Raw genomic sequence first — 131075 nt, forward strand, 5'->3', positions numbered from 1 at the left:
GGTGAGGGATGGGTTATGACATAATGCCAAGCCATCAGGGGGGGCTTTGCTTTTATTTTATGTTTTGGTTTTCGGTTTTCCTTTTCTTTTATTAGATATTTTATTTTTACATTTTACATTTTTTCAACAACTAAAATTAAATCAAAACAAATTAAACCAACATTTTCTTCGACTTCCCTCCTCCCTCCACCTGTGGTTCCTTATTTTATATTGTAATCTTACTGCATAACCAATTCAAACTTGTTTTAAAAATTTAACCTTTATACTCCCTTTAAGTTATTTCTTACTGCTCCTGTTAACGTTTTAAACTGTTTATAGTTTGTCTTCATATGTTCAATGTTCTCTCCCCATTCTGGAAGGGCCTTGCCTTTAACCCTAGTTCCTTGAACAAGCCAAAATCTGGCTCACAAACGTTCAAAGAAACTGTGGTCTGTTTTGCCAAATGTTGGTTTGTTGCTTCCCTGTCCCCCGTTTATACTCAAGTCCTTTGTGGCACTCAAGGGCTGGTGAGGAATAACTGCAATGCTCCTCATCACGACTTGGAGGCTGGCTAGAACTTCAGGACCTGCACACATACATAAGAGCTTAGTCCAGTCTAGGGTTCCCCAAGCTTATGAGTTCACTGCTCCATTGATGAGCTTATAAAGTTGCCATTTACCCCAACTCAAATTCTTAGGAATGTAAATGCAATAAAGTCAAGAAACATTGACATATAATCAGCATATATTAATCATTGGTCACCATTACTAGGAATGATAACATATAAAAAAAATAAGAAATGCTGTGGAATTGTGGAATCATCTTATTAAATACAGTCATACCTTGGTTGTTGAATGCCTTAGTTGTCAAACAAATCGGCTCCCGAACGAACAAAACCCGGAAGTGAGTGTTCCGGTTTTCAAACTTTTTTTGGAAGCTGAATGTCCAATGTGGCTTCTGCGGCTTCTGATTGGCTGCAGGAGCTTCCTGCAGCCAATCAGAAGCCGTGCTTTGGTTTCCAAACATTTTGGAAGTCGAATGGACTTCCAGAACAGATTCTGTTTGAATTCCACAGTACAACTGTACAGAGGTTCCTTGTTGGCAAGGGAGGTTGCCTCTGAACATGCCAATGCCCTTTATTTTGCAGGCTCATCCTTCCTAATTGTTTTTTCACATTAGAAACCTCTTTTACTACCCTTCCAGTTGCTAGATCTTTATTCACCCCTTGCAACAATCCCCTTAACCCTAGGAGGTCAATATTGACCACTTTGGGAAACCCTGATTTGGTGATTTAAGTCTAACTTCCAGTAGATGAAATTGTTGGCCTTGGTGCTGTCCAAGGTTCTGAAGCACAAGCCTAAAAAGGTAAAAGTAAAGGACCCCTGGGGGACCCAGGTGGCGCTGTGGGTTAAACCACAGAGTCTAGGGCTTGCTGATCAGAAGGTCGGCGGTTTGAATCCCTGCCACGGGGTGAGCTCCCATTGCTCGGTCCCTGCTCCTGCCAACCTAGCAGTTCAAAAACACATCAAAGTGCAAGTAGATAAATAGGGACCGCTCCAGCGGGAAGGTAAACGGCCATTTACCTTCCTGCCAGAGCGGTACCTATTTATCTACTTGCACTTCCTGCCAGAGCGGTACCTATTTATCTACTTGCACTTTGACGTGCTTTCGAACTGCTAGGTGGGCAGGAGCTGGGACCAAGCAATGGGAGCTCACCCCGTCGAAGGGATTTTAACCGTCGACCTCCCGGTTGGCAAGCCCAAGAGGCTCAGTGGTTTAGACCACTAATTATTTGCTGCAGTCCACCATCCATTATCTTTCTTGTTTTTTTTTAAAAAAAGTTTTTATTAAAGATTTTCTTATGTTACAAAACTAACAAATAAACAAGGAAAAGTACATATAACATCTCCATTTTGGATTCATGGTGTTTTTTTCACAGTTCGTTTACATTCAGCATGAGACAGTATTTTCATACACATCGGGCGGTTGAGGGGAAAGGGGGGGAGGAAGAGAAGTAGGGGCAATCTTATTTCATTCTATTGCATAGTGTTTATGTCAGCATCACATGGGTAGGTCCTTGATTGATTGATTGATTGATTGACTGATTGATTGAGTCCCACTGCACTCAATTAGGTTTAGTTCTAAGTAGACTTGTATAGGATTGCACTGTTAAATGAGTTCTTTTCTTTCCTCCCATTTTTCCTCCCCTCTTGAGCTCTAGAAGCTTGTTTTGTAAAATGTGATTCTCGCCAGATTGGGATTTATGAACCTTGACTCAGAACAAAGTGCTCTGGACAACAACAAGCAACACGTCGGCTAATAATATATAGTACTGACAATATTTTTATAACACTATACTGTATCAAAATTCATAAACAGAAGACATTGGTAAGTCACTGTCAAGGATCACTGAAATAGAGGCAGAATGCCTTTCTACAGTCAATATCCCATCCAAAATATAGTTGGAGCACGATGGTGCTATGGGCACAACACTACAAACGTGAGATGAATAAAGTACGGCAGCCTCATTAACCTCAGTGTCAAGTTGTATAGCTGGATGGGTTCATGTTTCCTGCTTAAGGAAACACTCCCCCCCCCAAAAGACAGGACACAATTATTTTGGTTTCTGAAAGTTATTTGTATTTCTTTGCAGCAAGCAAATTCTCATGGGGCCTTTATATATATTTTATAGCCATTTCAGTAGTGTAGCTACCTACAGTTCTACGGTTAAACATCACCTGTAAAACGCTAAAAGCTATAGTCAGTAAGTATAGATCTGGGAAAGAAAGCTACTGTTACACTCTGCGTACTTCCCCAAGCGGTGAGAAGATCTGGGGGACAGTGTCAGTACCTGCTTTGGTATCCTTTGGAGAACTAGAGACCTAAGGCATCTTTGTAATGTTTTCTTACAAGCACAGCATAAACAGAGGCAAACAGCAGGCATGTCTGCAAGGTAGAAGATCGCCCCCAGAGAGACATTTGGACAGCCCTGCAGGGCTCTGCTCCTGCTTTCAGACAACGCAGCTAAAGGCAAGTAAGCAGGGGGGCATGGCAGAGATGTATAAGAATATGCATGCGGTGCAGAAATGGGATAGAGGGGGATTTTCCTCCCTCTTTCATAATACAGTGGTACCTCAGGTTACATACGCTTCAGGTTGCAGACTCTGCTAACCCAGAAATAACGCTTCAGGTTAAGAACTTTGCTTCAGGATAAGAACAGAAATTGTGCTCCATGCGGTCCCTTCCAATGCCCCTCCCTTCTGCCCCATGCGGTCCCTTCCAATGCTACAGTTCTATGATTCTTCACACAGTGCATAGTTAAAACTATGGAATTCACTCCCACAAGAGGTAGTGATGTCCACCAATTTGGGTGGCTTTAAAAGGCAAATTCATGGAGGATAAGCCTATCAATGGGTCCTAGTCATGATGTCTATGTTCTACCTCTACTGTCAAAGGCAATACAGTTCTGAAATCTTCTTCTTCTTTGGTGATCACTCATAGCTGAGTAAGATTATCTTCCATAAACACGGTTTTAACAGTAAGTGACTGTGGAGGCCAATTCTGGATCCACATTGAGGACAAAGTTTCCGGGTGGGAGTTGATCACGGTGTGGATTTGCCAAGCGTGCCTTCCTCTTAGCACGTTTCTCCCTTGTGTCCTGAGTTCAAGCATCTTCAAAGCCCACGGCACTTTTGGTAAAGGCTGTTCTCCAATTGGAGCGCTCACAGGCCAGTGTTCCCCAGTTGTCGGTGTTTATACTACATTTTTTAAAGATTTGCCTTGAGAACATCTTTAAACATTTTTTGTTGACCACCGGCATTATTACGTTCTGAATACCAGTTTCTGGAAAGCACAAGTGCAAAGAGTCCTTCTTTCAGGCTTCTCATATCTGGTTGACTGCTGTGAAAACAGGATGCTGGACTAGATGTGCCATTGGCCTGGTCCAGCAGGCTCCTTTTATGTTCTTACGAGGAGCAGTCAGATTAATCTTTGGTGTGGACGTACCTGTACATCAGCTCACCCATCCCTACACATTTTGTCTAGTGTACTTCTGCACTGCCCAGTTTCCCGTCTATCTATTCCATAGCCGGCGAGGCAGAGAGTCAGTGCTACTCACAACTCCGCCCTATCCACATCTACTCAGATGCAAGCCACATTGGGTTCAATGAGCCTTACTCCTTGTCAGCGAGTAGGATTGAATGAAGCCTGAAGGCATTTCAAGTTTTGCCTCCTAAATTTGCAAAACAAAAAAACGGGGGGGGGGGGGGGTTCCTTCAGATCCTGCTCCAGAAGCCCACCCGAGAGTAAATGAATGGTGTTTGATGTGAGGATATAAGGCCTTAAGAGTACACATGGTTATCCCTATTTTCATCTGTGAAATGTTGCAAAGTACATGCAAGGTTCGGAGAATCAGGCTGGTAGCTTGCCATCCTTCTATAGCTGTGTTTTTGGGTCTCTCTCTCTCTCTCAGAGTCTCTCTCTCTCCCCCCCCCCCAATACCCAATGTATAATATATAACTTCTCTTAAATTCCCATGAATTCTCTATGATTGCAGAGTACTTAAACTGCACTGATTTCCCATAATAGTCAGCTTGGCAAATTTAATGCCTGAAGCATTGTAATAACATCATTTTTAAATAGGAACTCCTGAAATATTAATTGGTCCGTTCGTTATTCTTTCAAGCTGCCTCTCTTTCAACTTCTTATCTACTGCAATGTTCTTTCCCTTTCAACTGTCTGTACACCGATATCCTTCAATCATCAAACCACCCACAGAATGACTCATAGTTATGTGAGATTTCTGGGTTTGGGGGGTTACTTTTATTCTCAAATGGCAATTCTATTGTTTTTCTTTTTGTTTCAATTTTCTTATTTATTCCTTCTGTTCATTATATTTTTCTTATGCAGCCATTTCTCCAAGTTTCTCAGAATGATATACATATTTCCTCCATTATCCTCACAACACATCTATGAGGTAGGTTAAGCTGATTGGCTTTTCATGGGTGAGTAAGAATTCGCACCTGGATCTTCCTAGTCCAAGTTCAGCATTCTGTCCACCGTATATAAATAAAGGCTGCAACAAGAGCTATAGACCCATCTTTCAAATTATCTTAGCGGTTGCTCAGAATGGGGTTACTCAAATAAAATTGTAGGCTATTCTCTGTTTATTCTTTGTTCCATGTATAGGCTGTGCTTCCATTTAAAAAAATAATGCCAAAGGCAATGTATTATCTAACACATAATAAATAAGCAACATCATAATAAAACTGTGTAAAAATAAGACGAGGGTAGATTTAAAAAGAAAATTGAAGGCTATTAAAAATCAAAACACAGGCTTAAACACACATTGGCAGAGGAAAAACAACTCAGAAACTAGACACCTGTTTAAATAAAAAAGGGGGTTGCCTGCTAGTGGATGGTTGGTGGTTTTTAAGCAGAGGTGGGATGGCCATCTGTCATGGAAGCTTTAGTTGAGACTCCAGCATTGTAGGGGGTTAGGCTAGAAGACCTTTGGGGTCCCTTCCAACTCTACAATTCTATGATTTTATATGAAGGGCCCAGGCAAGCTTTCATTCAGCAAACAAGAAATCCAGTCATAGCCTGCTTGTTGCTATATATCCCCACTAATAGTGTTTTGGGGCCTAAGCTAAGGCATGTGTTTTGAGTATCCTGTAGGATGGCCTTAAGTCTGGCTGATGTCTTTCTCTGCCTCACACTTTCTTCCTCCTATGAGCGTTTGACTCCAGCCACATTCAAAGGGAATATTCATATTCAATAGTCCTTTTCAAGAGAAAGAGCTGTATTTTAGGGGGGGAGGGAGATGTGGGTCTGTGGCAGAGCATCTGCTTTGCATGCAGAAAGTCTCAAGCTCAATCCCCAGCATCTCCACATAGGACTAGGAATGTCCCACCTGAAATCCTGGAGAACCTACAGTGGTACCTCGGGTTACATACGCTTCAGGTTACATACTCCACTAACCCAGAAATAACGCTTCAGGTTAAGAACTTTGCTTCAGGATAAGAACAGAAATCGTGCTCTGGTGGCGCAGTGGCAGCAGGAAGTCCCATTAGCTAAAGTGGTGCTTCAGGTTAAGAACAGTTTCAGGTTACGAACGGACCTCCAGAACGAATTAAGTCCTTAACCTGAGGTACCACTGTACTTCCTATCAGTTTATACAACATTGAGTTAGATTGGCTGAATTAGTGCAAGGCAACTTCCTAGGTTTATAGTGTATGTGAGTGGGTGGGCAAGGGAGAACAGAAATTAAAAATGTCCTAGAGCGTGCTCTCTCTCTCTCTCTCTCTCTCTCTATATATATATATACATATATATATATATATATATATATATATATATATATATATATATTCTTTTTTTCTAAATCTGTATAATTTTCTCTGCTGCTGCTTCTATTTTTTCTATCTTCTCTCCACCAGTAAAAACTATATATATATATATATATATATATATATATATATATATATATTTGTAATTTTTACTGGTGGAGAGAAGATAGAAAAAAATAGAAGCAGCAGCAGAGAAAATTATACAGATTTAGAAAAAAAGAAAAAAAGATTGTAGAGATAGAAAGGTACATTTAATAGTTCCGGACACAAGCAGCTCAGTTCAGTTTTTTTACTTTCAGTCAGCAATTATCTAAGACCTTATCTCATTTATATGGTAATACCTTGTCTCATGTCAAGTCACAAAACAGAGCTAGCAAGCTAAGCAGAGCTGGCTTCTCTGACAGCCCCCTTGAAGGTTCTGGCTGGCTGGAAACCCACCATTCGTGGGTGGAGAAGCCTTGATAGGCTGAAGCTCTCCCCAAAGCACCAATTAGACTTTCCAATGAGCCAAGCTTAGTGGTGCTGTGAGGCGCATAATAAGCTACGGAATCTATTACAGCCATGGATTTGACTTAGCTCTCGTAGCTTATTGCAGGCTGAGGCCAAAGTTACTTTGAAAGATTAATCTGTCCAGTTTCAGCACAGTGCTGGGGATGTTTGCCCAAGAGATTTCCCTTCCTTAAAAGACTCACCAGCCTTCCTTGGCTGCTGTGCAATGTATATTCAGGCTTCCAAAAAGCTTTGGGCAAAGTCCTTCATCAAAGATCTTCAATAAACTTAGCAGTCATAGGATGAGGTCTTCAAACTGATCTATAAGCAGTTAAAGAAAGAGAAACTGAAGGTAGCATTAAACAAGCAGTTTTCACAATGTAGAGAATCTTCATTCTGACTGGTGCTGTTCAATTTATCCATAAATGATTTTCAGCCAGCAGTGAACTATAGGATGTCTAGTGAGGTAGAGCTGACAGGTGGGTTGGGAGGACATAGGACTGGCCAGAAGGCCTTTGCAGTGGTGGCACCCCAGTTGAAGAACGCCTTTCCTGAAGAGGCTCACCTGATGCCTTCTTTGTAGTAATTTTAGCACCAGGTAAATTATTATTCTCCTTAACCTTTCAACTATTTGTGTTTTTGGTGTTCTAGGCCACTGTTTACACATCTCATACTCCAGTTGCTGCCATTGAGAAGGCCCTTTCTCCTGCCCCATTGAGCTATGCTTTCATTCTCAGTGGGATCACAGAATTGCAGAGTTGGGAGGGACCCAAGGGTCATCTCGTCCAACCCCCTGCAATGCAGGAATCTCAGCGAAAGCATCCATGACAGATGGCCATCCAACCTCTGCTTAAAAGCCTCCAAGGAAGGAGAGTCCACAACCTCTTGTGGGAGTCTGTTCCACTGCCGAACAGCTCTTACTGTCAGAAAGTTCTTCCTGATGTTTATTTGGGATCTCCTTTCTTGTAACTTGAAGCCATTGGTTTGAGTCCTACCCTCCAGAGCAGGAGAAAACAAGCTTGCTCCGTCTTGCATGTCACAGCCCTTTTAGATATTTGAAGATGGCTATCTCTGTCTCCTCTTTTCCAGGCTAAAGAAGCAAGGAAGGGCTTTTCCTTTTGATGTTAGGGGGCAGGCAAGATCGTATGGAGTAGCTGATTCCTAAGTTATCCTGGACCGAAATCACTTAGAACTTTAAAGGTAATTGCCAACACTTTAGATTGTGCCCAGAAACAAACGTCGTCCCCCCATGATGACTCAATAGCAAGGAAGGTGAACCCAGAGAATTTGTCTTCATGTGTCTTGTTTTCTCTCCAAGCCAATGGAGCAAGTGTGTAGACCACATGTGGACTGTCCCCTTTGCAAGCACAAGAGGCCAGTTGTGGCTGGTCCCCATTGGAACTAATTGGGCAGCCAGTCCATAGCAGATGGTGCCCAGGACTGACCTGCTGGGAGCCTGAAGGGTCCTGCCCTGCCTCTGTCCACCTGGCTTGGGGTGAGGCCTGGAGGGCTCCATAAGGGCTGCTGCTGCTGCTGATGATGATGATGATGATGCTTGACAGAGATGGATCCTTTTTTAAATTGTTTTTACTTTTTATCTATGCCATTTTAATTTGTTACTGATATTAATGTTGTATTTTTCAGTTTTAGATTTTATGATTTATGTGGAAATGGTTTTCCATTTGGCTGTGTACCTTTTGATGTGCTTTATTTATTGTTTAGGGATGCGGGTGGTGCTGTGGTCTAAAAATCCACAGAGCCTAGGGCTTGCTGATTGGAAGGTTGGCAGTTCGATCCCCGCAACAGGGTGAGCTCCCGTTGCTCGGTCCCAGCTCCTGCCCACCTAGCAGTTCGAAAGCATGTCAAAGTGCAAGTAGATAAATAGGTACCGCTCCGGCGGGAAGGTAAACGGCGTTTCCGTGCGCTGCTCTGGTTTCGCCAGAAGCGGCTTAGTCATGCTGGCCACATGACCCGGAAGCTTCTGCGGACAAACACCGGCTCCCTCGGCCTATAGAGCTAATGAGCGCCACAACCCCAGAGTCGTCCGCGACTGGACCTAACGGTCAGGGGTCCCTTTACCTTTATCTATTTATTGTTTATGACTTTTGTTATGTTGGTAATTGTGTAAATCTTTGTCATGCTGTAAGCCGCCTTGAGCATTGTTCTAACTGTGGAAAGGCGGCATACAAATTAAAAATGGTTATGATGATAGTGATGGTGATGCCAGAGGCCCTGGTAGGCAAAGCCAAATCATTCTAGTGTTCTCCTCATCCTCATCCTCCTCCCTGCTAAATTCTGCAAAGGGCAAAACTAAGAAGAGGAAGCTGATGGCCAGGGTTGCCCCCAGACTGCTTGTAAATAAGAAAGCAGACAAGCGTGGGCTGGCTAAGGTTGGTGGGGCAGCATCCCATTTGACCAGATAAGTAGCTGCTGTAGACAAGTCATAAAACCAAGGCTAACCCAGGCATCATCCCTCTCCCATAATACTAGAATTCGGGAGTGAATTCATTCCTATGGGTTATAAATAAATAATTTGCAGGACTTAGAGATGACATGATTGGGGTGAAGGCTCAAAACCACCCAGCTCCCCAACTTTGGGTGATTCAGCCTCTGTGGACAGTTGTCTTTTACCCCCTAAACTCAAAACTATGCTCCTCACAGGTTGGCCGTCATAATGACAGGCATTTCACAGCTTTTGCATAAAGGGGAAATGTGCTCTGAGAGAGGAAATGTAAGAAATCCAACGGCCACCTGATAGCAATAAGAAAACAATTCAGAACACAGAGTGCAGAAGGACATTGTGCTTTTTCCGTTTGCCTGCTCCTCTCCCAAGAAATGGCTGCAGTTTGTGTTTATGTTGTTGTTGTTGTTTTCCAATTCTTGGGCAGACATACTTTGCAGTTCCTTTCCTGCTCAATAATTACAACCCTCCTCGGTAATGTACTGGAGGTGGCTTGAAAAGAGTAATTATGGTGAGCACTTTGATGCATGGTAATATTGCTTTCCATATTATTATCTTGCTTCCGTCTTAGAAATCATCATGCAAAACTGTCAAAGCATCCAGATTTATAACTTGTCAGTCTACCTCTCCTTGGTTCAGACCTTCATAGACGCTGTTGTAAAATCATTATTTTCTGCACTGAAATGCAGATCATCATTTGGCATGACAAACTATGGTTTCTATTTATAATGGATAAATTAACAAGCCACCTCCAGGGCCAGGTGGCTGCAGACACATTTTATGCCGTTTGGCATGATTTTATTTCCTGTGTGAACCAAGCGCATAAGGGGACACAGCTACCGAGTCAATATATTTTTATTTGGAGTGAATAACACCTGACGGGGAATTGTGCTCTAAACTTGCTGGATCTCTTGGGGGAACTCAGGAAATGGATAGCAATACTTATCTTTGGGACCCAACTGATTCCTGCAATCTTAATTTATTTTAATCAGTTTTTAATATTGTGTTTTAATTGCTTTAACTCACCCTGGGACTTTGGGGGTGAAGTGTGGATAATAAATTGTAAGAATAATAATACCTCCTCCAAAAAAAAAATTAAAATTAAGATGTGATGAGACACCCTCCCCCACCATGCATCTCTAACACACTTTTACTGCTTGTCAAACCCTGCAGTTTGCTGTTTGTGTTAATACCTTGCTTCAACCCATTTGTACTATGCAAATTAAAAACTGCATTAAAAATAATAATTTTTAAAACAGGTCGCTTTTACTAGAAACCTCTTAAGAACTGATGGAGATGCAAACCTATGTATAGTGAGAGCTATGCCTTGTTTATTGAAGATGTAATTAGTCCACTCCAACAGTAGGTGGAGCTGTAACCTATCTTAGTTGGCTAAAGCTTACTTATTTCTCTTTCTATCTCTGATTTAAGCAACTTCCTCTTTAACTTCCTCTTTCCATTTCCCCTCCTTGTTGAATTGCTTGCAGTCAGTTGAAGTTTTTTCCCCCTATGAAGTACTTCCACCATATATGAGACTGATGAGTTTATCTGCAGCACAACATTCCAGTAACAAAAACAGAGACCTGAACCCAAAAATGGTCCAATGCATGAGTGGAAGTGTCATGGCCACAGACCCTGGGTCCTTGGAATCCTCAACCAGCAGCAGACCCGCTTCAGGGGCCATCCTCAGAAGACACACCGGAACCAAATTCCATGCATAGTCCCATTGAACACTGAAGTTGCATATTTCCCTGTGGGCTCTAACTGATAGGCTACTGATTCCACTGTCAGTCACGCAAAGCTACTACAAACCAAGTCCCTGGAGGCCAAAAGCTCTACCATTAAGAAGGCCCAGCTGAACCGATGAGCACCCACTGTTTAACAAGTTGTATTTAAGCAATGAGAAGGTGGTTCTTCCATCTTGCTCCTGCAGGCTAGACTCAGAAGCTTTGGCAGTTGCAGCAAGCACACGGCTGTAGGAAGGGCTGGGACAATGTTTTGCTGCTTGGTGCAAAGGACAAGATGGTGTCCCTACCAGTTCACATACAGAGCCTGACCGAACTTGCAGTTGAATCTCACTCAACTCTGGCAATTGGACAGCATCATCTGCCACTGCTGCAGGCAGCAAGTTAGATTAGGGAGTGCAAAACAGGATACAAAGCAAACACCGCAGTCCTGTAGCAGGGCAAAATGGCTGGGTTGAGAAGGGGCTCAGCAAGAATGGCCTTGTGGCAACAGATTCACTATGCCTAACGATAGAGCTGGCCCCGCCTGTAGGATTGCTACCTGTGGTTCTGAACCTCTGACTCCTTCATTCTAACTGAATGATTCTCAGTATTATCTCATTGGTAGATACCAGATTTATCATGCCCCCAAAATTATTTATTACTGGAGTTGTTTTATTTTCCCCTTGACCACAATCTTCAGGGTGATGTTAAGCTGGTAAATGAAACCGGGGAGGCATCCCATGGAAGAGGAATGGTTGTAGTGATCGTACAAGGGCAAATTTCAGTTGCCCTTATACAGACAGTTCCAGTCATGAGAAAGAAGTAAAAATTTCCAGAATGCGAATAGCAGTGCTTTTTTTAACTAAGAAATAATGACAACAGATTTCAGGCTTAGAAAAAATGTGACATCTACGGTGCGTTATTCCATAAGGGAGGAGATGAAAATGCCAATTACAGCAGGTAGTTAGTAAGATATCATTGGAAGCCCCTGAGAGAGAGAGAGAAATTCCTGGCATTGATTGCTGCCAGAACCAAACACAAAGTCAATTGAACATTTCTGACAGTCTTTGCATATATATATTTTTAAAAAATAAAGCCTGTTATAATCAGGCAGAAATCCCACATCCACAGGAGCCGAGAGGAAAGTGGAGGTGTCGGAGAAGCACAAAGACATGCCTAACAATTATAAGATAGCAACCAAGCAATCCGCAAGGGGGAAAGGGGTTGCTGGCTGCAGATGTTATCCGCATTCAAGTAAGAACAAAGGGATTCTGTCCCCCTTGCACCTGGACAAGGCATCACTGCTGCACTATGTAACAAGGATGCAACTGGATCTCTTAAAAACAGATTAGGTAGTCTCTCTAGTAATTCCATATATAAAAACTTGGTTGCTTCCCCGCCCCGTCCCCCTTTCCCTCTAAGAAGTTAGTAGCCCTATGGATTTTTCATTGTGGATTATTGCATGCTAATTTTTAATTATGTTCATCATCATTAAACTTAATTCATCATCTATACTGGTAGTCTCCAGGCGGTAGAAGGCATATTTAGAATACAAAAGCATACTTTAAAAAAAAAAATCAACAATATAAAACACATAAGAAGAGGAGAAAAGCCTGCTGCATCGAGCCAATGGCCCATCTAGTCCAGCATCCTGTTCTCACAATGGCCAGCAAGATGCCTCTGGGGCACCCTCAAGCAGAATTCGAAAAAAGACTCCATCCAGTTAAACATACGACAGTTTGCAAAAAGATCCCTCTACTGACATGATCACCACATAGTATCTAAATCTAATTCCACCCACCACCACCCCAAGAAGTAGCAATGCATCACTGTGGTTATAATTGGTGCCCAGAGCATGGCAATTGTCTGTATATTGTCTTCTTCATGGTGATACTTAAAAAAATAAAATCAAGAAAGAACCTTTAAGACTAACTGTTATGGCATAAGCAAATCTTTGCCAACCTGGTGCCCTCCTGATACTTCGGATGACAGCTTAAATCAGCCTGGTTGGGAGCTGTAATCCAAAACATCTGGAGAGCAGCAGGCTGTCTTACGCCAAAATAAAATGTGTTAGCCTTTAAGGTGTCAGAAAACTTGTTGGTTTTACTGCAGCCCTGTAACATGCCTGCCCCTTTGGAAGCTGGTTAAACAAAATAGCAGAGACTGGAGTCCTATACACATTTATTTGGGAATAAGTCCCATTGAACATAATAAAATTTGCTTTGGAGTAGAACACACGCAGGATTACCCTGTGCTAAGTTGTCTGGTTCTTGCCCCCCGGTTAAGCCTACCTTTCTGGCTGTGTACACATTACCGGCTTAAAGTGCAGCTAGCTTGTTCTTTCCCCCCAGTTTGGATTGAAGCTAGTTTTGCGGGAAATGGATTGTGGCAAATGTCATGTGTACATTGCCTCTCAAACCAGAAGTGTGTGCATATAGCCTTTGTGTACAGGGCAATCTCCTGATTAAAGATTAGTTGATTGATCCAATGAGCTAACTACCCCGTTAAATCCGCATATATATTTGCCTGTGGCGAAAACAATGCCTTGGGGGAGTTGTGGGGGGGGGAACAATACTATTTTCACTGTGTTTAGATTATATAACCTATAAGCAGTGAGACTGAAGTGAGATGGGTGATACCATCTGCTATCCTGGAAATATTTGTATTAAAATCAATTCTTTCTTTCTTTTTTAACAAAAAAAGGCATCGCAGGGTTAATCATGGATTTTAGCTTTATTAAAAAGATTTTAATTTGATTAATCCAGGAATCAATTAAAGGCTGCAGCCCTACTATTTCAAGACATTTTATTTTATTTTCTCTGAAAGAAAGGCCAACCCAATGTATTCTACAGTTTTGTTCAGCCATTCTTTTTTGCTAGGGATTTTATCACTCTTCCAGTGAGATGCCACCAGAATTCTTGCTGCCGCAGAGGTATATAAGAAAAAGTTCTTTATTTTGTTGGGTATGTCGGGAGTCGTAATCCCTAACAAGTATGCTTCCGGTGTCTTAGAAAATTGGATTGATAGAATTACTTCCAACTCTGAGTGGATTTCGTTCCAGAGTGTTCCAATTTTTTTTACATTTCTACCAGTTATGGTATAGATCTCCCACCTCCTCCTCCCTGTTTTATCCTCACAACAACCCTGCGAGGTAGGTTAGTCTGAGAGACACTAACTGGCCCAAGGTCACTCTGTGAACTTCATTGTCTGAGTGAACCCAGGTCTTCCACCACTCTGGATATCACTGATTCAGTGAAATGAGGCAATATTCAGAGCAACGCCTCCTACCTTTCTTTTCTTTCTTTAAACAATTTTATTACTAAAGGTTTTCTTGGTTTACAAAAGCACACGCCTTGTCTCTTTTTTTCAGGTTGTACAGCCTTTTCTAACAAGCGGTTGTTTGCTTCTCCGTCTTCCACCTGCGTTACTACCTGAGAATGCTGATGTGGAGCTGCCCAGGCACCAAACAGCAGCTTGGCTCCGTTTTCAACATTTAAATCCCACTTCGGGATCTGCCACCGAGAGCCCCAAACTGCCATTCTTCAAAGGACTTGGGTTGTGCAATCAGTCCAAGGGAATCGTTAAACGGAAGACAATGAAAACAAACTTTAAATGAGATACTAAATGAAGGGAAAGGAAAGATGGCGTCAAAATGTCAAGGTTAATGTTTTCATAAAGCTAACCAGGGCAACTGTAAGCCGGTAGGAATGGCTGGGACTTGGACTTTGTAAAACCTTTTGCTTGCCAGCACAGGTCTTTGCCTTAGACATCCAGTAATGTTTCTGCTAGAATTGACTCACAGAGCCTTATCTGTTGCATCAGACAGCAGCTGGCTGCGTACGCCAGACAGGACCAATACAAGGATGCAGAAGATGTGGATCTCAGGGACCCGTTAAGTGGAAAATGTTATTCAACTACCACCAGATCAGTTGCTGGTGAACTGGATCTCCTGTGTGCCTTGCGAGCAAAGGTCACCTGGTATCATAATTACCGTCATAATAATTGTGACTTTTTTAATATAGGATCTGATTGTTGCTATTAATGTTTGATGTTGCAGCAAAACCAACAAAGAGTCTTGTGACACCTTAAAGATCAACAGCGTCCCCACCCAAATCGCTCAGCCCAGACACTGAGGTCCTCCTCTGAGGGTCTTCTGCTGGTTCTCTCACTGCAAGAAGCAAAGTTACAGGGAACCAGGCAGAAGGCCTTCTCGGTAGTGGCACCCTCCCTGTAGAACACCCTCCTTTCAGATGTCAAGGAGATAAAGACCTATAAAGAACTTTTAAAAGACATCTGAAGGCAGCTCTGTATCGGGAAGTTTTTAGTGTTTGATGCTTTGTTATGTTTTATATATTCTGTAAACCGCCCAGTGTGGCTGGGAAAACCCAGCCAGATGGGAGGGGTATTAATAATAATAATAATAATAATAATAATAATAATAATAATAATTTCTTTTTTCTTTTTTGCATAGGGTTTGCAAAGTCTCATGCACCATGCTCTCTGAACCCCCAACAATCAGCTGATCACTTGAGCTTGCATTGCGCTGTGCACAGAAGACGAGATAATCAGTTGAACATCGGGATTTACAAAATGACATGCCTCGTGTTATGCAAGCCCTGGCAATCAGCCTGGATGGGGAAGAGGGAAGGAAATGTGTGCACACTCTGGGAATGGTAAACATAGTTACAGGCTGGCCAGCCACATGAAGAAGAAGAAGAAGAAGAAGAAGAAGAAGAAGAAGAAGAAGAAGAAGAAGAAGAAGAAGAAGAAGAAGAACAACAACAACAACAACAACAACAACAACAACAACAACAACAACTACCTCAGTGGCTCAGATTAAAGCTCCATTTCTTGTAGCATTCAGTCTGCAGCATCGCCTTTGAGAAGCTCATACGGTGGGTATGAATTCAACAACATTGTTGATCACCAGTATCTCGTATTCAGCAGTACTGAGAAATCCCAAGGCTTTTAGAAGTACAAAAAAAATTTTTTTTGAGGGGGAAATAAGGGGGGAAGTCTTCCCAAGAGCCCAAGAAGAACTGAGAGCATAGGGTGGGGTGGGAAAAAAATGGCATGAACTTGCTGGCTGGGGCTGATGGGGTGCTGTAATCCAAAAACATATGAAGGGAACCAGGTTGGCAAAGTCTGCCATGTTGCTATGTTTGGTTGGTTGGTTGCCTGCCCTTTACTATTAGGTCCCAGGGCAGGTTGCAACAATAAAATGCGCAGTCATCAAAAACAAATTTTCTTCCATTTGATCTTTTGAAAAACCACTTTTGCTAGTGGCAGCAAACACCACCATATCTTGTGGCAGTGAATTCCGCCGGTTAATTTTATGTTGCGTGCTGAAGCGCTTTCAGTCATCTATAGAAGATGCTTCCCCCGTCTATTTTCTCCCATTTATAATGTGTTGTATCTCCATCAGGTCTCCTTAGAGTTTTGCTAGACTAAAACATGGGTCAAGGGACTTTATCCTTAACCTTAATGTGTTAGATTTATTATGGCTGTTGTTATTGCCACCCTAAAGGCTCTTGCCCCTCACTTATCTACAGAACAGCCCTGTGAGGTAGGTTTATATGAGATCATAACATGGGATCATAAGATGGGAACTTAAGGCTGAAACGCCATGTTATTTCCAAAGCAAAACTTTTCTGGAGCTCCTAAACTGCAAATAAGCCTCTTTTCGCTGCCACAATGTGTTTATTTCTAAAGCTTAATATTATTGAAGGCTGGCGTTAAGAAAAATAAAATGTTTGTTGTACTACTGGGACGCTATATGGCCAGTTTCACCCTGGTGATCAAACTGGCATAAATAGAGTTTATTAAAGGCCTTGAAAAATGAGAGTTATAGAAAGAAAACCTTTGCCAGACCCTTCAGCTACAGCACTGCTGCCAATGTGCTCCGCCATAATAGATGACTGGTTTAAAGGAAAAGGATAAGGAAAAAAAGCACCCAACAACCTTGCTCCGAGGAGTCGATCACACATTTGGTCTGATTGCAACCCCGCTCTTATTTATGATGATGGTAACTGGAGGGTACATCCAGTTTATGAGGCAATAATGCCACATGAGCCTGAATAAGCTACAGTCGCAAGTGAGACCAATGATTCCTGTAGGTGTGCGATGGCAAGAAGATGGGCCCACAAGATGGAGTTGTTATTTCCTGACACGGCTAATCCTAAAAATACATTGGAAGCTACCCTGAACTGAGCTACAGCGTACGGAAGCTGCTTGAAAGGCATGCTCAGAGCTGGAAACCCCGCCATTTTGGTGTGGCGACTGGAAGGAACATTCCAAAGGTCCGTCTGCTCCAGCATCCTGTTCTCACAGTGGCCAGCCAGATGCATGTGGGAAGCCCCAAAGCAAAACCTAGAAGCACAGCGGCACTCTTCCCACATGTGATTCCTAGCAACTGGCATTCAGGGGCACTCCATCTCTGACAGCCAGGGCTGTCTTTACCTGGGGAGAGAGTTGTGCGCCCCCCTAAAATAAAGCTCAACAACTCTGAGCTGCCCCCCTAAAAAAAAGATCGACCACTTAATTTGGGCGCTGGGCGGTTTTTGCACCCCGGTGCTGCATATGCTGAAGATGGCCCTGCAGACAGTGGAGGGAAAACAGTGTCATCCTAGTAGCCGTTGATAGCTTGCACCTTCACAGATTCATCTAATCCTCTTTTTTGAAAAAAAAATTATTTGATTTTAAAAGTATAAAATTATAACAATGTAGCTATACACATATACACATTTGGAGATTCCTCCGAATCTCTGGACTTCCCAACTCCCTCTCCTATTATTAAACCTTTTCTACTGCATCTTTTCCAATAGTCCATATTTTATATAAATCCATTTTCTCCATAGTACTTGCTACATTACAAGTGTTATTGCAATCCTGCTAATGTTTTCATCTGCTTACAGTGGTCTCCAAGATAAATATTAATCCCCCCCATTCTTTGTTAAAGTTTTGGTCTTCCTGGTTCCTGAGCTTTCTGGTCAGTTTTGCCATTTCAGCATAGTCCAACAGCTTCATTTGCCATTCTTCTCTGGTAGGGACTTTATCTCTAATCCTCTTTTATAGCAATCCATGTTGGTGACCATCTTGATGGCCACATTCACACTACTAAAGCACCATGAGGCCACTTTAAGCAGCCATGGCTTCCCCCCAAAAATTATGGGAACTGTAGTTCTTTAAGGATACATAACTCTCAGAGTGGTTTATCAATTAATCCCTCCCCTTAGGAAACTCTGAGAATTATAAATCTGGGAGGTGAATAGGGGTTGTCTAAAAAACTCTCAGCATCTTTAACAAACTTTTTCTGACAGACTTTGCCTCTGCGTCACCATTTTGTGAGCTGTAATTTTCAGCCTTTATGTCAATAATAATAATAATAATAATAATAATAATAATAATAATAATAATAAAGTTAAGGGCACCCCATTCCTTGTTTTATGTGTTTCTGTTCATCAGAGCCCTAGTTCAGATCTTATACAAAATTCAGCAAGAGGTCTTGCCATCCAACAGTGTTTCCCAAACTTGGGTCTCCAGCTGTTTTTTTGAACTACAACTTCCATCACCCCTGACCACTGGTTCTGATAGCTAGGGATGATGGGAGTTGTAGTCCAAAAAACAGCTAGAGGCCCAAGTTTGGGAAACCCTGCCATAGATGAAGCAGTCCCCTTAAACAAAAGAGAACGTTCTCTAAAGAAATATTGTTTTGCACCTACTTGCCTTCACAGTGAAAGTTTTATTTACCACTTATAGGTTTTATATGCAATTAAGCGGTATACTGTATATATGTATGCATACACACACGTATCTGGGAGATCACGGTCATAGAATACCATACCAAATATGTGCAGTGTCAGAATTATGACTTGTTCTTTAGCACTGGCATTGCAGTGTTTCTGTTAGTTTTAAGATGAATCATGTCCTCCCTCGAAGAGGGAACGTGTAGCGGTGAGACTTGGCTACCAAACTCTGTGTTGTGGGTGGGTACGATTAAATAGCCACAACACCCTATTGGTAGGTCCCTTGTTGCTGGGCTGAATCAGGCCAATGGGATGCTAGCCAAACGGATCAATGGACCTACATATGTCCATGCATGTGACCCAGAGCTTCCTCTTTTGGTCAGTGCATCGGAACACCCACCCACCTCTCCCTAATTTAGGGCTTGCACGCTTGACCTTGCTATGCCGTCGTGTGTCGTCTGTCATTGGGACAGGGGCACGGCAGGAATTTTCCCAACTTGGCTGATTGGCTGTTGCCATTTGGGTTTCGCCTGCCATGTAGCAAATCGTCACAAATTGTAAGGCTGTGGATAGGCTCTGGTTCAGGTGATAGAGATGGGGGAGCGCTCTCGCCATCCCTATGTGAAAGGTATTAAAGGAATCCAGGGACTCAATGGTTTGGTCAACCCTGTGAGGGGGTTGTGCCCATGCCAGAGTCCAGGGGGACATCTGGGTGGTGGACTATCCTGTCCCCATCTTTCCGCTGTTCCAGGTGTTCACCCTAGGCTCACCTATGCTGGTGCCCTGGGTCAGCGCTACCTGCAACAGTGCAGGGAGCTAGTCGAACCAGAGCCTATGCAACCACTCACTTGCTGTAATCAATAAAGTTGTGGCCTAAATTCTGCCAAAAACCAAACCAAAATTTGAGACTTGTCTGAATTTATTTAAGGGGGAGGTTTAAAGGTCTAAACACGCAATGGATTATTAGGAGTTGAGTATCATTGATTATTGACATACTTAGAATGACTGGTTCAGTTTAGCATCGCAAAGAATCATTTTGTTGTATTTTCTTCAACAGACTTTGAATGCAATAATTTCAGGAAGGGGGCATAAACTTAATTGTTATGTGGTTACATCTGTTGTGATTGCACTTTGATTGTAATCAAATTGACGCGAGTTGGCATTTTTTTTCAGAGATTCACACCATACCAGAGGGGGAAGGGTGGGGGATAATAAAAGCTGGAAAAGAAAAGCTTAAAGCCTGCAATTTTTTTATTGCTGAATAGATGTTCAGTAGCACTCAAAAATATTGCTATTGGTCCTGCAGCAAATTAAGTATATCTCGTGCATTAACTGCAGTTACGTGCGAATAGTTTAGGAGAATGCTTGCATGCTCATCAATGCCACTCAGCAAACACAGCCACTATCAGAGAGGTTAATATCAGAGCAATTTCAAACACAGCCCATACCTGAATGTTAGAGTCTTGGACTACGGTAGGTTTAAATCAAATTAAAACTTTCCTCTGGGGTATGATTACATCGCTCAGTCTTCCAGAGCTGTCTTATTATTAGTGCTTTCACATGGGGAAAAAGAGAAGCTTTATGGATCTCTGTGCCTGGATTTTTTTTTTTAATCCAATAAAAAGAGGGGCGTCATTTACATCAGAGGGCGGCTTTTTGCTACAGATTTGCTGCCCTCCAGAAATCTTTCAGGTTGGAACTATTGTGTTTTTTAAGTGGATTTTCCCAGGCTTCCGCACCCAAACTAACAAAAGTGAGAGAGAGTTTTGAATTCTCTACAAAAGATGAGATGTGTTGGACATCCCAGGATTACAATGGCATTGTCTGCAGATGTGGAACTGAATTTAAATGCTCACAGACAAGAGATGGATTGATAGCCTCGGTGTAAGCCTTTGGCAGGTATTTGCAAGCCCTGGGATTGTAGAGGTAGGAAACAGAGACTGCCTGCAGAATTGACTTCACGGGCATTTGATGAGCTCAGCTCAGGACAGGGCAGAACGCTCACCACGTGCATGGTTGTAACTACAGTGGTACCTCTGGTTACGAACGCTTCTGGTTATGAACTCCTCTAACCTGGAAGTAGCTGCTCCTGGTTCTGAACTTTGCCCCAGGATGTGGATTGGAAATTGTGCGCCGGAGGAGCATGCACAACAGGAGGCCCATTAGTGAAAGCGCACCTCTGGATAAGAACAGTTTCAGCTTAAGAACGGACCTCCGGAACGAATTAAGTTCATAACCAGAGGTACCACTGAATTGTTGAAATGCAAGGGCAGTAGAAGCAAATTGCTACCTTGCCCTTGTACCACCACTAGGGGGCGTCTTCTCACCATGAAGGCACATGCAAATGAGCTGTGGGGTCACTGCCATTAGTCAGCTGCTAATATTTGCACCAGGCAGCAGTCACCCCCTTCAGCAGCCACTCATTCAGCAGCCGAGTGAATGTGTTCTTATAGGATCCTCTGCGCTAAAGGGAATCTCGATTGTCTTTGGGTTCTTCTTCGCATAAAGGAGCCTTCACATAAAGTCAGGCTCCTTTCTCACTGCTGGCAAATGCAAAGCCAGTGGAGGATGTTGTGAACAATCACAGAGCCACAACCTCACAAAGGTTGGGAGCCCCTGGTTTCAACCATGGTTAGTGAGAACAAGCCAGCATCAAGCTGTGGTTTCATGTCCTGGCTTGTTCCGAAACTGTAGTTTAAACAAACCACAGTTCTCCACATCTGGATATTACAAGGAAACTTTACAGGAAACGTGAATTCTGCATTCCAGCTAAACAACCCTGGCAAGCATGCGTCTTGTGCAAATGTGAATGAAACTTGACCGATGCATTTCGGGAAACCGTGTCTGAACATTTCTGAGGGAAGCACTTGCTGCTTACAAGTTAGGATTGTGCTCATAAGGCTTTGATTTCCTAGATTGCTACTAGTTGGCATTTCTGCTGATAGTGATTTATGTACAAGACAAGATACTTTCTTTCTCTTTCTCTCTCTCTCTCTCTCTCTCTTTTGCTTGACTCTGCGGAGAAACATAATTAGGAAACAAATGAAACCTGGTTGGAAATTTTAATTAGGCTCATAAAATGCCTCAGTCTGAGAGAAGTATCCGAGTGGGACTATGAAGACTTCAGAAAGGGTGGCACTTTCATCCAGGCTGTATATTTATTTTATTTTATTTATTTAAACCATTTTTATCCCACTCTTCAGCCCCCAAAAAGGCTCCCAGATTGTCTTACAAATGTCAGCAAGAAAGACAATTCCTGCCCTCAGGTTTGTAGTCTTAAAAAATCCACTTAATCTGTTATTGTAGCACAACCCATTTCAGTGGAAAACTAGTCAGCAGCATTCTCTTCCTACAATCCATTCACGCTCCAAATCTGAACTGATTTCAAAGTAATTCCCTCCCTCTCGCTAAGGAACTCGGGGAACTATTTTTCTGGAGTGGGGGGGGGGTGTAGAGGTAGAGAACACAATTTCTTGGATGAGTTACAAGTCCTAGGATTCTTGGGATAAGTCTTGACGGTTAAACCATCAATTCGGGATAAGGCAGAGACCAGGCCACAACCCTGGACAGAGCTCAAGTAAAAAGGAAGCTATTGCATCTCTTCTTGTCTGGAAGGCCCTGGAAGAGAAAAGGAAGGGGATTGTACAGACAATCTGGGCAAGAAGTCTCCAAACATGGCACTCTGATACAACCCCCTTCCTATGCCTCATACAGAAGTCTATTGGATTGAATTGGTAGAAGAAACATAGAAAGCTGCCTTATACTGAGTCAGACCATTGATCCATCAAGCTCAGTATTGTTTAAAAAAAAAAAAAGGTAAAGGAGCCCTGGACGGTTAAGTCCAGTCAAAGGCGACTATGGGGTTGCAGCGCTCATCTTGCTCTTCAGGCCGAGGGAGCCGGTGTTTGTCCACAGACAGCCTTCCAGGTCATGTGGCCAGCATGACTAAGCTTCTGGCGCAATGGAATACCGTGGCGGAAGCCAGAGCGCACGGAAATGCCATTTACCTCCCTGCCGCAGCGGTACCTATTTATCTACTTGCACTGGCGTGCTTTCGAACTGCTAGGTTGGCAGGAGCTGGGACAGAGCAACGGGAGCTCACCCCGTTGCAGGGATTCGAACTGCCAACCTTCTGACCACAGCACCACCCGCATCCCTTCAGTATTGTCTACATGACTGGCCCTTCAGGGTTTTCTGTAGGAATCTCTCCCAGGCCGACCTAAAGTACCAGAAACGTAACCTATGTATGCTTCTTAGAACCTAGTATGAAAAGTGTTAGATGTTGGTAGGCAATTAATTCTATAATATCTGTTGTGAATTAAAATTGTGAACTCTATCTGTGTAATATCCTCTCTTGTATTTGATATTAATTTCTGAGAACTTGGATCTAGCCAAACCATTGAAACAACTGGCACTATATTCCATTGAAACTTCCATATCTAAGTTCTCATCTTTTTCCTCCAGTTCTTCTAGATCCCAAGGGGTTCCTAAATTCAGTAGCTGCAGGAAGCGAGTCATCTCCTTCTCATTAGTAGTGAACCCCACTAGTTGTGGGAAAGCCTAACAATGTTTTACTTGAGCTACTTGTCTTTTTAAAAAAAAAAAAAGTTACTGGTTTCAATGCTGTGCATTTCCTTAAAGTCTTTGAACGCGGTTCCTGAAGCACCATTATGTATTTCCCTGAAAATCCCCAACCCACTCATGTTATGATATTTTTTTCATGAATATTTTCCATTTTTTTTCCCCCTGTCTTTAATAATAAAATGCTTAAATACCCCAATAATGTATCTGTACATAGATAAATTCTTGAGCTTGGGAGCTAAACTTTGCTGAGCTCTTTCAATATTAGCAGGAGACGGGGGACTTTAGGGATCTTGGTCACCCACCATACCAGCAAAAAATTGATCCTATCCCCCTGATCAGCCCCCTCTGTGTCAGGATAACCAGTTTCTGGGATAACCAGTCATCTGAGAGCCTGCTCCAGCTGCTTATGAAGGTTTCCTGAAGGTCGTGAGGAGTTTCCGGGAGTTGCAAAAGGTTTGAAGAGGATAGGATAGGCAGCAAGAAGTAGAGTAAAAGGTGTGGCCGAAGAAGCAAGAAGGAGGCCAAATAAAAAGACTGCAGTCGGTGGTTTCAAGTGCACTAAGTATGAGCGAGCTCTCTGTCTCTCTGTCGTTCCGCTCGTCTCGTCGCCGAGCCAACAGGAGCAGGGCTATTTATTAGCAAATTATACAGCGTCATGAAATAAGCATTAACCAATAACAGCATTGCAATAGCCAGTGTTTCCGGGCGGGAAACCAGCCTTGTGACCGTTACCAGGAGGCTTCCTGGCGCGCTTTCGGGGAGGCGCGGAGGGATCCAGGCACCAATCTCCGGCCGGATCTTCTTTCCTTCCGTGCAGTAGCGCGGAAGGATTAATAAAGCGGCAAACGCGCGGGAAAACCCAAAACGTATTCCCACACCTCTGGAACCCCCCTATAGCACAGGTTTTATCATGTCACTCTAATCTCCTGGTCATCCACCTTTATAGAGAGCTCAAAACGGGCTTTTAATAAAGTCCAAGTTTTACTGGATGGCCAGATCCAGCAGTTCACCTGCAGTTGTTTCAATGGTCGGGGGGGGGGGTTGCATTAAGAATTCTAATTTTTCCTTCATAGAATCAAAAACTTCCGTCCACTCAGCAGTAAGTGGAGCATGAAATTATTTGATTTTATCAGTGACAGCTTCCATAATAGCTGGAGTGTTAGTGGACACCCTGTCTTCCTCACCCATTCTTAAGGTTTTGGCAGCCATTCTGAATCATGATAGTTGTGTTTTTTATTTATTGGTTTTGTTGATGAAAGAGAGAACGAAAGAAAGAAAAGAAAGAGGGGGGAAAGTGCAAAAAGTACTTTAAGAAAGAAAGATACCGTTTAGCACACTAAATATAATCAGTTATTGTACATCTCCATACATTATTATATACACAGATATATAACTAATATTATTGTCCTAATACATATATGGTTACTAATTACCTGCTATATTCTGTATAAACTCATCCCAAATGCCAATACATTTAGACAAACAAAGTCTGCATCTATAAGCAAGCCATTCATATGCTGTGAGTGTTGTCAAGTCGTCGATCCATTGATTAAAGGGGATCATATGCTGGTTGTGATCTTTAAATGTTAATTCCCAGGACAAAAGAGGCCCCAACTCACAAACTGAAAGCCCAATAGGTGCTCTGTTGTTTGGACTAAATAATGAGCTTACTGGCTGAGGGGTTGATGGGATTACCTGCTGAGGGCGTTTTGATTCAGGTCAACCATTTTTTTTCACCTATCCTGTCAATTCCTGTTTTCCTGCAACATACCAGAGTAAGTCAACATGTGGCATAAGGAGCGGTTGTTCCCAACATGCCTCACTGGTTTTCCCAGTTTCCCAGTCCAGTATCCAAAAGCTAAGAATGGGCTGCCATGTTACACTATGGCCACATAAGCCCAGTATGCAGTAGGTCGTTTTTTGTGTGTGAAGATAATGCCAAACCCTTTGATCCCCTCACAGCTAGGTTTTTTTTATTATTATTCTTTAGAATAAAGCAAACTTTCCTTCCTCATTAGTTTGAATCACTTTTCATAATTCATGGGCCCATTTCCTCCCTGGCTCATCGCTCTTTCTTCTCTTCAGTCACAGATTTCAACCAACATCAAAGAGCCAAAACCATTTGATCAGACCCATTATTCATCTTGCTTCAGGGCTGTGAGGTCAATACCTGGAATTATTTGCTGAGGCAAGCTTTTCTTTCTTTCTTTTTTAAGCTTGGAGCTGATAGGAAGTAGAACGCATAATAGTAATGAGTTCAGGCTATTGTTACACCTTCTTTAGGTATGAAAAAAACCCCGTGGAGAAAATCCTTTTTTCTTTCTTTCCACACTCTGAATGTGCACAGGTTCCACCTGTACGTCAATTATGTTACTTTATGTAAAGGTGCCAGATTTTTCACACATGCATGCGTGAAACAAGAAGTTAACACATTTCTTTTCTTCTTCTTCTTATGAGTGCGTGTTTCCCTTGCCGTCGCTCTGCTTCGTTGGATCTGTAGTCTTAAAATTGTGTTCTTACACAATTTTCAGTTGTGTAATATAAAGCAGCGAAATGTTTCAGCTATATTGAATGGCCAAAGTTCTGACTGGAGGTGATAATGTTTTATTTGAGGCATCAGTCGTGGGTGTGCCCTGTGGTGTCTTCTTGCAAGTCAGAAATTGTTCGTATTAACTTTGGTTTCATTTGGAGGGGGGGTGGAAATGCTTGCAATAGTTACACACCTCTAAATTACATTCCTGTGACATGGAGAGAAACAGATGGACAATGAAAGAGGAACCTGAGAACGGGGCGGAGGAAGGGGGTACGGTGGGGACGGTTTACCCCATGTGTCACCACTAAGGGGGGTTACAAAATGCCGGGTGGCACTGACCGCAGGGCCTGCACAGCGCCCCAGCCATGCCCCCACCTGTAGGGCAGCTGAGTGGGAGAAGGCAGGCAGACTCCTCAGGGGCCCCATAGAGTGTCCTGCACTGGCTCGCCCCACCCTGTGGGTGGCTGGCCCCGCCCCCATGGGTGGCTGGCCCTGCCCCTGGCGCAGGGCACACGCACCGCCCCTGGCGCCCGGTCAGCTTGCTGTGCCACTGCCTGAGAACCCTTCTAGCAAAGAGACTTATAAGGTAAAAAAAAAAAGGTAAAGGACCCCTGGACAGTTAAGTCCACTCAAAGGTGACTATGGGGTTGTGGCGCTCATCTCGCTTTCAGGCTATGTGGCCAGCGTGACTAAAACGCTTCTGGCGCAAGGAAACACTGTGGCGGAAACCAGAGCCCACGGAAACGTCGTTTACCTTCCTGCCGCTGCAGTACTTATTTATCTACTTGCCCTACCCGCGTCCCTAAAGAGAGTTAGAGCTCAAAACTGGAAGCATAAATACCCATCATCCATTCTCAATGTTCTGAAAACCTTAATACCTTTCTATGTTTGACTCTTACAGTTATCAATCCCATTTGGGTATGCACTGCATACATATGGAAGCCAAACAGGTTTCAAATGAGATTGTTGAGTTTCCTGCATTGCAGGGGGTTGGACTAGATGACCCTTGGGTTCCCTTGCAACTCCACAGTTCCTATGATTCTATTAATGATGATTTATTCTTATTGTTCTGGTGAACTAATATTATTTCTTCCTTTGTTCCTGTTACGTTTTCCATAAAAAATATTTTACTTTCTTTTCTTTTTACATGTGAAATTGTTTTGACGTGTGAAACTGTTTTTAATCGTCATTTTTTAAAAAAGATTGGGGTTGTTTATATGCGTGCAATTGTTTTTTTCTTGCACCGATGTTTTTATTGTGGGTTTTTTTTTTCCCCTCCACAGGAAGTGATTCAGAAATGGGATTAAATAAATAAATGAAATGTGGACCAACCTGGAGGCTCTGCATTCCGAGTGACCCAGTTTGAGTTATCGAACGGAGAGTGCGGCTTCTCTCTGCAGCGCTGTGAAAGGCACCTTAAGGAAGCCAGATACCAAAATGAAAAAGGCGCCCCTTCTTTAGGTTGCATGCACTGGACAGACAACTTTGTGCAAGGCAGGTAATAGCGACCCAGAATTGAATGAGGAGCAGGGAAGGGCCAGAAAAACTTTGCTACGGGGGTGGGGGGGATAATGGAACAAAGTGGAGCTGGGTGAAGGGGTTGTTAGAGGGTCATGCCAAAGGAGCAAAACAGTGACCTGTCTTGTGCCTAATTCTCACATGCCCTCCGCTGTGCAGTGTTGTTGTTGTTCAGTCGTTCAGTCGTGTCCGACTCTTCGTGACCCCATGGACCAGAGCACGCCAGGCAGTAGCTGCTTGCAAATGCGGCCATCCTTATACGGCAAGCCGTAGGTGTGAATGGATTCCCTGCCGATCCGGCAATTTTCGGGATGAGATTGCTAACTGATACAAAGGAGAGGTTTGCAGTGGTGTGAAGAAAACTACCAGACCCTCTGTGGGAGGCCAATTTTCAGAAATGCTACCACCGATGCTTGCTGCTGCAAGATGACTGCCAGGGCCAATGCCCCTCCATAGCGCTGCGTTAATAACAAATATTGAATCAACTTCGTCATTTTTCATACTGTGGGGACGAGTTATAAGCTGCCTACTTTTTGGCCGTGTTTGCTGACATCTAACGCTGGTTCCCACCTCTCACAAGCTGGATGTAAAAGTAGGTGGTCTCTTCCCCCCCCCCCCATGCCACACGCCACCGCCAGTTTTGCTCCTAATATTTAGGATTCAAAGACTTAAATGTGCAGAGATATTCCGTCACTAATAATTGTAAAACAGCTTTCAGAGTTGCCAACATTTCGAAGCCACTTCATTGTTTCCTGGAGTTTTCAAAACTCCGCTGTGTTATAATTTGTGGTGTTTTTTCTTAAAAGCCTTGTGGAGTCAGAATGCAAAATTCCACAGTGCAGAAATAACTTCCATTTTCAGCTACATCGAACCCTGGAGTTTTTCGTCTGTGTTTTACTGCATGGTCAGGTGGAGCAAACAGATAGCGCTATATTAAGCACAGGCTTATGTATCCCTCCCATTCGATGACAGAGGCAGACTGACAGGAGACACTTAAAATATATAGGGGCCCAGCAAGGGCTATTTAATCTCATGTGCTGTGGGGTTAACCGACGCCTCCCGTGTAGCCTCACACAGGGCACCAGTTGTGGGGCAGCCTGCGGACGGGACGGACGGTAATCCTGGAGCCCGCTCCCACCGCGCTGTGAAAAAAGGGTTGAGTTTGTGAGTCCGTGAAGATTCTGCCTCGTGAATGGTTGCAAGCGTCTGTCTGGTCCAAAAAGGTTCCGAAGAGAAAAATAAAGCTAAAAGGTGGCCAAAACTAAACGGCCAAATAAAAGACTTTTTAAAACAAAAGTGAAAATAAAACAACTGAGACTGCAGTCTGGTGGAGGAGCCTACCGCTGCCCTGTGTGGTTGGTTTCGCTTTCTGTTTGCAACTGGGCTTGTCACGCAACGATGTTCTCGCGCTTACTCCTCGGCTTTCTCCACACTTCTTCACACCACAAACAGGGAGCGGCAGCTATTTATTGAACAGTAAAGTGATGACACAACAAACATAACATCCAATCACAGCACTGTCGAAAAATTCGTATGTCAAGTAATTCGTAAGTTGAGGTACCACTGTATAGGTAAAAGTGGAACTGATGGTAAAGACAGGTGTTGAAAGATTTTCTGTTTATTTTTCCAGATATAGACTCTGCAAATAGCATAAGGTCTCAGGCTGGGCCACATCACAGCAATTATCACCTTGAGTAAAAGAAAGGCATTTTTTCTCATCCAACAAGAAGCTGCTTCCATTTCCCACTTATACCCAGGCTCCACTTCAGCTATCACAGCGACTTCACAGGAGCAACACTCGCTCATGTGTAGAGATGGGAGAAGATACTTGATTCGGGTCTCATTTAAAGGCAGATCTGTAAAAATTCGTACTTTCCAAGACAAAAGTACAGCTATCCTTTGAAATGCGCACTTCTGCGGATTTTATTATTCAATCTGCCAACCAGTGTTTACAAAAAGGCACGTATTAGAGGAGAGTTTGCATAAAAAATGAAGATACCGGTGAAAACAACACACACATAGTCAATAACATGCAGGCCACTTGACTTGATAAAATAACAAACTGCACTTGATTTTATATTCCCTGAGAATATCGTAAAAGGCCTGCTAGATCAGGCCAGGGCCCCTCTGTTATGTATTGAAGTTCTCACCCTAGGCCACTAGGGGTGTTGTGTATATAGTTTCACTCCGCCCACCGTGACTGCAGTTCTCACTCAGGTCCACATGCAAATGAAGGATTGAGAGTGCCATTCACGGATTGGGTAGCTAGAGAGAGTTGTTACTGTTGCATATTACTGAGTACTATATAAGCAGGCTGGCTCAGCCATTCAGTTCAGTTCTGTTCCAGCCTAAGAATAAAGAGAGCTGCTTGGAGAATCACTGTGTCGCCTGCTATGTCCACCCACTACTTAATACCCTCCAGTCCAGCATCCTGTTCTCACTGTGGCCAACCGGATGCCTAGGGGGGAAAGACCGAAAGCTGCAGGATATGAGCAAAACAGCGTTTTTCTCCCTTGCGATTCCTAGCAACTGATATTTAGAGCCGTACTACGTGGCCAACTTTGGAGACAGCATATAGCTGTCACGGCTTGCCACCCATAGCCTCGTGCCCTGTGAATATGTCCAAAATCTGTCCTAATATCTATAAGAGGATTTCAATTAAAATAGCTGCTGGTGTTCAAGGCTCAACCAGCGAAGAGAAACTTTGCATGTTTCCCAAAACTGCAAAGAAACTTGTTTTCTGCTAATGAAACGAGATGCAAATTGCGGAGCAAAGCATATAGGATGCACCTAGAGAAGCAGCAATTGATTAATTTCATTGAGTGGCATTGGCCCAGTTCCCCATTTTGGCGAAGTCGTTTTGAATTTTATTCTTATCTTTCCCATGATGTATCAAATCGAATCGAATCAATGAATAAATAACCATTTGTAGTTGCTTGCTGTAACCACCAGGGGTTGCTGCAGTGCAATGAAATAGTAACTTTTCGGCTCTCCCGGAGAGCAGAAATGCAAAAGCTGGTGACCTGTGCACTGGAAAAATAAGCTACAAAGGAGCTAAAATAAAAAATAAGCTAAAAGGGAGCCTGTGTAGGGCTACCTGGTCTGTATTGAATAGGCAATTACAGCACAAAGTAATTGGGCAACAGAAGAATGTACAGGGCCCAAGATACAGAAGTCAATTGAACTGACAGTTGAATCTTACTCAAATATTGGTGAAAGAAAATATATTGAGGGAACTTGAGGGCACCAGGCTAGCATAGGGGAGACAGGGCAAGCATCATGGCACTCTCTCCTCCCTGCCCGTCAACATCTGCCACCTGAGGCAGCTGCTTCACTCTGCCTCATCACACTGAGAGTGTACCCAATGAAAAGTGTTTCTTCAGGTCGGCGGTTCGAATCCCCGTGACGGGATGAGCTCCCGTTGTTCAGTCCCAGCTCCTGCCCACCTAGCAGTTCAAAAGCACGTCAAAGTGCAAGTAGATAAATAGGTACCGCTCCGGCGGGAAGGTAAATGGCGTTTCCGTGCGCTGCTCTGGTTCGCCATAAGCAGCTTAGTCATGCTGGCCACATGACCTGGAAGCTGTACGCCAGCTCCCTTGGCCAGTAACCTGAGATGAGCGTCGCAACCCCAGAGTCGGACATGACTGGACCTAAGAAGAAGAAGAAGAAGAGTTTGGATTTGATATCCCTCTTTATCACTACCCGAAGGAGTCTCAAGCAACTAACATTCTCCTTTCCCTTCCTCCCCCACAACAAACACTCTGTGAGGTGAGTGGGACTGAGAGACTTCAGAGAAGTGTGACTAGCCCAAGACACCAATATAAAATGACAAAACTCAATTCAATAAGCAACAGAGGACCGGCATGAGTAGAAACACCACCGAGAAAATAATGAAAATAATGACTCAGTGGAACAGCAAAACAAGGAAGATTCAGGACAGATAAAAGTACTTATCCACACAGTGCATTGTTGAACTATAGAATTTGCAACAGAGGCAGATTTAGGGTAGGTTTGCCTGAGACATGACCTGCAGATGTCAGGAATTTTACTTTTTGAAACACGGCAACCCAAATTTAGGGGATCACAAACAGTTTGGTGGCACTGGGAGCAGAGCCACGAGGGCACCCCAACTATGATGTAGAATAGAAGGCAAGAGGTGGGTGTGTGTGCCAAATTTTGGCATCACACAGGGTGCCACTGAAATTTGAGGCCCCAAGGTCTGCCACTGAGAAGCAGTGATGGCTACCAACCTAGACAGCTTTACAAGAGGATTTCAACAAATCCATGGAGGTACTGGGGATTCAGTAATGAGCAAGCATGAAGGCTACGTTCCATCTCCACTCAATGCTGACGAAGAGGGGCCTGATCCAGGACTGCTCTTCTGACATTCCAGCAAATATGCTGAGCCACCATATTAAAAATAGCAGAACTTTCATAAGCCAATTGGACTTTATTTTGGGGGGGCAGCTGTGATGGCTGTTCAGAAATGCCACAGCAACTGTTTGCTGAAGATTTCAAACACTGGTGCCTACAGTTATGGACTAATATAGACCGGCAGCCATTTATTCAAGCAGAATCCAGTTTAGAGTTAGCTGGAATGTTCCAGCTACTTTGTGAAGTGCCTTAACATGAAACCACGTTTGAATTTACAGCGGAGTCAGCTGGCAAGTCATAAATAGTTCCTCTGTGGGGTATTGCTGTGAAAAGCGGCCTTCCCAGAGACTGGTAAACAGCCCTCCACCTTGCAGGGGGTCAGTTCTGGGGGTCCCTGACTTTGCGTGATTTTGCCTATGTGAGTAGACCCCCCCCCCCCCGAAATGAACCCTCACTGTACTACTTTGGCTTTCCCACAAAGCATCCTGGGAAGGGTAGTTTGTTAAGGGTGCTGAGAGTTGTTGGCAGACCCCTGTTCCCCTCACTGAGCTACAATTCCCAGAGTTCCTGGTGAAGAAGGACTGGTTGCTAAGCTGCTCTGTGATTGTACAGAGGTACCTTGGTTCTCAAACTTAATCCGTTCCGGAAGTCCGTTCCAAAACCAAAGCGTTCCAAAACCAAGGCTTGCTTTCCCATAGAAAGTAATGCAAAATGGATTAATCCGTTCCAGACTTTTAAAAACAACCCCTAAAAAAGCAATTTAACATGAATTTTACTATCTAACAAGACCATTGGTCCATAAAATGAAAGCATTAAACAATGTGCTGCAGTCACGAAATCAATCAATCAGTAGCTGAACTGGGTTTCGCACAGTCACAAAAAAGCAAGAAAAAGAGCCACAAAAACACAAAATAAATAGCAAAAACAGTGTAACACTGAAATCAGAAGCGTAATGCTCAAATCGGAAGTGTAACACTCAAAATGGGAGAGTGGCACTCAAAACGGAGCACATTCGGCTTCCTTTTTTTTTTTTTTTTTTGCAAACTGGAACATTTACTTCCGGGTTTGCAGTGTTTGGGTTCCAAGTTGTTTGAGTACCAAGGCGTTTGAGAACCAAGGTGCCACTGTACAGATTACTTACAGATTTCACATAACACTTCCAGAAACTAAATATATACAAGCTGCCCTGTGCTAACAAGCATCTGAAGAAAGATGGGAGAGCCTGCTGCATAAATGACATTGCTTGATATAAAAGTTGCTGCCCTGCTGGTTCCACCTAAAGATTACATTGTGCCAAGAATGCCCTTGCGGTTGCCTGCCAGCTATTGTTTAGTCATTCCTATCCATTCTCTTGGGCACTCTTATCATGGGAAATGCAGGGAAATGCAACGCCCATCCCTGAGAAGCCTGACAGCTAGAGAAGAGAAATGCAAGCTGCAGAAGGCATGGGTAGATAGAACAAAATAAGAAAATGTACCTATTAATTTAAACTTGCCACCCTAAATCATAGCTATTCCTCCCAGGATTTGTACAGATACAGCATAAAACTCAGAGATAATCTCTGCATTGTTTAGTTGGCCAAGCAACTAGATGGTTAAACTACTGGGCTCATTCATCATTCCAGCTGTAACTTTGTCAGTTAACCTGATAACACTGTTGAATGGAGATTGTTGTTGTTGTTCAGTTGTTCAGTCATGTCCGACTCTTCGTGACCCCATGGACCAGAGCACGCCAGGCACACCTATCTTTCACTGCCTCCTGCCGTTTGGCCAAACTCATGCTAGTCGCTTCGAGAACACTGTCCAACCATCTCATCCTCTGTCGTCCCCTTCTCCTTGTGCCCTCCATCTCTCCCAACATCAGGGTCTTTTCTAGGGAGTCTTCTCTTCTCATGAGGTGGCCAAAGTACTGGAGCCTCAACTTCAAGATCTGTCCTTCCAGTGAGCACTCAGGGCTGATTTCTTTAAGGATGGATAAGTTTGATCTTTTTGCAGTCCATGGGACTCTCAAGAGTCTCCTCCAGCACCGTAATTCAAAAGCATCAAATCTTCAGCAATCAGTCTTCTTTATGGTCCAGCTCTCACTTCCATACATTACTACTGAGAAAACAAAATAGGAAATTCTTTCCAGTAGCACCTTAGAGACCAACTGAGTTTGTTCTTGGTATGAGCTTTCGTGTGCATGCAGTCGAAACAGTCGTCAACAGGTTTGCCACACCTATCAGCCAATCACCCATTCCCACCACCCTTCTGAGTAATACCCCTCCCCACGTTCTCACTATATATAAGGGTTTGGTGACTTCTGTTTAAGTGTATCTGAAGAAGTGTGCATGCACACGAAAGCTCATAAAAAGAACAAACTTATTTGGTCTCTAAGGTGCTACTGGAAGGATTTTTTTATTTTGAATAGACAGGATGTCCTTCCTCCTCTCTCCTTGGGGAGATAAATGGTTTTTAAAAGTGAGAACTGTGGAACTTGTGGACAGAATAGGTTATCCAAATATATTTATTGCAACTTCAACATTTATAATGCACTTGTGCATTTGTGTATTATGTATGTATCTCTCTATCTAACACGGTGGTTGGGGTTGTCCTTAAAAGAAAAGGTCAAAATCTAAAATTTGATGGTGAAGTGACAAGAGGAAGGGAGCAGAGACAGGTATAAACACTGCAAGAATGCCTGCCCATTTCAGTTGCGTGACCTTGAGCTTAGCCCTGGGACAGCGCCAATCATCCCAATAAAACATTTTAGGTCGGAAGCTTGCAGTAAATTGAAAGCAAAAAGGAAATTGATCTGGGAGAGCGAATGGACAACCATTGAGTTCATCTTGGGGGGGGGGCGGGACAGGACAAATAGTAATAAAGGGTGAATCAAGAGATGGGAAACCTGTGGCCCTCCATTTGTTGTGACACATCTGGAGCTATGTGGGTTCCCTATCCCTGGCTAGTAGGAGGGGCAGTGATGCAGTGATATTGGCCATGTTGTAAAGAAACAGGTAGCATGGAAGGAGGTTGGCAGAAGCCTGATGAAATCCCTACTGTTCCATGGAGCAGGCTGGTTAGTCTTGGACCGGTTGCCATCGTTCAGGGCAACATACCTCACTGGATTTTTGGAAGAGGTGAAAATTTGTGGGGAAGAACCAAGCACACTGTCCCATGCTTCTTGGAAAAAGGGGACAATAAAAATGCCATCAATTCAGCACAGCTACCGTTGGCTTCTATTAAGGGCAGAAGACGAGGGAAATGATGAGCTGGCTGCTAACACGGCATGTTTCCTATGCTCACCATTCCATTTGTGACAATTGGACTATTTAAAGTCTGGACAGCTGCTATATAGGATTAAAATTGGCTGGTAGTACAGGCAGAGTAGGGTCCTGTGGAAAGTCAGGTGTTGTGTGTCACTCATTGCCTTAATGTAACATGCTCCTTAAGAATCTGTGTCTCGCAAGTCTGGCGATTATCCAGCCACACTTAAGAGCCTTTCAGGTCCCTCTGATTTCAACACTGGGAGAGTTCTGCGCCTGGCGGCCTCTCACTGAAATTGATGGAACATAAAAGTGCCAAGCTTCAGTTGAATACTGCCCTTAAAACAAAATTCCTTTTTTTCCTTGTTTTTTAAAAATATTTTATTTGTTGAATATAAGAACAACATATAATCAAATACAAGCAATCAAATACAGTGTTTCCCTATCCCTCCCTCCCCACCAAAAAACAGCCCCAACTATGTCCCGGTAATTACATTAGTACTATAATCAACAAAAAAATTATTTCTACAGTTGCTGGTTTATTTTGTATTTTGTATTTGTTATTTTTGTTAAAACTCAATAAATTCTTATAAAAAAATATCATTCCACATGTTCATGGAGCCTTGTTCATCCCAGAAATGTAATCATAAAATACTTATTTGGCTGTACAGAACAGCGCCAAAGTTCATCCCATAAAGAGCAGTGGTAGCAGTGGAATTTGCTGCCAAGGAGTGTGGTGGAGTCTCCTTCTTTGGAGGTCTTTAAGTGGAGGCTTGACAGCCATCTGTCAGGAATGTTTTGATGGTGTTTCCTGCTTGGCAGGGGGTTGGACTGGATGGCCCTTGTGGTCTCTTCCAACTCTATGATTCTATGAGCATTCAGATCACCGCAAACAGAACAACAGTAAACAGAGGCGAGTTGGTAGTTACCACTGCCAGTTCACCCATCGCACCGAGCCACTTTGTTCTAAACCATGGCTTAATTGTGAACTTGCCGCACCATCACCACCTGCTTATGGTTTGTTTGAAACGAAGGGGGAGGGAAACGCATTCTGAGTTCACACAACACAACAAGATGTACTGTGGTTGGTTTGTGCCATGAGCAAGCAGCTGTGAGGGGACAGGAAGCATGATCATGATTAAGCCGTGGTCTAAAATAAACTGACTTAGTGTGACATGCAAAAAAGAGCCAGTGTGGATTTTCTCTTGGTTATGAATTAGGAAAAATACAAAACAGGGCAGTGAAGCTACCCCTCATAATGTTGTGATTCCAAAAACCTGCATTAACACAATGCCCTTATATTAGGCCAACCAACCAAAATAGTGTACACACTTTAGTAAAGTTGAATGCACTAATATGCAGTTTGGTCTTCTGGATCGACATGGCATCCTCTAACTTTTCTGGTGCTTAGTGTAAAGCAACCCTGCAGGGCTAAAGTATCCATTTTTCAGAGGGATCTTCTGAAAGCTCCTTTTACATACAGCAGCCTGGGATCCATTCAACAGCTGGAGTTAAGCTGGCAGGCAGATGGTGTTTTAGTACTAATAGTTTGCCTGTATTAATCTGACTGCAACAAGATATTTTGAGCACACATTTTTATTGATTTTCTGAGTCTTTGGAACGGGGCTGTCTAGAAATCATCATTAATTAACTTAAATTAATTCAAGTCAGATGGGGACCTCAAGAAATGTTCCTATGTTTTTGTCATTTTCATCTTCTTTCCTCTTTTATCCCACCATGGATATGAATAAAACAGAATGCTATTGAACACATAAGAGTTCTGTTTGTTTTTAATGTTACAGCTCCGCAAACGTATTCCTGCCGTAACACAAATGGAGGTTGTCCTGTGTACACTTAACTGAGAGCTTACTTCTGAGTTGACACACCAGTAAGGCATGCATCTATACTTCAAATGTATGTTACTTTTGCACCACTTTTTCACAGATAGCCCCCCAAAATATTGGAAATCGTAGTTTAGTGGAGCTGTGCAGAATTCTAGCATCCCCCTCCCAGAGAACCACAATTCCCTTGAATCCACTGACAGAATGAATTATCTAGATTTAGGCTGTAAATGTTGACAAAGTAACTTTCCACGATTCATCAGAACGACCACTTTCTGCTTGTCAGCTGAGAGATTGAAATGAAGCCCTTATTGGAGTGTCCCTTCAGCCAGAAGTTTTGCTACCTGAAAGAGGTTTTTTTTTTCTTGTAGGACCTCACTTGTGGAACTCCCTCAGCAAAGCTGCATTTCAGGGCACCGTTGCTTTTAAGACACCAAAATCAGTTACATTTACCTAAGCCAGTGGTTTTCAACCAGTGTGCTGTGGCACCCTGAGGTGCCTTGAATGATGGTCAGGGGGTGCAGTGGGAAACACTGGCCTCTGTCCCTCTTTCCTTCCCTTCCCTCCTCTTGAGTCTGTGCCTCCCAAAGGCTTGCACAGCTGTTTGTTGCAGCAGCCCTGGCCACAAGCTCTCCAGGTGAATGGTTCCTCTGGGGCTGGCCAGGGGGTGCTTCCCAGCCCCCTGTGGGGCTGTATGAGGAGGCACCTCTCTTTGGGGCAGGGGGGACATCTCAGAGACCAGGGGCAGCAGCTGCAGCTGCCCAGAGGACTCCCAAGGAGAGGGGAGAGGAGGCTGAGGGAACACTCCACAGGGGAGGGTGTTTGAAGGGGGTGACATAACTGGGCTCCTGAGCCCCACTGGGGTGCTGCAGAAAGAACCGTGAACTCAAAAGGTTGAAAACCTCTGACCTAAACTTTTAATACTAGTAAAGATCAACTGGCTCTTTTGAGAGGGTTTGTGTTGATGTTTATATGCTGCATATAGTTTTTTCATACTGTGGGATAGTTTTGCTTTGTTTTGCAATAAACAAAATGACATGCTCCAATGTATCAGTGGAACAAAAGCAGGCACTGACTTTTTCTAGGGAAATGTTCGCTAGGGAGGGAGATTGTGGTATCTCAGAGATCATTTCAATGTACTTTGATTATTTCTACTTTTAGTTAAGTATTTTTATTTTCTTTCCTGACGCCCCCTGGCTATGCCCATGATTGGTGTGGTACGCCCTGCGTGTGTAGGGAGGGAAAGGCACCCAGTATAAAGTTTGTTGTTGTTGTTCAGTCGTTCAGTCGTGTCCGACTCTTCGTGACCCCATGGACCAGAGCACGCCAGGCACGCCTATCCTTCACTGCCTCCCGCAGTTTGGCCAAACTCATGTTAGTAGCTTCGAGAATACTGTCCAACCATCTCATCCTTTGTCGTCCCCTTTTCCTTGTGCCCTCCATCTTTCCCAACATCAGGGTCTTTTCCAGGGAGTCTTCTCTTCTCATGAGGTGGCCAAAGTACTGGAGCCTCAACTTCAGGATCTGTCCTTCTAGTGAGTACTCAGGGCCGATTTCCTTGAGAATGGATAGGTTTGATCTTCTTGCAGTCCATGGGACTCTCAAGAGTCTCCTCCAGCACCATAATTCAAAAGCATCAATTCTTCGGCGATCAGCCTTCTTGATGGTCCAGCTCTCACTTCCGTACATTACTACTGGGAAAACCATAGCTTTAACTATACGGACCTTTGTTGGCAAGGTGATGTCTTTGCTTTTTAAGATGCTGTCTAGGTTTGTCATTGCTTTTCTCCCAAGAAGCAGGCGTCTTCTAATTTCGTGACTGCTGTCACCATCTGCAGTGATCATGGAACCCAAGAAAGTGAAATCTCTTACTGCCTCCATTTCTTCCCCTTCTATTTGCCAGGAGGTGATGGGACCAGTGGCCATGATCTTAGTTTTTTTGATGTTGAGCTTCAGACCATATTTTGCGCTCTCCTCTTTTACCCTCATTAAAAGGTTCTTCAATTCCTCCTCACTCTTCAATTCCTCCTCACTTCTTCAATTCCTCCTCAGTATAAAGTTACTGTGGTTCAAAGGGGTTGAGAAGCCTAGGCGACTCCAGCACGGAAAGCCAAACCAAACTGCAACGGGCCAAACTAACTCGCCCCCCTTGTCTTTTTGAATGCGGTAACCTTGAACGCGCAAAAGGCCATGGCTAAAGAGGCCTCTGTGTCCAGGGGCGGCTGCGGCTGCGGCGTGAAGCTCAAAGGCGCCATCGTGCCAATGCAGGCCATGTGAATTTGGTATATAAACTCGTTCCCGCAACTGCAAGCCTCGACCCCCAGGGAGCATCAGGCCATTGCATAAGCCTCGTCCGGCCTCTTAAGCAGTCCTTCCTGACGCGCTTACATAACACAAGCACCAAGGATGTCTCCCGCGCCGCCGCCGCCACCCACCGACCCCGGAAGATAAGATCTGCAGCAAGCACCCCGCGCCTTCGATCCCGGGGCGCGCTCAGCCAAAGCGTCCCCGGACACCTGTCCCGCCGCGCCTTTGCGCAGCGCTCTCTGCAGAGCGGAGCGATGAGCCCGGCCGATCCCAGGCAGGGCAAGCGGCGGCGAAGGCGGAGAGAGCGAGGCCCAGAGGGAGGAGTCTCCGGCAACGCCATCGACGGCCCCGCCGCAGCTCCGGGTCCTGGAGCCCTCCGGCTGCAGGCTGCCTTTATTTTGCTGCAGGAGCCTCCTCTGTACCGGGATCCTCGCGCGCTCCCTCTGTCTCTCCATGCCTTTTAGGTGAGTGGCGCGCTCGGGCTGACGTTGGACGACCCACAGCAGGGCTTTCCTCGGCCGCGCGACCGGAGCTCGCCTTTGCGGTCACTTTGACAGCCGATGGCTCCACCCTCAGCCTCGGTTCGGGGGCACCGGCTGCTGGCAACTGGGTGCCCCCTTCTTCCCTTGACGCGGCTCATCTCCTGCGCTTCCTCGGAGATGGGCAGACAAAACTTTTCATGCCCCCCCCCCTCGCAGCCTGCCCTCCTCGGGATCTAGCGGTCGCCGCGCGCGCTAAAAGCGTAGACGGGGAAATGTCACCCCGAGCCGGGTGTCCCCGCCCGGCCCCCTCCCAGTTTTAAGCCTGAAGCCTGGGAACTTTTTCGAAGCGGCGCGGGGCAGCGTCACCACCGTCTGTGTTTCCGGACGCTAATAATGTATCGATTGCTATTACTATTAGATTCCCCGCTGCCCGCTGCCGCATAGATAGATTGGCGGTGAAAGCGGTTTGCGCGCGGCGCGGATCCTAACTGCTTCTGCATGTTGGAAGGAAGTCTCAGGGTGATCTTTTAGGATTGCAGGCGAAGGTGCTGCATGCGGCACTCGCGGTGCGCTATGGAAAGGCAAATGGAGAGGGGGACTTTCTAGTCTATGGTTTAACAAAGTAGATATTTCTGTAAAATAGAAACTGAAAAATGCGATGAGCAGAGATGCGGGGTGGGGAGCGAGGGGCGCTGGCAGAAAGGGGCCGGTTGTGCAATTGCCTCCTTGTATCGTACATAATGTAGCGGTTTATTTATAGTTCGTGGGAGGAGGCGCTTCTGGAAAAAAGGCGCCTTTTTTAGCGAGAGAGAGAGAGAGAATATATGTTAACAGCTGGGCCGATATTTTCTCACGGATACATTTCCTGATAGTTTTGTAGTATGGGGCATTGTTTGGGGTGTGGGGTGTTCTCCGAAAAAAGAACTTCTGTTCCACCTCCGACGATATTTGGCGAAATCCTCCTCCCTCATTTTTCCGCCAGTGGAGAATTTCAGGCGTAATTGTGGGTCCAGAAGTAACTGTTTATTTTTGTTTTAATACTACCGAAAAAAGGGACGGCCTCGGTCTGAGCTCCTCCCAGCCCTCCTCTCTTAGGTCGTTGACCAATAGAAACTAACAACAGAGTTTCGTTCAGAATTAACTGTCTCGAATATATTTTTCTGTTCATTTTCTTACGCTTCTTCCTCCTCCAACGCTGGGGATCGGAGTGGGGGGGGGAGGGGGTTTCGGCATACAGATCACTTCCTCTACCTTTGAGCTGCGGCCCTTTGTTGTAATTCCCTATACTGTAATCCAGTAGTTCCATCATAGAATTGCAGAGTTGGAAGGGACCACGAGGGTCGTCTAGTCCGACCCCTGGCAATGCAGTAATCTTTTGCCCATGACCCTGAGATTAAGAGTCTCATGTTCTACCCACAATATTTGGCAAATCCCCTCCACCTAAATTTTGCCCCCCTTCTGTAGGGGTGGCAAATCTTAAGAACCATTTTCACTTTATCCTAAAGTAGTTACCGGTATATTAATAATTCATTGGTCTGAAATGGGCTGGTACACTTCCCTCCAAAACGTCAAATGGCAGGATTCCTCCCAAAGTAGCTTGAAACCTTTGACTCCTTCATACCTGTTACACTTAAGGAAAACCAGGAGGGGAGGTGGCAAAGAAAGAACTTCTGCAGTACTTCTTCATGCACCTGCACCACATAGTTAAACTAAAAAGGTAAATGTAAAGGACCCCTGGATGGTTAAGTCAAGTCAAAGGTGACTATGGGGTGCGGCGCTTATCTCGCTTTCAGGCCAAGGGAGCTGGTGTTTGTCCACAGACACCTTTCCTGTGGCCAGCATGACTAAACCACTTCTGGCGCAACAGAACACCGTGACAGAAACCAGAGTACACAGAAACGCCCTTTACCTTCCCACCGCAGCGGTACTTATTTATCTACTTGCACTGACGTGCTTTCAAACTGCTAGGTTGGCAGGAGCTGGGACAGAGCAACAGGAGCTCAACCCCTTCGCGGGGATTCAAACCGCCGACCTTCTGATTGGCAAGCCCAAGAGGCTCACATCCCTGTACTTCTTCATGCACCACATAGTTAAACTATGGAACTCACTATCAGCCACTAATGGTTCCCAACCATTTTAAAGATGGCTTTAAAAGAGGATTAGCCAAATTTGTGGAGGATAAAGATCTTCCTCCCCAGTTGGAGGTAGCAGTATTTCTGAACGGTAGTTGCTGGAAGCAACAGCAGCATCTGCTTGGCTACTGTGAGAACAGGATGCTGGACTAGTTGGCCTGATCCGGCGAGCTCTTCTTATGTACGTATGTTCGGGTGCCGCTGCTCTTTCAGTGGATAGAAGGGTGCAATTTGGTACAGGGGTCAAATCCCTGCTTGGCCATGAGCTGTGTGCATACCCATACACTTAAAGCACATACACACACTCCAGCCCAGTGTAGTCTACTCTTCACAGAGGTACAGTTTCCCACCACCCTTAGCAAACTACAAGTCCTAGGATTCCTTGGACTGGAGGTCCCCTACCAGCTGCCTGGGTTTGTCTGACATACCCACCCGCAGAGGAGACAGTTGAGCAGGAACTGCAGAGCAGGTGTAGAGATGCTTTGCCTAGCAGCATGTGAAGTGACTTGGGAGGGGGGGAGGTGCAGGGATACACCTGTTACAAACTAGGGATGGAGCCTTCAGCTGCTATGTACAGCCTGAGCTGCTTGACCGCTGAAGCACAGCTCTCATTCCAGCTCCCTCCTTTCTGGTCTGTGGAAAGGGACAGTGGGATCAACCTGCAATTGTACTATATATGTCTCAGGTTGCATTTAACTAGTTTTTATTCAGAGAAGATCCACCAAAATCAATGGCCATGACTAATTTAGGCCCATTAATTTCAATTTGTCTACTCCGAGTAAAAGTTAGTTGAATACAACCCTTGATGTTTTTTTTGCTCTCATTCTAATTTACAGCGTTCTCAAGAAAACACAATGTTTTAGCTTTATGATCCACCTTACTCTTTGAAAAAATGAGGAAAACGGGCAGTTTCCAACAATGTTCTTGTTTCCTTTGCCTACCTTTCCTAATTTGAATAATACTTGTAAGTTGCAGCATAAGCATAAACTGAAAACAAGATACTTAGGGTGCTCGTGCAAGGTGCAAGTATATAGCTGTGGGAAAACACAGGTAGATGTTGTTGGTGGAGAAACTTCTCCAATCACACCTGTTCGCCTTCTGTGATTGGACACCAGCAATGCTAATTGTGCCTGAGCCAAGCCAATGGGTATATGATTGGAGATCTTATACCATCCTTGAGCTTCCAGCCTAAAAAAGCAGCGGCAGCAGCAGCAGCAACAACAACAACTTATTATTTATACCCCGTCCATCTGGCTGGGTTTCCCCAGCTACCCTGGGCGGCTCCCAACAGAATATTAAAATATTAAACATGTATATCTTCCCTTAGGGAGATATAAGGGACACTGCAAAGGTAGTATGCTGGCTGGCTGCTCAGCAAAAAGTGAGCCCGCTCTAGCCTTCCAGTGCAATGAGCACAAAGGCATTGTTGGTTTGTTTGGGTGATTTAAGTGCTTAATCAAAAAGCTGTCCAAAGTGAAACACAGCTAAAATCCAGAAAGCAAATTAAAAACAAATGTACATAAAACAAACACCATGCAAACACAGATAAACTTTAGAATGAATATAAGTAACTAAATTGCCTGTCTGGGTAAGCATTTTCAACAGGTGTCTAAAGCAAAATAGCAAGGGCACCTTCTTAATGTCAATCGGCAGGGAGTTCCAAAGGATGGCCACAGTAAGGGACTGACTCGCCACAAATGCAGAACGAACAATACATGGCCTTTGTAAAAGGTGCAAGTCTGCATATTGAAGCAGTCAAATAGGCACCTCACCTTAGAGGCAACTGAAGAATGCTAGGAAGTTAGTGGATTAAGCAATCCTACTGCATTCAGTGCTGCAGGTATGGGTGGGCATGAAACTGCTGCTTTAATTTGATTAAAGCGTGTTTTAATTGCAGCATTTAATGCAGTATTGCAGACTACAGTGGTACCTCTGGTTGAGAACTTAATTCGTTCTGGAGGTCCGTTCTTAACCTGAAACTGTTCTTAACCTGAGGTACCACTTTAGCTAATGGTGCCTCCCGCTGCCACCGTGCCGCCGGAACACGATTTCTGTTCTCATCCTGAAGCAAAGTTCTTTAACCCGAGGTACTATTTCTGGGTTAGTGGAGCCTGTAACCTGAAGTGTCTGTAACCTGAAGCGTCTGTAACCCGAGGTACCACTGTACTTACTTTTAAGGTTTTGCTGTTTTGCATTGATTTAATTCCCCCCATTACCTGTCCATTACCTGTTCTAAAGATCATTGAGATGATATACATAGAGCACTTTGAAATCCCCTGTTTAAATGCTAAGCATTCTTCTTAATGCCAAGTAGAAGCAGGCATTAATTAGTTTCAGGAGCCCTCCTGAAGCCTCCGCCTTTACATCTTTATTAGTGGCTCCAGATAGGACCTAAAGGGGTGGGGTGGAGAAACATGTTAACATTTTGTCCATCAGATTACTGTAACACTATGGCTTGTCCTCCGTGTGAGACACATTCATTATTCACCACCCATTAGCATTGTGCACAAGTCTTGGCTTGTGCCTCAGCAGAGTTAAACCGCCAAAAGAGCTGCTCTCCGGGGTATAATTACAGCCCGGCACGTGATGACCTTTTGCATCGCAGACGTGTGTTGTTGGCACATTTTGGTGCCTTCCCACTGCTGGCTGCTTGGTGGGCCTGTCTCTGCAAGGATAAACAAAATATCTCTTTCCAGAAAGGGAGGCGCCTGCACGAAAGAGGCTGGGCAGCATGGAAGACCCACTCGATTCAGCAGGGAAACCTGAGGAGGGCCGAATAAATTGCTTGCCATTGGCCAGCTTCAAAGCATTCATGCCAAACCATCCAGCTCTTTGTGCAGAGGGGAAGACAGCCAGCAGCCTTTTCGATTTTGTGGATTTAGAGAGGCTGTTCAATATGTTCCTTTTATTAGGGCCAGGGTGGGGGCACTTGTTTCTCTTGGGCTGTTGTTGTACTGCAGCTCCCAGCTTAGATAGCTCAGTCAGTAGAGCGTGAGACTCTTAATCTCAAGGTCTTGGGTTCGAGCACTACGTTGGGAGAAAGATTCCTGCATTGCAGAGGGTTGGACTAGATGGGTGGTCGCTTCCAACTCTACAGGTCTATGGTCCCTGGCTATTGGCCCTGCTGTCTGCGGCTGAAATCCAACAACACCCTTTTATTAACACACCTCTTTGTAACACAGTGCTGTTGTGTGGTATTAGCTGGAAAAGGCTGCCAACTTTTGTTTAACCTGAGGACTCACCAACGGGCAGTGATCTTCAACAGAGCTCGCCAAAGGGTTTTGCTCGATGGTTTTGGAGAGCCAGAAAAGGAGCTTAGTGGCTGGCGACAGCTTTGTGACACACTTCACAGCAGCTGGCTAGCCATGATGGCTGGACTCTGCCTCCGGGGTTGGAGCCAGTATTGCTTCTGAATAACCAGTGGCTGGAAACCACAGGAGGGGAGAGTGTTCTTGGGTTTGGGCCCTGTCTGCCTGTTTCCCACAGGCATCTGGTTGGCTGCTCTAAGAACAGGATGCTGGACTAGATGGGCCATTATTGGCCTGATCCAGCAGGCTTTTCTTATGTTCTGGTGCTGGGGGGACACTGTATCTAAAAAGAGAGAAACAGTTTGGCGTTGCAAGGTAGATGGCTGCCACAGGCTCAAACTGAGTCTTGGGGCATCTTAAACACTAGCAGCATTATTATAGCATTAGTGGACAAGACTCTTGCCTCATCAGTTGCATGGAGCATGACCTATAAGTGGATTTACATATACAACAGGGAGGGTGTGTTGTAAGCAGTATGGGTTAGGAGAATGATAAGGGTAGAACACATGCTTTTTAAGGGTAGAACACATGCTTTGTATGCAGAATGCCCCAGTCCAATCCCTGGCATTTCCAGATGGAAAAGGCCCCTATCTGTAGCCATGGAGCTCCACAGCCATTTAGTGGAACCATTCAGAGCTGCCCAGAGTGGCTGGGGAAACCCAGTCAGATGGGTGGGGTCTAAAGAATATTATTATTATTATTATTATTATTATTATTATTATTATTATTAGTGTTGGCCAGCCTGTTTTGGACTACAGTTCCCATCAGCCACAACCAGCTAATGGTTTGGCTGGGGCTGTTGGGAGTTGTGGTCCAAAACATCTGGAGGACGCCAGAGACACCAGTACTTAACTTGGATGGGTAGGGATAACTGGCTGGGATACAAGCTGCAAGAGAACTATAGGCGTGAAGTTCTCTGGTGCCCCTGCTCTTAAGAGTTTACACTCCTCCACTAGGAGCCGAAGCACAAGCAAGAACCAGCTTCCTTACAGACACACCCTTAATCCCTTTACCCACCCATCTTTTCGCGATTCCCTCCCCCAAACTCAGGGGGTTGTAATCTCTCTCCGTGCAACACCTTCCTCTTTTTCCTTAGGAGAGTTTTGCTGAATCCAGTCCCCCCCCCCAGCCTTTCTTCTTCTTCTTGCTTCTAAAAACTCTCAATGTGAGGGATTTAATTCCCAGGGAATTAGCTGCATCCTTTCCTCTCTTCCACCGTGGTGTGCTACGTTCCCTTTTACGCCATCTGCCCTCCTCTTTTATCTGCCGCCAGAGGAGAAGGCAAGCCCCGTGTTTACACAGCAGCGTGTCAGGCCTTGCCAAAAAGGCTTTCCTCGGGTTCTGGAGGTGCGGCTTGCATTCCCAGCTGAACCCCCTGGCATGCCTGATCCTCATTTGGCCCCTCCTTGGCTGGCCTCAGATTCCTCCCATGATTTGACGAATTCGTGGAGAATAAAGCTATCAGTGGCTATCAGACATGGTACCTGTGTTCCACCTCCACTGTTGGGGGCAGCAGTGCCTCTGAATACCAGTTTCTGGACATCGCAAGTGGGGAGAGTTGTGCTCACGTCCTTTTCACGGGCTTCTGGACAGCCACACTTAACAACAGGAGGCCACAGTCTGCTCTCCCTTGGACCACTCATCACCATCCCAACACAAACCCCCTGGCTCTGAGCCTTCTTCCCCTGGGGGTTCCCTGGCTGGTGCCTCCTGCCACACCTTTGCATCCAGCCAGTCCATGGCAAGGTGCTCAAGAACTGGTCCTTATGGTTCCTCTCTGATATATGCCTGCTTCTAAATAATTCACCCACATATTCAGAAGGTGTGCCGGCCTGGCCCAGGATACCACAACAAGCCATTGTTTCTTTTTAAAGACGAGGCAGCGGCGTCACCAATTATTTTTAATGGTTTTCAGAGGAGCTTCCAATATGTAGGAAGCTAGAAGGCACACAACAGGGAGGCAACAGCTTTGCAGCAGCTCCCCATCGTGAAGCGTTCCAGCCAATGGGCTCTTGAATGAAACCAACTTCTCATTTCCTCTATGACTTGCATCTCGGCAGGAAACCTCAGTGTTTTTTTGGCAAGTCGTAGGGAGCCTTTAACTTGCTCATCGGAATAAACTGGTCACAGGGCGCTCGTTCTCAAAAATTCCACCCACACCCCAAAATTTGATAAAGGTGTTTCCTTTTATTGATTGGTTTGACCAACCTACCGCTGATAGTCACCCAAGAGGTGCCTTTTGCTTTTTGCACTTTCCCCGTCAAAAATCTTTACACCTTCTTTGAGCCCTCAGCCTGAACATGCAATGGAAAGAAGTTTACAGGGGGCTTTGGGACATGCGTGTGCCCCTTCCACCACGGCTGACCTTCACATGTTCAGCACAAACGTCTGTAGGGAATTCTGTGCTTGGGTGCCTCCTTGCAATCTGGACCCTGAAAACCCTGGAGATCTGTGCAAGGAAAATTTTCAGATGCAGAGATTTGGGCGAGGGACAAGGTTACTTGAGAGACTGCCTAACACCCCATACACCTAGCAAGTTCACTGCAACTATCGGAGGGAATTTCGCCTACATGTCCCTAAAATATCAGAAGACCCCTCCACTGTAACTCAGAGCGGAGCTTTCAGTGTGGCTGCCCCAATTTTTGCCAAACAGCATCTCTGTTTAGGTACCCCTGCTGTTTGTTGTTTCCAGAAACATTTGAAGACATTCTTGTTTCGCCAACCTGTTCCAGATAGACGAAAAAGGCCTCTACCTTAGTTGTCCATTTTGTATTGTGTTTAAATTTGTACTTAGCTGTTTTTTTGTACTGTTTTGTACTGTTTTTGAATTTTTAGCTGTACTTAGTGGTGTGTTTGCAAATGGCCTTGAGTCGCATGTGAAAGGTGAATCATTGTTGTTGTTGTTCAGTCGTTCAGTCGTGTCCGACTCTTCGTGACCCCATGGACCAGAGCACGCCAGGCACGCCTATCCTTCACTGCCTCTCACAGTTTGGCCAAACTCATGTTAGTAGCTTCAAGAACACTGTCCAACCATCTCATCCTCTGTCGTCCCCTTCTCCTTGTGCCCTACATCTTTCCCAACATCAGGGTCTTTTCTAGGGAGTCTTCTCTTCTCATGAGGTGGCCAAAGTACTGGAGCCTCAACTTCAGGATCTGTCCTTCTAGTGAGCACTCAGGGCTGATTTCTTTGAGAATGGATAGGTTTGATCTTCTTGCAGTCCATGGGACTCTCAAGAGTCTCCTCCAGCACCATAATTCAAAAGCATCAATTCTTCGGCGATCAGCCTTCTTGATGGTCCAGCTCTCACATCCGTACATTACTACTGGGAAAACCATAGCTTTAACTATATGGACCTTTGTCGGCAAGGTGATGTCTTTGCTTTTTAAGATGCTGTCTAGGTTTGTCATTGCTTTTCTCCCAAGAAGCAGGCATCTTCTAATTTTGTGACTGCTGTCACCATCTGCAGTGATCATGGAACCCAAGAAAGTGAAATCTCTCACTGCCTCCATTTCTTCCCCTTCTATTTTCCAGGAGGTGATGGGACCAGTAATAGATGCATAAAATGATTTGCCTCAGGGCATGCCCTGTAAGATGGCGGTTGTCAATGTTCCAATATCCTTGACTACAGCTCCCATCTTCTCTGACCGCTGGCTATGTTGGTTAAGGCTCATTGGAGTTGTAGTCCAACAGCATCAGAAGGGCATCATATTAGCTGGACTGTCATTGGAAACAGATTCTGCGACTCCAATTCAAGCCCTGTCTTCAGTACTGGACATTTCTCTCTCTGGTCTGGAATGCAGACCCTGTTGCCTCACTGGTGTTGTTGGTCCCCAACTCCCATCAGCCCCAGTCAGCATGGCCAAAGGTCAAGGATGACGGGAGTGGTCCTCCAACAACATCTAGAGGGCCACACATTGGCCAGCCCTACATATCTGGCTGTCCAGTTCTGACAACAGATGGTTCCTCTGAACAAACAAGTTTTGCAGGGGTAGGCTGCAAGGCTGTTGTGAGGCTGACTTTCAACCCTACAGGGCCAGTGAAAGGAATAAACAGATGTCATTTATTAAGAATACTGTGCTTTGCAGAAATGAATCACCATTTTAGGAGAGTAAATCAGGGCTCTGGAGGCCTGGCCTCTTCGTCACTCACTGAAACCCATCCTGAAACCAACAAATTGAATTGAGTCCCTCCCAGGAAGCCATCAGCCTTCTTGCAAAGACAGTGACTCACAGGAGGTTGAGCTCTTCATTGCGGCTATATTAAGCAGCCCGGACCCATTTTAATGATAGGACGCACTGCTTCTGGCCTAATCTGCATCATGGAAGAATGAGATCCCTTCCTCCCTTCCTCCACCCTCTAGCCTATTTGGTTTTGCAAGGCAAATTTTTGTTCTTCTGGCTAAAGCGGCGTAATTAGGGGGCTGGCTTTGCCCATATCGTGCAGAAATTAGACTTTAGGTCTTGATTACTCTGCATAGAGAAAGGCAATGCTTTCTAAGGCAAATATAATGGCAGCCAGGACCGCTGCTAGGGTTTTTTGTGTCCTAAGCGAGACCACCTTCTGGCACCGCCCCCCCCGCCAAAGCCTGCTTTAGCAGGAGCCGGGGGTGGTGTAGGGGGCAAGCAGCACCTCTCCACTACAGCGGAGAAGCTGCTGCTAGCCCATCCCACCCCACACCCCCCCGCCCAAGCCTGGCCAGCGCCCCCTACATTTTGGCGCCTTAGGCAATTGCCTAGTTTGCCTTAATGGACGCGGAGGCCCTGATGGCAGCATAGATTTTTGGGGAAGGGATGCAGGGTCTGCTTTGCCTTGGCATCTCCAGGAAGGGTTAGGAATTTCCGCCATCTAAACCCCTGGAAAGCTACTGCCAGTCATTATAGATAACACTGAGCTAGAGGAAGCAAGGTGTCTGACTCAATATAAGGCAGCTTCCTATGTTTGCCTGATCACTTTTTTTCTGGTGTTGTTAGAATCAGACACTTGTAGAGTTGGAGGCGACCCCAAGGATCATCTAGTCCAACCCTCTGTAATACGGGAATCTCAACACAGAGACCCCCATCCAATTTAAGACCATACCAGACCCTGCTTAGCTTTGCTAAATGTGCTAACAGTTTTATTACTGCACCACTAGGAAGGTTTGGTATTACTACTACTACTACTACTACTACTACCACCATATAACACCACTCCTGAAAGGCCTACACTGGCTCCCAGTATGTTTCCGAGTACAATTCAAAGTGTTGGCGCTGACCTTTAAAGCCCTAAACGGCCTCGGCCCAGTATACCTGAAGGAGCGTCTCCACCCCCATCGTTCAGCCCAGACACTGAGATCCCACACCAAGGGCCTTCTGGTGGTTCCCTCACTGCAAGAAGCAAAGCTACAGGGAACCAGGCAGAGGGTTTTCTCGGTAGTGGTGCCCGCCCTGTGGAATGCCCTCCCATCAGATGTCAAGGAAATAAACAACTACAGTCATACCTCGGGTTACGGCCGCTTCAGGTTGCACGATTTTGGGTTGCATACCACGCTAAACCTAGAAGTACCGGAAGGGGTTACTTCCAGGTTTCAGCACTCATGCATGCGCAGAAGCGCTAAATCACGCTTTGCGCATGCGCAGAAGAGCCAAATCGCAACCCGCACGTGTGCAGACCCGAGCATCCACTGTATCTGATTTTTAGAAGACACCTGAAAGCAGCCCTGTTTAGGGAAGTTTTAATGTTTGATCTTTTAGCGTGTTTTTAATGTTCTGTTGGGAGCCGCCCAGAGTGAGTGGCTGGGGAAACCCAGCCAGATGGGCGGGGTATAAATAATAAAAAATGTTGTTGTTGTTGTTGTTAAATGTAAAACTTATCTTTAAGTAGATTCAAACACAGCTGGTGACCAATCGTTGCATGTGGATGCAAGTGAGTTGCTGGTCTGTGTCCTTACACACACACACACACACACACACAGCCTCTGATCTTCTTGCAAGGAAAGACTGAAGCATGTCAGATGAAGCAGTAGGCTAGAGCCCTTCCTTTCTAATGGATCAGTGTTATGTACTGAGTTGAATAGGATCCAAAATGCAGCAGTCTGATTGGTCCTAGAACAATAGGATCCAGAATGCAGCAGTCTGATTGGTCCGCAGGAGCCACCCAATCCAGCTCCAGGTGGAAGTGAATCCGCAACCTGATTGGCATACAGGAGTATCCCGGAATTAGCCAATCATGTGGGGCCCATTGTGTAAATAGTGTATATAAAGCAGACGTTTTGGGGAAACTGCATTCCTCACTACTATGAGCTGAATAAAGAGCATGAAATTCACACTTGACTCTGAGTATATTTCAGTCAGCTTGCAAGGAATTGCCCCACAGCACTGACTCTCCACTCATTCCCATGCTGCGCTTTGCAACTGTAGACTGCATGTACTCAGAGGGGTAGCCCAGGAACGTGTCAGGGCAAGAAGAGGGGTAATGCCAAAAAGCTTACCCCGGAAAACAGATTTTGCTGGTGAAGTCGCTATCTTGTTTAACCCAGCGTGAAAGTTTTCCAATCATCCCTGGAAAATTTTCTCTAGAAAACCCACAGCACAACAATACAACCGTTTGGCTGGCAAGGGCTATTTGAGCTTTTTCATCTGAAAACCAACCTTGTTTTTTTAAAAAAAGTTTTTCAAAAAAAAGTTTTTTCAAAAAAGTTACTACCCTGAAACAAACCCTAGGTTGCCGGAAGGTGACAGAAGAAGGACAGAGAGCTCTGTGTCTAATTCAGCTGCCCACTGCATTCCCATAGCAGGAGGAAGTATTTCTGCTAGCCTGCTTACTCACTTCTGTGCGGTGCCTTCTTGCCTACGGCTGCACAAGGCTAGTATAAGTTAAGCAGCATGACCATAGAGGATTTAATGCATATCACCAATGATGTGGCATCAGGGGAGGCACCTAATATCCCCAATTAAGCAGCATATCTCAGTGGATAGATCACCTGCCTTACTTGCAGGGAAGGTCCCTGAACCAAATAATTTCAGCTGAAAGGATCAGGGAGCTGGTGAAGTGTGTTGGTGCTTGTACCGTGTATCCACATGGTTTGTGCGCAGTTGCAGTGCATCGTGCTGTCCACCACCGTTTCTCCGGTTTGCAAATCTGCCCCCAAGCCCAAAAGGGATTGGCAACCGGTGGGATGCAGGGCCATTTCAAAGTGAAATAAATAAACAGCAGTATAAGTCTCCTCAAACAATAACCAAATGCTTAAATACAGCCAGATAACTCTGTCCTTAACTCTCAGGCCCAGTGGTTATGTTTGCCTGGACCCATTAAAATCACCCCTGCCAATTAATCAACTAGGATTTAGTTGATTAATCTACTACCTAAAGCACTTAAAGTCTGCAATGCCAATAATTACTGGAACGAATGAATAAACTTTTTTTTTTCCAAGTAGGCACCTGTACCTAACCAGTCAAAGGTGACTCTGCTAACCGATCCGATGGAACTTTAATAAAGAGATTTGAGATATAAGTGGCTGGTGTCTCTCCAGATCAGGTCAGCGGTGACTGAGAGTGTTTACTATCTGATCAATGTCTGGTGGTTTAAGAGGAGCTGGCCTCCTTCCAACTCTTTAACTGACAGCTTAACTATCTTCCTGGCAACTTCAGCGGAGAACCCGAGGAGCACAGCCCTTAAAAGAAATAAAGCACAACATGCCGTTCTCTCCAGGTAGAATTAGTGACAGGTTAATGGGAGTCGCATCGCTTACATTGCACATGTGACCCGACAGGTTTCTCTTGGGCTCCTGGGAAGACACACATTTTTCACTCTCATCCCTGGCGGAATGCAGCAGAGGGTGGACAGCCTGTGACAGCCTGTGTTATGTTCTGCGTGACACAAGCTGGCAAAACCCCTGTGAAGCTTGGGAGGAGACAGCTTGGCCCGTCACTATGTTTATTCAGCACAAAGGGCTTGGCGTGGGAGTTGTGTGTGTGGACTGTGGCTTCACAGCTTTGGAAGTAATTTCCACAAAAGTCATTAGCCTGCAGAGAAAATTGCTAGCCCACCGTGTGCTGGCAGAGGAAGAATGGAGCTGCCAACAGCTTGGTACATTTCTGTGCAGTGGGCTGGAGAATAAGACTTATCAGCGGCTGCTAGCTATGAGGGCTGCGCGCTCCCTCCACAGTCAAAGGCAGTGATGCTTCTGCATATCAATTGCTGGAAAGTGCAGAAGCTCAGGTTCTGCTTGTGGGTTTCCCAGAAGCATTTGGTTGGCCCCTGTAAGACAGGATGCTGGACTAGAGGGACCGTTAGCATGATCCAGCAGGCTTTTATTATGTTCTTATGTTAAGCTCAGTTTGTCATTAACATCTGAATCGGAAACTGTGGTTACTTTAAAGGTTTTACTGGAACGAATCAGGATCATAAACCATGATTTGATCTTGGTGTATTTCCATAAACTATGGTTTTAACTATCCACGGTTTATCCTCTTCAGACATAGTGAGAAACCGTGGCTAGTTCAAATATGGGCACGGATGCTTCTGATCTCCTTGCAACCAGGGCTGTACGAAGTGGTGGGCGGAGGGGGCAGTCCGCCCTGGGTGACACTCTGGGGGGGGTGACAATATGGCCCCTTCCTCCCCCCAGCTATAGAGCGGCCGAGGGCGTGCGCAGTCAGTATGGACTGCCTCTCGCACAGCGACTGTACGGGCTGTTGTGCGTGCGCACTCTGTACGGGATGCCGCACATGCACAATCCATATGGGATGCCGCACATGCGCAGTCCATACAGGATCCCACACATGCACACTATGTACGGGATGCCGCTCATGCGCAGTCCATATGGGATGCCGCGCATGCGTCACCGGGCAGTTCGCCCCACCCCTTGGCATCCCACTCCGGGTGCCAGAGAGGGTTCCTTTTCCACTGCTTGCAACTGCACCAAAGGAGAGGGAAAGGAGGAGTGTGAGAGACCAAGGCTTTCCCAGCCTCCGTTGCATGGAACTAAATTACATCCTGAACCAGGCCCATTAAGTCACAGTTTCCCATTTCAGATGTAAGGATAAGCTGTAGATTTTACCCACATTTTATTACACAGGGATTATGATATCTGAACTGACCCACTGCATTTTCAAAAGTCAGCTACGAGACCTGATCGTGTGTGGCTCATGCCATGTGCCTTTCTGGGTTGGAGCTCCATGTTGCCAATGTTATTTCCTGCGTTTGCTTTTCTGCTTCATTTGCTGCTTTGAACATTTCCTTTCAGAGGAGAAAATTGAGATAGATATTTGTGTATAAGTAAATAAAATATATCCTCTGTGGAAGGGAAGGAGCAGCCATTTGGAGATGGTGTCGCTTAAAAATATTGGAACAGCTGCCAATGCTACACACACACACACACACACACACACCGATTGTCCAGAGTCGCTGTGCTTTCTTCCACTGTACATTTGGAAGGGTTGCAAATCTCTTCATTGCACTCTTCAAAGCCACCAGATCCTCTTTTAAATAAATCCCTCTTTAAATCTGCCTTTGTTATGGTGCATACAGATCTTTCCCATCAGGCACTGGACTTGCTGACAGCCACCTGGAGCTAGCAAAACCACCACAAAGGCGCATGAATCGTAAATGTCTCCTGTTCCTCCCCAGGCAACATCCCGTGACTCGTACCTCTTTCGAGGGAAGCCTGTTTTCTCATGGAGTGCCAAATCCCAGTTTAAGCAGAGAGATGAGCAGGGATAAACATATGATTCAAAAAGCCTGCTTAGGGAGAAATCTTACAGCCAGGCAGCTGCAAGGTTATCGCCACCCTGAAATTATTCTGCACTGGCAATATTCTTAAATTGATTTCTTAATCCTTGAGGATTTAGGCAGTGCCCAAATTCTAACATGAAAAGGGCCAGCGTCACTCAGGCCAGCATTGTCCCCTTTTCATGGGTGAGGAAAAAGGTGTTCTGTGCATGTGTGCCAGGGCTGGACACTGGCATTCTCAGCAGGTTGAATGCTAACAGTGCATAAAAGCGTTCTTAACTATTTGTTACCCAGCAGTCTCCCAGTGAGCGCCCTTTCGTGATCACACTTAGATACATGCTGCACTAGTTTAAAAAGCTCCCTTCTTTGCCTAAAAAGCCTTACAGGCTCAGAGGAGAGTCGCAGGCTTCCACCCTGAAAACATACACTAGACGGCAAAGGGAAGCACCAGTTAAGTACTGCAGATTAATTAGCGGGCCAAAATGATCCTTTCAGTAACTCCATCACTTTCTGTTTAATGGAGAAGGTTTCCTTGTCCATCATTCAGCAAATCCAAGAGAAGACCTGGTGGATTTATGGTCAACTGTAGCTAAGCCCACATCTAGCTGCAGAATTACTCCTGGTATGTACAAGGCCATACCAGGGTGCTACCATCACCCTTCCTACTGCTGCGTCTCAATTTTTTTGCCTGGGAGGCTCTCGGGTCAAGGACAGGCAGTGCAGCATTTGCACTGCTCAAAATGCAATGTAGTCGAAGCAAAATTCCAAGTATGATTGATACTTGGCCAATAAAATTATTCTTATTCTTATTCTTATTATGAACCAGGGGCTGAGCAGGGGGGCGGGCTGCCCCAGGTAGTACCCTGGGGGGGGGACACTCGGGGCAGGGCCCCACCCCCCGCGATCGGCGCCTCCAGCCAGCGGCGGAAAAAGCCACTGAAAGGGGGCGGGAAAGGAAGACAAAGCAGGTGCTTTCAAGCGCCTGCTGTGTTTTCCTCCCCCCCCCTTTCAGCGGCTTTTTTCACCGCTGGGCTCCCTGGGCGGAGCCGGGGTATGGAGAGGGGTGGGCCAGCGAAGAGGGGTGTCACCCCTCCTCGCTGGCCCACCCCTCTCCATGCCCCGGCCCGCAAGCAAGCCAGCGGCGAAAGCCAGACAGCGGCTCCGCAAGCCAGCTAGTGCCATGGAGAGGGGCGGGCCAGCGAGGAGGGGTGACACGCCAGCCACAAGCGTGACGCCCCTCTTCGCTGGCCTGGGCGGAGGCGTCGCTCTGTGCGCAGGCATCATGATGTGCCCCAGTGGCTTGCTACGCCCCTGTTATGAACTACCGTAGTTTGGTTAAACAAAGTTCGCTGAATTAGTTCAAAAATCCTTGAAAGTAGTTCCCACCATTGCCGGGTGAAATGAAGGTGAATTAAGGCCACGTTCACACCATACATTTAAAGCGTTGTGATATCACTTTGAACAGACATGGCTCCCCCCCCCAACAAAGAATTCTGGGAGCTGTAGTTTGCCAAGGATGTTGAGGATTGGTGTGAGACCCCCTGTTCCCCTCCCAGACCTACAGTATCCAGAGTGGTTTAACAATCGATTCCTTTTCACAGGGAACTTTGAGATTTTTGTTATCTCTAATGCCTGGCTATGGGAGAGGATTTGCTGCATGGCTTTAAAGTGCACATGCACTTTGGAACTCCCTGCCTATTGACATAGGGCAGGCACCTTCGCTGTATTCTTTTCAGTGCTTGCCAAAAACACTTTTGTTTAGGCAAGCGGCCTGTCCAGACACGTAGAATGCCGGCACATGCTTTAATCTGGTTTTTAGCTTATCATTGATCTTAATTATTATATTTTTACTGTTTTAAATCATTGCTTTTAACTGGTTCCCAATGATAATTTTATTATTTATTTATTTTGTAAAACACTTTAAGGTTTTATTACAATCAAGCGGTATATAAACGCTGTGAAATAAGTAAGCAAACAAATGATTCCTATTTCTCCTGTTCATCTCCCACATGACTGTAGAGATGACAGGGGAAGGAGCAGGCCGCTTGTCTGACTCCAGAGCAATCCCTTTATGCAACTGAAGGCCGCCACGCAGCAGGGGTGCCTCTGTTGAAAAGGCAAATAAGATTTAAATAGAGATAATCCCCGAGGAAAAACTCTGTGGAGCCCAGGTCACCATCAAATAAACCGGTTAACTTGCACAGAAGAGTAATGTTTGAAACTTATAAAATCTGACAGACGCCTGATGAATGGGAACTAGCTGACAGTATGAAAAGAGGAGGAAGTAAAATATTAGGTTTCAGTGCGTGTTAAGGCCAAGCTAGATGTGACGTTCGCCATCAGGTGCATACCTGGTTTTTGTTAAATAAATAGCTGCCAAGTGGGTTAGGGGAGAGATAGGACCAGGGAAATGTTGTTGTGGCGCCCTTTTCGGTTTGACGCTTAGTGCAGGTGCGCCTTTCGTATCCCCCTAAATCTGCCTCTGCAGCTGCTGTTCACAATAGTACTACTTAACAAAAATACATAAAGAAAAGGAAAACTCTCATTGCCTCAATACCTGGAAAAAGAGTCATGGGTGTTATGGTTGACTAGCGATATGAAGTTGCCTTATACAGAGTCAGACCGGTGCCTAGCTCAGCATTGACACAGAACCTCTGGCACTCCAAATGTTGATGGACTCCAGCTTCCATCTGCTCTAGACAACATGACTAGTGGTCAGGGATGATGGGAGACGTTGTCTGGCAACATGTTGGAAGGCCACAGGTTCCCCAACCCTGGGCTTCCTTAACTTGACAGTAGGTCTCCAGATCTTATGAAGCATCTTCTCAAGCCTTGCTCCTTTGTGAGAGAAGAAACCAGTGATTAAAACTGAGATCTTCTGCATCTGCAGCATAGCTTCTAAGTTCCAGCCCTTCCCTGCATAAAGCATCTCCTTTTAATTCCGGTTCTATAAACTGATCTTAGTTGGGCTTTCCCACCCCCCTCCCCTCTTACTCATCACTTCCTTTCTGTTTCTTCTTCATTTCTCCCATCCTCTCCCGCCTCTATCTACTACTTGCAACAACAAAAAAATGCACAAAGAAAGTTACCGGTAAGTGTTGCTCTAACTTCAGAGGACAACTTCTCGTTTTGTATTTGAAACTTCTCGTTTTGTATTTGAAACAGAGATGGGTTCTCCAAATCCTAATTGTGAATTTTCCACAGCATGTCTGGTTGTGAATTCTCCAAATCCTATCGAATTTATGACTTGCTGCAGCTGTGTCCCGTTCTTCAATATGAGGAAGCTCAAAGCAGCACAACAATGCCGCCAAGCAGGTTAAATTGAATAAGCCCAAACCCACTTAATTGGCTTGGAGTGGGGATTTGAACTTATATTCCCATATCTCCCCAATCAAGGCGCCTAAATATTTATAAAAACATGTCATAACTATACTATATCAAGGCTCTTAATTTGCACATCACAATGAATCGGTGTTCCTGGTTTATTGTACTGCTGGATCACTCCTGCTTTGCTCCTCCCCTCCCGCATGAGCGAAACAAACCTTGAAGTGGAGATGATGACACTGCCAGTCACTACAACAACCCAGTCTTTTTTGACCTTGGGTCCCCAGATGTTGTTGGACTACAACTCCTATCATCCCTAGCTAGCAGCACAGGGATGATGGGAGTTGTAGTCCAACAACCCCTGGGGATCCAAGGTTGAGAAAGGCTGCTGTAGACTAGACTGAGTTAGATGGACCAAGGTCTGACATGGTGGAAGGCAGATTCCTATGTTCCTATGATACTCCAGCGTCCTTGCAGAATTGAATGTACCAATTGGCTGAGAAAGAAATACTTTCAGGGATTGAAAGCAGATGTTGTCTGTGCCTCTGACCCGCGATGCCTGGCATATATGCTCAGTGGGAGGGTGGGTGACTAATCTATGGAAAACTGCAGAAGTCCAGGCAAAAATGAGTCATGCAAGAAAACTGCCTATTTTACTCAATTCCAAAACTGTGTTCTGCGGTTCAAGAACTTATCTGGGGTTTGTAACAGTTGATTTGCTTTCTGAAGGGAGAACAGCACAGAGATGGAGTGGTTGGTTGGCTTTCTAAGATTCAGGCAAGGCTTTGCATAGCTGGTATTTGCTTTTTGTTAGGGTTGTTTTGAAATATGAAACACTCAGGGCCGATGTTGTTATGAAAAGGAGCTGAATGGCTGGATCATCTAGGAGCAGTTTTAATTATCCTGGAGCACATGGCTTTGAGATCCTTCCAAAATTTTGGTGCCCGGAGCAATTTTTTATCAGATAGTCTTCTCTAATAAGTTTTCGCGCGGTGCAAACAAGAACAGCATTAGCATAGATGCGCTTTCATCCTACAATTACCGGTAATGCTGCTACCATGCCATTGAGGATATGATTGTGCTTGTCAACTTCTTTTGGCAGGGGGCATCCTGCAGAACTTGCAATTAATTTCTAACTTCAAAAACAATTAAGCCTTGCCACAAAGTCCCCTGCTGGTTTGCCAGGTGATCTGTTATTAAGGTTTGCAAAGAGTACGCTCAAAAGAGCAGCCGTTTTTAACTTTTTGCAGTTTTAGGCTGGTGAATTCAGCCACAGCAGTATGCTTCTGCGTGCTGCTGCATGAAAAAGAATAAACAGAGCTTACACCTATTTGCTTTTATTTGATTTAACATAATTTATATGCTGCTCGGTTGCAGCAAAACCCTGTAAGCGGTTTACAAGACAAAAAGTTGTGCAGACCAATCCTAGTGACTCCCATGTTGTGCCCTTGAATTGCTTGTGCCGTGTTAGATTAATGCTGTCAACTCCCAGCATTAGGCGTAGCTTTCAATAATTGTTACGATGCAACAAGGTTGTTGTTGTTGTTCAGTCGTTCAGTCGTGTCCGACTCTTCGTGACCCCATGAACCAGAGCACGCCAGGCACGCCTATCCTTCACTGCCTCCCGCAGTTTGACCAAACTCATGTTAGTAGCTTCGAGAACACTGTCCAACCATCTCATCCTCTGTCGTCCCCTTCTCCTTGTGCCCTCCATCTTTCCCAACATCAGTGTCTTTTCCAGGGAGTCTTCTCTTCTCATGAGGTGGCCAAAGTACTGGAGCCTCAACTTCAGGATCTGCCCTTCCAGCGAGCACTCAGGGCCGATTTCCTTAAGAATGGATAGGTTTGATCTTCTTGCAGTCCATGGGGCAACTCACTCCAGTATCCTTGCCAAGAGAACTCCATGGACAAAGATGCAACAAGGACCACTCAATTAAAAACGTTGTGGGCAGGATTCAACTAAGGAGCTGCGTCAGCAGAAGCCTGAAATTGGCTGGGGGTGGGTAGGTGGGAGGACCCCCAGAACAGTGTGCAGGGGAGCAGAGGGAGGGGGGATCTTCCCACCTGGCAAACTGCAGTGTTTTAATTCCACCCCTTGTAACTTAACTGCCATTGTCCAATATTTTATTTTTTCCCATTTTTAGGGCAAAGGGGAATTTGTGTACCAGTAACCTTAACTTATACTATATCGCTTTGGGGATCTTATCAAAACTAACCAGTGCTGCTGAAATGTTAAAACAGGATTTGTGGCTATCGTATAGGAAAGAGTAACCGTCGTGCATTGTGGAAGCAATAACAGCAACATTCTTTTCAATCACTTAATGCGTTGGGGAAATCCCCGAGATGAAATTAATCTATGAGATTGTCTGGTGTTGCATTTCCCCGCCGGTTTCCTAAGCAATATTAAAACGAAACTTAATCTGTATTTAGGGTGGTTGGGTGTCCTGCATTTCAGAGGACGGGGCTCTGTTTTAACAGCTGCCAGAAGTCCTCTATTTGAAGACACCCTTTATTTGAAGAGCTGTCCGGTCAAAGTCTGATTTAAAGATAAAGATCCCTAAGAAGGGAGCATAGGGGCCTTGAAGTGACCTCTCAGCAGGTAGCAGGTCACTTCAGGATGACAGACTGACTGAGCAGGCAGGCAGACAGGTCACCAAGTCAACCATCCTTTGAAATACAGTTTTTGCCCGGTGTTAGCAGACACATGCCCCTAGTTTTGAAGTGCTCTGATTCTTGATTGCTGTCTGCGGTAGGAGAGGAGCCAATTCAATCTGGTGATACCAGGTAAACATCAGTGCAAGAGCTCTTCTGTCCTTTGAAATATTGATAATATATATAACTCTTATTTCAGGGAAGTGAAGCTGGCTTCATAGATTTGGGCTGTTTCACCAGACACCTGTTAAGGATTATAGCCTGAAAGTTGGAGGTAAGTTCCATGTAATATTTACTGGCAGTTCTGAAAGAACTAGCAAAATGCCCATTATTATTTTTTTACAAGCTGGATGTATGTAAAGGGAGGGTCTGCACAATGCAGATAACCCGTGGCTGTCTTTTTCAGATTACAAAGGGCATGGTTATTCAGGAGGCTTTTGTCTGCTAAGTATCTGCTGTTGTTGTTTTTTTTAACGTAATGTTTTGCTGCGGTCTGTGCCTTTTTGTTGTGCTTCTTAAACTATTTGATGGTTGCATTTTTGTTGCACATCATGACATTGCCATTTTAAATTGTTGCAAGCTACTCTTCACAATGCATTCGCGCTTAAAGAACAGAACAGTGTTATAAGAAAAAAAAACTGCTCCTTTTCCCCTTATGGGGTATCCAAGAGCCCGTATAGAGTCCTTATGTCGGTTCTCCATCGGTAGGAGAAAATAACAGAGGCCAACCAGAGAATATTGAGAAGCAAAGCAGCTAGTAAGCATGATCTTTATTAAACTGTTGCAAAAAGGGTCCCCCGCTCACCCCACGCAGGTGGGGAGGAGAGGAACCCAGAATATTGGTGTGCAAGCTCTTATATAGACTTTTGAAATTGCCTAACCTGTAGCTCAAGACCACTCCTCAAAACATCATACATATATTACAGAAAGAGGTGGTCCCCAGCAGAAATTTGAGTGTGTTGCTTCTCTCCTGTCTGCCAGGATACCTGATAATACGTTATCTGACTGCCTTTTCTGGGTAGCCTGGCCATTCCTTTGAGATGGTAAATACTTACCGGTAGTTCCTGAATCTCTTACGCTTATTGATAGTTCCCTCCAGTAGCACCTTAGAGACCAATTAAGTTTGTTATTGGTATGAGCTTTAGTGTGCATGCACACTTCTTCAGATACCATGTTTATGTGTATTGGTCTCTAAGGTGCTACTGGAAGGATTTATTAAAATATTTTGTTTTGTTTTGACTATGGCAGACCAACACGGCTACCTACCTGTAACTAGGCTTATTGATAGTGTGCTCAGCTTAACAGATGCTTGCCAGACTGTATTTACAGGGAGGTGTATTTACAGGGAGGAGTCCAAAGACAATTGGAAAACTTTTCCCATTTCCTTCTTCCTTGCAGAGAAATATTTGAGGTCAATTTGGGAGAGTCAAAATGGCTTCAGCATTGTTCTCCTGTACTATTTCAGATGCGTGGTTTATATACTTATGTATGTGTTTGCCTTGTACATTTATGAACATTTATTGTGTGTCTGTTTGTTTGTGTGTGTGTGTGTGTGTGTGTGTGTGTGTGTGACCTTAGAATTCCTATAACAGACTCCGAGACCAGAGGGAGGAGAAGGTGCAACAGGACTGGAAGAAATTTAAGGACTATTTAAAAAATCTTGTAAAATTGGATATCTGAGCAGAATTAGCTTGGTGAATTGGCTTTAGCTAGTTGATGTTAGATAAAATTGTATACAAGAAGTATTGTTATGAACGATTTAAATGTTTAAGAATGTTTTAGGATATGTAGTCTAAGTAATGAACTATATTTGATTAATTAATGTCTTAATTAAGAAGAGTGGTAAATGTTAAGAAAAAAGATACAAAGTTACTAAAGTATATTGATATTGAACACAGTTGAGGGAGCGGGGGAAGTCCCCCCTCAAAGAAGATAGAAACTAGAATTAAACAATGATAGGTTATTGTTCCTGTTTATGTAGGTATGTATAAGTTTTCTTTTATTCTTTGTTTTTCTGTTTGATGTGTTTATTATGCTTTCTTTATTGTGTGTTTGTGTATGTATTGTGTTTTTGTTGTTTAATGTGAAAATAATAAAATATCTTTAAAAAAAAAGAATTCCTATAACAATAGAAATACCAATCTTAATGTACATAAATAACATGCATATGTATTTTCCCTTTTCCACTCAGCTCCTCGATAAGGCGCTGCTTGGCATTTTTACCCCGCCCTTTCCTCCAAGCAAGCATTTCAAGAAAGTGTGCAGTAGTGGAGGCAGTGCAGTGTAGTGGTTAGAGTGTCGGGCTAGGTTCCCCCACCTCAAAGGAGCCTCTTTTATAAATGAAGCACAAGTGGACAGGAATCAGCAAGTTCACTTCGGAATGAATGAAAGGAAGGAAGGAGCAGCATTCCTATGTCATCCAAGCAGCCTCAAAGTTCTTAATATCTAGATTAGTACTAACAAGTGTGATAATTATCTCAAATCATTTGATCCAGACAATCCTATGGACATCGGCCAGTTCCAGGTTGTCGCCTGTGTATAACGTTTGAGGCACTCCAGCATATTTTGAGTAGCTTTCTCTGAAGGAAACTCAGAACGCTGATCATTTCCAAATGGGAAACGCTCTGAAAAAGTTGTAATGCTGGAAAATGCCAGGATTGCTCCAGCTAAGGTTTACTCAGCGTCATTAGGCTCAGGTTTGCCATGCCCATTAATTTCAGTGGGTAAAATTTAGTTGGCAGCAACCCATTATCTCAAACAAGGACCAATGTCAATTTCCTGCAGCATTTCTTATCTCCATGTTTTTATATTTGCATAAGAATTGGGTTTTGGATGGCAGTCAGGTGCGGAACGTGGGGTAATCTGAGACATGCTGGAGCTATTTAGGAGCCTTGTACAGTATAGATGTTTGGCTTAAATGTGTATTTAAAAAAGGAGTGCCAGGTATTTTCAGAAGCCCGCTTTTGTTTTGTTTTTTTCATCCGAACAGCTTTGGTAACAAAGAGTGGATTAGGAAAAACATTCTGAAGCATTGCCATTCTTTGAGCACTCCTCCAGATTTTGAAATGCAATTTCAGATCACAGAAGTGCAACTGTAAATATGTGACGTTTTAAAATGCATACAAAATGTGTATTTCAGGGGGAAAGCACTGAAATGTGTACAATGTGTACAATTTCATGCATTCTTTCTGAAAGGCTGCAGAAAGCTGGATAAACATGACTGAGCACCAGCAAAACTGACATGCAACAGACTTTGGTTGGTCCATCCCATCTTTATTTGGTAAAGCCATGTTGATAGATTGAGATGTAGGTATTTTATTTGCATCAGCCTTTGGAAATACAAACATGTACATACAAGTTGTGGGAGTGTTCAGGGAGGCAGGACAGGATATATTGTTTAATAATATCCTTCCTAACTTGCGCTAGCAAGTTCTAGTTACAGGTAGTGTTGGTCTGCCGTAGTTGAAACAAACAAACAAAAAAAATCCTTCCAGTAGCACCTTAGAGACCAACTAAGTTTGTTATTGGTATGAGCTTTCGTGTGCACACACACTTCTTCAGTTCTATAACTTAGCAGAGTTTTAACATTCCCTTTTTAAATACACAGTGGTTAGCTTGTTCCAAGCTTGTTTAAGCTTCTCAATATAGGATTCCTGGTAATCCCCTTCACTCTCCCTTAAAAAGAATAGATACAACACAATCTTGTGTAAAAGTATAAAAGAAGTTTACTCACACATTCAGTTCACCGATGGATCCCTGAAGGCAGACTTAGTTACAAAGTATATACACGTGGAATCGATCCCATAAGGAGATACAGTCATACCTCTGGTTGCGATCGCTGCGAGTTGTGCGTTTTCAGGTTACGGACACACCGAACCCGGAAGTACCGGAACGGATTACTTCCAAGTTTCGGTGCTCACGCATGCGCAAAAGCGCTAAAATCACACTTTGCGCATGTGCAGAAGTGCCGAATCGCGACCTGTGCGTGCGCTGTGGGTTGCGAACTCTACGGCTTGCGAACGTGCCTCCCGCACGGATCACGTTCACAACCTGAGCGTCCACTGTAGTCCCTTTGTGCTCTGTTGGCTGGAAGCCAACAGGGCATCTCTAGCAAAAGAGATGTTGCTTCTACGAGGAATGGAGTCAGAGAGAGAGAGTGGGCTTTGTTCCTGGTCCTTTTGTCACCTGGACAGGTAAGGTCTCGCCCATCTCTAGTCACATGCAGAGGAAGTTTGTCCCAGCCTACGAGGAAACAGGAAGTTTTCTACTGGCTGGTGCAAACATCCCCTTTCATGTCCACTCTAGGAATGTTGAACTTGACTGCTATGTGTTTCACATCCCACACCAACTAAGCAGGTAAAACTACCAAACTAAATTAAAACGCCAGCTGGTGCAACGTGTGTACAAAATATAAACATAAAAACACCACTAAGCAGATAAAAATCACCATGCTCAATTAGAATTTTAAAATTCTACAATTTAAAATTCAGGACATTGTTGAGATACATGGTTGCCAAGGATTTTGAAGTTTTTGCTGTGACAACCTTTCCTTGATCTGTCCCTCCTTGGGTGACATGGTAGAGCCATGTCAGTTAAGCCACTTTTAAACCACTTTAACTTTGTCGTGTAAATGTGCTGCCAGTGGGCAAAACAGTTTCAGCCAATGCAGTTGAGCATGTCTTCCATCTGATATGCTTAAACCACCCAACTGCCCCTTCATGCCAACTTTCTCCTGCAGCCCAAAACAAATCCACCTCTACGCTTATGTAATAAGACAATATAGACACAAAAATAACTCCCCAAAATACACAGAACACCAGCAGTGACGTCTTGCAAGGTTCTCAGGATTGCATGACAAATATTGACAATGAAGGTGTCAGTTCACCTTCTCAAGGATCACTTGTTCCAGCGTCAATATAATTAACAGTCGAAACAAAATAGAAAATTCTTTCCAGTAGCACCTTAGAGACCAACTGAGTTTGCATGCACACGAAAGCTCATACCAAGAACAAACTCAGTTGGTCTCTAAGGTGCTACTGGAAAGAATTTTCTATTTTGTTTCGACTATGGCAGACCAACACGGCTACCCACCTGTAAATATAATTAACAGGTATACCTTAAACAGAAGAAAACACCGCTCTGGATTTTGCAGTGCCTTGGATAATAAAGATTTCTGAGTGCAGTCATACCTTGGAAGTCGAATGGAATCCGTTCCGGAAGTCCGTTCGACTTCCACAATGTTCGGAAACCAAAGCGCGGCTTCTGATTGGCTGCAGGAAGCTCCTGCAGCCATCGGAAGCTGCAGAAGCCCCGTCGCACATTCGGCTTCCAAAAATAGTTCACAAACCAGAACAATCACTTCCAGGTTTGCGGTGTTTGGGAGCCAAAACGTCTGAGCATCAAGGCGTCCGGCATCCAAGGTATGACTGTATAATGCATATTTGGACTGGGTTTTCCCCCCTACTTCATCTGCATAAACAATTTTAAATACCTTTCTGTGGTTGTTATTTGAATTTATATCCCACTCTTTCTTCCAAATGAGTCAGCAAACAATAAGCAATAAAATGATTTTAAAAACCTTTAAAACAATTTCAATTCAGCTGTAGACTGGGAAAGATCTCAGTTTCAAAGGTATTCCGTAAGCACCGAAAAGGCAACAGAGACAGCACTATTGAATCATAGAATTGTAGCATTTTAAGGGCCTATATATTCCCTATATTGTGCAGAATGGTCCTCCTGATATCCTGGCCTCTTGAGATGTTTTGCCCTTATGTGAACAAGCTCCAAAGAACCACAGACCCTTGTACAGATTCCAAATTCTATCCTCCGCCATAATTCTCAATTTCCTAACCTTGTTTGTGACAGACCTTAGTTTTCTAGTTTGTCTGAACAGTAAACTATGGTTAGAGCTTGCCTGCAGACTAGGATCACAAATCATGATCATAGGCTGGATTGCAAATAAGGTTTCTGTTTGTGAAATGCCCCAAATTTTTGGGTAGCTGTGCAGTCGTTGCTCATAGCCAGTTCCTGCAGTTCACTTTGCTAAGATTAGTCATTTAAATTAAGTTGCCACTCAACTGAAAATGTAAGCCTCTGGGCTGGGCTTGTGCTTCTCCAATAATTTTTGTAGTGTCTAGTGTTTGAGATGATGAAAGCATTAGGGTGGCCCATGGTGCCTTGTGATGGGGGAAGGGGGAAACGTCTCTGATAAGATCTCTGTTTTTCTCAGAAAGGAAAAGCCAACTGGGGGGTGGAACATGCTTAAAACTGTGTGTCTGTCTGAACAGTATATTCTCAGAGCTAAAAATAGGGCACTTTGAGACAGGGGGAAGAAATAACCCCAAACATGAAGTAGAAAGCCAAACAGATTACCGGTAATAGTTATTCTCCTTTTTGTTGTTGTTGTTGTTGTTGTTGTTGTTGTTGTTGTTGCTGCTGTATATAGAGTAACTGGGAAGTGAAACAAGCACAAATAATTCCATTAAGCTCCTGTGAGCCCTGCTGACAGCTGCATCTGGGATGCTTTCACATCTGCCAAGGCCTGCTGCTGATGCATTCTGGGAATTTCTAGCCCCAGCTCTGTGCTGCTGCTGGGCACTCTGCCCCCACAGCCAGATAAGCCTAACAGGGCCCACTGATAGGCAAAGGGACAGAGGAACCTTTGCCCAGCGCACCCTCAAATGTAAATCTAGACCTGGTCCCACACAATATATCATGAAGTCTTTAAGGCCTTATACAGATCCTATGGACAGTTGTACTTACAACTGTCCAGAGCCTTTTCGGTGGTGGCTCCCAGATTTTGAACTCCTTCCTTAGGAAAGCTAGACTGGCTCACTTCTTGCTGTCTTTCCACCAGCAGGTGAAAACCTTCTTGTTCCAACAGGCTTTGGGGAACTGACCGCTTTTAATGAAAGGGCTGGTGTTGCGCTGTTTTCATTTTAATTATTGGTATGGTGTTAATATATTTATGTACCCGGTATATAGCTTTAATTCTACCAGTGTTTAATTGTTTTTTAATAGTTGCTTTTTCTATGTTTTTAGTGGTCCTTATTCTTATCTGTATGCCACCTTGAGTCCCGTAAGGACTGTGAATAGCTCAGTTGGTAGAGCATGAGAATCTCTGGGCCATGGGTTCAAGCCCCACACAGGGCAAGAGATTCCTGCATTACAGGGGGTTGGACTAGATGACCCACATGGTCCCTTCCAACTCTACAATTCTTGGGATTCTAGGATTGCGGTGTTAAAAGGCAAGCTATAAATAGATAAAGAAAAGCAAGCAAGCAAACAAACATGCTTGAATAGTGGGGCTTAGATTGAAGGTCTGAGGTGGTACCTGTGGCAGAGACTGGGATCAGGCCTCAGACTTGAGCTTCCTCCCCTGATGTCTTTACTGTCAGGAGAAACTGCTGAATTAACAAAGAGATTCTGCAATCATTTAAAGACATCACAAAATGAAGTGATGGCGGTAGTTCTAAATTTGATGGAATTTCGCTTCACTTTTTCCAAAGCCTTTTGTGATGCATTTCTTGTTACCTTCCATCTGAAACCAAACCATCATATAGCAAAAACAAAATAAAAAAATAAAAAAATTCCTTCCAGTAGCACATTAGAGACCAACTAAGTTTGTTCTTGGTATCAGCTTTTGTGTGCATGCACACTTCTTCAGATACACTGAAACAGAAGTCACCAGACCCTTATATATAGTGAGAGGGTGGGGAGGGGTATTACTCAGAAGGGTGGTGGGAATGGGGGATTGGCTGATCGGTGTGGTAAACCTGTTGACGACTGTTAACGACTGCAATTGGTCTTATAGGAAAAAGCAAGGGGTGAGATGGCTAAAGATAGCTTTGTCATGTATAATGAGATAAGAATCCAATGTCTTTGTTCAGACCAGGTCTCTCCATGGTTTTAAGTTTGGTAATTAGTTGCAGCTACTTTGAGAACTTGTATAGAATGTCCTGGGAGACTGAAGTGTTCTCCTATTGGTTTCTCTGTCTTGTGATTCCTGATATCAAATTTATGTCCATTTATCCTTTGGCGTAGGGTTTGGCCTATTTGTCCAATATAGAGAGCTGAAGGGCACTGTTGGCATTTGATGGCATACACAGTGTTAGCAGACACAGAGAACATCCAGCCCAGTGGCCTTAACTAGGCCCAACACAAGCCAAACTTTGCCTGCAAGGCTATTTCCCCCAAAGTCACCTGCCCTGTACCCAGCATCATGTTTGATGTCCGGTGAGGAGCAATGTGGAACGTGGCTCCAAAGAAACGTTTGGGAGCTGAAAGTGAGCTCCCAGCTGTTCTTCTGCAAGCTGGGTTCGCAAACAGTGCCAAGTTCATGGGGTGGGGTGGGGGGCTCACTGTCACCGCCAATTAGATGATCAGCCATCAGCCACCCCCGCTTGTCTGCTTGCAAGATAAAAATGCTTAAGAATCCCTTGCTCAAGCAGTCAAAGGTATTGCGGAGGTTGCTGGCTTTCCATCATTAGGGAGATTACTGATTAATAGTCCTTAATAGACAGTCAATGTCTCTCGAAGGAAGCTAATGCTTAGATTTAGTGCCGGAGAGAGATATTGGCCTCCATGGAAGGAAGGGCACAAAGTTATTTGAAAATTCAGGGTGGGAGGGGGAGAGAGATTTGGATAGAAATAGTGGTGGCCCCAGCCATTTTTTGTTTTCTTTCCGGTTTTGAACTTTATTTTAGCTCAGCTTTGTATTGCCCATCTTAGACACAATGTAGTTATGCTCACTGTCACTGGCAAATGGAGAGCCAAATGTGACTGGGGGGGGGGGGGCAACCAAAGCAGTTTCTGTGCCAAAACCGGGCCTAAACCCCAATTGAAATGGTAAGGTTTTCAGTGGCTGCTCATGTGTAACCAGGCTGATGCAGAAACTTCTGAAACTAAGTTTCTTTATTGTGCAATTATATACAGTGCAGCTAAGGAAAAGACATCCAGCTCATCCTTCAGCAGAGTCCGGGAATGTCCCCTTCCGGTTCTTTGCCCAGCATAAAAGGCGCGGGATACAGAACCCCCGCCTACCCCCTCTGCATCTTTCCCCCCTGCGCCAATGGGGAGACGGAAGGGGTGCTTCTCCTCCAGCCTCTGCCTGGTGTGAGGGCTCTCTTCCCCTGTCAAAGCCCTGACTCCTATTTCCTGCTCCCATCTCCCCCTCCTCACTAGAGGACTCACTGCTTCCCTCACTGGAGGAAGATGAATTACTCAGCATCTGGGACGGGGGCTTGCGATACCGATAAAGCCCTGGCAACTCCTTGCCTTCCGGTGAGGGCAGTCCTCTGACAGAAATGGATCCAGAAAATCAGTTTCTTCCGCAAGCGGCTGGATCTGGTCTGCAACCACTCGCTCCAGGACCTTGCTCAGGAAAGGGAGATTAGTAACTGGCTGGTAGTTAGTTGGGTTTTCTGATTCCAGGGAAGGTTTCTTAAGGAGTGGTTTTACCACTGCCTCCTTCAAACAGGCAGGGACCACCCCCTGTCGTAAAGAGGCATTGATCACCTCCCTGGCCCAGTACAATTCTTCAGCTGACACAGCGAAGCTTGGGCAATTGCGGATTCCCATCAGTGTGGAGGCTTCTTGGAGGCAGGTTCAATATTCACCGCTCAAAACTATTTTCGTTTGTTCTTCACTATGAGGAAATATACCGGTACCCTGTCCCTAGATGAACCCTGCCCACTTGAAGGCAAGTTTCACCTTGTGTGACAGGTTTGAAAGCTTTACGTGCCCAGAGGACATTTTTGTAATGAAACCTTGCAACTGAAAGTTTGGGGCATGCCAGCCGAGCAGAGAGAAGGCATGAGAGCATGAGGCAAGCCCTGCTGGATCTGGCCAATAGCCCCAAAAGTCCAGCATCCTGATCTCACAGTGGCTGGCCAGATGCCCATGGGTAGCCTGCAAGCTGGACATAAGCAAAACAGCACTCTCACCTGCCTGCAGTTTGCAACTGGTATTCAGAGGTGCAATGTCAATTTGCATGTGAACTTGGTTCAGACATGGCCCTGGTTCAAAACGGCATGCCAGATTCGCATTTTCCCCTGGTATGGAGGTGCACAAATGGTGCAGATAATTGGCACATTTGCACACTTTAGGAGAAGATACAGAAATCCTGTTTTGGAATCAGCAAAGAGCAAGGAACTGGAAGTATATAGTGCTTATTGGTTTTTAATTCCCCCCATCCACATACCACAATGTCCCAAACAGAGATGGAACAGTCAACCTATTTCATGTCCATTTCTCATTGGTAAATCGGTCCCATCCTGTTTCTATATCCGTGTGTGTGTGTGTTGCACAAAAAGTGCATTATTTTTTAACATATCCCCCCCCCAAATGCACATTTTATATGCAATTTTGTATGCCTTTTTAAAGGAGACGGCCACATCACAGAATTCAGAGAACTGAACCGTGTTCCGATTTGCATATCAGTCCAGGAAACATGTAGCAGGTTGCTTTGCTTAAAAAAAATGGACTGAAATCCATTGAGTATCCTTAGTCCAAAGTGGTTTGGCGTTAGAGTAATGCCTCGGGAAAGTAAGCTTGTTCAAACTCCTCTCTCTCTCGTAGTTTCATCTAATGCAATGACCCAGCAGCCACAGGATGAATTTGACAGCAGCGTGGAGAAGGCAGTAGATTGGATGAAGACCATTCAGGAGAGACTGCGGATCAATGACAACACTAAGGGACCTAGGTCTGCCCTGGAGGCCAGACTAAGAGACACAGAGGTACACACACACACACACACACACACACACACACAACTGCTTTCCTTCAGACATTTTTTTCAGTTGTGATATTGTTACTGCTGTGTTTACCATCTGAACCTGCGCTGACATTGGGATCTCCCTCTGAGGACCTGCTCCGGATGTGCTCCCCAGTGCTGTTTTTCTAGAAAAAGAGGTGCCAGAACTCCTCATGAGTGCCTCCCTTGTTCTCTAGGTCAGTGTTTTTCAACCTTTTTTGGGCAAAGGCACACTTGTTTCATGAAAAAAATCACGAGTCACACCACCATCAGAAAATGTTAAAAAATGTTAAAAAATTTAACTCTGTGCCTATATTGACTATATATAAAGTAATTTTTCAATTTTTCCCATGGCACACCAGGCAACATCTCGCGGCACACTAGTGTGCCGCGGAACAGTGGTTGAAAAACACTGCTCTAGGTGCCAGTTCTGGTGAGTTCCAGCTGGAAAAAAAGCCCTGGCTGTAGGTATCTGAAAGCAAAGGCTATGGCACATCCTACTGATTTAATCACAATCCAATCCTCTGTGCCCTGTCTTTTTCTCCTATTAAATGATTAAATTAGCTCATGGTTAATTCATATCTGCAGTCATCGTTACATACAGAAATTAGTCTTGCTAATGTCTCAATCTCCTTGGCTGTTGGCTTTTTAAACAACTTGGCTCCAAAATTGCTGTTTCTGAGCTGGGCAGTTTATAGTCATACTTGATTTATATGATTTATGTTCCATTAATCTATTAATGAAATCTTCAGCCAAGGAAAGCAGAGATTTTTTTTTAAAAAAGCATGAAAAACAAGAATGTCATCATTGCAACAGATTTTCTCAAGAACACTTATTCACCTTCCCATTACTGCGAGCACTAATGAGTTCTGAAACCTGGCTTCAGGTTTATTTATAGATCTTCCTTTTGTTACCTAGTGCAGTTTATATTCTGGGATTGGCTCCTGGGAATTTTAATTAGTTCTCTAGAAACACACCCTGGTTTACGGGCAGATGCAACCTAAGGTTTAATTTAGACACTGTGGCCATGTGGCTATCAGATAAGTGCTGCAATGATCACATGCTCCCTATGCTCTGATTCTCTCATTTTACCTCTCCTGAGCTACAATTCCCAGAGTTCCCAGGGAAGTGGGATTCATTGTTAAGTCGCTCTGGGAATTGTAGGTCTGTTAACAGAACAGGGATCTAACAACTTTCAGCACCCTACTACACTTCCCAGAATTCTTTGGTGGTAACCAAAGTGACTTTAAAAGCATAGTGCAGATGGGGCCTTAGGTTGCATGCACACCATACATTTACATTTACACTACATCACAGAATCACAGAATCACAGAATCATAGAGTTGGAAGAGACCACAAGGGCCATCCAGTCCAACCCCCTGCCAAGCAGGAAACACCATCAAAGCATTCCTGACAGATGGCTGTCAAGCCTCCGCTTAAAGACCTCCAAAGAAGGAGACTCCACCACACTCCTTGGTAGCAAATTCCACTGTCGAACAGCTCTCATTGTCAGGAAGTTCTTCCTAATGTTTAGGTGGAATCTTCTTTCTTGTAGTTTGAATCCATTGCCCCGTGTCCGCTTCTCTGGAGCAGCAGAAAACAACCTTTCACCCTCCTCTATATGACATCCTTTTATATATTTGAACATGGCTATCATATCACCCCTTAACCTTCTCTTCTCCAGGCTACATATTGTACTAGTGCATCTTTAAACTATACCTTGGTACTGTATCTTTAAACTTATACTGCATGATTCAGCATATATAGATGTAGTACTGCTCTTTGAATCACTAAATAGACCACACCTTACTTTTCCTTTAAATACTACAAACAATATGAGTAAGTTAGGCATACAGAGAATTGTTACACCTTGGCCATGAAAATCTAGGTAAGCTATCTTTGTTAGTTATATACTGTGTAAATTATGGATTTAGTTTGGTATAAACTGCATAACTAATGGTTTCATGAAAGGATATAATGTATATAAGTACTTATAAGTATTATATTTTTTTTATAAGAATTTATTGGTATTTCAAGAAAAATAACAAACAAATACAAACAATACAAACATACAAATTACAAGAAAATATACATACATGCTATAAAAAATGAGACAAAAAGAATAATAAAAAAAACCTCATACAAAACATAAACAATACATAAAACACCTATTTAGCTTTCTTGATCTTATTTTGTATCTTAATTGGGGGGACTTCCTCTCGCCCTCTCTTCTGCGTTCATTTCAAATATACTTTAGTAACTTAGTAACTACCTTAAATCTTCTTTACAACTTATCTTAAACCTTATCTAACAACTTATATATAATACCTTATTCCTTATAAGTATTATAAGAGTTATTTCTAACGTAGGATTTCTTAACATTCCAGCTGAGGAAGAATTAGCAAAACAGGGCCATGTCCTGGAATTTATTCCGACTGGAATTTGCTTCTATATTAATAAAACTTTTTGAAGACTTTAAAATTGATCTCCCGCCTGGCCAGAGTTCTTGGATTCTTTAATTTTTGATTTCTTGGTATTACCAAGAACTCCAATTTCTACAGTAGTTCACCATAGACTTAAATCACATCACTTCCCCTAAAAGAATCCTGAGAATTGTAGTTTATCCCTCACAGTGCTACAATTCCTGGCGCCCTTAACATAGCACGGTTCCCATGATGCTTTTGGGGTGGAAGTCATGCGTGTTAAATGTGCTTTAAATGTACAGTGCGTACCCAGCCTTAACCTCACAAGTTCTGCTACCCTACAGTCATTAATTGGGGGGGGGGTGTCCCCCCACATCATTTGGCTTCCTTGTGCCCTTGTATTTGTGGATTAGCCTGTGGAAGCCTGATTCGTACATAGCAATAATTGGATCGAGTCAATTAACAGCCAGCTCCCTGGAAGCCTGCCACAGGGTTGTGTTGCAGCTTCGGGCCTGCTTGGATATTGATTTATTTTTTAATACTATGTTCAGTTGGTGGGTTGATTGCATTTATATATACCAACTTCCTGCCAAGGCACACACATGGCGGTTTACAATTTTCAAAACAAATGGTACGAAATAGCCTCAGGCGTCCTGCAGGGGCTGATGGCACTAGCACCATGACTTATGCAGCGCCTCTTCTACCTTCCCTGAGGGCACACAGGCCTGAGGGGCAAGTATCTCAGCAGTTCTTTAGGGCTGCTGAGAGACCCTTCCCAAAGCTGATAGTTTTGCGACCCCCTAGCCTGGATCTCCTGACTTCTGCTTTCTTTAAGGGCCCTCTCGTCCTAAGTCTCCCCACGAAAGGTGGAATGGGGTTTGCAATCCTCCTAAGTCCCCTTTAAAAAAAACAAACCTATTTGTGGTTTAATTTTAATGTATGATTCTTCCTAACAGAAAATCTGTGCGTTGGAACCTGAGGGCCGGCTGAAGATGGACTTGGTTCTCATGAAGGCCGACGCTCTCCTTCAGTGCACCGACGAGGAAAAGAAACACGAGATATTATCCAAACTAAAGGATATTAAAGCCATGTGGGAAGAGACAGGCTTATACATTACGCATTGTCACAGGTAAGATTCCTGCCGTAGGAATGTGCCATTTGCCAAGTCAGACTGTTGGTCTATATAGCTCATTGTTGTCTGCATTGCCTGGCAGTGGTCCCCTAAGGTTTCATTCATGGGGAGATTCTCAGACCTACCTGAAAATGCCAGGGACTGAACACGTAACCTTCTGTGTGGAAAGCCCTCCCACTGAACTGGAAATGATGGGTTTGATCCACCACCTCTGTCATTTTTTCCAGCGCACGCCAGACTCTGCTTATTCTCCAACATTGACTGTGGGGAATGAGGAAGACCCTACCTCGAACACTGTGTTGCCCCACATATCCAGCAAATCTATTTATTACGACACAACAATATTTAGTTCTCCATTATTGCACCTTCATAGCAAACATACAGACCACTTTATCTGTGGTAAGAATCATAGAGCTGGAAGGGATCCCTAGGGTCATCTAGTCCAACCCCCTGCAACGCAGGAATCTCAGCTAAGGCAGATGGCCATCCAACCTCAGCTTACAAACCTCCAAGGAAGGAGAGTCCACAAACTCCCGAGGGAGACTGTTCCACTGTCGAACAGCTCTTCCTGTCAGAAAGTTCTTCCTGAAGCTTAATTGGAATCTCTTTTCTTGAAACTTGAAGCCATTGGTTCGAGTCCTACCCTCCAGAGCAGGAGAAAACAAGCTTGTTCCATCTTCCATGATGCTCTAGCAGAGGTGGACCAGGCTAGTGGGACCTACCTGGTGTTTTAATAGAACCCTGAGAGCCACGAAACAAGAGCCTGGTGCTGAAGACCTCACAAGCTGGAGGTTCCCCACTGGGGATGAAGGACTAATAATAATAATAATAATTTATTATTTATACCCCGCGCATCTGGCTGGGTTTCCCCAGCCACTCTGGGCGGCTCCCAACAGAATATTAAAAACACGATTTAAACATCAAACGTTAAAAACTTCCCTAAACAGATGTCTTCTAAAAGCGAGATAGTTGTTTATTTCCTTGACATCTGATGGGAGGGCGTTCCACAGGGCGGGCGCCACTACCAAGAAGGTCCTCTAGCCTCACTTCTCGCAGTGAGGGAACCAGTAAGGCCTCAGTGTCCGGGCTGAACGATGGGGGTGGAGACCAACCATAGTGACAACAGCAGTATGGGAAGGGAACACGGTCAACTGCTCCGGATGAGGTCCTTTGCCCCCATTACCCAACTTTATGTATCCTTTTGTAGCCGTATCGAGTGGGTATGGCTGCACTGGAGCGAATACCTGAAAGCCCAAGACGAATTTTACGTATGGATTCACAACATGAAGGTGACTTTGGAGCCTGACATAGAGCTGCAGCTTGGCCTCAAGGAGAAAGAGTGGCAGCTCAGCCATGCCCAGGTCCTGCTGAACGATGTTGTAAACCAGTCGGCCCTGTTGGAACGGCTGCTGGAAGAAGCCTCCTCCCTCTACAACAGGATTGGGGACCCAAGTGTTGATGAGGACATCCAGAAGAAGATGAAAGAGGAATACGCAGACGTCAAGGACGAAGCACAGGTAAGGAGGGAACTAAGGGTGGCAAAAGGCAGGATATTAAAGCACAAGTGATAGTAACAATAATTTATTACTTATAACCTGCCCATCTGACTGGGTTTGCCGCAGCCACTCTGGGCGGCTCCCTACATAAAAACGTAATAAAAACACAGCAAAACATCACACATTAAAAACTTTCTGAAATAATAATAATCTCCAGTTCAGTAGGCACAACAGGAAGTCTAATGTTGGTCCACTGCCAAGGGGTTACATGCTCAACGAAAAAACAAAATAAAAAATAAAATAAATTCCTTCCAGTAGCACCTTAGAGACCAACTAAGTTTGTTCTTGGTATGAGCTTTTGTGTGCTCAATGAAGTTATAGTGACACTTCTGGTTCCCAATTGAACTCCCAAACCCCCTCTCTCTCTTAAACTGAGCATTTCAGTTCTTACACAGAATTGGTTTAGCCAGAGTTTCACTTGCTCACCACTGGGAGCAAACTAACGTTCCCATTTTGTGCCAAAAAAGTATTCTCACTCTTCCTGGCTGCATTCTCCTTATTTTTTAAAACAATAAAAAAACAAAAAGAACTATAACTACTGAACACAACTTTACGAGTTTCCTGCCAGTTTCTTTTCCATTCAGTTGAGCCAGAAACCGCCTAAAAGGTTTATTGGCAATCCGCTCTTGAAATAATGTAAATAACCACTCAGGGGACATCCTGTCTTAGCTGAAAAGTGATATTTCACTACTTTACTGCAGTGTAGGTTAGTGGGAAGCATCACTGGTGTTTTCTCTGTGTAACTTGAACCTGGTCTCGTAGCAGTTAGTTGGTACATTCCTGTCTGAGGCCAACAGAATGATCAATGAGGGCGGTAACTGGAAATGGGCGGAAAGCCTGGATGATTTGCAGGAGATCAGTAGGGATTTCTGACTACCAATTGCTTAACAATAGCAGCAAGAAAATGACTCCTCCTGCATCCTAAATTATTCTGCCGAAATGAAGGAACCAGGAGTGGATTTTTGTGCCAAAGGGTTGTGAGCTCTGTTCAGTTCTGGTGCTCAGATCAAACCCCGGGTCCATGATTTTTTAATTCTAAGTGCATGCCTTCTACATCTAGCTCTGGTTGGCTGGCCCGGGACTCTGCAATTGCATCCATGCATGAGTGAGCCTCATCCCAGGAGTGGAACAAATGGGAGATTGATACCCCAACTGCACTATACATTTAAAGCAGTATCATGCCACTTTAAACAGGCATGCCTTCTCCCAAATAATCCTGGGAACTGTAGGGTGTTGAGGGTTGTTAGGAGACTCCCATTCCTCTCACAGAGCTACAGTTCCCAGAGTGGTTTAACCAGTGCTTTTTTCTGGGGGGAAGCAGGGGTACGCATACCCCTAAACATTTTGTGGATCTAAGTTTGGCCTCGTTGAGGGGCAGTCTTTCAATATGAGTAGGAAAATGAGAGTACCCCTAAACGTTTTTTAAGGGGGAAAAAAGGATTGGGTTTAACTATCAATCCCTTTTTCCAATGAGTTACAGGAATTGTAGTTCTGTGCAGGAAACAGGGCTGTCCTAACGACTCTTAGCACCCATAACAAACTACACTTCCCAGGATTCTTTGGGGGGGGGGAACCATGGCTGTTTAAAGTGGTATGGTTCTGCTTGAAATGTGGAGTGCAGTTGTGCGTGAAAACTGGACACAGTTTTATTGGCTACAGCAATATACAGGGTTGTCTAGGCATGGGCAGGAATAATGACTGGCTTCCCATTGATCCACCCCAGCTGATTTGCCGTGGTCCCCTCCTGGATGTTGCCAGCGTAATGTTCTCACTGTGGCACAGGCCAACTCTGTGAGTTTCACTGGCCAGCTTGTCTGAGCAGTACAAAGCCACCCCCGCCGTACATTCAAGCTACAGCTGTCTAATGCACTGCCCACAAGACCCCACGCACTGCCTGGTGCCTTTTCCTGCTCCACAGTTATGACAAGAAACAGATTTACCGTATTTTCCGGCATATAAGACGACTAGGCGTATAAGACGACCCCCAACTTTTCCAGTTAAAATATAGAGTTTGAGATATACTCGACCACAGATTCTCCACCCAGCGTATAAGACGACCCCTGACTTTTGAGAAGATTTTCCTGAATTAAAAAGTAGTCTTATATGCCAGAATATACAGTATTTATTTTTTTGTCGAATGTCGCAACAGAGCTCCTGCTGAGGGGGAAAGTGAAAAACTCACAACTGCTGAGGGGGAAAGTGACAAACTCACAACTGCATGCCAGTTTGGAGTGAGCAAAATTCCTTTCCAGGCCTGTCAGCCAGTGACCAACCAAGTCCCAGCAAGGGATCTGATTCGGGGGGATAGGAGTTGTAAAGCAGGTCTCATGGCAGGAACCCCCTTATATTGGGGAAGTCCCATCTTCCCAAGAAGCCTCATGGTAGTGCAGATCCCACAAGACCCAGCCTGGTTCAGAAGATGGCTCCCACTTCCCTAGGCTCAGCACAGAGGGTGGCCCCACCTTGAGAGGGTTGGCGGACCATAGGTAGAAAACAGAGTCAATCATAGAAGCCTAAAATCTGTGTTTATATATACTGGGTTAGAATCAGGCCCATGAAATGCTTATTTCATGCAGGATAGTGCAAATAAACCCTTGCCCCACTGCAATCCAACTGGTAGTTTTGTGTTTTGTCTTGGTTCAGGTGAGGGAAGCAGCAGCAACAACAACCACCTGGAATTTCATTTGGCATCACTTTGCATTGATTACTTTTACCATTTTAGCCTTGGTTATTTCGGATCTCTTTCTGTACACAATGTTCCAGACAAAAGATTGTGCCCCTGAAACGCTAAACACAAATAACGCAGTCATAACATTTTGACTCTCAACTTGTGTGCCTGACAAGGACCTTTGGGTTGGTTCCACAAGAAATACCATAGTCTGGATCCTCTTGATAGATGTACATAAGTAGCTAAGCTTTCCAAAGCCTTGAGAAATTGCAATAGTTGTAAATTATAGCAGAGCTGAGCCAAAAAGGCCAACTGACTAAAAAAGATAGTGTCTCATTCTGAAACATGCAACCTTCATTTGCTTTTCTTCTTCATCATCTAAGTAACCTGTTCTCATGGTTACAGAAATGCCCCTGGAAATCTAATCACGAAAAATGAGATAAGGAGCAAGTCAGGACTCAGAAACAACCTTGATCTGTTGTTTTTCAACATCCATGTATCACAACATTTCAAAAGACTGCCTATTTATTTATTTGATTTCTCACCCAACCTTTACTGTACCATAAGGCTACAACAATAAAATAGAATCCACATCTTTTAGAGGACATCTGAAGGCAGCCCTGTTTAGAGAAGTGTTTAAACGTTTGATGTTTTACTGTGTTTTTGTATTTTGTTGGAAGCCGCCCAGAGTGGCTGGGGCAATGCTGTCAGATAGGCGGGGTACAAATAATAAAATTGCTGTTGTTGTTTGAAATAATTTTTAATAAAGATTTTATTGGATTGCAAAAGAATGTGCATTGTATAATGTTGGAGGGGAAGAGAGGTGAGTTGTGGGAAGAGGGTGGGTGGAAAACGTACAATATGTTGTTGCTGCTTCTGTTATAAAATATGAAACAATTATAAAACAAAGCAGTTACAACCATAAAACAGGAAAAGTGGAAAACAACATGTAAAACCAGTTCTGTATATAAAACGATTTAGAAAAAAACAATCCTATTATGTAAAGCAATACAAATGTTTGAAAACAATTCCACATGTATACTGTATAATTAAAAAACCAGTTAAAAATAGTTGCAATATAGATGAAGACTGGGGTAAAAGTTCTCTTCTTAAAAGGCCTGTTGGAGGAGGACCCTTTCACATGTGATAATGCTGGAATAAAACAACAACAACAACAACAACAACAACAACAACAACAACAACAACAATTTATTATTCTGGGCAGCTCCCAACAGAATATTAAAAACACGATAAAGCATCAAGCTCAGGAAAAAAAACAAGCACAGTCTAGGAGCTCATGCACGCTTCCACTTGTGTCATGCCTAGGAAGCCTGGCTCTGAGCTCTTTTCTCCTTGCTCCACTCCTTTCCAAAGGAAAACCCGCTCTTTAGCGACAGATAGGAACAAATGGCAATCTGGGGAAATCCCAAATGGCCATTTGCATGACAGAGCTGTTTCCCTAAGTGGGAAAGGAGCATGGCAAGAGGAAGTGTTGCTAAGCCCTAGGTCTCATTGACGAGCGAACTAAGGGCAAGCGGAACTCTCCCACTGAAATAAAGGTGCAAGGTCCAAGCCTGTTTACGGGTTTACTCGGAAGAAATTCTTGTCGGGCGCAAGGTTGCGGCTGCAGCCAGTTGGATGGTTAACTCTGAAACTTCACAAGTTCCTGTGCGCAACCCCAGCCAAATACAGCGCTTGGGTAGAGAAAGGCTTGCAGAATGATTTCTTTGTATTTTCATGAGCAAAAAATGGGTAGAAAATTGGAAGGCCCACACAGGCCCCCTGGTGGCTGTGGCCTTCATCCGCATGATAAATTGTGCAAAAGCTAAGTAAGCAGCATTGAAGTGCATTCTTTTTCCATGGACGAAGCGTTTTGAAATTGTGGGTATAAAATGTGGAAGTCCAGCATGGATATTTTGCAGATAGGTTTTGGCATGCTAAGCTTTTCCTTTGTTATCTTGCTTTTTCTTTTCTAGAGAATGAAAGACTGTGACCTCACAAGGCCCTTGAAAACCTTGCATTCATTTAATTAAGTGCTTGGTAATTACAGTATCCTCAGGCCTGGGACACACTGTTTTGTTCTTGAGCTGAAGACAGCAAACTGTTTCAAAATTCCCAAAAGCAGCCACGTGATTGGTGTGTGTGTGTGTGTGTGCGCACGCGAAGGGGCAAAGGGAAAAGAACAGGCTCTTTGTGTTCTGGGTTTCACAAAAATGCAAAGTATGAGGACAAAGATAACTTTCGCTTTCCCCATTTCTGATGTTTCTCTTTTTACAGAGGAGAGTGCAGCTGCTCGAAAAGATAACAAAGGAACACCAGCGATATAAGAGCAACGTGGACCAGTTTCAGCTGTGGCTGACCCAGGTGACAGAGAGATTAAACTCCTGCCTTAGTCAAGAAGCAAAATCGCCAGCAGAGAACAGAATTAAGACATTGCAGGTACTTGAACGGTGTCAGGGCTTTCTGTCGCGAGCGGAAAGCTTTCCTCCTATTTCTTCGTCCATCCATGAGCAGGTGTGTTAAATGCATGCTCTGAAAGAGCTCATGTGTTCCACCCAAATAGAAGCCAGCATTTCAAAGATCCCGTCTTTCTGCAGCTTTGAAGCTCACAAGGCAGCCTAGGGGAAGTTGCCTGGCCTACTTCACATGGTTGTTGTGAGGATTATTATTTAAAGAAGAAGAAGAAGAAGAAGAAGAAGAAGAAGAAGAAGAAGAAGAAGAAGAAGAAGAAGAGATATTGTGCCAGTGTTGGAGCCCTCAACACTTGAATGCGCCAGAAATTGACTAGGCAGGACAGGCATTTCCATGTAGCATCCTTGAGCAACTGTTGTTGTTGTTGTTGTTGTTGTTACAATTACTACTACTACCTCACCCATCTGGCTGGGTTTCCCCAGCCGCTCTGGGCTGCTTGCTGCACATATGAAAATATAATAAAATGTCAAACATTAAAAACATCCCAATACAAGCCTGCCTTCAGGTGCCTTCTAAAAGTTCTGTAGTTCTTTATCTTCTTTACAGGCCCTCTGCCTGGTTCCCTGTAACCTCACGTCTCACAGTGAGGGAACCGCCAGAAGGCCCTCGGAGGTGGACCACAGTACCTCAGCAGTTCAGCACAGCCTAACTCCTGAGCACCTCTCCTATTGGCCCAGTACTCCGAGCAGCACCAGGTGCCTGAGTTTAGCTGACATTTTAATTTCCTGCAATGTCCTGGAGCCGCGCTACACTGGGGGCAATCTGGGAAATAAAAATGGTGGCCTGACTTGGTCACATGTTACTGCTCAGAGCACAACTCCTTGCCTCTTAGTAAGCCCACCCAGGCCCATCAGACAGAAACACACCAGGCCCTGCCTCTGGCCACTTAAATCCCACGTTGGCTCCACCCGCTAACCTGTCCCTTGCTCTGACCACTGACTGGGTGTTCTTCCACATGACCTGCTCATTGGGCATTCGTCCTGATTTGCTTGCAGGGAGATAAGACGAAGCTGACTTTGTAACGGGTACCCATTCTGGTTTGTTTGCGGGCAGGTTAGATGGTGTTGCGTCAAAGTACCGGTAAGCATTTTCCCACACTTTCCTCAGAGCAAAACGTCCAATCTTTTGGAGGAAGCGGGTTTGTTGCACAAGACTTCTCAGTCAACTGTACTTGCGCAACCTGAATTTGCTGGTATGCAGTTGAATCACGGCCGAAAAATAGCGACAACCTGGAAGCGCTCTAAGTATTTTTAAAAAATTGGAAATGGACAACTCCGGGAGTAGGAGCATTTAAAACAAAGTATTTATTTGCATTATTTGAGGAAGGGCCATAGCTCAGTAGGTGGAGCCTTGCATGCAGAAGGTCCCGGGTTCAATCCTGACTTCTTCAGGTAGCCTGAAACCCTGGAGATCCACAGCCAGACAGTTCTGAGCTGGATGGACCAATGGGTCTGTCTCAGAACAATGCAGTTTCCTATGCACCTAGTAGTAGTAGAAGAAGAATTGTAGAGTTGGAAGGGACCCCCAAAGGTCATCTAGTCCAACTAGTCCTGCGATGTCATAGTAGCAACCTTATTGCCCTGTGTAACTCATTCTGAACCCCTTTCTCCTGTAGGACATTGCCAAAGATGTGAAGAGCGGGGAAAAGAAATGGCGTCATCTTGAAGCTCAGTCTACAGGTGTGATGCAGAACACCTCCCCGCTGGGAGCCGAGAAGCTGAAAGAGGAGCTTGAGGATCTGAAGAAAGCCCTGGAGAAGCTGAAGGTGGTCAGCGTCGAGGAAGAAGAGAGGCTGCTGAAGAGCCTTAAATCTGAAAACGCCTATCATTCGCAAGCCAGGATCTTGGAAGGCGAGGTCCAGGAGTTCCGTAAAAGCCTGAAGAGATTAGGAAGCACTTTTGAACCAGATGACAGAGTGAGAGGCGACGAAGACTTAATCACACTGTGGAGAAAATTCATGGTGAGTGATTATTTGTCAGGGACAGACAGGGAACAAGGAAATTGTTAAGTCCGTATTATCCTGCTGGGCTTTCTTATCAACGCTTAATACACGCCCATGTGATTGAAGTTTGCAAACTTGTTTTGCTCAGGGAATTTTAAGAGCAACAGGGAAGCAATTTGGAACAAGAAAATTGTTTTTTTTTCTAGATAAGTGCAGAATAAAAATATATGCAAATGTGCCCAGTAGGATAAGTTGATTTGACATGTGTGTGTGTTTGTGTGTTTGTGTGTGCTTTTTAAATCATAATACCTTTGTGTTTTAAGGCAGCAAAGGCAACTCTCGCAGCAGAGGAATCAAAGGTTGAGAGACTGAAGGCTCAACTGAAGGATCTGTTCAGGTTTTCGCAAGACACGCAAGCACTTTCCGAAAGCGTGATAGGCCTAATACGGGAATATCAAAGGTATTTGGGAGGGAGGGGACACGAGGAGGACAGGGACGAGTAGCCATTGAAAATAAACTATACCTGAGAAGAGTTGGTTCAAATGAGATGGTGGAGGGGGGAGGCAAACCATTTGGCTTCTATCCAGGCACCAAAATGTCTTGGATCACAATTTCACATCTGGCTCTGTTTGGTGGGGTATTCCTGCAAAGCTACGCTATACCAAGTCAGTCCATTGGGTCATCTAGCGCAATATATTCACTATGCTCCATCTCCACTGCCTTGGGTGTTATGCCTCTGAATACCACTTGTTGAGAATCACAGGTGGGTAGAGTGATGTTGCTTTCATGTCTAGCTTGCAGGCTTCCCAGAGGCATCTGCTCAGCCACTGTGAGAACAGGATGCTATAGTAGATGAACCATTGTCCTTGTGTCCATCTCTGTAGCAGAAAGAGGTCAAGTGGGAGATCCCATTATTGGATACATGGTGAAAGTCTTGGTGGCAAGAGTCTTCCTTTTGCTGCTGACCCTTAACTGCATGTCCTTACTTAGGAAGAAATGTTTATTGGATAAAATAAGTCTTATGGCAGCAGCTCACCAGGATTTTGGAAAGGGTGCTTCTCAGCCCTGTGTGGAGATGCAAGCAAGGGGTGAGATCTAGGGTCTACAAAGCAAATTTCTTTCTCACTAAGCTCTGGTCCTTCCTTGAAGTACTGGATGGTCCTGCCACATACCTGGGATGTGACCTAAATAAGCCTTTTGGTCTTTTCCAACCTTACTAATCGATGCTCTGGTGCTGGAGCACATCAGCAGCATTTAGTTGGGAGAAAGACTCACAAAGGTCGATGCTCAGAAATCCAGCACAGCCAATGGCAGTAAATGTAGACGATGCAAAGCTGGAAAGACCAGAGGTCTGACTTAGGGTATAGTATTTCCCCATCTTCTGATGCTTAACCCAGCTCACCTGCCATTAGTGCCAAAACATTTCATTTTAAAATATCAAAGCGGTTAAACTCTAATAGGAATCACACAAATATTAAAGCAGATCACCTGCTGACTATTGTGGGAAATCCCCCCCCCCCACCTTACTTGTCTGCAGCAAGGAATTTCCCCCCACAAACCTTTTAAAGTTCATGCAGAAAATACCTGCTGAATCTCTGCTGGAAGAGCTTTCCACAGGAATAGGCAATGATGCTGAATGACTCAGTTTTGTGTTGGTGTCAATTGAGGATTTTCCCACCCTATAATCAAGCGGTATATCAATTTTACAAAGTAATAATAAACAAACAAATAAATAAATACTTGGGAGGCAAACACTGAAGCTCCTACAGACGATCTTAGCGATGGTGCTGAGATATAAGGGTTTAGAAAGTCCCTACAAGAACCTGGACCTAAGTTGTTCAGGGCTTTGCAAATTAAAACAAAGACCCTGAACCTGGCTCAGTAGTCAGTGGGCAGCCAGTTTTAAATCACATAATTTGTTCCAGTGGCGAGGGAGGGCGGGAAGAAGGATGCTTCTCCTCTAGCTACCTTGCATGGCATCCTGCCCTCCTTCCTGCCTATTCTGAATGTCAGGCGTTGGCAGTCTGCTTTGGAAGTTGAGCAAAACCACTTCTCCTGTTTGCCTGGGTGACATCTGTCCTAAGAGGCAGCTTGCTCTCTAGGTCACTGCTAGTGCTGTTAATCCCTAGGTTAGGGCTGCCCATTTATACTTCGAATCCTTGTTTTGAAATGTTCTGTGCCTTGCTTGCCATGCTCAAAGACAGACAGTACAGAGGTAGCAGTAACAGTAGTGAATTGCTAGGCATGGCCCTTCTCACCAGTTTTGCTGGGCTAATTTCTTTCCCGTCATAGATTTTTGGGTACACCTATCCTGCCAGCTTCTAATAGCCAACCTCCTGTTTCCTACTTACATTCAGCCGGGATAGGCAGGAAATCCAGCCTCTTTCTCTCTCTCTCTCTCTCTCTCTCTCTCTCTCTCTCTCCCCCCCCCCCTTTCCCTTTCCCTCTCCCTCTCCCCCTGAGCTTTGGCAAAAGACTTGCACTTCCAGGCTAACTGGAATCAGGAAGTGACGAGCATATAGCCCACACCTTTCCAGACTTGGAGGAGAGATCGTCGGTCTTGCAAAGGCGCGGTTATTTTTGTTTGCGTCTGAAAAGCTGTCTTCCTTATGTCAAGTGCAGAGCACGCTGGCAAGCTGAAAGAGGTTTGTCTTTATTAAATGAGTCGTTTCAGGAAGGCGAAGCAGCAGTTCAGATTTTAGGAAGCAAGTCTGGGATGCTCTCCAATGAGGAGTAGCAAGGAAAAAGAAAACTCCAACGTTTGCCAACGCGGAAATAACAGATTGTTGCCAGCTCGCTGCTTTGCAGGAAGTGGCAAATCCTTAAGGGGCAGGAGCAGAAGAAAGAACAGCAAAGGTAGTTGTCACAGGGCCTCCCATCCTCCAAAATTAGTTTGAGGGCAACCTCCTCTTATTGTATAAAAAGGGAAATGAGAATGCTTCTGTGCAGTATCAAGCGAGATGAAAACTCCCCCACTGTCTCTAGTATCTTGTTTAGCTAAAACAAAAGATTTCTCCCAGAGAGAATTACTGTAACATCCAGGAGATGTTTTCTCCAAAGATGTTTCTCCGTTAAGATTGGCAGCTGCATCTGGCCAGGTTCCATCCAGCTAGAGAACAGGAAAAAGAGAAAAGTGTTTTGCCAATGTTTGTAAAGCAGCAAGTAGGTTCTGATTTGAGGAAGACGTTGCTGGTTTCTGCCTGTCTACGCCGGAGGGGAAGGGGCATAGCTCAGTGCTGGAGCATCTGCTAGGCATGCAGAAGATCCTGGGTTCAATCCCCAGCATCTCCGGACAGGGCTGGGAGAGACCTCTCACTGTAACCCTTGAGAGCCACTGCCAGACAGTACTAGCCATGATGGCTGTGCTCTGCCTCCACTGCCAGAGGCTTTATGCTTCCTGTTGCTGGGGATCGTAGGTGGGCAGAGCGCTGTTGCACTCTGGTTCTGCTTACAGGCTTCCCACAGGCATTTGGTTGGCCACTGTGAGAACAGGACGATGGGCCTGATGCAGCTGTTCTCAATGTAGACAATGCTGTGCTAGGCAATCTTTGTTGGTCCGCTTATGGCAATTCCACATGGCAGGTGCACCAGGAAGGAATGTGCATCTTGGTATCTATTTTTTAAAAATTGGTTTTGTTGTTCCTCTGACTGGCAGAGGCAGCTGCCCAGAAGCAAGAAAACGAGTTTATTATGAAGCAGAGACTGAACTGCTTTGTGTCAAAAGAGCAAAGCACAGAGGGCATTGACCATTTGGCTTCCAGTGAAAAAGAGAAGGCCTTCTCTCTCCCTCCCCCCCCCTCTCTCTTTCTCTCTCTCTCTCCTTCAGATTTGTAGCATAGTTCTCTGTCTGTTTTTGCAGCCTGAAGCAGAAGACGTTTAAAATGAGCACCGAGACTGAGACGGAACTGAGGCAACGCTTTCAAAACCCCGTGAGAGAGTTCCAGCTGTGGAAGCCATCAGCTCTGAGGCTCCTGGATACAGCGGCGAATGTGTCTGACCCGGCCTTGACAGATGCTTTTCTGCATCAGATAGAGGTGACAAGATCCTCTGCAGTTCTTGAAAGCCTAAAACCTGGTCAAGTACAGAACCTGTTTGTACACACACACACACACACAAACACACAATTTGCTGACAGACACGACATTGATGTTTCTGCAACCGCTGGGCAGTCCCCATTAGAGGAAGGCTTCTCTGCTGCTATAGGAAACAACATTTATTATTAAATAATTACATGCTGCTTAATTCCCGGATGGCTCCCGAGCCATTTCGCGAAACATAAATTGCCCAACATTGTTAAAATACAGAACAATTAAAAACACACCATAATTAAAACGCACAATGAAGCAGTCCCATTAAAACATAAAAATATAAATGGCCATGATTAAAATGTGCAGCAAAACAACCCCGTTTGTTTTCAACCCGCAGTAATGGCTGTCAATGTGATAAGATCTGGATGCAGCGAAGAGCCCTAAGTTCTGTGCATGGAAACACACTTCCCTTTCTCCCCAAGTCAGCAGAATCTATCAGTGAGGAATAATAATGATAATGATAATGATAATGATAATGATAATATATTTATACCCCACCCATCTGGCTTGGTTTCCCCAGCCACTCTGGGCAGCTCCCAACAGAATATTAAAAACACAATAAAACATCAAACATTAAAAACTTCCCTAAACAGGGCTGCCTTCAGATGTCTTCTAAAAGTCAGATAGTTGCTTATTTCCTTGACATCTGATGGGAGGGCATTCCACAGGGCGGTGCCACTACCAAGAAGGTCCTCTGCCTGGTTCCCTGCAATCTCACTTCTCGCAGGGAGGGAACCGCCAGAAGGACCTCAGTGTCCGGGCTGAACAATGGGGGTGGAGACGCTCCTTCAGGTATACTGGTCCGAGGCCGTTTAAAGGTCTTTAAAGGTCAGCACCAACACTTTGAATTGTGCTCGGAAACATACTGGGAGCCAATGTAGGGCTTTCAGGACCGGTGTTATATGGTCTCGGTGGCCACTCCTAGTCACCAGTCTAGCTTCTGCATTCTGGATTAGTTGTAGTTTCCAGGTCACCATGAAGGTGGTTAGAGGTGGACAAGTTTTCTTTTAGGGAATTCTTCTTTTAGGGAAGAATTCCCATCTTATCACCCAGCAATCTCTCATAAACAACCCAAGAATCCCAGGCCACGGTTTGAAAGTTATAGAAGATTTAAAGCCTTAAACAGCCTGGGGCCAGGTTACTGGTGTGTGCACATAAGAGAAAAAGATCCCTACCGGATCAGGCCAGAGGACCATTCATTCCCAACATCCTATTCTCACAGTGGCCAACCAAACCTGCAAACAGAATCTGTATGCAGCAGTGCTCTCCCTACTTGCAATTCCCAGTAAGTGGTATTCTGCTTCCTTCAATGGTTGGAGACAGAACATAGATTCCATAGCTAGTAGCATTTTTTCACCCCAACTACCGGTAATACAAATCTACCCAGTCCCTGATATTGAGATCCAAGAACTCTGCTTTCTTGCCAGTCATCATTGAGAACATTTATACCACAGCCTTTTCTCAGTGAGCTCCCAGTGGCAACCAATGTAAGTTAAAGGAGTTTTAAAAAACAAGCTAAGAACAGCAACAGTTGTTATAAAATGCCAAACCAAAGGTATTCACTATCACATTCCATTGGACTTTGAAGCAAGGATTTTATTGGTGGACACAGGACACAGGGCCTTTTTGGTGTTGGCACCACAGCTGGGGAATTCTCTCTTCAGAGAGATCTGCCCATCCTGTTCCTGTTTTCAGATGGGTTTTGAAAATGTTTCCTTTCCTGGAGGTTTTATATGCTGGGTTCTCGGATTTTCGTGTATATTGCTGCATTTTTGACATGCGCTGGACTTTAATTGTGGGGTTGGTGTTATTTTGGAAAGCAGGGCGCAACTTATTCATGTAAAAATGTGTTCTCCCCTGTAGGCATTTCTGGCCGAAAGCTCCCGCTTTAAGGAGCAGCTCATGATGTTGCAGATGAAGAAAGATTTCCTGGGCAGCATTTTTGAGGCAGAGAGAGCAAAGTCGCTCCTGGCTGAAGCAGCTGATGCTGCAAAGGAAACGGAGCACCTGCACAAAAGTCTGCTTCAGAGCAAAATCAGGTTGCAGGTAAGACGCTTCTATGGACTTTGCTCTTAGGCCACGGGATCAATTCTGTGTTTTGGGACCATGAGTCCTCTTGTTATTTGTTATGTATTGAAGTTCTCACCCTAGGCCACTAGGGGTGTGTGTATATAGTTCATGCTGCTGCAGTTTTCACTCAGGTCCGCACATGCAAATGAGGATTGAAAGTGACGTTCAGGGATTGGGTAACTACAGAAAGTTGTTACTGTTGCTTGTAGCTGAGTTCTATATAAGCAGGCTGCTGAGCCCTTCAGATCAGTTCTGTTCCAGCCTGAGAATAAACAGAGCTGCTTGAAGAATCACTGTGTCGTCTGCTATGTCCACCCACTATTTAATATTATTTGATACACTTGAATGCCTGTGTGTGAGTCTAGCAGAGTAACCAGCGGAAGGCAATCATGCCGAAGTGTGTGGAATAAAAAACCAATCTTCTCTCTCTCCGCTTAGGCTTTGGTGTCTCAGCATAAAGACTTTGACGTGGTCTTCGAGCCTTTGCAGAAGAAATTGTCTGCTATCAGAGCCAAGTTGGAGGCAGAGAAAGAACCGTTGCCTGACCTGGCAGGCAAAGAAGCCCGACTGCAGAGGCTACAGGTAATTGGGCGGTTCCTGTTCAGAAGAATTCTGTTCTGGTGTATGTCATTACTAAGGCAAAAGAGCCCCATCAATGCACAGGGTGTTTTTGTGGAGTCACAGGAGCGTGAGATCCCAGGTAGCGTAGTGGTCAGCGCATTGGACCTGGAGTTGTGAGACCTGGGTTCAAATCCCTACTCAGCCACAGAGCTTACCGGATAGCCATGGGCCAGTCGCTCTCTTCCTTTGTGTCTATTCTACTTTGCAAAGTTGCTTTGAGGGTAAAAGGAGAGAGCATGTCCACCAGCTTGTCTGTTCATAGGAAAGGTGGGATAATTAATTGTAATTCCTTCATTTTAAAAGCTGGGACTCTGAGGAGTTTCCTTACCTCTGTACCATTTCTGTATATGGACCTCTGCACATTTTCTCTGATGTCTTTGCAAGGCTCTCATTCTCCCCTACACATATATAGTAATGTACAGAAGAGACTTCTATGTGATAGTGTGCAAAACCGCTGTGATTAAACAAAAACTCCCCAGTCCCTTCCCCAGCTCCCAGGCTCTCTTTGCCACTAGCTCTGAAGTTTAAAATGTGGCTTGAATTGTATGCTAAGCTGCTGAACAGTGGGGAGTTTGGGCAATTCTGCATATGGCATCATGTAAAAGGCACAACACAGAAAATCCTCATTGTGAGGCTTTTTTCCTGCTGTGCTCAGTTGCAGGGCAGTTGCTTTGACTGCAGAAGGCTGTTGGTTTAATCCTTGGCATTGCCACTTAAAGGATCTCAGGTAGCAGCTAGACTGGTGACTGGGAGTGGCCACCGAGACCATATAACATATATGGGCTCCCAGTACGTTTCTGAACACAATTCAAAGTGTTGGTGCTGACCTTTAAAGCCCTAAACGGCCTCGGCCCTGTATACCTGAAGGAGCGCCTCCACCCCCATCATAATGCCCGGACACTGAGGTCCAGCTCCGAGGGCCTTCTGGCGGTTCCCTCACTGCGAGAAGGGAGGTTACAGGGAACCAGGCAGAGGGCCTTCTCGGTAGTGGCACCCGCTCTGTGGAACGCCCTCCCACCAGATGTCAAGGAAATAAGCAACTATCTGACTTTTAGAAGACATCTGAAGGCAGCCCTGTTTAGGGAAGTTTTAATGTTTGATTTTTTATCGTGTTTTTAATATTCTTTTGGGAGCTGTTCAGAGTGGCTGGGGAGGCCCAGCCAGATGGGCGGGGTATAAGTAATAGGTTGTTGTTGTTGTTGTTGTTGTTGTTGTTGTTGTTAAGACAATCCTCACCAGGCATTATGCATGAGCGGGTGGGACCAGAGCGGTTGAGAATACTGCCCCCCAATGGCAGCTAGTCCTTCGCCCACATGCCACCATACATTAGCCTTGCCCCCTGACTAGCCCTGCCCCCTGATGCCAATGCTTTCAGTGCAAATGTCTCCAGGACGGGAGACTTCGCACGCGGCCACTTGTGCAATGTGAAATCTTCTCTAGGTCATCCAAGGAGACACTACAGAGTGCGCTGTTCAAATCGAAGATCTGGAAAAACTCGTGCAGTCCGACCCAGCGCAGATTAATAAAACCAAACAGCTTTCCTCCATCTATCAAATACTGAAGAGGTCTCTGGAGGTAAATCGGGTTTCGCTCAATGTTTTGCTTTGTGGCATAGTTTGCATCGCTGCAGCTGTTCCTCCACACGTTCCAGCCAGGCAAAAACGCTTTGGTTGCAAAGCAAGGTCAGTGAATGGCGTGGCTGTGGGAGAGTTTCAAGGGCTAGATGGAGAGGACTGAAGGGTCACTTTTGGCCCCTTGGCCTAAGGTTGTCCACCCACTGCTTTACCTCCGAAACCGCCCCACAGTTGCTATTTGCATTGGTGCTAATGCAAATAGTGGGGGGGGGGGCACAGATTTTCATTAGAATGCCTATCACAAGCCAAGTCCTGTCTGGGCCTCCACACTTTCTACTGTGGTTTAAGGACAAATGCAAAGCCACATTTAACATTAAGTGTCACTTTCCCCTTAAAGATCACATATTTCGCTTCTGGGGAGCCTGATCCTCTGTGCATATTTGCTCCAAAGTAAGTCTAGCTGAGTTCAGTGGAAGTTATTTCCACAGAGATCCACGATGCACTCTCAATAAGATGTAGGTGAAAGACGCTTTAAAAAAACGGAACTTTCTGTTGTCGCTGCTATGAAGTCTCTGTTCAGTGCTGTAAGGCTGCTGATACATGGGACACAGAAATCCAGCTTGATGTTTTTCCAAAGCTTTCGGGAAAGGGGGTGTCTCTGCCACTTCAGGCATCAATCTGGCCTTTATATATTGTTGTGCAGAGAATCTTAGTACTAGATCATCCACACAGTTTATTGCAGGAGGATTATAACCGCTGGAAACAAATAGCGTTATGTAACATCACAAATCAATTTAGCCTCTAGAGATTTGTTGGTGCGGAAATAAAGGTCTGCACTCGTTCTCAAAAGAAGCAACAAACTTGCTGCAATATTTTAGTTTGATGGGCCAGCCGAAATCGAAAGGTGGTGATAAAAAAAAATGTAATGCAGAAATTTGGGCTGGGTTTTCAAGAGGGATAAAGTTGCTTGTAAATGTCAAACTCCTCTTTTAGGAAGACTTTTTTTTAAAGCACCACCATGAATGAGAACTGCTGCTTTTGTTTTTTATTTTACCCTGCATGGTGGTTTGGCTGTTTAGGTCTGTGGTTCCGAGAAAAGAAAAAGTGTGCCTTACAGCACAAAAACATATATATTTCTGTGCGCATGGGTGTGCTTATTTATTTAAAATATGTATTATTATTATTATTTAATATATGTATTTCCTGTGCTACATCCTACTTCATCAGAAATATAAATAAATGTATGGATGGGCTGAGCAACCAATTCCATTCCATTCTGGTCTCGCTGTCACTCAGCCATAGGCCTGTTCAAACCCATTGTATGCATTTTGTACACATCATATGCAGACTTCCAGCGTGAAATACAAACTTTCCAGTGCTTTCACCAGTAAAATGTGCATTTTCTATACACCTTCCTCCATCATCATCATCATCATTTTTTATTTGTATGCCGCCTTTCCACAGTTAAAAACAATGCTCAAGGTGGCTTACAACATGACAAGATTTAAATAATTACAAAAGGCATAAACAATAAATAAACCACATTTTTAAAAAATACACACAAAACATTCCACATCTTTTAAGTTCTTATTCACCTCCGAAATGCACTGCAATATCCTGAGAAGGGCATAATCTGACCGGGAGTTGCGTTCTAATCTACAAATACATTTGAGAGCATCAGTTCAGTTCAGGTCCACTGTGAAAAGTGGACCAAGCAAGTTCTCCCTCATCCCTAGGGATACACTGGCATTGTGCATTTTTATTCCTAGAACACCACCGTGTGGCCAGCTTTAAATATGCAAGGGTTCTTTTAAATATTTGCGTGCTGGTTAAGAAAGATCTCATTTTACTGCTGATGCAGATGTTACTTTGGTCTGCCATCTACCCATATTTTTCATTTATGGAGATGGTTTGCTCATGCCGCCAACTTGCAGCGCAATTGTACTCATGTCTACTCTGAAAAAAGTACTGTTGAGTTCAATGGGACTTATTGCAATGTGAGTGTGTATAGGACTGCTACTACAGCTCCATCTGTACTATACATTTAAAGCAGTATCACGTCACTTAAAGCAGTCATTTTAGTGCAAATTTCTCCCAATAAACAAATCTCTGTGCACAAACATTTTCTCCTAATGCAATGCATTTTTGTATGTTACTTTCACTAACATCTTCCATTTTATCCACGTTTTCTCCTAAATTTTCTGCATTTTCATAAACATTGTTTTGTTGGCAAATTGCGTTACAAAATTTGGATAAGTGTGAATTATTCTGAAGGATGGCTCGGCTGTGTTTTGGTTCTCGTATCATTTTAGAAAGTGCTGATTTGATGCATGTGGTTTTAAAATCATCAAATCAGATTTCTCCCCCATCTCAAGGAGTGACAATGAAACCTGGAGCTGCATCCCAGCCCAGGACTGCACAATATGCAGAGAGGCCTGAGGCACCATCCTTGCTCACTAGGAGATAACTAGGAAGGCCACCAATACATCTCTGTTGTGACTGATTACTGATGTGGTTCTCCCTGGTGTTCTTTGTAGAACATGACAGCCCAGAGCAAGCACCACGTCCAAGTCCACTGGACATTTAATGACAAATCGTCAGATCTCCTGCAGTGGCTGGCGGTGACCAAACAGAAGCTGGAGTCCTATCAGGATGGCAATGGAGGGTGGAAAACAAACAACAGGGCTTTGGACTTGGAGGTGAGGAACATTTATTTCCTTGTGATGTCATGACCAAGCTGTGCAGGTGACAAATCCGCCTGCCCCCACCTGGTGTCCTCCAGGTGTTTCTGACTACAACTCCCATCAGCCCTAGCCAGCATGGCAAATGGTCATGGGTGGAGAAAATTGTAGTCCCTCGATATCTGGAGGGCCAGAGGTTCCCTATCCTTGGTTTACAATGAGGGTGAGGAACCTCGGGCACAGGGCTTAATGTTGCCCTCCAAGCTTCTCTGTCTGGCCCTTGGGACTGCCTCCCAGATCACAACCCTTCCTCGGTCACACGCTTACCAAGCCACACTTCTCACCAGCCCTTGTTCTGTGCCCTTCTCAAGTGATAAAGGCTCTTGCTTGCCCGCAGGAAAGGGTGGAGAAATGTGAATGTGTGTGCAGAAGCACTTGACGTTTGCATGATTGAAGCGTACAAAAGAAATAATTACATCCATTGACCCACACCCACCTTCGCCTCTGCTGGCATTTCCAACCAACCTTGCACCCCTAAAATGTTGCACTCAAGGAAACATAGCTGAAAGGGGTTCCCCATCCCAGATGCAGATGGATCCATGGCTGATCTAGCAGGGGGTCCTCTTCTGTTTCCATTTACAAAAGCACCACCTGTGCATAGTAATATAATAATAATAATAATAATAATAATAATAATAATAATAATAATAATAATAATTTATTTATACCCCGCCCATCTGGCTGGGTCTCCCCAGCCACTCTGGGCAGCCTCCAACAAATACTAAAATACAATACAAAGTCACAAATTAAAAACTTCCCTAAACAGGGCTGCCTTCAGGTATTTTCTAAATGACAGGTAGTTGTTTGTCTCTCTGACCCCTGATGGGAGGGCGTTCCACAGGGCGGGCGCCACTACCGAGAAGGCCCTCTGCCTGGTTCCCTGTAGCTTTGCTTCTCGCAGTAAGGGAACCGCCAGAAGGCCCTCGGTGCTGGATCTCGGTGTCCGGGCTGAACGATGGGGGTGGAGACGCTCCTTCAGGTATACAGGACCGAGGCCGTTTAGGGCTTTAAAGGTCAACACCAACACTTTGAATTGTGCTCGGAAACGTACCGGGAGTCAATGCAGATCTCTCAGGACCGGTGTTATGTGGTCCCGGCGGCCACTCCCAGTCACCAGTCTAGCTGCCGCATTCTGGATTAATTGCAGTTTCCGGGTCACCTTCAAAGGTAGCCCCACGTAGAGCGCATTGCAGTAGTCCAAGCGGGAGATAACCAGAGCATGCACCACTCTGGCAAGACAGTCTGCGGGCAGGTAGGGTCCATCTGTTGGAGAATTACAGTGTCTGCTGTACCTGTAGAGACTGATTCTGGAGAGACATGTTTTGTTGCAGCTGGGTCAGATGAAGGAGTCCAGTTGTGCTGCTGCAGATGCACCATGGCATTTCTTCTCTCTGCGCTCCTCCCAGCGGCAATTCCTCCTCTGTTCACTGCTATGGATGCACAGCCTATCTGTCTGTTTCATGGCACTGCGGTTTGTCTGCAAGGATTCCCATATGGTGGGGTTAACGTTGCCAGCCTTCATGCCACGTTTGCAGATAACTTTGTAACACAGAGTTGGTCTACCACCAGGCCTAGTGCTGGAAGGCAGCTCCCCTTAGAGCACATCCTTGGGGGATCCTGCCATCTTCCATTCTGTGGACATGACGAAGCCAGCGTAGATGTTGCTGAGACAGGAGTGCAGACATGCTGGGAATGTGGGCTTGGGAGAGCACACCTTTGAGACTCTTTCCTGCTATGTGATGCCCCAAATCTTCCTGACACATTGCATATGGGAGGCGTGAAGGCATAGCTCCTGGCAGGTGTAAGTTGCACACAACTCACTTCCATAAAACAGCATGCTCAAGACGCAAGCCTGGTAGACCTTCATCTTGGTGTCGGACATTAGCATCACATTCTCCCATACCCTTTTGGAGAGGCAAGCCATTGCCGCAGCCGCCTTGCCAATACGCTTGTCCGGCTCGGCGTTGGTGGAGAGATACTTTGGTGGCGTCTACATGATTCTGCGTGTTGTGCCCTGTGCCTTTCAGAGGCTGCAAAGTGAGTTTCCGGACAGAGAGATTCAGTTGCACCTCACTGAAGCCCACGGGCAGCTGGTGGCAGAAAACTCTTCGTTGGAAGGTGCTGAGAAGATCCGAACCAAAGTGAAGAGGCTAAAGGAATCTTTCGAGTCTCTCGAAGGCATGATGTCAAGGTAGGCAGATAGGCAGCTCTGATGTTTTGCACTCCAAGCTGGCTGGCACAGGGTGGACAGAGCGAAAGGGCAGGCAAAGCCGTGGTTGCGTTATTAGCTCCCATTTCCTCAACTCTTTGAAAGGTCTGTGTAGCTCGTGGGCTTCCAAGAGGCAGCTGCTTTTGTTAGCGTGAGAACAGAATGCTGGACTGAAAAGGCCTTTTGACTGATCCAGCAAGGCTCTTCCTGTGCCCTTAGGTAGCATTTCCAGTTTGGGGCCTGCCGATCCTCATTTGGCAATGTCGCTCAGCCTTGCAAATAAGCCCACTAAAGTTACTAGCCTGCAAAAGTTGCTGGCTGTGGCAGAGACTTCCCTCCTCTGCCGGTCAGCTCAGTTTCTTTTCTAGTTGCAGAGGAGCGATGGAGGACTCTGTTCCTTCTCCACCAGCCTGTTCATTCGCCTGCCAGCAATTCCATGTTGCCCATGGCTACTCAGCAAGTGCTTAAGTAACAGTTCTGATATAGACATGGCACAGGAAGCAGCAGGCAGAGTGGCTTCCTTTCTGAGTAACTGCTGCAGGAAAACTCCAAAATACTGCAGCAGTGGTTCTAGTGTGGTTAAACTGTTTATCTAAATGCATCCCACAGTTTATAAAGCTGTATCCTGGTAACAAAGGAACCCAGCAGTGTTTGTGCTCTAGGGAAGCCTACAAGCAGGAACCAATTCTCTTCCAATAGGCCCTTTTTATTTTCCTAAGTAAAGAGACGTTTCTGTTTTCATAAGGTACATCTAAAGTACATTTTCCCACACTCCTATGAATCCTAGGAACTGTAGTTTTCCCCTCACAGAGCTACAATCCCCAGGGCTCTTTGGCTCAGGGGAAAGTATGCTTTAAATATATTATGTTTTTGTGTATGTTGGAAGCCACACAAAGTGTCTGGGGCAGGGCACAAATTATTATTATTATTATTAACAGTTCTTTTTTCCCTGGGGGGACGCAGGGGTATGCATACCCCTAAACATTTTGTGAATCAAAGTTTGGCCTCATTGGGGGGCAGTATTTCGATGAGTAGGAAAATGAGAGTACCCCTAAACATTTGTTTTTTTTAAAGAAAAAATAATAATAATGTATAGTGTATACATAGCCATAAACTTAAATGATCTTCCCACACTTAACTCTTTTCTGTGTGTTTCTGCTCCAATATTTAATCACTTAAGCTCCAATAATTAAGCATTAATTTTTAGATCTTTCCCAATGCAGCTGAATAATACCATCTAAGTCTTTATGAATCACTGTGGGGTTCTGGGAATTTGAGCTTTCGCCCCCTTTCCTTTATCCATAACTTTCCTGGCAAGTTGTATGCTTTTCTCCTTTGCCCAGACTTCCACCCCCCCACACACACACACACTTCCCCATCTAAGTAGCTCTTTCTTTCCCCACCTCCTGAGCCTGTCAGGTTTCCTCATCAGTTCAGAAACCAGCGGCGGATTGTAACTGTTTCCTAATCACAGCTAGGAGCGCTCTGCTAGAACAATCCCCCGGAAAGTAACGATCCATTTAAAAAGTGGCCTTAAAACGGCAAGACCACGTCCAGGGAGAACGAATAAAATCCGCTGGCAGGAACTTATCATGGTATCTTTTACATCTCTGCTTTGTCCCGTGATGCTGCTGTGCATGTGCTGTTTGGGAGCTGGTGGTTCAGTTGCTAGGGAACGTCAGAGAAAGCTTATCCAAGCAAGGTCAACCATGAATCAAGATGAAGGCAGGGAATTGATGCCACGTTCTTCTGGTCGTTCCCAGTGCAAGCATTTCTGCTTGCCAGGCAGAACGGTCCCCCCACTCCCCTGTGCAGTCATCTCGGGGTACTCCTGTCCTTCCAGGGTGTATTGGGGGGAGGTTCTAACTACCCCATGCTCCTTCCATCCCTTCTCCTGATCTGACTGCTCCCTCGAGGACACCAGCTCAGGGCTCATGACAATACCAGCCACAGCTCAACACACTATGAAGTGGGCTGCTGCCCATGGGAATAGTTTAGTTTAGTTTGTGGTCCCAGGATGAATAAGGGAGGCAGTGTGATTTATAAATGTTACAAGCCTTAGTTTAACTATCTCTTCCTTCCCACCCACCCTCCCACCCTTCTTCGGTTTGACCATAGTCTCCTCCAGAAAATCAACGCAAACAGGACAACTGTAGATGCCAGCAAGAAAACAAGCTTTTCAGCCAAACTGCCATCCCATGGTTTTGCCATTCGCTCTACGGAAGATCTCAACCACTCCTGGGTGAGAAAAGCATTCTAGTCACCTTTTTGCTATGACTTAAGTTTTGTGCAACAGGGCTGGCGAAGGAACGGGTCTGAGCCTCTGTAGCAATTTCACGGCTGGGGTTGTAAAGGCGAGAACCTGTTTCAGCCAGAGCGCTGTTTTCCCTTGTGTTCCCTCGCTTTTCCAGACACTAGGTCAGGGTTTCTCAAACTTGGGTCTCTAGCTGCTGTTGGATTACAATTCCCATCATCCCTGACCACTAGTCCTGCTGGCTAGGGATGATGGAAGTTGTAGTCCGAAATCTGCTGGAGACCCAAGATTGGGAAACCCTGCTATAGTTCTCACCAACTTCTGAGGGTGGAAATCAGATTGGCTCAGACTTGCCTTTGTCAGGAAGCGCGTTGTAGATTTGTACCCGTGTAAGATGCTAAATATCTCCGTTCAGTGCATGCAATATGAACTGGGCTCTTCTGTCTGTTATTTTTGCTTCGCCCAACTGGTGCTTGGTAGGAAGAACGGGGTGTGTGTGTGTGTGTGTTTCACTAACTCAGATCTCCCACTAGACAAGGTGAGCTGGCCACCTCAGAGGACAGAATGCTGAGGGATTTGTGAGAGCAGCAGCACCTCAGTCATTCACTTGTCTTAAGTGACAATGCTGAGTGTGCCACAAAAGCTGCTCTGCTGCACCCCCTAAACTGGCCTGTTTGCTCGCAGTTACAGTGGCAGATGCTGTCCAGTTGCCAGTGTGGAATTGATATTTAGCTGCCAGCGCAAAGCTCTTGCTCTTTTGCATTGTACTGCGAACATAGGAAGCTGCCTTAAATTGAGTCAGTCCATTGGTCCATCGAGCTCAGTAATGTCCACACTGACCGACAGCAGCTTTCCAGGTTTCAGGTTGAAGTCTTTTCCAACAATACCTGGAGATGCCTGGGATTGAACTTTCTGCAAACAAAGTAGCTGCTCTACCACTGAGCATTGGCCCTTTCGCCAAGGAGGGAATATGAAGAGGTGGCTTTTCCTGTACGCAGTGGCTTAGCTCCGACACGATGGGTGCTGGAGCTCAAATCTAGTCTCATAAACTCCCACCGTCTACCTTTCATTCCCATTCCTAACTGGGACAGGCAGCGGTTACTCAATAGGAGAGGAAATGTACTCTGCAGATGGCAATTGGCACACTCTTTTTTTTTTATTGCCATTGCTTTACATGTTCCAGGACTGACCCCTGACATTGAAAATAGGTGGCAGGACAGAGTGTGCAGGTGCTGGGTCTGAATGTTGGAGAGAGCCCTGGTTCAAATTAAATCCTGATTTTGCAGCAGACCCTTTTTCTTTTTTTCTTTTCTTTTTTTATAAAAAGAGGCCCATGCTGCTTTGTTTTAATTCCGAGTGTGTTTTCTGCAGTTTACAACTCTTCGTTCAGCCATCAAACTTTTTAATAGGGAACCTGGGGCCATATTCACAGCGGGTGTAGCTTGTAACACTGACATTCAACCACACGGCAAACACCTTGGGAACGGAGCCTGTTCTCGGCTCTGAAATGTTTTGAATGTGAAAAGCGCCGTCTTTTCCAGTACCTTAAAAGTCCTTCTTAGCGTCCTCCCTAAACTGGGGATCTATGTTTATTTCAGTACAAATGAAGAATGGAATCAAATGGGACCCACTCTGTGTTCAGGGAAACATCACTGCAGATCAGAGAACTCCTTCCTGAGCTCTGCATTCTGCTCCTTGGTAGTTACCAATGGCAGCTGGTGGGAAAACTTTCTGCCCACCAACAAGCATAAGAAGGACAACTCCTTGGCATCTTCCTGCCCCCCTCAGAACCAAATTTCAATCTAACCTAACAGCAACTTTAGGGGGGGGGAGAATAAAAAAATTCCTTCCAGTAGCACCTTAGAGACCAACTAAGTTTGTTCTTGGTATGAGCTTTCGTGTGCATGCACACTTCTTCAGATACACTGAAACAGAAGTCACCAGACCCTTATATATAGTGAGAGAGTGGGGAGGGGTATTACTCAGAAGGGTGGCAGCTGTCTTACTACAAAGGAATTTCAAAAATAGACTGGAAAGAGAAGTTGCTGAATTGCAACTAATAACCAAACTTAAAACCATGGAGAGACCTGGTCTGAACAAAGACATTGGATTCTTATCTCATTATACATGACAAAGTTATCTTTAGCTATCTCACCCCTTGCCTTTTCCTGTAAGACCAATTGCAGTCGTTAAGAGTCGTCAACAGGTTTTCCACACCCATCAGCCAATCACCCATTCCCACCACCCTTCTGAGTAATACCCCTCCTCACTCTCTCACTATATATAAGGGTCTGGTGACTTCTGTTTCAGTGTATCTGAAGAAGTGTGCATGCACACGAAAGCTCATACCAAGAACTAACTTAGTTGGTCTCTAAGGTGCCACTGGAAGGATTTTTATATTTTTATATTTTTTATTTTGTTTTGACTATGGCAGACCAACATGGCTACCTACCTGTAACAGCAACTTTAGGGCACATTTATAACGGCAGCAGTGGGTTACATTGTGGGTTGAACAGAGAGGTTTAAGATCTTTCTGCCCAGTCCTTTGTCACAATAGGACTAATCCTCAAGGATCAACTGTGAGGGTTTCTCTGTGCATGTGGCCCCCAGAAGGCAATGTGACCCTTGGGCTAAAAAAAGGGTTAGTTACTCCTGCTTTAAACTTTTTCCCCACTCCAACAATCCAGTTTAAGAAATCAAATAGTGTCTCAGTCTAATTATTATTATCTATTATACAGTGGTACCTTGGTTGTCGAATGGCTTGACTCCGGAACAAATCGGCTCCCGAATGCCGCAAACCCGGAAATAAGTGTTCTGGTTTGCGAACGTTTTTTGGAAGCTGGACATCCGACACGCTTGAGTGCAGGAAGCTCCTGCAGCCAATCGGAAGCCGTGCCTTGGTTTTCGAACAGTTTCGGGAGTCGAACTGACTCCCGGAACGGATTAAGTTTGAGAACCATGGTACCACTCTATTTGTATGCCATCCTCTATCCACAGATCTCTGGATGATTTGCGTCATAAAAATACAAGTTTAAAAACACAAAATACATAATAAAAGCAAACCAAAACAATAATCTCACACACCTCCCGCAAACACATTTAAAAGGATACAGGATGTTAGTCAACCAAAGGGGAACGTTTTCGCCTGGCACCTAAAGGTGTATAATGAAGGCACCAGGAGAAACTCCCTGGGAAGAGCATTCCACAGATGGGATGACATAAGGCATAAGATAAGATAAACGAATGATTTGTTTCATAGCTGGGCATGGGATACAACTACTCAATAACTCATGGCAAGTGGGGAGTGCATGACCTTGTCTTCTACATTTGTGTCTTTTGCAATTGTTTCTGCAACCCAGGAGAACATGGCCAACAAAGAGGAAGATACTGATGATCTCCAACTCATTAAGAACTTCGAGCAGTGGTTGCAAGAAGAAAATGCCAAGCTGTCCGAAATTCTCGCCCGGAAACCATCCAGTGGTGAAGAACTTCAAGCAAGGCACAGCAAGTTAAAGGTTTGTTCCACTCCACGATGCTGCATTAATTTTGCATTACTCTGTGGCGTGTTTGAGAAGACACCCCAATCTGGTCTGTTGCAATGGGATAAAGACATAGGAAGCTGCCTTATGACAAGCCAAAGCGTTGGTTCGCCAAGCTCAGCATTGACTGCACTGACCAGACTGTAAGCTGCACTCCAGGTTTGCAGGCAAAAGCATCTCCCAGCCCTCCCTGGAGATGCCAAGAATTAGGCCAGGGACCTCCTTGCATGCACAGCATGTGCTCTACCACTGAGCTGCGATCCTGTCCCAAATTTCCCCTGAGAAGTCTTTCCACATCTTTCAGACTAGCATAATTTTAAAAGTAGTTGAAAGTGGGGTTGTAGAGTTGGAAGGAAACACAAAGGGCATCTAGCCCAATGCTAAAGAAAAGGTCACCTGGCCTGTGTTTAAAAACCTCCAATGAAGGTGAGGCCACCACTTTCCGAGGGAGTCCGTTCTACTGTGAAGCAGCTCTTACCTTCAGAAAGTTCTTCCTGGTTGTTTAGTCAGAATCTCCTCTCTTATAACTTGAAGCCATTGGTTCAGGTCCTCCCCTCTGGAGCAGGAGAAAACAAGCTCGCTCCTTCTTCCATGAGACAGCCCTTGAGATATTTGAAGATGGCTGTCATATATCCTCTCAGCCTTCCAGGCTAAACATGCCCAACTCCTGCAACTGTTCCTCATAAGGCTTGGTTTCCAGGCCATAGATCACCTCGGTCACCCTCCTCTGCACACATCCCAGCTTGTCAATACAGTCATACCTCGGAAGTCGAACAGAATCCGTTACGAAAGTCCATTCGATTTCCGAAACATTCAACTTCCAAAGCGCAGCTTCTCATTGGCTACAAGAAGCTCCATCGGACATTCAGCTTCCAAAAGAATGTTTGAAAACAGGAACACTCACTTCTGGTTTTCGATCGTTCAGGAGACAGAACGTTCAACTCCCAAGGAGTTCGGGAGCCGAGGTACAACTGTATCCTTGTCTTAACTGGTGTTTTCTTCCTTTCCTTCTTCCTTGTGACAGATATTGATATCTCCTCTTAGCCTCCCCCTTATCCAGGCTAAACATATCCAACTCTGCCAACCTTTCATTCTAAAGCTTGGTTTCCAGACCCTTGGAAGAAATATATACAGTAAATATAGTTAATATATATTCACGAAATATATAAATATAAAATAATGTAATATAAAACCAGGCAACTACACGGGAATAAAAAAAAAATGGGAAGCGTCACTGCTTTGTGATCCTCCTTCCCCTTTGGAAATATTTGTGAAATGCCCCCTGATTACTGTATGTGTAATGGTAAAAGGCAGTGTGTTCTCTCCTCACTGCTACCACCTCCATCGTTTGCACAACAAAACGGGGCTTTATCTCCCCACTTTCCCTTCCAGGAGCTTCAGTCTCGCGTCCCTGAGGGTCAGCAACATTTTGAAGATCTCCTGCGCCTTCGGCCGATTGTTAAGAACTCTGATGATCTGGAGGAGCTGCGCTACCGATGGATGCTCTACAAGTCTAAACTGAACGATTCCGGCAACTCCTTGGTAGGCCTTGTGATCTGAGGATATAGGTGGATCGGGGATCTTTTACATTATCCCGTTTACGATAGAGGTGTTAGGCTTGCACTGTTCCCCTTCTACCCAGAGGAGCCGTATTATGCATGGTCATAAACAAAGAAAAGATGCACAGTTATACTTGGATACGAAACGGGTATATCAAAGTCTGACGGTCAGATTCACATATTTCGCAGATTTTTAAAAAATTATTATTTGGAGCATACTCTGCAGCCAAAAAGGTTTCAGATGGAATGACTGCCCCCAAGTGACGGTGCAAGGAGAGGAGGCTCGCTGGAACTGGTCTGAAATGTGGAATAACACAGGTTACTAAAAGGAGTCTATGATTATCCTGTGTCCCATGCTGTTGGTGCCACATCAGTTTGATGCATTGGGTGGGGGGAAGATGTACTTGGGTTTGTTTGTTTGTTTGTTTGTTGTTGTTGTTTTGTAGTTGTGCCGTGGCAAATTTAAAGTACTTGAAACTGACACTATGAATCTGAGTCTTTATAGGTAGGTGCATGTCATCAAAAGCAGCACCATCTTCATTTTCTTCCACTGCAGGGGTGGGGATACTCAGCCCTGGGGGCCAAATGCAGCCTTCTATGCCCATCTCCTTGGCCCTCAAAACTGACCCCAGCAGAGCCCACCCGCTCCCCAGGTCAACATTCCTTGCCGGCCCCGTTTTACACCCTTGAAAGTTTTAGTCTCGTAATGTGGTGAACCGGGTTCGCGTCTCTGCTCCTCGGGGTGACCTTGGGCTAGTCACACTTCTTTGAAGTCTCTCAGCCTCACTCACCTCACAGAGTGTTTGCTGTGGGGGAGCAAGGGAAAGGAGATTGTTAGCCGCTTGGAGACTCCTTAGGGTAGTGATAAAGCGGGATATCAAATCCAAACTCTTCTTCTTCTTCTATGGAGGATAGAAAGTGGGGGTGGGCTGGGGAGTGCATGTTAAAAACCTAGCCTGCTGTACGAAGGGAATATTGACATTCATTGCTCCTCCCACTTTGCCTCTGAAGAAGAGAAGAAGAAGAAGAGTTTGGATTTGATATCCCGCTTTTCACTACCCGAAGGAGTCTCAAAGCGACTAACATTCTCCTTTCCCTTCCTCCCCCACAACAAACACTCTGTGAGGTGAGTGGGGCTGAGAGACTTCAGAGAAGTGTGACTAGCCCAAGGTCACCCAGCAGCTGCATGTGGAGGAGCAGAGACGCGAACCCGGTTCCCCAGATTACGAGTATACCGCTCTTAATCACTACTCCACTCTGGCTCTGCCCACCACTGGTATGCGGCCCCTGGAAGGTTGCCAAGAATGGAATGTGGCCCTCTGGCTGGAAAAGGTGTCCCCCCCCCCTCCATCTCTGTTGTAATGGAGGGGGGAAATGTGTGATTCCATTGCCCTGCACATTTCCCTACCCTGCTGTACTTCACTGGCCGACGCTTGCAAGATTTGGGGAAATGTCACAACATGCCTTTAGCTGTTCTGCATGTCATTTGGGAAAAGATGGGGCAGGCAGGCCATGCAGCTCCAATCTTTGTTGTTTGGTATGAAGGAAGTGCTCCAAATTTTAAGGGAATTTGTGCTTCTTCATTTCCTCAGTTCTAAATGCAATGGGTTTTTTTTAAAGTAGAGTGAATATGGAGTAATAGGAAAGCTAGGTGGGGAAAAATACACAATAATCAAAATTTGGCTAAAGTGCAAGAAGTTAGTGTCCAGTGTCCTTACTCTGTGGTAAATGTGTGTAGGAATCCAGCCTCAGTAGTGCAATTTTACTGTGCCATCTCCTGCAAAACTACGACTAGTCAGAAGGTGTCAGTGAAATCATAGTTATTTCTCTTGTAAGCCTAAACCAGACTTTAACTTTCTTGGGAACAAAATCCATTTGGAATTTAAACTGGATGTGTGCTATAAAGCTCATTAAATAGAAAATCACCTGCTGCTTTAGCTTGTCCAGACGATGAGAAATTTAAAGCAACATTCCCCTCGTGAAATAAACATTGGCTTATAGGTTCCTAGGGGATACCGTGGTTTCTTTTCTTAAAACAAAAAACAAAAACCCCAATGCTTTTGTCTTTTTTAAACAGGCAACAAGCTCTTTGGAGGAGACAGACACATTTAGAAAGGTAAGAGTGTGTTTTTGTTTGTTCACAGAAAAGGAGAGGGAAGGGCATATGTGTGTTTGTGTGTTTTAAAAACATAGTTGTCCAATAATGAAATGAAATATATTTTGTTATGGAGGGCACGGCTGCAGGATTAGAATCCCCAACACTGAATTATACTACATTGCCAGCCAAGTGTGCCACATAATCCTATGCATTCTAGAAGACAAAACATAACACGCATTGTTAGCCACAATTGTTGTTGATGTTGTCATTTAAATTTGTATACCGCCCTTCATCCATAGACCTCAGGGTGGCGGTTCACAACACAAAATTACAATATAAAAAAAAACACAAAATACATAATCAAAACAAGAACAAAAACAAACCAAAAATACCCCCATTCCCACAACACATTTAAAAGGGCATCGTAAGTCAGTCAGCCAAATGCCTGGATGAAGAGGATATATTAAATTAAGCCAGTGGTTTTCAGACCATTTGCCTTCAGGAGAGATCTTCCCCTAGTGGTTTGTCCACTAAGGAGCCACCGAGAATCTGCTACAATGCCCCTACGATCCATCAGGGAATGTTCTTCCTCTTTCATGGAGGTTCTGATGGAGCTTCATCCAAGGAATTGACATCACCTATATTACCTGCTTAGCTTCAGCAGTGCTACAACCTCAGATGCATCCACATCATTCCATGTGGCTGCACAATCTTTTGGATTCTGGCTATTAGTAGGATGGGGGAATCAAATGTTGGATATTGCCAGGGCCCGGCTAAAGTCGATTGATTCCCATCTCCCTCCCTTAGTAGGAACAGCTCAAGCGGCAAGAATGTTTCTCTTAGCATCCATTATACCCCTAGGGGGAAAACATGCTGTATTTAATTTCTTGATGGGAACATTGCCAGACGCCGAGACAAAAATACCATTTTCCTCTCTGTAAGGGATGGTTCGAAAGACCAATCAAGGCCATCCCCCCTCCCCCATTTTAATATTTGCTTATTTTGCTTGTATTTTTAGATACCCCTATCCCTGCTGGCTTATATATGAACATCTATAGAGATATAGAGCTAGTTAGATGTCATGTGCGGTGCAATCTTGTGCATGTTTTGTTAGAAATAAGTTCCACTGATTCAGTGATACTTATGTAACATTCACACCATGCATTTAATTCACTTGTTTGTTAAATTTCTATACTAGCCTTCATCCAAGAATCATAGGGCAGTTTACAATATAAAAGCACAAAAAGACACATAACTCATATATGCATTTGCATACTTATGTACCAGGGATGTACGAGGGTTGGAATTACTTTGGTGTTTCTCCAAGCTGTCTGCCCTTCTTCCATTTTCAAATATTTGTGGACTTCTGTCTGCTGCTCCTCAGGCCCATCTCTCTGCTCACCAACCCCCCAACCCCCTTTTTGTTGTTGTTGTTGTTCAGTCGTTCAGTCGTGTCCGACTCTTTGTGACCCCATGGACCAGAGCACGCCAGGCACGCCTATCCTTCACTGCCTCTCGCAGTTTGGCCAAACTCATGTTAGTAGCTTCGAGAACACTGTCCAACCATCTCATCCTCTGTCGTCCCCTTCTCCTTGTGCCCTCCATCTTTCCCAACATCAGGGTCTTTTCTAGGGAGTCTTCTCTTCTCATGAGGTGGCCAAAGTACTGGAGCCTCAACTTCAGGATCTGTCCTACTAGTGAGCACTCAGGGCTGATTTCTTTAAGAATGGATAGGTTTGATCTTCTTGCAGTCCATGGGACTCTCAAGAGTCTCCTCCAGCACCGTAATTCAAAAGCATCAATTCTTTAGCGATGAGCCTTCTTGATGGTCCAGCTCTCACTTCCGTACATTACTACTGGGAAAACCATAGCTTTAACTATACGGACCTTTGTCGGCAAGGTGGTGTCTTTGCTTTTTAAGATGCTGTCTAGGTTTGTCATTGCTTTTCTCCCAAGAAGCAGGCGTCTTTTAGAAGCCACCAATGCACAGGAGTGTATATGCACATTGACAAAATCAGAGCGCAAGGAGGGATTTCAATTTAAACCGTCATGGCTTCCCCCAAAGAATTCTGGGGCTACCATTTGTTAGGGGTGCAGAGAGTTGTTAAGGGACTCCCATACTTCTGACAGAGCTACAATTCACAGAGTTCCCTGGGAAGAGGAATTGGCTGCTAAACCACTCTGGGAATTGCAGCTCTGGGTGGGGAACAGAAGCCTCTTGCGAGCTCTCAGGACCCTTAACAAACCACAGCCCCATGTGCTTTAAATGTATATTGCGAATGTGGCCTTACTCACTAGTAAGTGTACGCATGGGCTGCAATAATAAAAGAACAATTTCTTGATCATCCCCGAGCATAAAAACCTTGCTTGAATAAATAGCGCGCGCAGAGAAAAAGATGTCAGATAGAAAACAAACGGCGAATATGCACTAGCATAATTTTATCCATAAACAGAAGACTGGAAGATTAAATTGAGAAAGCTAATGCGTTGGGGCCTGTGGTTTCTCCCCCGTAGGCTGACAGTGATGGAATAGCTTATTGCCTCTTCGCATACGACGGAGCATTGTAAAAACAAATATTTAAAAAAATAATGATGATAAATGTTTCTTCAAAGGTTGGCTTCCAACTTGCTGAAAGTATTGCAGGAGCATACTTAGCGTCAATTGGAAATCAAAGCAGGTTATTTATGGGGTTCAGCGGTTCTTGTCTGGTTTATTTTCTGCAGTGCTCAACCCTAATTAAAGCTCCTTGCTGCGCAAATGATTTGGGCCTCATTGTTTGTACAAACAAAATAATTAGGATTTATTAGATTCATGACTGGCTAATTGGTTCCCTTTGAGATGCTGTGGGATGTAATCTCCTGGAGCAGATGGAGAGTCAGGATCTGCAATTGTGTCTCATCTAGAAAGTCACCACTGACCAAATAAGTTCAGCCAGCCGCGAGCGATACTAGTTCACTCACTCCTTCTCTAGAAGGCTCCTGGTTCAGGTCCTCATGTTAAAAACATCAACGAGAGTAAAATTCTTTCACTGTTGTAAAACAGAATTTTAGAGTTGGAAGGGACCTTTGAGGTCCTACAGCCTAGTTATTCAATGCTCAGTGAAGGAATCTGAACATGAAATCTTGCTGGATGAGACCAAAGCTCGTTGTGGCGATCACACAGGGTCCCCAGTCGTTTAACGGACTATTGATCCCTGTGCCACCACGGCACTTCGCTGCCACCAACCAGGATCCCCTCCCTGGTAATAACTGTCACAGTCAGGGTGCAATTGTAAACAAAATAACAAGTGTTTATTTAAAAACTTCAACAACTTAAGATATTGGTTCAACCCTGTCCTAATCCTACGCTCACCACTCTATCTCACCACCAACCCTCACAATCAACGACCACCCACCAACCAACTCCCTCGATCAACTGCTCTTCATCAACTGCTCTCTAACTCTGACTCCTTCAGCTGCCCCTAGCTCCTCCCCCCCTCTGTTTATTGGACAGCCTAGGGTCAGCCACTTAACCCCTTACTCACTCCTGCTCTTATATGTATACCCTAGGAAGGGCAAACGCCACACTCGTCAACTCCAACATCCTGTTCTCACAATGGCCAATCAGATCCCTATGGGAAGCCCAGTGGATATACTAGGACACCATGCTCCTGATCTCAACCGGACATCGTTAGAGCTTCCTGGATGAGGCCGTTAGCCCATCTAGTCCAGCATCCTGTTCTCTTAGTGGCCAACCAGGTGCTTATGGGAAACCTACAAGCAAGACACTGAGGCTCTTGGGCTCAATTCATGTGGTCCTCAACTTTTGATGAGTGTGGGAAGGAATTCCCACTGGGATGGAATCTGGGAAGGAGAAGGAATGGGAATCCTCTCCAATCAAGGAACTCAGGCTTCTGGAAAGAGTGATCTGTCCCTTCCCCGTCAGTCTGCTTCGTGGAGAGGAAGCACAAGAGCACTCTCCCTTCCTGTGGTTTTCAGCAACTGGTACCCAGTAGCATACTGCCTCCTACAATGGAGGTAAAACATAGCCATCAGAGTGCATAGCCACTGAGAGCCATATGCTCCATGAATTGGTCTAATTCTCTTCTCAAGCCATTCAAGTTAGTGGCTATCTCTGCCTCTTGGGAGAACAAATTCCACGGTTAAGCTATGTAAGGACTTTCTTTTGCCTGTCCCGAATCTTCTCATTGCAGAAGATACGGTTTTACATGAAAAAAAAGGCATTGGGTTCAATCCTTGGCATCACCAGCTCAAAGGAGCTCAGGGAGTAGGGCCCAGACAAGCATCTCCTCAAGTCTGAGTTGACAATGAACTCAGGCAGACCAAGACTGCATCAACAGGCAGCAGCTGTGAATCATTTAGTTAGTTCATTTCTATCCTACTGTTTCTCCAAGAAGCTCATTGTGGTGTGCAGGCTTCTCCCAGTCCATCATTTTATCCTCCCAGCAACCCTGTAATAATAATAATAATAATAATAATAATAATAATAATAATTTTATTTATACGCCGCCCATCTGGCTGGGTTTCCCCAGTCACTCTGGGCGGCTCCCAACCAAATATTAAAAACACAATACATCATTAAACATTAAAAACTTCCCTAAATAGTATGTAAGGCAGGCTCTGTTTAGCAATAGCAACAGACATGTGTCCATCACCCCTCAGGTGGCTGTATTGTAACGTCTCTTGCAGCGTAGCAGAAGATGCTTGGCCTGGTTCTTGAGTCACATGTAGCTGCTACATTTGGGGATTTGGGTTGCAGGCTTCATTGGTGCCCCTGAAACACTGAGACACTGAGGTTTTTGGTCTCGATTCATGTGGTCCTCAACTTTTGATGAGTGTGGGGAGGAAATCAAAATGGATGGAATCTGGGAAGGAGAAGGAATGGGAATCCTCTGCAAACAAGGAACTCAGGCCTCTGGAAAGAGTGATTTGTCACCTGTTTCGTGGGGAGGAAGAGTGTGTGAGAGGAAGAGTGGCAGAAAGAGAGAAAATAAAAGAAGGTGGCCACACACACTGCCAGCTGTGGCCCGAATATCACCAGGATCCCCTGCTTAAATTTTACCCTTGGAGGGATGCAGCCCTTGACAGAATAAAAGCTGCCCCTCCCCCTTTCACTGAAATAATTACCTCTTCACAAATACTTGGATTGCCTGCACAGTTTGGGCATCTCCATTCAAGGTGACGTTCAATATTCCTGGCAGAAATACTGGGAAAGCAGCGACTGCAGAGAAATACATTGCCAATTTTCACAGGCAAACTCTATCCAGCCCTGGAGGCTTGGGGGGGGGTTTGTTTTTGTTTTTGCTTCTCCTGCCTGTTACCGGAACCATTTTTCACGATATATTTGGAACGGAGTTATATTAATGAACGCTCTACGTAATGTGCTAAAGTGCCCGCAGCTCCCCAATAACCATCTCAGCAGGAGTCAAAATGCCTCAGGAGGATGAGTCAAGAGCAAATGTGACTGAAGACAGCTTGGCCACCCGTGCAGCTTGAGTTCAGTCATAGAGACACTTTTAATACATTTTAAATGTAATTTCCTACACACTGCCTTCTACGCTTGGTGGAATGTTTATCTAAGTTTACTATTCTTTCTTGCCTTGATTTTTGCAAAAGTCATACGGTTGCCAGCTTTTTTTTTTTTTTTTACTAGCTGTGCTCTTGTGCTTTAATAGCCTGGCCTGCAGAAATGTAGCAGGCAAAGGAGAGGCACCTGTGAAGCTGTGCTAGCCTAGCCACCAGTGAGTGACATTCTGCTGCTCTTCTCTAAGTGTGGAAAAGAGTGGAGAAATCTCCCTCTCTGGCTGATGGCCTCTGAGAGCCTAGCAAGTAGGGCTGCCAATCCAGGACTATAAGACTATTGGTCCATCCAGGTGAGTATTGGCAAATTCCATTGGTCATGGCTACCCATGTACACACACATAGCCATCCTGGCTGAGAATGGTGGAAGGTAGAGTCCAACAACATATGGAGGGCCACAGGCTTCCCAACCCTGGTGTGGACAATAGTGAGCTAGGTGGACCATTGGTCTGCTCTCTTTAGCTCAGTAATGTCTGCATTGACTGGTAGCAGAAATAGGTACCGCTGTTGCAGGAAGGTAAACGGCATTTCCATGCACTCTGGCTTCTGTCACGGTGTTCCGTTGCGCCAGAAGTGGTTTAGTCATGCTGGCCACATGACCCAGAAAGCTGTCTGTGGACAAACGCCAGCTCCCTCAGCCTGAAAGTGAGATGAGCGCTGCAACCCCATAGCCGCCTTTGACTGGGCTTAACTCTCCAGGGGTCCTTTACCTTTTAACCTTTTTTTTAACCCTAACTCTGCCTCTGCTTCTGAGCAACCTTCCCAAAGGCCACAGGCCCATGGTGGGTCAAGCAAGAGGCAAAAGTGGACGAGGGAACAAAATGTGAGTTTCACCTCTTTATAGGAAATTCATTGCTACGCACACTCATTTCCCCTGCCTTGCCTCCTCCAACCAGACAAGCAAGAGGCATTCTCAGAGTTCCTAGTTCCCATTCCAGCCAGCAAAAAGCACTCAGTGCTGAAGCATGGCCAGTGGTGGGTATGGCTTGGGCAAAGTCTCCAGGGCCAGACAGAAAGACATTTATACCCCGGACCTGAGGTTTCCCTAGCATTCAGCATCTTCCTCTGTCCCTTCCGACACTGCCAGCACTCTTAATGTCTGTCTTCACACCTGGTTATTTTGTGAAATGGCCGCAGCTGCCTCAGTGCCTCGCCTGGCTGTCCTCGGCAGTGTTATTGGCGAGACCCGGCGTTGCTTCAGCGATTGAATTTTTGTGCTCTGCAGAGCTAAGATAGATGCCTGGCATTTTGATCATGCCTCGAGTCAACAAGCCCATGGTGCCTTCCTACTCCTTGATCCTGCAGCGGCATCGCAATGCTGAAGTTGTGACAGCCTGGGCATTTCCATGGCGACCAGCTGAGTCATTAAGCAGGATAGCATCGACTGCCGGATAAGGCAAAGCCAAGCCGAGAGCAGGTGGGAGGGGAAACAGTGGCAGGAATGCTGGATTTACATGACCTCACCTGCAGGTGTTTGCCTTAGGGCAGTAAGGATAAGTTGAAGGGAAGAATCAGAACCGCAGTATGCAGCTTGTTTGCGAAACAGCGCTGCAGTTTATTAACTGCTTCACGTTCCTCAGGTCTCACAACACCCCCCATGAGCTAAGTCACCGTTCTCCCATTTTACAGGTTGGGAACTGAGGCTGAAAGACAGCCAGTTTCTCAAGAGCTCACCTCAAGTCCGTGACAAAGTTGGGACCTCAAACACAGACCCAAACACCAAGTGAATCAGCAGCAGTCAGTGTGGGGCAAAAAAAAGAGATCTATCCATGTTCTGCAAATAATAATAAAAATATTTCAATACTATACTACTCTGAAATGTTTAAACGTTTCTATGATTGCCCTTGAACCTGACACAGTTGTCATCCTCTCCTGCCACGCCACACCGCTTGAGAACCACACTGCCCTGGGGTGCGGGGGTCTGTAGGGAAGGAGGTGGTCTCTCAGCTGTTCGGGATGTGCCTCATTTAAGGATTTAAACACTAATGTGAGCACCTTGAATTGGACCCAGAAATGAGCTGGCAACCTTGTGCTGAAATTAAACACACAGGATTGAGACCCATGAAGAAATTGGCACAGAAGCATAGTTCTATTTTTATTTATTTTTTTACTTAACAGGATTTATATACTGCTTAATCATCAGATCCTTTAAGTAGATTAATATCCATCTGCCTGGGATATGAAGGCAAAACAACTCCTCAGTTAAGGATTTTGAGGAAAATAACCTTCGTTGAGATGTTGTAACCCTTCATGCCATGAGGGGGAGAACTTGGGAAATGAAGCTTTCACCCATAAGCAATTCTGACCCCCCCACACACTGGGATTAGAATGCCCCCCCCTGGGATTTAGGAGATGGAAGATTCCTTTGGGGCATCTGGCTGGGTGCAAGACTATTGTCCCTGGTGCTGCAATTGTTTCTTTATGCTGCCAGGATTATGGCAGCTTTGAGCCACTTACTCAGATGCTAGGCATACATGTCAAAGCATCCCAAGGGGTGGATTAATTTAGGCACCCACTCTTCAAAATCTCATTCAGCTTCCAAGAATCATAGAAAGGACGCAATGCCAAAAATAGTTATGGGAATGTTTCAGCTCATTGGAGAGCAAGGGTTGTAATCAACTGGTTTTAGGCTGGATTCTTCTTGCGGCCATTACATTCATCATCTAAGAAAATATTGTCCAACCCCAAACTCTTAGGCACTTCAGTTCCTGCACCCTGATGGATTTGTAGTCTTTAGGGGATGTTCCATGAACCTCAAAGAGATAGAAACCTACTTTTCCTCTTTGCAATTTCTGTACGCACCCCTGATTTCCCTTCTGTTATGCAATAATGTCAAAAAACAAGTTGCTGTGCTGTTTCACGGTGAATTTGGCAGGACTTACTTAAGGCTACATTGAGGCTGCATGCACGCCAAACGTTTAGAGTGCCAACACGCCCCAGAAATAATAATATCTGGGGGCTGTAGTTCATTAAGAGTGCTAAGAATTGTAGGTCTGGCCCTACCATTAGGTAGAGTGAGTCATTTGCCTCAGGTGGCACCCATGTTTTGAGGAAGATTCAATTTCCAGTCCACTTAACTTCTGTACATGGAATGGTGGGCACCATCTTGTCTGCTTTGGGCAGCAAAATGTCTCGGGCCATCCTTGTCAAAGTTCTAGCCGAACAACGACACGAAGAGAAATAGATCCTGTAAACCTGAACTCTGGCAGCCCTGAATCTAGAATTTCCCTGCTGGGTGGATAAAGGCGTTGGACGAAGCAACTGGGTGAGAAGCTGGACAACAGAAATCTTTCTCGGTGCCTCAGCACAGTTAAGAGTGGCAGAGGGGGCTCTCTTGGTAGTTCTGCCACCCTCAAAAGTGTTCACAGTTAAATGCAGTGCTGTGGCACTCACTCCTACAGGAGGCAGTAAAAGAACATTGGGTAAATCCATGGAAGCGAAAACAATAAGTGGCTACTTGCCATGATGGCTGTCCTCTGGTCGGAGGCAGTAATGCTTCTGAATACCAGTTGCTGGAAACCACCAGAGGGGAGAGTGCTCTTGTGCTTCAATCCTGTTTGCGGTTTCCCCACAGGCATCTGCTTGGCCACTATAAGAACGGGATGCTGGGCTGGATGGGCCATTGGCCTGATCGAGCAGGCTCTTAAAAGGAGTTTGTTTTGTGATGTCTACCTCTTTCATATTATTTAAGCCTAACTACTCTATTCCGAACTTAAAAATGGAAAGCGTAATGCTGATGGTCAACAAAAGAGGTTGAAAGACTGTCTTAAGGGGAGTTTTAAATAATGTAGTATAAACACCGACAACTGGGAAACACTGGCCTGCGAGCGCTCCAATTGGAGAACAGCCTTTACCAAAGGCGTCATGGGCTTTGAAGACACTCAGACTCAGGATGCAAGGGAGAAACATGCTAAGAGGAAGGCATGCTTGGCAAATCCACACCGTGATCAACTCCCGCCTGGAAACCAATGTCCCCACTGTGGAAGGACGTGTGGATCCAGAATTGGCCTCCACAGTCACATATGGACTCATTGTTAAAACCGTGTTTATGGAAGACAATCTTACTCGGCTACGAGTGATCGCCAAAGAAGAAGAAGATTATTTAAGCCATACCGTTCTGCTTTTGCTTGGTTGTTTGCTTTTGTAATTGTATGAAACCTATTTGACTTGTTTTGAATTGTTTTTGTTCCATTGTTGCAACCCGCCCTGGGACATTTCAGTGAAGGGGTGGGGGTAAGAAATCTCATAAATAAATGAAAAAAATCACTCTCCCGGGGCGATACCTGGCAAACATGGGAAGTGGCTATTTTTAATGTATACACCCAGGCTGTTATTCCCCCATAATGCATTGTGCCGGTCTGGCGTTCTCTACCGCTCTGGTGTTCTCAGAGGGAAACCAAACCTTTTTGTAAGGCCAGATTTGGATTGCTGGCCCACTTTGCTCCCTTGCCCTTCTTATAATGAGCCATTTCGGAGCAGCAGACCCAGTTGTAAAGGCTACTGCTATACGTTGAACTCAAATTTCACCATCTGTTCCACTTCCCTTTTTATTCTCTGGCATCTTGTAAAATATGAGGCTTGTACAGGGAGCAATGAAAATAAGTCAGCCGGGTTGTAAAGTGAGGTGCAAGGGGTGGGGACCCGGGCCTTTGTGCTGCCGCCCAGAGATTAAACAGAGAAGGCCCATGGCTAGATTCAGATGCGGTGTATCCCAAAATGGCGGGTGCCCCCGAACTCGGCAAACCTATACAAACATGAAGCAGAGCTTTGGCCATGAGGGAAAGTGTGTGAAACTCGCACTTCGTTGTAACTGAATACCCAACCGAAAGGCGGCCATTTCTCTCCAGCAGCCACCAAGTTCCTGTCTGGCACGCAAGACAGGTTGGAAAATTTGTAACTGGCGCGTGGAAATCTCAAAATTAATACTAAAAGCAACTGCGCTCTCCCTCGAGGAAACCGAGGCTGAGAAATTGTCTGGAAAAAATCGTTTGCAACACTAAGCATTTTCTTAGGGATTTTAGCGTCTGGCAGATTGTCGCACATAGGTCAACCCCAAACGTTGCCTCACAGAAGCCCTTTTTATGGTACCCAGAAACCTCCAGCCCCTTTTGCTCAGCGCCTCGTGTCTCTTGAGGGTGTGGTCCGTTCCTGCATAGAAGCATTGCTAGCGCTTGTAGAGGGCACACTGCCTTACATAATGGCTTCTTGGTCTGAAAATTATCAGAGGGTGTGCCAAGAATCAAATCACCTCATGCTAATGGCTCAGGGACAGAGCCAAGTTTGATGTTAAATGCAGTTGTGGCCTACTGGGACTTGTGAGAAAAAAAGCCAGGAGCCCGACATGATGTGGGGCAAGATCCAATGACAGAATCCTCCTCTCTGTTGAGTTCCACAAAGGCAACATGGCTAATGAGGAAGGTTGAAGGTGCAACTCCTTAGACTGGTTGGAAGTAAGAAGGCAGGCAAATGGGGGCTAGCTGAAGGCAGAGGGAGACTGGTAGCCCCATTTGACCCAATGGAAGAGCCTCCACTGGTTAAATGCCTCTTCGCATTTAAGGACCACCTCTCTTCATATGAGCCTACTTGGACCCTGAGATCATCCCCTAAGGCCCTTCTTGTGTTCTCTTCACAAGAGGTCCAGAGGCCGGCAACACAAGAATGGGCCTTTCCAGTAGTGTCTTCCTGTTTGTGGGTTGCTCTCCCCAAGGATCAGCTGGTCCCTTCATTATACACCTTTAGGCACCAGGCAAAAACGTTCCTCTTTAACCAGGCCTTTGGCTGATTGACATCCAGTGCCCTTTTAGTGTGTGTGTGTGTGTGTGTGTGTGTGTGTGCATTTTTTGCATTTTTATGTTGCGATTTTATGTTTTAATCGCCCTGAGACCTGCGGGTATAATTAAATACAAATTTAATAAACAAATAAATAATAAACATGCAGTTTAGATTATATTCGCTGGGAAGAGCAAATCATTATTGGGAACCCAGAAGGTAGGGGTGAGGAAATGGGTACTTTCTTTCCCTGCTGTGGTCATAATGTAAATCCCTTCTCTGAAATGTCACTACACAAAATGTTAAATGCATCTGAAATGTCACTTCAGGTGCAAAGATGCATTTAACATTTTGTGTAGTTTCACCTGCAGTACTAGTTTTTGATGTGTTTAAAAACACTGGGGGGGAGAGAGTGGACAGGATGTGTGATTAACTTGCACTTCCTGTTCTCCACACACTTATAGTCCCCTCTGCTTCTGTTGAGGGGGATTGATTCAGTTCATACTGAAAGTGTGCTTTTCTGATTTGTACTTTCCTAAACTAGATGAGGATGGAAATGCGGCTATCCTTTGAAATTTGCACTGCTCTGAATTTTGCACTGCAGCTCTCTGGCCAAGCTGTGTGTACAAAAGTGCATATGCTAGAGTGAAGTGTGGGTATAAATGCAGATGTTAACAAAAAGAACGTATGCAATCTGTTAGGGAAGCTTGCTTTACAAAACATGCCAGTGGCAAGGAATTGCCTGTGGGCAAAATGCTCTTGCTTGTGGGTTTCCCACAGACATCTTGGTTGGGCCCTGTGAGAACAGGATGCTGGATAAGATGGGCCAATGGCCTGATCCAGCAATGTCTTTTTATGTTCTCAGGAGTGCCCCTCCAGATGGCAGTAATGTCACAACAGTGGGTGAACACAGCAGAACAACTAAAAAAGCAGAATTATGCTTGGACTGTCCAGTATAAATCCACCATGAATACACTACTACTGCATCAGTGACGTGTTGCGGCATATACCTGCCCTCCTCCCAAAAAAGTCCAGGGGCTGGTGGGGGGGGGACCAAAGTCATCCAAGCAAGGATCCTGGCTTACCCCATGGGGAAACTGCATATTTACTTAGGGCCTATAGCACCACCGTCCAATGGGCATGGGCAATGCCCCATTGGATTCAGATAGGCAGCCTTCATTAATAGTCAGGGTGCTCTTGGAGGCTCGTGTCTGATTGCCCAGGAAAGCAAAGAGAGAAATCACAGGCTTTTTAGACCTTTTTATTACAGTGGTACCTCGGGTTAAGAACTTAATTCGTTCCGGAGGTCCGTTCTTAACCTGAAGCTGTTCTTAACCTGAGGTACCACTTTAGCTAATGGGGCCTCCTGCTGCCACTGCGTCGCCAGAGCACGATTTCTGTTCTTATCCTAAAGCAAAGTTCTTAACCTGAGTTACTATTTCTCTGGGAGACTGGGAGACTCTCCAGTGACAGCGTGTCAGTCAGCTGCTGCTCGGGCTCGGCCTGCTCAATGCTACCTGATGTCAGGGACTGGACTGAGGAAGAACGTTGGGGGCCACTCCCCATTCTCCTGAACTTTCCCAAGAAGAGGACAGTATAGATTTAGAACAGTGGTTTGCAGAAGGTCATAGTTCATAGTGCAGAGGCTGCAGAGGGCAGAAGCTAGGAAATATTGGAAGAGGAGCGGCAGGAAGAAGAAGCACCAGGGGAAGAGACAGCACTGGGGGGGGGGTTTGAAAGCATTCCAAACCCCCCCCCCAGGACCTGGCAGGCATTGAGAGTAGGAGAACAGAAAGCTCAGAGGCAGAAAGCACAGATCAGCCAATGCAGGGATGACATGGAATAGGAGAGAGGGGGGGAATGGGACTATGTCTCTCTCTGTGAATATTGAATAAAATACCTTGGTAAGAGCTTCTTCTTTTTTCTATTACTGGCAGCCTGCTGTGAGGGAGGAAGATCAGATTCCCCGAAGCCTGACACCTGGCTCCACATCTCCCATTACTTCCCAACTTCTTCCCTCCTCTTCTTCTTCCTTCTGGGGAGGTGGTCTCCACCCCTCCACTTCATCTGCCCAGCCCCTGACATTAATGCTCCATTTGGTTTGTGTCTTTCAGGGACGACCAGCCGGGGCGTGTTCCTTCCTGCGCCGCGTCTGCTGCGCCGCTTTGCCTCTCCAGCTGCTCCTGCTCCTCCTCCTGCTCCTCGCCTTCCTGCTGCCTCTCGTAGAGGAGACGCACAGCTGCAAGCTCGCCAACAATTATGCCCGCTCCTTCAACCTGGTGCTGAGATACAACGGCCCACCGCCAACTTAAAGTCCTCTACGCATGAAGGTGCAGCTGAGGTGACAGATTAAGTTATCCGAGTGGCTTTTCCCGGGGGTGTCTCAGCTCCTGCAGGTCCCCCAGAATCCAGGGCAACTCACTAAGGGACCCGTGTAAACTGGAAACTTGGTCAAATGACCTGCATTGTCCATATAGGCTCAGTCCATAGAAATGAAGTATTCATACTTAGAGCTAAAATTATATTTTTAAAAATATATGACTATATTTATAGTGTATATATGATTTTTATATATGTGTCTCAATGAAAGATACCTTGAAATCACCGTTTCCATTTTTAACCCTGCCAATTTTATTGCTATTCTTATTTTATGCCTTTGTCTTTGTTGAGTAACAGTAGATGTTTCAACTAAATCCTTGTCTAAGCATAGAAACCAAAAGCTAAGGCGTAACCAGATAGGGTGACAAATGTGAGGTTGTCATGGGGGGGGGGGGGGAGATAGCCACACAAGTCAAGTTCCGTCTCCTCGACCCGTGAATGTTATGAAAACTACAGCTGCCACCTGCTTGAAGAGATCCTGGTTGATTAATTGTAGTTGTTGATCAAGTACTTAAATCTACTCAGTTTGCATGCATTTGAAAATGAGTAAGAACTAAAGCGAAACAGCAAGCACATATTGCCGGTATCTTTAGAGCAGGCATAGGCAAACTCAGCCCTCCAGATGTTTTGGGACTACAATTCCCATCATCCCTGACCACTGGTCCTGTTAGTTAGGGATGATGGGAGTTGTAGTCCCAAAACATCTGGAGGGCCGAGTTTGCCTATGCCTGCTTTAGAGGATGCTTTTGCAGCAGGCACCAGCAACATGCAGTCAGTGGGCATGGGGAACTAGGCTAGTCCCTTAAAGGCCCCAAAAGCCCTCTTGCCACCCTCTCAAAGCCTGCCCAGCCTTGGGAAGGAGGCAGCTGGGATCCAGCATCCTGTCAGAGGCTTGGTGCCTCCTTCCCAAAGCCCGGGAAGCTTCTGCCAAGCTTAGGGAGGGAGGCACGGTGCTCACACCTGCAACATCCCCCCCTCCCCTTGCCCTCACAAGCTGACTCCGTTCTCCTACAAAAAATTCCACCACACGCAACTGGCAAGCCCTATTTTTTCTCTTCCGTGTGAGAGAAAATGGGAAATTCCTTTTTTAAAGGTGATGCTTTCTTTCTTCAGTTTTTATATGTACATGCATTTAAAAGATATTTTTTTAAAAAAAAAAAATTGCTGCCCAGTTAATTGGAGTATTACTATTTAGTTCTTCAAAAAGGAAGTAATCCATTAATCTAACCAATTAATCAGCTAACAGTTGCAACCCTGTACCTGTTCCACACGATTGGCTGTGGCAAGATAGTGAGATATCGTACCACGTTTTCATAATTACATTCTGTGGGCGGAGGAAGGGAACTCCACATGGAGCTGCCTTTTTTTAGTGGCAACCACTGAGCTTCTCACCACCAGTTCTACCCAAAGTGTGAGAAGGTAAGAGGTTATCCTAGGAATTCTGTGGCACCGGAAAACTCAATGTGCGCCCCCCCCCCCCTGTGAATGCTAGCTTCTGGGAATCGCAAGCACAGAGAGTGCTGTTACAGTCAGGTCCTGCTTATGGGCTTCTCATAGGTACCTGTTTGGCCACTGTGAGAACTGGATGGGTCTTTGGCCTGATCCTGCACAGACTTCCTATGTTCAGCCATTTTATATGCAAGATGAGGCCCCTGAACCTTGCTGCGCCGTCTCACCTCTCTCCCCCGTTACTGCTACTCTCCTGTTATCAACTCGTTCTCTCTCGCACCCTTAACATAACTTGAAATGCTTGAGTCCGGTTGACCCCTCTCTATCGTTTCACTTCTTACCAACCGGCAAAAGATCCTGCCAACCTCGGCAGGAGAGATGTTTCTGGAGGAGAAGGAGGAGGAGGCAGAAGCTGAGGGTGACTGTAGGCAACACAGCAGACATTCTTTCCATGTGCAGAGGTCAGAGCAAAATAGTGGCAACGTCACTTCAACATTTCAAAAGTTATGATATTCTCCCCCCCAAAAAAAATATATATGTTGGAGAAGGGGAAACTAAATTGGAAACACATTTTGGCAGCCTGGGGTCTTCCCACCCCCACCAACCTCCTCTCAGCATGGAATTAATTTTCTGCTGAATATGACAGCACATCCAGGGTCTCTAAAACTTTGCCCTGTAAGACTTCCTCTTCCAGGATGCTAGCTTTGGTTTCCCCTTCTATCCAGTTTTTCACTCACTCACTCACACTCTCTCTCTCTACCCCACAAAATTCAGCATTACATGGCCACTTTCCAGTGGGTTGTTGTGAGGGTTCCTTCCCGGCCCCTGCATTGCAGGGCATTGGCCTAGATCAGGGGTGGCCAACTCCCAAGAGACTGCGATCTACTCACAGAGTTAAAGACTGGCAGTGATCTACTCCCTTTTGGGGGGTTCAGGTCAAAGTTGTTGAGGAGGAAAGCCCCAGTTTTTTGGGGGGGGGGTACAGGCAATAATATTTAGGGGAACCAAATGTCTTGAGCTTCTTTGGGGGGGAGCCAGTGATCTACCACAGACACCTAGTGATCTACCGGTAGATCACGATCTACCTGTTGGACGTGCCTGGCCTAGATGACCCATCCATGGAGAAATCATCACTGGACTTAACAGAGTCTAGTCACCACCCTCTACTCCTCAGCCTCTCATATTGCCCAATCCAGCCCTTTTCTCTTTGCAAGTTAGGCCCCATTTGCGCTATACAGTTGTTTTTTTAAAAAAAAGGATTGTACCACTTTAACAGTCATTGTTTCCCACAAAGAATCCTGTACTATAGTTTGTTACAGGTACTGACAGTTGTTAGGAGACTCCTATTCCTCTGGAGTTCTCAGGGAAGAGGGATTGATTGCTAAACCACTCTGAGAATTGGTTCCCATCCCTGATCACAGATGCATGGCTTGACTGCAACCCTCTGCATAGTTAGTTACCTGCGAGTAAACTTGATTGAACTCCGTGATGCTTATCAGTTCCAAGTTGTAAAGCGCGTTAGGCTTTAACAAAAGGCCTTCAGCCAGCTGAATTTCAGCCTTTAGCTTTTAAACAATCTTGCAAAGAAATGTTGCCATTTGAACGGCCAGCGTGAAGAAGGAACGCCATCAAAGGAAAGGAAAGATGTGTCCAACCTCTGCTTGTTTATTCCCCCCCCCCAATTCTCTGACTTCCTCTATGCTAATCTGTCACAAACAACAGAAAAAAAACTTCACTAACAACTCAGTCACTTGCTAGAGCAAGGAGGGTGCACCACTTACCCTGGTGATCTGGAAGATGATTTCATCCCTTCCGCTCCGGAAAAAAAAAAGACTGGAACTGCACCCCCTTCCTCTCTCTTTCCGCGCCTATTCCTGCTCTGCTATACCACTGGCATCATTCACTGCGTTTTTGCACTCTGCTCCCATAAAAATTATTCAGAGGAAAGGTCTACTGATATCGCTTAACTATGCTTAAAATATTTTGCCGCTGTGGATTAAGGCTATTACCGTTTTGCAAATAAGGAGGCTGCTTCACAGGGATGTTAGCAGCCCAACTGCACGGGATGTTCTTACGCTGTTGGCTACCCAAGTGTCCACTGGAGGCTGACTTGTTCATTGCTCAAACCGGCTCAGTGTGGTTGGGAAGAAGACTCATTAGCCCATGCAGGGGTCACCTAAGGTGACAGACAAGTCCAGCTTGGTATTTGACGTATCAGTCTGCTCCAAGACATTCCACTTTCTTGCTTTAACCCAGCTGCTGCTGCTGCAGCTGCTCAGCTTTTGTCTCAGCCTCCCTGCTCAGAACCTAGAAATGGTTTGTTTGCTGATAGACTATAATCACTTTAGCAGCCGTCGTTGCCTTTAATCCCTGCTCTTTGCAGAATCATTGCGTTTTCCAAAATATTACGCTTGCTCTCTCTTTCATGTGATTTTTCCTTCCTTTTCTGTGGAACAAAGAAGTTAGCTTTTTTTCCCTTTTTTTTTAGATCCGTTACATTTGTGTAAGGCTAAGAGGCAAGCAGATCCACTCATTTTCTGCCATTACTCCACTCAGTTCATGTTGCGGTCTTCATTTCTGAGAGAGAAAGAAATCTAGCCTTCGATATCCCTCCTTAAAAAAATAAAAAGAAAATAAAATAAAAACCGGCCTCGGTTCTGTTTAGTTTAAAACCCGGGCATGTGTTTACTAAAGTATTATCAGGGGTCTCCAAAGAATAAGACTTATCTTGGAAAAGCTGAGCTGACCTGTAGTCTAAACGGCACCACCGTAATTGCACAAGGGGATCCACAAGCAACCCATTGTTACTTTTTCTGCTTCGGAAATTGCACAAGGGTTGGCTGGTCGTATATTTTTCCAGGCTGCCTTCCCATAAGGCATTCACACATGCTGCTGGTGAGGCTGGATTGTCAAGGAGTGGGGGAAGTGGTGGTCCTAACTGGGGTCGCTTCCAGGTAGGAATGGGGGCAGAAGGCGGGGATTTTGATTCAGTTTGCACTTAAACTTACCTAATTTGCACTTTCTGGAAATGCACTAACAGAAACACGGCCACCCTTCGGAATTCACACTCTGCCGAATTTTCGCAGTGCAGTTCTTCAGACAAGTAATGTGTACAAAGAATGCCTATAATAGGGCAAAGTGTTTGTGTAAATGCATATATTAATGAGCAAACAAATGGAACTTGCTGAGTTTCCTCTTTCAAACTGACTTCAACTCCCAGGGAATGGTGGCGGGGGGGAAACCCTACTTTCTGCCTCGAGCCTCCAGTGCAGAAAGACTTGTGGAGCTTAAGGATATATATATATATATTAATAAATTTTTATTATTTTCCAAATATACCAAATTTCTACCAATTCAACATCAAATATACATTACATTATCCATTGCTCTGCCGAGCTGTGACTCCCCTCCCCCTCGTCAGCAGGTTTTCTAGTCCAGTTCCTGTCGCGCAGTTTATATTGCTTCATATATATACTATGTCCAAGGTTTATTCCAGTCCTACTAGTGTTTTTAAACTTCCTCTGTTCAATCTTAAATACTCCACAAATTTACTCCAATCTCTTTGAAACCTCGAGTCCTCCTGGTTTCTGACCCTGCCAGTCAGTTTTGCAAGTTCAGCATATTCCACCATCTTCGTCTGCCACTCATCAATCGTTGGTAACTCTTGTAGTTTCCACTTTTGGGCAAGCAATATTCTCGCTGCTGTTGTCGCGTACATGAACAATCTTTTGTCTTTCTTAGCTATTTCATCTCCCATCAGCCCCAACAAAAAGGCTTCAGGTTTTTTTGGGAAAGTATATTTAAACATCTTCTTAAGTGGAGCTTAAGGATATCGTAGGCCAGCCTTTTATTTAAACCTGATAGCTATAGGTTACAAGGAACTACACAGTGGTACCCCTGGTTACGAACTTAATTCGTTCCGGATAGCTGTCAACTTTTCCCTTTTCTTGCAAGGAAAATAAGGGGATTTCCCTTAAAAAAGGGAGAAAGTTGACAGCTATGCCAGAGGTCCGTTCTTAAGCTGAAACCGTTCTTATCCTGTCCTGAGGCGCGCTTTTGCCAATGGGGCCTCCGGCACACGATTTCCGTTCACATCCTAGGGCAAAGTTCACAACCAGGTGCAGCTACTTCCGGGTTAGTGGAGCTCGTAACCTGAAGTGTTTATAACCAGAGGTACCACTGTAAATGCAGGTATGTACAGGGAATCCAACGCAGGCAAATGAGCATGCTGGTAGAGGAGAGTTAAGAGTACTCCCTCTCATCCCTGTGCCTAGCATAGAAAACAAGCCACCCTCAAGACAGGGCAAGTTAGTGGAAGTCTCCCCGTAGGGTCTGTGCTTTAGAGGCTCCACAGCATTTGATTTGTCCTGAAGAGACAAGCGTGCACTTGCTTTTTCAAACAGTGACAGTTGACTTGAACATAGGAGAGTGCCTTACAGCAGAGATGCAGGATTGGGGGGGGCCTCCAAATGTAGCTGGACTCCAACTCCCATCGTTCCTGACCATTGGGCATGCTGGCTGAGGGAGATGAGAGTAGGAGTCAAACCATTTGCTTGGCGGTGGCAGCTCTCCAACATCTCAAATCGGGGTACTAGCCTCACTGGAGGTGGTGGGGAGTCTCTCTGCCATAACTACATACCCTTTCCTACTCTGCTGTCCCCACAGTTAAGCAGCAAATTGGCAGACGGACATCCCACTTTAGGTACACAGGAAGCGGCCCCTGTCTAATGTGTCATTCAATCAGGAAGGAAAGGCAACTTTTTTTTCAAACATGACTCTCTTCCTCCAGCTTTGTCATATGGCTTTTACAAGCTCAGCCATGCACTTTGATGCCCGGAGCCCCACTTTCTGCTGGAAATGTGTGAAAATGCCACTATTAGGCCGATTGTACTACACAGCAGGGCCTTGTGTTTTTCAGAAGGAAAAGACGGGGGTAACTGGAATTTGCTACCAAGTGGAATTTGCTACCAAGGAGTGTGGTGGAGTCTCCTTCTTTGGAGGTCTTTAAACAGAGGCTTGACAGCCATCTGTCAGGAATGCTTTGATGGTGTTTCCTGCTTGGCAGGGGGTTGGACTGGATGGCCTTTGTGGTCTCTTCCAACTCTATGATTCTATGATTCTATGAACTGTGAGCAGGCGGCAGTAACAAAGCATTTGCCCGCATTCTTTCTCTTTTTCACAAGCTATCGATCAACGTCTCCTGGAATTAGTGTAGATTGGTTCCAAAAAAGGCATAGCAAATTTCTAGAGGAGGAGAAAGTGGCAAACTGGTCTTGCCTAGCGCTTCTGCCCCCTGGAGCCATCATTTTCCTGCAACCCCAGTTGTTACTTGGGGGGGTGGGATCTATTTTTCTCAGAACGAAAAGCCTTTGTCAACTCTAGTAAGAGTAAAAGAGTGCAGGCTTAGCATTGCCCCGCACATGCAACTGCCTTCAGCTCCATAAGCAGAGCCTAACCATTGCTGTGATCTGTATATAATAGGAAATGTCATAATTGCACTATTTAAAGGAAGGTGACGTTCCACATCCATGTAATTTTCATGCCCAGCTTTATAAAAAGTAAGAATGCTTTCATAAAAGTGGAGATAGATTTTTTTGGGGGGGGGTGGGAGCTTATTGTGCTAAGCTTTCCCTTCTGCTAAGGCTTGATCCTGTTAGTTTCAGATAATAAAAAGGGTTCTCATTCATTCCATCCGTGCTATTGGGATTTTGCTGGAATCGACCTCTTTATGGTGCTGCGGTGTTTGAATTTTGAATTGAATATTGTATTTTTCTCAAGTTACATGGATACCCATGGATTTGTGTTTGAATTATCAGGGTTTTCAACTTTCAGACATAAATGCAACTTAAATTGTGAAAATACTGATTATCTGGGGGTGCCTTTTCACAGCAAACTAATATATGTTTTATGACAATTTAACTTCCCTGGCTCCCTGTCGTCGTCGTCCCCACAAGAATCCTGGGAATTGTAGTTTGGGAAGGGTGCTAAGAATTCTAGCCACTACATGCATATAGTATCATTAGTGCCAGATTTAATTCTGTCTCTGAAGTTTAATATCTTTCAGTCTGGCCAGTATATGAATGGGTGATTGCCTCGGCACCTTATCTAAGCATGCTACCTTTCCTGGTATTTATTTTCGCTATAGTTCTGTCCTGGAGGTAGATTTTTCAAGTCTTTTTTTTTCATCTTCTTCCTTCTACCCATACGCCACATTTTATTAGATACTCTACTATTGTCACCCATCTGTAAAAGCTTAGAAACTCCTTGGAAGAAATAACTCACAATCCTAATATGTGAAGAAACCTTTAGCTTCACATGATGATGATTTTTCATCTCCAAAGCATCTCAAACAACTTACCCCAAAACTTAACACGTGTGTGTGTGTGTGTGTGACTTCACATTGAGCTGATCTTACATGCAGATATCTGTACAAATGGTTGTTTGAAATGTTTTTTTCCAGTGTTAAAACAACCAAGAATCTTATGACACCTTAAAGACTAGCACATATATTGTGGCTTAAGCATGTATCTGACGAAATAAACCTCTGGCCCATTGAAGCTGACACGACAATATATTTGTTATTCTTTTAAGGTGTCAAATGACACCTTGTGGTTTCTGGTATGTCAGAAAAACACAGATAGCACTCTGGGACTTCTTTAGTCAGTGAACCTGAACCATGCATGAATCTTTCTTATGAACTGGACACTGCTCCATAGTGGTTTTTGGGAGGGAAACCATTTTGCGTATGGCTTATTTGCATAATACTGTATGATATAGTACCAGTCAAGCAAATTGATGAGCTACAGATCATCACACAAAGTCTGGTACCAATGACTGTCTAGGAATGCAAACCACGGAGCAATGTTTCTATGCATGATCCATTGAAATGAATGGACTCTTAAGCGTGACCAGTGCTCCAATCCACAGGATTGTGCTTTAAATTGCAGTGACACCAGTTTCTACTTGCAATTCTGCAACGTAAGTCAACTCATTGGGTGTTCCATCTTTGCTTCTTCTGTACAGTGCACCAGGCAGCAAAATGCTGTGTGTGTGTGTGTGTGTGTGTCAAAAGTAAACCACTTGATTTCTGTAACTTTTCTGTTTGTGCTAACTTGAGTGTGTTGTCGGCTCAGAAAAAGGTCATGATCATTGTTAAGCCCAGGGAGAAGATTGTCTTTCCTGCCTTCCAGAGATAGAACCTCGTTTCTTACCCTGCATCACCTAGAAGAGAGAGAGATGTGTTTTATATTGAATCAAAACTATGCTGTACCTTGCCCTGGGCCTTCTAGTCACCAGCTCAACAAATCTCAGACAGGCATCCTTCTCAGCTTAGCACCCGAGATCTTGAATCAGAGATGCTATAGACCAGTCTTCCTCAACATGATGCCCTCCAGCTGTTAAGACTACAAGTCTCATCTTCCCTGACTATTGGTCATGCGGACTGGGACCAATGGCAATCAGAATCCAAAACGTCTAGACAGCACCAGGTTGGGAAGACTGCTGTAGACCAAATCAGAGGCATTAAGATGGAGCTATGGCCCTTCTTCCCAAGTTACCTTATAATTTCATCATCTCATCCCACCTGACATGGCACATGATCAATGAAGCTTACTGGTGGTGGTAAATGGTTGGGACAGAGCATTTCCACGTGTTAGAGAGATTCTCCGAGTCCCTTCAGAGAACAATTAAAGCACATCCAGCACAGATTTAAAGCACATGGCTTCCCTCAACGAACCCTGGGAACTGGAGTTTTGCCTTCAAAGAGCTTTAAATCCCAGCACCCATAAGAAACTACAGGTTCCAGGATTTGTGGAGGGAAGCTTTGGGCTTTGAATGCATGGTGTGGGTCTGCCAATTTCACTCTGTTAACGTATAGAAAGACTGGCTACATGCAGACACATGTTGCTAGAAGGCCCTGCGTAGTTCAAGGAACGGGTTTCGTAAAACAACCTGAAGCAAGTGTACATCATTCCCAGCTTTCCTTGGCAATCATGGTCCTTGGACTACTAGGGCAGTTATGGTCCTTGGACTACTAAGGACACAGGCTTCATATTTCCTGCTACCCCACCCCTTTTTTGATGTTTTAGCTTGGGCACTTATAAATAGACACCCCATACTGTAGGGACCATTTCCATCACACTGTCCTAGGGTGTGTGGTTTTGAACTATGTTTGTAGTAAGCTGGGCTCATTTTAGCTTAAAAAGTGCTGGAGCCAAACAGATGTCTCTGTACATGTGAAAGCTATTGCAGTTTGTACCTTCTCTTAGGCAGATTTTGTGTCCTGGACTTTCCCTAAAGCTTTCTGGCGTCATACGGAGAAATGCTGAGCAGCCTAACTCCTTCACAAGACTGAGTTGCCATATTTCAAAAAGTAAAAATCCGGACACAAAACTTACATTTTTGAGCTGTTTTTAAGGGAAATCGGCAAAAACAACACTGCCAACATGGGTTGCCATACATCCGGATTTTGCCGATTTCCACCTGCTTCCGAATGCAGTATTCCAGGTGTGTCCAGGAAATTCCAGATGCATGGCAACCCTGTTATAAGACTGTCGTCTTTTTGAAGCGCTGCACTTTTTAAAAGAAGAAGAAGATAGAAAGAAGAATCCTCTGTGTGCTCATTTAACGTCACTGTGGTATTTTTGTAAATGGCTTTTTTTAATTAAAAAAAATGCATATATTTTTATTCTAATAAATGCCTTCCTGTTTGTAAGCTGCTGTTTTAGTTTGGTTTTTTTTTGGGGGGGGGGACTATTATATTGTATTCCAAAAGGGGTTCTGCACATGTCACATGGCACCCAGATGTCAGAGTGGATGTCTTAGGATGTTGAACAATGAGCAGATGGTGCTAATTTTAGGCACATCCACACTATTCATTTAAAACACATTCAAAGCATATGGTTTCCCCCTAAAGAATCATGGGAATTTCTTACTATTAGTTATGGAGGAATGTAATATGCCAACCTATTGTAGACAATTTATTCTTTCTCCCCTCAGTCTGATCAACAGCACACTGGTTTCCTATTTAAAAAAACAGCTTCTTAACTTAGGCAAATAGTATGTTTTGGCTGCTCTCTCTTCAAGTGCTGCCTTTCGTACTCCTTTGCTTCACTCAGTTTATTCCTCCGTCCGTCTCCCTTCTAACACATGGCACTATGAGACAGGCAGTAGTTGGCGCCATTAAATATGCAAGCAAGTGGTGCAGCAATAAAACAGCTAGCAGATTTGCTAAGCAGGGTCCGGCATGGTTCCAAAGTGGATGGGAGACCGTGTCTTGAGATTGGTTGGACTAGACGGCCCTCGGGGTGTCCCTTCCAATTCTAAGATTCTCCTAATAAGCATTAATACCCGCTTAATCTCCAGCCTGCAGAGTGTACAGAAAAGAAAAACGCAAGTCCTACCACCCTCACACACAATATCCTAACGCATCTTTACTTAATTTT

General features: G+C 44.9%; 1 protein-coding gene across 2 annotated transcripts; it reads left to right on the plus strand.

Annotated features, from left to right (window-relative positions):
• The first annotated feature begins 39327 nt into the window (after nt 1–39327).
• Nucleotides 39328–120562, plus strand: SYNE3 (spectrin repeat containing nuclear envelope family member 3). Of its 2 annotated transcripts, XM_033140336.1 has the most exons (19): nt 39328–39613; nt 60956–61030; nt 71335–71492; nt 74889–75061; nt 76272–76581; nt 81566–81727; nt 83376–83720; nt 84026–84162; nt 87562–87736; nt 89654–89836; nt 90299–90442; nt 91922–92056; nt 94593–94754; nt 96824–96987; nt 99124–99247; nt 102619–102774; nt 104191–104340; nt 106435–106473; nt 119919–120562. In XM_033140336.1, exons 3-19 carry the CDS (start codon nt 71349–71351, stop codon nt 120114–120116), a joined length of 2901 nt encoding a protein of 966 aa, XP_032996227.1. In that variant the 5' UTR covers nt 39328–39613; nt 60956–61030; nt 71335–71348; the 3' UTR covers nt 120117–120562. The 2 variants fall into 2 exon arrangements, with proteins under 2 accessions (XP_032996227.1, XP_032996234.1); XM_033140343.1 differs by lacking the exon at nt 60956–61030.
• The last annotated feature ends 10513 nt before the right edge of the window (nt 120563–131075 follow it).

The sequence above is a fragment of the Lacerta agilis genome, chromosome 1 (genome assembly GCF_009819535.1).
Source record: "Lacerta agilis isolate rLacAgi1 chromosome 1, rLacAgi1.pri, whole genome shotgun sequence".
In the NCBI taxonomy this organism is placed as follows: Eukaryota; Metazoa; Chordata; class Lepidosauria; order Squamata; family Lacertidae; genus Lacerta; species Lacerta agilis.

Excerpts from the sequence above, each read along its gene's own strand:
- SYNE3 (XM_033140336.1), top strand. The coding sequence starts at position 71,349 with ATGACCCAGCAGCCACAGGATGAATTTGACAGCAGCGTGGAGAAGGCA. Across the intron at positions 76,582-81,565 it reads ACGTCAAGGACGAAGCACAG|AGGAGAGTGCAGCTGCTCGA; the intron begins GTAAGGAGGGAA and ends CTCTTTTTACAG. Across the intron at positions 106,474-119,918 it reads AGACAGACACATTTAGAAAG|GGACGACCAGCCGGGGCGTG; the intron begins GTAAGAGTGTGT and ends TGTGTCTTTCAG.